The 121,896-nt window shown below is 37.7% G+C and overlaps 2 protein-coding genes across 2 annotated transcripts; one reads left to right on the forward strand and one right to left on the reverse strand.

The window, feature by feature from the left end:
• The first annotated feature begins 17,414 nt into the window (after positions 1-17,414).
• Positions 17,415-44,518, forward strand: OSMR (oncostatin M receptor). Its single transcript, XM_018070278.2, has 19 exons — positions 17,415-17,456; positions 19,421-19,503; positions 23,683-23,779; positions 26,764-26,933; positions 28,615-28,774; positions 30,389-30,664; positions 31,264-31,393; positions 32,673-32,830; positions 33,448-33,584; positions 34,262-34,421; positions 34,957-35,033; positions 35,450-35,672; positions 36,241-36,423; positions 37,572-37,673; positions 38,099-38,278; positions 39,964-40,128; positions 41,583-41,661; positions 41,938-42,010; positions 42,996-44,518. The coding sequence occupies exons 2-19, from the start codon at positions 19,474-19,476 to the stop codon at positions 43,443-43,445; spliced, it is 2,850 nt and encodes a 949-aa protein (XP_017925767.2). The 5' UTR covers positions 17,415-17,456; positions 19,421-19,473; the 3' UTR covers positions 43,446-44,518.
• A 1,926-nt stretch (positions 44,519-46,444) lies between these two features.
• Positions 46,445-121,293, reverse strand: RICTOR (RPTOR independent companion of MTOR complex 2). Its single transcript, XM_018070279.2, has 37 exons — positions 121,250-121,293; positions 105,064-105,161; positions 97,329-97,393; positions 93,022-93,153; positions 92,004-92,067; positions 87,731-87,857; positions 86,691-86,860; positions 86,376-86,443; positions 85,232-85,299; positions 83,264-83,346; positions 82,525-82,612; positions 81,445-81,535; positions 81,274-81,340; positions 81,087-81,167; positions 79,275-79,375; positions 77,618-77,780; positions 77,109-77,210; positions 74,915-74,961; positions 74,052-74,187; positions 73,300-73,499; positions 72,165-72,291; positions 69,835-69,999; positions 69,304-69,380; positions 69,104-69,182; positions 68,151-68,260; positions 65,919-66,006; positions 65,085-65,177; positions 64,170-64,276; positions 63,302-63,531; positions 60,598-61,627; positions 56,958-57,135; positions 55,601-55,685; positions 54,030-54,263; positions 52,817-52,969; positions 51,997-52,120; positions 51,390-51,528; positions 46,445-51,240 (listed from the first exon to the last, which is right to left on the reverse strand). The coding sequence occupies exons 2-37, from the start codon at positions 105,145-105,147 to the stop codon at positions 51,166-51,168; spliced, it is 5,031 nt and encodes a 1,676-aa protein (XP_017925768.1). The 5' UTR covers positions 105,148-105,161; positions 121,250-121,293; the 3' UTR covers positions 46,445-51,165.
• Between the last annotated feature and the right edge of the window lie 603 nt (positions 121,294-121,896).

Consider the following 121,896-nt stretch of genomic DNA (forward strand, 5'->3'; position numbering starts at 1 on the left):
AAACCAATAAGTTCTTAAATACAACACTAATTTCTCCCTCTGCCCGTAAGAAGACAAAGGCATTGAGAAGGAAATCAAAATACCAGCAAAAGGATAACTGAAGTTAGACCATATTTGCTTATTCAAATGTCAGAAAGGTATTGCGTATAGTAGTCAGCATTCAAATTGTATTAATAGATAAATTAAATAAAGACATAATTATTTTATTAATAAAAACCAGTATTCCACTGCAGATATATCTATGTTGCATACCAAGTTTTATTATTTTATTTTTTAATGTATTTTATATATATTTATTAAGAACTAGACAAATGGAAGGTTTTAGTAATGATGTCTACCAAAGAAAGCTTGTATCTGTACGGTCAGAGAAAAAAAAGTGCAAGAAGTGCTTTTATAATGAAGACACAAAAGAAAGGAAAAAAGAAGAAAATAGACAGGAGAGCCATAGGTGTATTTTTATAACAGGATGAGGAAGTTAGATGGCTTCATATAATTTGTAGGTCTTACTGCATGGGAATAGTGTCTGTTTAATGCTATAAAATTAGAAATAAACTTCATGTCCCTTTCTTACAGAAAGCATTTTATAAAACAAATGCTGGCAATATAATTTAAAAATTAGCCTACCTTTTGCTTTCTGCTATAAATGAAAAATTTCCTATATGTTCTTTCAATTTTTTTCATTAAAAAAAAGAAAGATAGCAAAACTCTTGTAGCCAGTATGCTTCCACTTCACTCATTCAAGTCCCATATACTAGTCCAGAGTTTCCCACTGACTACCCACATGCTACCCTTCAGAAGTGCCCACATGTGACTGGCTTATGAGTACTAGTGTAAAAATAGGAAATTCACTCCTGTTAGTAGCATTTAAGGCCCCAAAGACTTTCTTTCTTTCATAAAAATCTCAGACGTACATTTTTAACAGGTTTTAAGGGGTTTGTAACATCATAAATCTCTTCTACTGTACGGCAAGTGGAGGAGAAGGATTTTGTGACTAATTAAGCAAAAGCAGATCATGAGCATGTCAGCTAAAGTTTATGTCTTGAGATCTGCTGTTTTAAAGGCAGTCTGTGGTCATGAACAGGGGCACTTCAAAAGGTAGACTGTATTTCTCAAATAATGGCATTGACTCATGCTGAAAAAACCCCCTCCATTCTTAGCTTAGCCTCAGAAGAGATGGCAATGGTGTGATCTCACAACTGTTTCTGGCAAGAAATCCCGCATCTTTGTGGCTGCACTGTGTGCTTAGAAAGAAAAACAATCTCAGTAACTATAAAGGTGCCATCAGAACAGGGCTGTGAGAAGACTTTTATCACACTGCAACCTCAGATCTAACACACAAGTTCCAACCATTACACGCACTCATCCTGCACGTACTGCTAAAAGAGGGTTCCAGGTACTACAGTGAAGAGAAACAGTCTTTACAAAAGTGATAATTTTCAAATCCATTTTCCAAGCATAAATATGGGACAAATTAAGCCCAATTTAAGGACAAGATTGGGTCTAGGCCACATGTAACTTTGAGAACTTGAGCAGCTTCTCCCTGTTCCACCCTAACCATTCCCTGAACTGGTGAGATCTGAGTATGTAAAGAGAGACTGCAATCATTTCTTGTGCTGAAGATAAAAGGCAGCAGATATGCCTTTCACTTCTGCTTGTTTGAATGACCCTATGATGGAGTAATAGCTCCCTCAGTATTGGGTATTTCCACCACCAGTCAAAGACTTTTTTGAGGTACCTTTCCTTAGCTTGTCTCTGGAAAGCCTTCTACCTCTGGCTTTCCTGTCTACCTGTTACTGAAGCTTCCAGTGAAAAATTGTGAAGGCTTCTGCCTACTGCTGCAGAGTTCTGTGCTGCCATTTATATGAGACTGTGATTTCATGTATACAAATGCATTTTCTCACAAAGCTGGAATTCTGAATTTGTGTGGATGCTGAATTAAGTAGTCAAAAAAACACTGTGAAAGTGCAAATATGAGAGTCACTGAGGAAATCTAATTGCAGAGGGCAAGGGATCCATTCCTGTCTGCTCTTAATTCTTGTGTGACTGGACTGAGTTGCATTTTTCTTATCTAAAGAGATAGAAAGGCTGCACTGTCCCTGGTGGACTGAGATAAAGACCTGGACACAATTGTCCGAAGTCTTCAGAAGCTTAGTCAAATGCACAGGAATCCTGCTGAGACTGAACAACTCATGATGAGTCTGCAGTGTACAGAAATGTCATGCAAGATCCATGACTTTTGGCAGCACTGATATCTCAATGTTTTCAGCACTGATCTCTCTTAATGTTTTCAGTTTTTCAGGTCATATCCTGTAGCATCTTCTGCTCACACATGCAGTCGCTGATAAAGATGAGACATGACATTTGTGCTGGGCAATTTAACTGCAGATGAAAAATTTAATCATTTCTGGCAAGCTTCACCATTCTTAATTTCTCAGAAGACTTGCAGGTGACCCATTAAACTTCCTTCAACTCTTGTCTAGAAAATAAACTGATCCAACACTTCCCGCTTTAGCCTGTGATTCTTAAATGCTTGCAGTGCTGATTTGTGGAGACGAGCAGTGGTTATAAAAGTTCAAATTAATATCATATTTGAGAAGCACAGTCAAAATGCTCCCTGTATACATTTGTGTTTCCAACTTTTAAAGAAAGCTGATCAGCTCTATAATTTCACTTTCATTCACTATTACCAAGCTGTCTACGTGTCAAAGAACAATATGACCATTGGAAAACTCTGCTTGCCTCGTCATTACAACCATGTACTAAAGAGAAGAAAATACAGTTTCTTTCAATGCAGCATCTCTGATCTCATACACTACAATCAGCCTATTGCAGATAAGGTTTGACTGTGGCAATTTTTTGTTTTGGCTTGAGTTCATAATTGCAGGCAGAAACTGACTTCCCTGTGCTTTAAAATGTTCCAGTTGCCTTCAGTAAAATCCTGACACGTCTGCCTTGTACCGCAGTGCTTCTTAAAAGTCCTTCTGATCCAAACTGCTACATTTGGTAGGCACTGAAAAGGGGCAGAGATATGGAGAACAGGAAGAGGGAACCAAGTGCAGTACAAGCTAAAAGTCTGTATTTAATAGAGAAACTGAATCTATGTGGCTAATGATACAAAGAAAGTTCTTAATTGCTCACATGTTAAAGCAGGAACTCCAGGTGACTGAAATGTAAAGCCACCCTATAACTGGTAGGGTCCATGGAAAAGGCTTGTGCAGAAAAGATCAATTACTCTGGAATTACTGAAACCTCACATGCCAAAGAATACACGTATGGATGTTCACTAATATAACCCCCTAGAAGGTGGTGAATGTCCATAAGGAGTGCTCATCTAGAAAATTATACTGAAACACTTCTAAACATTCAACTTAATAAGAAACTCTTTTAATGGTTAGGCATATATGCTGTGTTGACAGATGTATTCTGGATGCCTTCTGCAGATGCAGAGAAAACATTTTTAAAATTCAAAAAAAGCTTGCATCAAACTGCTTTCATCAGTTTTCCCTGACTGGATGCTACCTCACATTTTCAGAAAGAATTTTAATTTGAAAACAAATATAAAATCATTTTTGTGAGTGACACAAAATTAGGTGTATTCCAAGTGAAACCAGAGGTAGGCAGAGAACAGACTCAAATCACTTGGGTGAGCTGGATTCCTTCACGTTAGAAATTTAAGTAAGTTTAGATGAATGAAAGGAGGGTAAGTTTCCTAGAACAAAAAGGTTGAAAGGGACATGGGACCACGTGGACAAGGAACTCACCAGACACATCAGTGATGCAGTGACAGAACAGTAAAGAAGGAGGAAGAATACAAAGAAAGAGAATTATTAGTAGTACTGCTTCTATATGTAAATTGCTGAGATCTGGCTCCTATATGTAAATTGCTGCGACTGATGTCAAAATAATACAGCTCTACAGTCCACATTTTAAGGAGAATTTGATGAACTGACAAGCTATGGAGAGGTACCTCAAAAAAGTCTTTGATTGGTAGTGGAAATACCCAATACTGAGGGAGGTATTACACCAGCATAGGGTCATTCAAAGCAGCCCAGAACCTGGATCCACCCACCTCTTACTCACAAAAGATTTGAAAGGCCCAAGTACTCAAAAAAGTAATAACAACCTAATGGTTTACTCACATTATACTAACCTGAAGGGGATTCAAATGACACAGAAGCAGCAACACAGACAAGATATCTTTGATATCCTTTGATATCCTTCCATTGTAACTGGTGATTGTGACAGATGAAGAAAATTTTAGGCAAAATACAAACCACGCATCTGCGAAACCCAGATCACACAGAGTTATGAAATTAAATTTTTAACACATTGGGTCATACAGATTTTGAAGTCTGAATGTAATCAAAAACTTTCTGGATATAAAGAATTTCCTTTCAATTGTTAGTTCTAATACCCCAGATGTTGTTCTCACTGTTTGCTGGTCTTACAACATCTTTATTTTCTCCTGTCTCTCATCCGTGATGTCTTCCTTGCCCAACATTCGCACAACTACACTTCATTTTCAGTACAACAATGTGAGAAATCCACCATTAAGTACATCACTGGGCAAATTTCATGGTATCACTCAAGGCATTTTATTATTGCATGTTACCACAAAGAAAACGTGCAGCTGTGGGCAACCACAACAGAGTTACCGTGATCCTTTGATCCCTTCTCATGAATCAAAATTAACCAAACCCAGTGCAACCACAAACTCTTCAAAGTACATCTAAACATTCACTAGATGCTCAAAGGATTAACACCAGCTACACAAGAAAGAAGTAACTTGTCTCTCACTACTCTTTTTCTCTTCCCACATAGGATGTTTGGGATTGCTACGAGATGACATTAACTGAGCTCAAAACCAAAAAACTGGTATTATCAAGTTGTCATTCATGTATTCTCATGTAGGATTTATGCATCCTTCAGAAAACTTTCTGGGTGAACAGAATTAGCGAGAAAGGAGATGAGGTGGCGTTATAGTCAGAAAGAGCAGATAACACAGGGTTGCTCAAGGAGTACTTTCCTTATATGTGGGCTGATCAAATGAAGAAGTGCTTATTTTTTTGTTTTTGGATAATTACTCAGAAGCACGAGTAAGCAAAAGAAATTTATTTTTTATAAGAAAGCTCACTTTCAACGGTGTAAAAAAGAATAAGAGCAAACTATCATGCAAGTAAATTTATATGATGCAAATTAGAAAGCCATTCAGTGTCTAGGACAGGAGACAGAAGTTGATGATACAAAAAGTATTGTCCTAATTGATCAGAAAATCACACAGCACAGCAAAGAAGAGGAGAAAGCTGTTAAGGGGAAGTGAAAGAAGAGTATGACACATTATTGTGTCATCAGCGAGTAAGACTTGGTGTTTCAATTATGTCAATGGGATTAACAGGAATGTTTTGAGTTATAAAACATGGTAGCAAACCCCCAGTTACCATGAGTTCCCTGGCATAGTCTTGATGTTACCATGTACCATAGACTACGAAGAACAATTCTTGGCTAGAGAATGAGCCAAAGCCATTTACTCAATCTGTAAAAACAAGCTTGCTGTTCTTACAGCAAGCTAACCCATTCAGCAGAATAAACCCAGACATACAAATAATTTGTGCAGTTATTTTAATTGACATTTAATTCGCCATATTACTCATCCTTTTTTCCAATCTTAAACCATTTGCTGGTAAATTTGATGGCACTTGAACCTTCTCAGAAATCCACTACACTTCCCACACTCTATTTTTCTGAGATACATCACTTAGTCTCACAAGTCAGTAACCTAAGAATTATCATTGACTACACTCTCTTAAGTATTTACTGTAGGTTAGGTCTAAAAACTAAGTGTCCTTTCCATGTAACATTTCCACAACTTAGGCTCTTCTATTTTTAGAGCTAGTTAAAACTCTTCCAAAAAGACTGCTGTCTTTCATATCAGCCCCTAAGAAACTTCCCTCTCTGGCCTTGCCCAGCTTGACCTGCTCATATTTATGCAGTATATTATTCTACCATTTTGTCTTTATCTTTCATTTTGACTGGTTACCTTTCTTTCATTACCACACCAATGACCTCCCCTCCTTGTGATACCAAATATCTTTTCTTTCAAGGGCTTTCATGGACTAACCCAAGCACAGACAACCTTGCTGACCCTTAAACCAGAGGGTAGGAATCACAAGTCACTCACCATATCCCTCAGAGACCTGAGTAGAGAAAGATCATAGTTCTGTAAAGATGACAGTGGCTCCCCAGAAGACCCACAGTTCTGTCTGTGGTTTGGGGTTAGGTTGGGTATTATCACATAGTGCCAGCTTCAGAAACACTTGCTGGCTTTCTCCCACAGAGAAGACCTGAGAATACTCAGCAGCCTGGTCCACCAAAGCCCTAGTGACATCACATAGACCTAGAATGGAAGCCATGTTTCAACAGCTTGAGAAATGCATATTTGCTTCCCCAGAGCAACTTCATGCTCAATATCATAAAGTTGTTGAAATTTCAACAGTAGCTAGAGGCTGTCATATAATCCTGCTAATGCTACTTATCACACGACAAATATTTTTTCTTTGTGTTTCCCTTTCTGCATATAATCATCATCTGTCTTTTACGTCAAATTTCCACAACTGTTTGGAATTTACATTTATTTTGTCCAGTATATGTGCAGGACCTGGCACAGAAGACACTGAGGTTCCAGGAGAGAGCTTTTTCAATAATTTAAACACTTACCTGCTGCTGGCTTTTTCATCAGGATGCCTTACCATTCGAATTCCAGAATATTTCCTCAAACAGGCTTCTGCATGGATCTCTTATGATTACACCTTATAAAGTGTGTGGACATTGCCTCAATAAAAATGCTTAAGGAGGTATTTGCTGTTCTAAAGCAGCATGAGCTTCGTTCACACTTCTTTATGCCCATGTAGGTTCTTTAAGTTGCCGTTGCTTTCCTATGGAATACCATTGTTACTTTCCTTTTGGCCTAAACCTGCCAAAAACATCTTTATAGTGGTTGAAAATTCCATAAGAAACTGGCCCAGCCCTTGCTATTTATAGAGACTAGCACTAAAGGGGATCTAAACCAGCACCTTCCTGAAGCCCATGACAGGACAAGCAGATTATCCTGGAAGAGGTTACGAATATGAGCTGTGAATGCTGATAGGAGCTGTGTGCTGAATTGGGCTGCTAAGCAATTGCGTTTCTACCCTCGGGGCAAAGGCTTGCAAAGGCTGTCAGCAGAGAGCTGACACCAATGTGTCCACAAACAAAGGAGTCAGTCACACCGAGATGTCTGGAGCTGCCCTATGCTATAGAAATACCTTAGAGTGAAGGGCTTAAATCTACCACAAAAAGCTTTTCATGGCCTTTGGCTCACTTCAATTTCCCTCTGTTGTCTTCAGCTTTTATGCTTCCCCTATGTCTCAGAGTAGACAGGAGGTATTTTGCTTGCAGGCACTCAGCTCTCAGATTGGTGTTTACAGAGCATTGGTAACTTCCACAAGGCATTTCAGGAGAAGAAATCTTAAAAAAAAAAAGAAGAAAAAAATCAAAAGAAGGAAATGGATTTCTCCTACTATCCATTACTGCCTGGATGATAATAGCTTTATTTCGCCAATGGCTGAGAATCTCCTGGAAGTGAATTCCCTCATTATTTTAATATAATTTGAGTGCACTCAGTGCCTTGCAAAGGTACTTGACACCTCACAGGAACAGATGCTAAATGCTCAGTACATTAACCATCTGACTGTTACTCAACTCTTTTGAAATTGGGGTTATTTAAAATGGCACATGCTGCTGCTCAAATATTGGTAACTCTTCTCCTGACCTCTTCTAAATAATATAAATTACTCATTAATCATCACTCAGTTATCTTCTGCAAATAACAATACATGAGACACACTTATCGTGTACTTTTTATGTAAACAATATTCTCTGAGGAACTAGCAGTTTGCTACAACTTAATTTGGCAACAAAAAAAATTCCATTTAATGCTTAGTAAGTAGCTTCACAAAACTATCCAAGTAGTTCTTCTGAGTTTTTCAAGAAAACAGAGATTTTTCACTGCTAGACTCAGCTTTCTTTTTCATCATAGATGGAACAAGTATTGAGGGCATACTAATAATGTATTTTCAGAAATCTCTCATTTTCCATAGAGGAAACAGCTGACACTGAAGGTTTCTTAATGTTTGGTAAGTATTTGGAGACAGTGGTTTATTGGTATACAAAGCATCTATAAACACACTCCTGTGGTATTCAAGAAGGCAGTAGGAACGAAATAAACTCTAATTTTCCCAAATTATAAGCAGCCAGACTCTGCCCTCCGCTACACTTCTGTTTGGAAGGCAAGGTATAAAATGTGAGAAAAGTGTTTCTATTGTTTTGTCCAGGAAGTACCTTGGAAGTTTTCCTATGTGGACTTTTACTTGGATGACTATGAAAAATCATAAAGCAAAAAACCCACAAAAAGCAATACGTTCTTACACATTAATCAGTGCATCAATATATCAATAAACATATGAGGCTGTGGAAATTTACAGGAATTTGCAGACCTTAAAACGTTTGAAAAACTTTAATGCATTAACCTACTGCGCCACCTAGCGTTACTTGGAGGACATTTTCCCCTGGAGTCTGTTGTCATGGAATAGCGTATCAGTCAAGAAGCGTATTTAAATACTGAGTACACGGTGAAGTACTTCCATGGGTAAAACACTCTAATATGAGCACGATATTTTCTAGTTTGTGTTTCTTGTCTTGAAAGGCTTTATAGGTAAATCAGAAAAGCTACCCTTTCAGAAAAAGACTTGATCTGCAAATCACTATACACATCTCAGCAGAGAAAAAACCATCATACTGCTAAGTGGCACAAGTGTAACCTGTGCAAACACGCCCTACATCGGCAGAGAAGCCACTGGATTGCAGTACTTCTTTTTCTCAGGGAAGCAGTGTGAACAGGGAAGACAACAGAACTTTTTTCCTGGTTTTGTCTGGGTTAGAGTTAGTTTCTTCTCTGTAGCTGGTACAGTGCTGCGTTTTGGGTTCAGTAGGAGAATAATGTCGTAACACGTTGATGTTTTGGTTACTGCTAAATCGTGTTTATCCTAACTTAATGCCTTTTCTTTTTGTGTCTCATGCTCTGCCAGTGAGGAGATACACAAAAAAGCCGAGAGGGAGCACGCCCGTGACAGGTGACCCGAACTGGCCAAGGGGACATTCCACAAGTTAGAATACCATCCCCAAAATATAAAGTAGGGAGTTATCTGGAAGCAGGGCTGATCAGGGTGTGGGGACAGGGCCTGGCGTTTGTCAGCTTCCTTGAGTTTTATTTTTTTCCCTTTTTTAATCACCATTATTATTTACTGTAATTATTATATTTTACTTCTGTATCAATCATTAAACTATTCTTATCTCAGCCTAAAAGTTTTACTTTTGATTCTCCTTCCCACTCCACTGGGGCAGGGGGGATGAGTGAGAGGCTGAGTGGTGCCGAGCTGCCAGCTGGTGTTATACCATCCCAAAATTCCATTTCCAGGAAGAGCTTTGCTGATACAACATTAGGGCTGGAATAGCTGGTGTTGGAATGCCCGCATCCCCCTGAGGCATGGACAATACTTGTGATTATGCCCCTGAACAGCTCTAATGACATATTATTTGGGCTGTTCTTTCCAAAGTCTGCCTCCTCCCTACTTAATGGTCATTAACTGGCACTATCAACCACAGAGATCCAAACTCCCGGCACTGCACGCAGTGTCTGATTGCTTGGTGCTCTTAGTCCACTACTCCAGGATGTGCTTCTAATGCCTCCTCTTCCACAAGCCAGGTTTCCTCAGCCTCACCTAGATGCACTGTGCAACACTGTCTTTGCCACAGAATCTTTTACTCTGTGTGCCAGATAGGAAATACTGCACTAAATTCCAGCCATCAAACCACTGAGCCTAAGTACAAAAAGAATCAAAGGTGTAATTTTCTTTAAATAATATAGCAAACCTTTTATACATTACATCATGCATTCACATTATGTCATCTTTTATCGTGAATTAATTATTAATTTCTAATTGATTAATTACCTTATTCATTCACTAGATACACACTCAAGTTGCAAGCAGTAACTTAAATTTGAGCATCTCAGCTTATTGAAGAAATAGTACATGATACTAACATACTTAAGATTTCAAGATTGCCTACCTGCCAGTTTGTTCTTTCTAAATTTCACATACTCTACATTTTGAGGGAAGAGGAAAAAATAACTTGATTCTCACTGGTGGGAGTTTGAATTTTTGCTTCTGGCACATTCACATACCACCCAGCACTTTTCATTTTTCCAAGAAATGTATTAGATTTGTCATCCAGGATGTTTCAAAATTTGGTAAGGAATCCTGATTGTTGAGATATCTTGCTGTGAGATATCTTGTTGAGATATCCTGTTGTGAGATATCTTGAGTTACACCTAAGAAAGCCTACCTCCTCTTTTAGAGCTTTATTCTCCTTCCCATGGACTTTCTACTGAACAACGTTTTCAGGAACAAGAATGTTGAATACAACAATTCAAAGGCAAGACATGGAACAAAACAACCCTTTTTTTGTTTCATTTGTGTCACCAATGGGTTTTCAAAGCCTTTTCTGAATTCTTTTTATTGACTACTGTGAACTGACAAATAAGCAGGTCTATAACAGTAGTGTTACCATTTGAAGATGATACTGCCAACTGCTTATTCAGTTGAAAAATTCAGTTGGGTTAAAATTTTCTGTGACAGTTGACTGCTGTAGGCTTTTGTGTGTTTTCTTAAATTTCAGTCCAAGTGACATAGCAGTTTCTAGTAATCATATTTAATGAAAATCTGTAGATTGTTTAGAGCTGTTCCACTACCCACAATGCTTGATACAGTGGAAATCCCCACACTCATTTTAAATAACTAACAGAGAAGCCTGAAAACCACCTGGTTGCAGCAGCCCATGCAAGCTTCTAGTTCAGATTTGTCAGTTCAGTTTAGAGTAGACATTCCTTGAAACTTTGTGTAAACCAAATAATTGTCTTATGGGTTACAGTAGTATAGTATTAATTCAGGAAAGTGGGACATCTATGGAAAAAACTATTTTTGGTAGCAAGGCAACACTCACCCTGTGGGAAATAGTCCTTTGCCTCAGTCTCATTTGCTTGTCTGGCAGAGAATTGTGCCTGAACTTCATCATGTCAGTGGCTTGTTGTGTTCCAGAATTCAGAAATGGTTTTAGGCTAGTCCCATGCTACCAGAGGGACTTTTGCAGACAAGTAACCTATGTGTCATCTCATGCTAGCTGTTATCTCCAGCTGGCATGTTGGATTTTGCATGTTGGATTTTACACTGATGTGATTTCTCCATCAGAAAATGGGCAGAAAATTTCACATCTGTTCTTACGTCAGAGTGAAGGCCCATAGCACAGCAAAAGTCCACAGGGAATCTTCTTATCCTTCTTCTGAATATGCCCAACTCCATTACCCAATCACTCAAAACAGGCTGTTGCACCTGGACATGGGAAATAGTACTGTATGCACACCCTGAATAAGTGCTGTCTAATATTACCATAAAGGTCCTCAAGTAGCCCTGCTACCACTATAACAAATGTCCTGATCACATAGGAAGAAATACTGGGCCCTTTTTTTCATCCTAGCAAACTTTCTCACGGGAAAAAAAAAATAAGGAACAAACCAAACAAATCCGTCATACTTGAGCACACAATCCCAATATACAACAGTGAGCAGTGTTCCAGCACACCGTGCTGTTTACTCTTCTAGCCTGAAATGTTTCATCACCCTCTCCATGTTTTATTAGTCCAGTGCTCAAAAAATATAGATCGAATTTAACTCTTGACTCCCACATAGACTAATGTTTGCTCTTTATGTCTCTTCCTCCAGTTTGCCACAGGATGGAAGCAGAGAGTCTCTCCCGAGAAAAACTGATCTGAAAATGTGACCGCAAAGTGTCTCACATCTGGGACCAGGAGAGTGCATGTTTTTGGGTTTACTCTGTTTTGGATGAGCCTGGAAACTACACAATTACATATCGAGGCTCTTAGGCAGAAGCTAATTTCCCCTCTGGAATCCCATCTGGCTATCCATTAACCTGAAAGTCTGAATACACTTGGCCTCTCTACATTCCAATACCTTGAAGAACTAGACTTCATATACAGAGAACTGTTACAGTATGAGGAGCATGCAGCTGTAAAGGTGCTTTTGGGATCAAAAACTACGTGTGAGGATTCCCAGGAAGTTAATTTCTCAGAGTATGACTATCTCATGTTGCATACAATTGTCCTCTCAGAAAGGTTTAAGATGCCTTCTTTTACAATGTTAAGGCACAGAGCCCTTTTGTAATAGCCTACTGACCAGAGTGCTCAACCTGAAAGTAAAGGGAAGAATTCAATTCTCTCTTCAGCTGTAAGTGTTCAAATGCATGCTTGGAACAACCCCAAGTATATAAACAGTACTTAATTTAATTAATTATTAAAAAGAATGTAACAGATTTAACAGTAGTGTAAATGCATACAGCCACTGCCTTCCAGTTAAAGTTGTCACTGTTTGGAAAGACACGGAAGTGTGGGGGTTGGAGAGGTAGATTACTTGTGCCTCATCCAATCCAATGGGAAAGAATAGTTCTGGGAACATGATCAAGTTGGAATTTATCTGCTCAGAAAAGTATCTAGAACTTTTAAAAGTTCTTGGAAGTTGCTGGTCCCTAAGCTGCAAACAACCTCAGCAGTAAATAAGTGCACTCAGGATGCACCTGCAAAACAAGTGCAGACACTTGCATCATTCCTACCTCCTACATTTCATGAGACAGTTCAGGCTGGTACCAAGGAATTCTAGCTTGATTCCAAGCTGAGGGGCCTATTGAGAAGCAAAGAATATTAGCTCAGTGCAACACTAATATGGCTTTACAGTTTCAATGAATCCTCTGCAGCTGTGGGATGACCAAAATTACTCCCAGAGAAACTCCATGAATACTGCTGGAAACCTCTTGGAATTCTGGCTGCCCTAAAAAGTACATCTGAAATTGCTCAGTCCAGTGCAGCTCAGCAATGGGAAATTTTAAGAAAAAGTTCTTTGAATCAGGATGTGGGTATGATTCATCCTGTTTTGGGGATAAAGATGGCACCTTTCACACTATCTTAAATATTCATTTACAACTGAAAGAACTTCAGGTTTCTTTTCATAAAAATTACTGGCTTTTAATAGGAGAATCAACATCTCTAGTAAACTGTCCAGAAATTCATGTATATGACCATTAACTAACTGGAATCAGAAACTTTTGAAATACATACTAATATTTCTGCTTTACTTTAAGTAACATAGTAAAGAGAAGTCCTTCATTGCGTTGTTAACGAGGAACATTTAACTACCCCATTTTCCTTGTTACAAGTCTTTGATTCAGTGCCTGACAGAGGGAATTGTCTTTTGTGCATTATGTTTGCAGATTCTTTTTTTGTTTTCCTTTGAAATGGTCCTGTTAGCATAGATAGCATTGTTCCAATGGCTTCCTTTCTTCCTGAAGGGTGGAGGAATAAGAAAATTACTTTTTTATTACTCATAAGGGGCAGATTTACTGCACTGTATAAGTCAGTATGGGTAAAGATTACTAGTATACAATACCAGTGGTAATTTTGTAAATGATGCAAGTAGATTACAAGAACATTTTTGAACACAGATCTCAATACAGACAAATCAGTTTTTGATGCCAGGAAGCTACAAAAAATTGATGTATGAAAAGGGAAATATTCTATTTTAGGTACAGCTGATGTTAAAATAATAAAAATAAAGAACTATTGTCAAAAGTATCTGCAAAAGTGGATTTATTGAAATTTGTTGTAAAAATGCAACTTTTACAAAAAAAATCAACAAGGTTTATTGTATTACTTACTGCACAAAGAATATAACAATGATTCAAATCTTCCAATAGAAAAATCAGAGGTGCCAATACAGAAATCTTAGTGTGCCATAATACCAGGTAATGCACAGTATCTGTCACTTACCAAAGATCTGCAGTTGGTGGGAGGTCTTCCCACCATGAGGAGCAACCTTGAGAGGTGTCCCAGCTCAAGGGAAGATCCCATGCAGCCAGTCGCTCAGCAGGGAGAGCTCAAAGAGCGCTCATTTAGGCTGTCATATTTATGGAATAAAGTGGCTGGCTTGTAGCCAAACTGCAAGCAATGGGAAGGGAATGCTAAGACTTCTTGCATCCACAACTTTCTTTGTTCCTTGACAAAGAAGTCTTAGAAAAGTCACCCGCTATTAACATGTTATTCACATGATCAGTGATCCAAGTTCATATGCATCAATGCTCACCGGCGTCACACTGTTCCTTTGTGGATTTTCAGAGAACAGATTGGAACTACAGAAGTTCTTGGCCCGGTTATGTCTTAGCCTGTTACCTCCTTTTGGAGCCTGTACTAGCTACCCCTAGTTTGGTTAAAGAGTTCAGTGCATCTGTCACACTCAGTCAGTTTGTTCAGGTACTTTTAGCCAGGCATAGAGAAATTACATATAATAATATATATATAATACATATAATTCAAAATAAATCAGTTAGTTACTGACTAACAGACAGAAGAGCTAGGTAGAGTTTAATGAGCTACTAGACAAAGCATAAGTATCCTTGCTATTCATATTAACCCACCCAAGAAGGCCTTGCTGGGCAAGCAGACACGAGTCAAAAGGGAAGGGATCACTATCCATGGCTGTCTGGAAAGGAATCCCGGGACTGTCAACTTGCAATCCTTCACCAACACTGATAACATAACATAAGGATTGACAGCTAGTCCGCAGTTAGATTGGCTAGCTTGACCAGGCTTCTCTGGGTGATTTTTACCTTTGTGATTTTATACCTTTCCATGCTGGTGTTTTCCCTCTGAAACCTCTGAACGTAAACAATCTCATGTCAACAGCCCAACTTTCAAATTTCTCTATAGATGACAGACTTTCATAGCAGTGTGGATCAAGGTTATGCAGCTGTGTCATATCAGAGATGGTCTTCGGATACACAAACATAGGCAACTCAGCACCTAGGAGAGGTGGGGTGAAATTCAGAGCTGTGGTTACAGAGAAGGAGTGTGCCAGGTTGGACTGGATGTCTTCTAGGCCTTTCCAAATTAGGCTGCTATGATTTGGTATACAGAGAACTTTGGTATCTAAGTTGGGATTTTAGATTCTGTAGATTCTGTGACACTTGACACATTGTGCTGCCAAGCTGTTTTGTGGATTTACCTTCGTTCTTTTCCTTCTGCTTCAGTTTGCTCTCCTCAAATACGAGAAACTTGGTAACCTGCATTTTGAAACACTTTATGACCAGGCATGAAATTCCTTACAACATATTCAATAACTTGTTAGGGGTTCTGGGTACTAATTAGTACCTCGAACAGTATTTCTAAATAGCAGTGAATTCATATGTTCATAAGTAAGCATTCAAAGAATATGCTAACACATTGTTCATTCTGGATCTTATGGATCATCTGGATCAGTGTGAAAGCAGCATCAGAGTCTATTGCTGCTACCCAAACAGAGAGGCAAGAGAGAACCACAGCAGAGTTAGAATCACTCAGAAAATATTAAATATATAAATGGATTTTAACAGGTATTTCTATTAAAAGAAGAAAAAAGAATGCTCAAATCAGAAAAATCAACAAATACATTATCTTTAAAATAGTATGTGCAAAAATTTTCTACCCCATGTTTTATGTATTGCATATCATTGCAAATCCCACTTTCAAACATACAACAGGTAAATTTTCAGGAAGCTTTTCCAATTATACTGTCTAGAAATATTAGAGGAAAGAACTTACTAGCATATTGCAGAGAATTGTTAACAAACATAAGAGAAAAAAGAAACACAAAAATTTTGGCATCCAATTTTAGATATCTGTGATTTGCATTTTCAGTAAAACTAAGCAGTAAGGTGACCTTTCAAGTGCATACTACTCTGAGTCCTGACACAACAGTAAATGTCCTGTTGTGGTGCCTCTAGAGGACCAGCACGCAGGCAATAAAAAAGGAGTAACTAGTGACCCTCTATGAAAGTTCAGTTTCCATGATTCACACAACATGCACAGGAACTCTTGAAGCAATGGACACAATTCTCCAGAATAAGGCTCTGAAGAACAGAACTATTCCTTGACTAGGAATAATTTGCTTGACTAGAAAGCAAAAGCATAATAAGAAAATGGAATACCTGACTAAGAAACAGGGTGTCACTTGATAGAGGGAAGTATGAGAAATCACTGCAATAAAATGAGGTAGGGAACAATTGGCTAGACAGCAATGCAGAAAAGAGGGATCAAGGTGCTGAAGTGGTTCACAAGAGAAGTATAAGTGAGCAACACTATTCTATTACAAAAAAATTGGCAAACTATATATTGAGAGTTATAATAAGTAATATAGCCTATAAGGCTGAACTTTGCAGATCTCATCCTCCTGACCAAAAGCAACCAAGCTTCAAGAATATGAGGTAATCCAAAAGAAAGTAAGGAAAGCAGTATCCTAATAGGTACACTGTGTTTAACCTACAAATGTAGCTTAAGAAAAAAAAAGTAAGAGACAGAAGACCTCAGTGCTACAAACTGGAGAAACCTTCACCATGGACACACTGACAAGGATAAGCAACATCTTTAAGCAAAACTTTCTCGTGGCTATACATCTTCTGATGTAGCCAGGCAGCTTGTGTCACGCTGTACCTCCCTGACTGAGGCCAGTCAGCTGGGGACCCTCAGTTGAAGGGCAGGGCAACAGATACAGTCAACTCCTGGTCTCCCTTCGTGCTTTATGTGATATTGGGACTGAAGACTTTAATCTTACTCAACGTATTTTCTGAGAGAGATTCCGTGGGTCAGCTGCATGAGGGAATGAGGCGCTGCACCAGAACGGTTACGACCCTGAGCCTTGCTGCGAGCACCAGGCCATCTCCTCACCCCCTCTGCCTTCGTGACCAAAGTGACGGCTCCTGCCTCCCGGAGCCAGACCAGGGAGACACAGGTACCCCGGGCCATGACATAAGAGATAAAGCAGCCTTTGAGACATCATTCCTGCCTGCGCTTTCTGTCCGCTGGGGACTGGAGGGGCCGGGAAAATGTACATTCTCTGCCCTCCCTGGTCATCTCAGGCTACCCCTGCCTGTCCCCTGCCTGTCCCTGCTCGGCTTCCCCCCCGGGTCCCCGCCCGGACCCTGCAGCCCCTCCACGCCCCGGGGACGCCGCGGGCGCCTGGAGGAGGGGACGGAGGGCAGCCCGCATCCTGTCCTCGGGAAGCCAGCCAAGGGAACACGCCGCGCTTCCCGGAGCGGGGGGGAAATTCCCGAAACTCGGCTCAGCCGGCTCGGCGAGGTGGGAGGAGACACCGCCCTGCCCGGGGAGGGGCGGCCGAGCCGCTTCCCTGCGCTGCCCGAGCGGCCGGCGCGTCCCGGCGCTGGGGGTCCCGTCTGCCCCAGTCCCGAGGTGGCTGCTCTCGGCTGCAGGTAAGTGATGCTGGTGTCCCCTTGTCCTTCATTCCCTCAACAAAGCTCCCCTCCCCTCCCTCGGAGGTCCCGTCCACCCTCGGCGAGCGCCGCTCAGCCTGCCCCGCTGAGGAACACCCACCATTCCACCCCGGCGCTTGTTCTGAAACGCGCTGATTAGGTTTGGTGTTAGCATCTCCTGTTCCTGCTGATTCAAGAAGACTTCAGGATCTTTGAATCTGGCATCATACAGAGAAAAATTCTTGCTCTTACTTTCTTTTAAGCTGATTAAATCCATAGTTTAATTTCAAAATCATTGGAGTAAGTGAGAAAACATCATAACTTCTAGTCTGGTTCCTGATTTTTTAGGTTGACTTTTTTTTTTTTTTTTTTTGCATAACGTTTTTATTTCTCTTTCTATCTGAATATTGCCTGCCTCTTCCAGTCCCTACTCCAGGGCAGTAAACCTAACCAAGTTAAGAGTCGATGATGCCTGAAAAACATGGTAAAACAAGTTTTCCTGTTGTTATGTGATTCCTTCTCTACAATTATTAACATTCTTTTTCTGATAGAGCAGAACTCGTTTTACACAGTTTTTTAATTGCTTTATGTTTTTAGACCCCATTTCCCCCCCCCCCTGCTTTTTTTTTTACTGCTTTTTTTTCAGATTCTAGTCTTTTGGGGACCATGAAGTACATATTTTCTTATTTTGGCAAAGCTTTTTAGAAAATCAACAGAATGCATTAAAGAACTTAAAGAGCTTTCTACTTACCAAAACACAGGAAATAAAGCCTCCTCTAAGTGGTCAAATTATTACATGCATATCAGACCTTAATTATAGAAACTACTTTCTTCCAAGTGCAGCTTTTCAAACTTGTTCCTCACCCATTAGATTTCAAAGGCTTATCAAGAGCTTTCACTGTCTTACACATAGATGTATTTTGTGCACCAAGTGTAACTGAAAACATCTTTAAAAGAAGAAGAACGCAAGTACAAGGACTAAAGGAAGGATTCATGTACTTTAGAATGTGGTATCTCAGCTGTTCCTTTTTTTTTCCCCCATAACTGAAAATCAGATTTTCTGTAAACAGTATGATGTTTATTTTAAAGAGGGATCTATTTAGTTGTAGGATGTTTCAGCAGACACTGCTTTACCGACACTCCCTAAGTTCCTGGTGGTTAGACATTGCTCACTGTTTCAAGTAAAGCTGCCTGAGCTGGATGTCAGCTCTGCACTGTTGATTTTGCAAAGGATATACTGGGAATGGCAGGAATCAGGAGAGTGGAGGCACACTACTTTGTAGGGTCTTTTACAAATCATTGGGGCCTTCTGGTCCTTTTGACACTTACCTAGTTATCTGTTTATTTAAGAGGAAAATAAACACATCAGGAGGATAAGTTAATCTGCTTGTGGGCTGTCTTACTTTCTAGGGAGTTTAGAGGCTATGGAAAGAGCTTATTGGGTTTTGGCACTAAAGTATCACTAAATGTTATCAATCTTGTGCAGTAGGAACTTGGATTGTGATTCCTATCCTCAGTCTGTCTATGAAGTAGATGAAATTAGAACACAGGATGAACTATGGATTTATATAAATCCAAAGTAGTATTATTTCTGTAGTTGCCTTGTTGACAGTCCTCTTCCATGTTTGGTTTAGAAAAATTTATTTGATTCATGGTGGTTATGACTCGGTATCCCTATCTAATACTCTAGTACTTAAAATAGATTCAGTTTTTTGAATCCTAGCACCTGGAAACATTTCTTTTCCCAGCTTGTGGTTCATTTAAGGATATGGCTTGTGTTGTTATGGCCACGTTAGGGCAGCTGTTTTAAATAAGCAAAGAAAAGGACACTGAGAAAGGAAAGTTATATGAAATATGATTTGAAATATGTGCCTTTAGGAAGATTGCTACAAAACAGATTAACTCTGCAGTTGACTATGATGTTCATAATATGTTCATAGCAGGGGCTTCCTTTTCTTACACAGGTATTCCAGGTGCTGCAACAATATTTGCACTGTATGGCTCCAGCTCCCAACCAATGACTGCTGGACACTGCGAGCCTGATCTGGTAAGAGGTTTCAGCTGAATTTTGGTGCTTCAAAGACTTTGAGGAGGGGTCTGACGAAATGTTTATCTTAGGTGTGTTTTGCAGATGAATAATGAGAATTTCTTTTTCCTCTCATCCCTGGCATTGGCCTGGACAGGACTACAGGGATCATCTAAGCCAGAATTTTGCTCTGAATGAGAAATAGTTTACCTGGAGATAATTTATTTAAAATATTCACAAACTATCTACTTAAGCAGATTTCATTTACTCAAAGGTAATTTGCTCCTATGCTGTCTTTACTTCTTGAATGATTCTTCTTTAATTGTCAGGTCTCTGAACAATTCCTGTTTCTTCTGAATATTATTGCAATTTCCGTCAGGTCCCCAAAATGGTTCTGTTTTGTTGAAGTATCTACCAGTCCTGATTAATTTCAAGTTAGGCTAGGGAGACCTCAATCCATCTGTATGTGTTTTGTCACACCCCAGGTAACATTTTTCCAACAGAAAGAATTACCAATAGACTATACAGTCATGATTTTAAAAAAATCTATCAGTGATTTAGGTTACAGACTGATCTGCTTTATCCCCCCCGCCCCCGATTTTAATTTTTTAAAGGGGAATGAATATAGGGTAAAATGCAAGATTTATTGGTCAGCTAACTTCTGTAGGTCAGACAGATTATTTTGTGCCCAACTGACTTCAGATTGCAACTTAGTGTTATCCCCCATTTTATAGATCATTTTGCAGTGTGTCTCAATAACCAGGTTCAACACAGAAAATAGAGCTGTAATTAGTGTTGCTGTTGATGGCAGAGAATTGGAGCTCAGTGATTATCTCCTTCTATTTGGCACAAATGAGGCAATATGTAAATTACTGTGTACAGTTTTGGGCTCACTGTACAAAGAAAGCTGAAAAGACAGAGCTAAGCTTTTTGCAGAGGTGTACAGACAAAGGGCAAAGGAAATGGGTGTAACTTGCACAAAGGAAAATATAAGGAGAAATAGGAATATAAAGAGAATATAAAAAGATATTCTCTTTAAATGAACATAAGGACAAAATACATGTTTGAATACAAGGAGGAAAAAACCCTCACAGGGAGAGTGGTTAAGCACTGGAACAATTGACCTAGGGAAGTTGTGGAATCTCCATCCCTGGAGTTCTTGAACATGCAATTAGGCAAACTGCTCTGTGATTCTGCGATAGGCTGAAAAATGCGTTTGCAAAATTATGTCAATGACGAAAGTAGCTAGAAAGGGAAAAAAGTATTAAAATTATGTGTTTCGAGACAATATTCAAAATTACTGACAAAGAGTTTCTTGTTCTTATCTGCAATTCGTGGACCAAAGTACGCAGATGTTCCAGATTGGAGTATAGTGACAAAACATATCTTCTCTTAGGCTTAAAAGGAAAGAGTCGCCAGTAATTAATTCTCAGATTAACAGTGGCATAATGGTGTGATATTCATATCTCTTCAGATTGGCCTCTTTCAGGGTGGTGAATTGCTTAGACACCTAAAAACCTTCCCTGGCTACTTGTTTTCGTTCCCTTTGTTGTTCAATTATTTTCACTTTTGGCAAGGATGTTGTTAATTTATTATCATCATGTTGTTGTTGTTGTTTTGATGAAATTGATAATGTATTTTATAAAGCTGTAACCAAGATGCAGATTTTTAAATTATTATTTTATAAAAGTACTTAATTATTTATAATACTAAATAAGTGCTTGACATTAGCTGGTAGTAAATACGACGTGTGATTAATTTGTTAGTCTCAGGCAGATGTTTCTGCATAAAGATGATGTAATGCAAAATATTACTCATATATTAAGGACCATATTTCTTTTTTTTAACTAATGTTTCATTTATTTAAATTTACTTTTTGTTAGTGGATTTTAGGACTTTCCTCATGACAACTGGTTTGTTACCTACAATTGCATGTATTACCACAATTCATTTATTATGCAGTTTTAAACTAGAATAATAACATACTGAATAGTGAAAATCATTTTCATAATCCAAAATATGTTTATATTTTGGTAATCATTTATTATATTACACTGCCTTTTGGTAGCATAAGGTATTTGCATCAATAAAAGCGATCTAGGTGGAGTCCTTAGTGAACTGACAGTAGAAATTACTGGAGCAAGATAGTTACATTAGGCATTTGTTTCATGACAACAGTAGAGAATGCCTCTTAAGAGTGTAAAAGAGTTTAGATTTGTTTTCTAAATAGGAAGTAATTTAAACAAATAGTCTAATATGTCATTACTTCCACAATACCTTCCCACTGTATTTGCTGTTGAATTTAAATGATGCATAATAAATAGGGCAAATTTTGTCTGTCCAACCCCAAAGACGTTTACAAAATTAGGAGTCCTGTGAGGCCAGGTTTTCATCATGCTGATGTAATTAACTCAGGAGATATGCTGCTGAACCCAGCTGACCACCCTTGTGTTAAATAGTCTTAGAGCAGAAGTCGACTCCCTTGAGTTCAAGGCAGTTGTATTTTCACCTTTTTTTCTGAAGAAAAGAGAAGAAAAAAAAAAAGAAAAAAGTGTTTAAGATTTGGCTTTGTGTCTCAATATTAATTTCAAACAATTCAAAAGAATAGCAATCTACTGAACAGCTACCAGAAGTTTTGACATAATCTACTTTTTGTGTCACTCACACTCTGTAAGAAAGAACCATTCTATCTTGTTTATTCCAGAAAAACCATAACAAATTATTTTCCCTTTAAGATAAAAAATTTGATCAGGTGACAAAAGAGTTTAAATTTAGAAATCTAGAAAAAAAATCAGATTTCCCTAAATCAGTTCTTGGAATGGTCTGTTAGTTGCATGTGAGTTAGGCCTAGCTTCTAAGAAATGTTTGGATTCTTCATACATGTTGATTTTAACGTTATTTAAACACTTTTGAGGATATTAGTATAATGGCAAGAAAGACTGCAGAAGCCTATACATTGGGCAAGGCAACGCTTCCATGTTAAGTACAGGGCCCTCCATGTGAAGCATTTGAACTCACAAGGAGAATGTGGGGCATGCTGCAGCTCAACATATTGAGCCCTGGGTTGCAGTGCTGCGTGCAGGACTTCTCTACAGTGTTCATGTGACCTTTAAAAACATACTGAAAAAAAATAGAATCTTCTCTTCTGATCCTTTGGAGAAATTCAGAGTTTCTCAAAACCGCTGAATGTAATTAAACTTATTAAACAGTCTGTAGCTCTGAAGTATTAAATTGGAGGTTTTCTGCTAGGAAAAAATTATGTAGAGAATTCCTGGCCCATCTGAAATCAGTAAATGTTCTGTCCTTGGCTCAATTTTATGGAGACAGGTCATTCTGGTTATCTCCTGCTAAGTGTTTTCAACTTCTGTTATGAAAGCAGTGATAGAAGACTCACTTTATTGGTGTTCTACGCAGCTCCAGAAATGTAAAACATAGAAGTTCTAAGCTAAAGATAGCTATATCCATTGTCCTGTTCCTGTTGTTTGTACTCCAGTACCCTCTGTGCCTGAGAGCTTTAACCGTACTGGTGCTGAATATTTTCCTCTCTTTTCTGCATAGGGAAATTTGCAGGTGATTCATGTCTTCTGAGATCTGACATACAATCAGTCCTTCAGACCTGGGCTGTGCACGTCAGACACAGTTTCTTTCATACTGTCAAAATATGAGTGTAAAAGCTACAAAAGGAATGCTAGATAGAGCTCTGTGTTGCTTGAGATGATAGTCCTTCTGGGAATGGAATGTGCTAAGGCTTTGATATGTGTATTTCAACTCCAGTTTAGCTAAAGCCCTCCATATAGTGTCCTCCTTAATACCTTCTTTTAGCTTGTTAGGATGGATATCTTGTTACTTGTGCAGGAGGAAAGCCAAAATATATCAGGAGAAACTTTTGTTTCAATATTTCTTTGAAATAAGTGGATAGAAAAGTTTAATTTATTAGTTTAGTGATTTATTAGTTTGGACTCAATTGAAATTTTTGATTGTAGTGTTCTCTCTATGCTCTAACCAGGTCCCAAAACCGAGTGTTTTTTTTATTCCCTATCTTTCTTTGTCCGTTTTTCCTGAATTTATCTTAAACTGGAGTTCATGTGATTAGGTTTTTATTTTTTCATTTTTAAATACAGTAATATTATCTAGTCTATTGTTTGGCACGCATTTCTCCTAAAAAGACAAATAATTAAAAATGTCTTCTTTGCTGATAAGTCTTGTGCAGGAAAAGGTGGACAAAGGATGAATCACTTCATGCTTCTGGCAGTACTGCTCCCCCTACAGACTTGCTATGCTACATACTCACAGCAAGGTAAGTGTCTGAACGTTCAATTTTTTTATTTGGAACCAATCTACAGCAGTTGAAGCTTTGGACTTGCTTACTTCTAAGTCTGTGATTAAGCAACATGTTACACACTTAATCAAGTGATTTTCTTTTGTAAGGTGGCAAAGCAACTTGTATTATTACTTTTTGTGACCCCATTATGCAAAATTGCCTGTTGAACAGATGACTCGCAAAGATATGAAGTCAAAGTGTATTTATTTATTTGCTTCCCCTCTTTCTATTTTTTTACTTTTTTTAATGACTCCATTAGAAGTAAAAAAAAAAGAGATGAAAAATTTTCACTGACTTTTCTGTGACCACCATTAAGAAGGCAGACCTTACCAGGTTCTAGTCTGCATTATGGAAGTTTTATTGCCTTAATTAAGTTGGCGAAGAAGGAAGAGAGATGGCGGTTTTTTTGTGTAAATGTATTTGTTATAATACTGAAGGGAGTTTCAGACATTTTACCTCTCTTCAGCCTTGAAATTTGTGGGTTCACACACCACTCATGCAAGGTGCCAGTTCCCCAGTTTTGAGGCTCTGTTACCCGTGCTCCTAGAGTGGCAAAACTTTGTAATGCGGGCAAGTCCAAACAGTTGCTGCATTATCATAACTTGGTCACTCGTTTTCACATGCAATTGTTTAGGCATAAAATTCATCTCTGTTGTTAATCATTAAGCTATTCACATAGTCTTGAGTTAGCTTTCAAGTTAAAACAAGTCTTAAAGAGGTCTTGATAGTTTCAGTTTGCTAGGAGGAGAATATTATAACTGAATGCTACAGATGTTTCTACATCTTAAAATTATGTTTAAAAATTCTTTAATATCCACATTGTAACTCAATGGCCATCGGGATCTTGGATATAACCTTAACTATATTGTTTCTTCTCTTTGTTGGTACTGTGTATAAGCTCTAACTGGTGATCTAGACTGTGTTATGCCAGAGTAAATGGAAAACAAAATTGTGTGAGGTTTGAAGTAATATGTCACCTAACTGAAAAGAGATAGTGGAGGGACACTTGTACAGATGGATTAAAAAAACAGAAACTAATGAGACCTTTGTGGTTTTTATCAAGTTAACTAAATGTGGCAGGGGAAAATATTCTCCATCGTGAAAAAAGCAATAATATTTTAGTTTGGACAAAACGAGACAGATGTAAAGAACAGAGGAAGGTTCATCATCAGTGCAATAGGCATAGTAGTGACACTTGCAATTAGAATTGGCTGAAGAAAGAGCAGAAGAAGGATAGAGAAATTCAGAAGATATGCTGGGGTTTGTTTTAATGCTGCACCCTGAAAAAGGAAGTGTTTTCTGCCAGCTGGCTGGCATTTCTTTTAGGTGTATTTGTTTCTTCCTTTCTTCCAGCAGTTTTTAGTATCTTAGAACTAACAGTAAAATACATTATTTCCTCCATTTATTCTTCAATTATAGACTGGACTTGTATAAGCAACTCAGCTGTGTCAGTGTCTGTATTCTCATAATTAACAAATATATAAAGTTTATAAAGTTTTATTTGCTTCCTTTGAGTGATCACAGATTGTTAGAACTGCAGCTTCTCTTGAGCCTTTCATTCCCTACAGCTAATGTAAAAATCCATATGTAGGGAAAATGCTGCACAGAAGTTAGTGTGGAGCAGACGCCACAGGATAAGTTGCAGAATGGTTTGGATACCTGATGTCTGCCAGAAGCATCTATCAAAATGCAGATTCTCAATCTAAATCTTCTGAACGCGCATGTTTCCTGCTAGTGATACTCTATGAAAGGCTCAGGTAATTCAGTTGGTGAAGCACATCTGGCTGATGAGTGGAGGTGGCAGCTTTGTGAGAAGGATCTGCTGAGGTCTCTCAATCCGTTGTGTCCCTGAGGACTGTGCTGTGGCAGGAATGCACAGAATGAGTTCTGTTTCATTAAAAGATGCAGCTAATTCTGTGACTTCTTTTCTGTGTCCCAGTCAGCATAAACATTCTACCCCTGTCATTTGTAACAAAGAGAAGCACCTTGGAAAGCAATTGTGGCAAAAGAAAAAGCCTAGTTACTTGGCCGTTCCAGCTCCCTGGCTTCATTAACAACCACATCAAGTTTAGGGCGTTTGTGTTTGTTTGTTTTTCAGGAAGGAAAGAAGTTACAAATCAGCGAGTACTATATTTCATCTCTTCCAAGAGTTAGGGGTTTTTTGGGAGGGGTGACAAAGCAAATGTCTGAAAAGAGGAACCACTTATGAAGTTATCTGTAGTTTTCAGCAGAATAATGTTCTTGCAGGGCCTTTTCTTTCCCAGCAACAAAAGAGACTTTAGTCTGACTTTTAAACTTTATTTTATTATGAGAATTAACTCCAGACCCACAGAAGGATGGAGGTGCCATTAAAACTAGGTGTTTAATTCCAGTAGAAGGATCCACAGCTCCAACTAAGGTGCCTAAGTTCTGTGTAGAACAAGTAGGAATGTGCTTAATACCAGAATGTCATCTGAGCTAGCTACTGGAGGGAATCTCTTGATCTATCCTCTTCAGATACTTGTTTTACATTAACTAATTTAATCTGTATTTTATCAGAGATCAAACCTGAGCCCAAAGTTTCTGCCCTAATGAGAAGTAGGCTTGTTGGGATTGGGATTTCTTGGAATTTAATCCCTATTAATACATTATGTTGTTCCTCTTCATAAAAATATGAAAGGTTGGATTTGTATTCCCATAAAATATAGTAAATTGAGGGCATAAAGAAATTTAATAGCATACCAAATGTCATGGTAGGGAGGGCTACTGAGATTAAGAAACCTCATTTTAGCCTGCTGGTTCTTTAAGATGAAAGATTATCTTTGCTTTTTTTATCAGCAGCATGGGTCTTGATCAGTTTTGGTTTTTTCCTTCAGAACCATCTAGTGTGGACCCTATCATACCTCTAACCACTGTTGTTTCAGATCTGCTTTGTAATTTAGCTAAACAGCAATAATTTTGTGTCCTTTTTGTGCTCCTAGAATCTGATGTGTTTCCAGTAACTTACTTTAACGTTTCCAAGGATTTGGCTCTCCAGCGGCTGCTAGTGGAATGGGATGTTGTCAAGTCAGCACATGACGCTAAGCTGGCAATGTCTTTTGAAATACAAGTCAATCGAACAGATGAAACTACTTCTACTACTGTGTTGACAGTAAGTGTACTTTGAAAAGAAGTATACTAGTTTTTACAATATAAAGGAAGGAAAAGGAAAAGGAAGAAGTAGTAATGTGTCTTTGCAAAGTCCCTATCCTGGTAGTTTTTCTTAACACTTAAATCAGCCAAATTTTCTGAAGAGGAGGAGATCACCCAATTCATAGGCTTAGGCCTGTTCCAACTGTTTTCCCCTCTTTGTGACTTCAGTGTGAGAACAGTCTCCAAAGAAAATTTCCTTTCCTTTGAGTTTGACAAAATCTTTTGGTAATGTTTTAGTCACGTTTTAACCTATTATGAGTCACCTGGATTATGGAAGAATATGAAACGCACATATTAAAACTTAGTAAAACTGAAAAACTGCTCTGGTTCATTTAAAGTTGCTGTTCATGAAAAAACACATAAAACAGTGAAGGGCTTATTTTTTCAGAAATCAGTGATCAATAAAATAAGATAGGCACTGTTAAGAATCACAATTTATTCTTATCAGCCTACCTGGTAGTATTTGATCTAATATTCAGAAGAACCACATCTTCACTGCAGATGACCTCTGTGCAGTTCCAAAGATTTTTACCACTTTGATACATTGGATAGGATTTTTAACACCCCGTGAGTAGATCTAACCCTGAAGTCAATAACTGGGGCCTTACAGCTACAAACAATTAAGTTTTGTATTTTTCGGATTATCCTTCAGTAAACTGTTATTAACTTGCTGGTAGGAAGTAAGAGCTTTTCAAATCCAATGATGTAGTGTGTTCTGTTACTCGTAATAAACATGACAAGGAAAACAAACAGGTTACTTTGGATGTCACTACCACACAAGAACCTATTTGCTTCTGTGTTTTTCTGAAGAATATGTACCAATAAAGAAACTTTGTAAGTCTGCTCCTACCAAAACACAAACAGCCCCTATAACTTCCAAATCAGTGACTACATTTCTCAGGGCTATAACTGAGAAAGTAAATTTTGAACTGATTGCAGAGTTTTTCTCAGAGCAGTAATAATATGCAAGTGCAGGTGTTGCTGATGGGAAGCAGTACTAGAGAGCAATTCTCTAGTGGTCAGTGTGAGCCCAGGCTTCAGTACAACCCATACAAATAGCATGGGTCTATGTGATGAAAATCTGGTATGGTTGCTTTAAAAAATACAAAAATATGTAGAATCATAGAATCTTATAGGTTGTAAAAAATCTTCACAATCATTGAGTCCGACCATTAATCTGGCACTGCTAAATCCACCACTAAACCAGGTCCTTAAGTGCTGCATCTACATGAGTTTTAAATCACTCCAGGAATGGTGATATGTAACCCAGGATGCATTTGTAGGCAGCAGCATCTGTGCATGCTACTACTCATATAATATCAGGCACAAATAACCTACTTAAAGTCTCTGGGAGTGAATCCATGTCATGAGAGGTAAGGCCTGACTCACAAATATGTCAGCGCATCAGTCACCCTACTGCTGCCAGTACAGATCTGTAAGTAGTTAATTAGCTAATAGTTACTTAACATGAGATCATAGGTAGTGAGTGGGATTTCAGAGTTTCATTTTTCAAAAGCATTTTCTTCCTTTGAGCTTTCTCTCTCTCACTGCCTTTGATTGTGTTTCCAAATACAGTGTCTACAGAGTGTCTACACACTGCTGTGTTTTCAATACTTTGCCTTCCTGGTCTTTGTTTGTAGGAGTATCATAATGTCACACTTGATAAATTAGGAAAGCCTCTTCATTGGATATGGTATTCAGACATACCTTTGGAGTGTATGTCTCATGCAGTGAGAATCAGGACCAAAGCAGAAACATCAAAAATCTGGAGTGAGTGGAGTCTGTGGGAGACTGTCTTGGGTAAGTAAAACAAGATTTTGCAATATTTGCTTTATTTTTTTATAGTACAAACCTAGTTTGTAATTCACCATTGTCTGTAATTGTGAAGGACAGTTCAGGAGAAGTGACATCAAATCAAGAATCCATTTTGAACTCATTAATCTCTAAACACTAACCAATTCCTTACTTTTTGTTGGCAATAATAGCAGTGATTCAGTTCATTGTTAGAATTTGCAGACTATCTTCCTGAACTAGTAGGCTAAAAGTTTCAGAGCTTTTTTTGCTCATGCATTAAAACAATGCAGTATATGGAGTGGCATGGGATCTTGGAAAGGCTGTAGCATAATCTATCACCAGGTCAAATACATCCCTGCCCCAGACTCGTGGAGAGGAGATGAGGCACATTGCTATGACTACTTGATCTGATGCATGTGTTACTTTTATCTGGTTTCATAGCTTTGATTAGTGTTACAGAAGCAGAGAGAAAGGAGTGAGTCAGCTCCTCATGTCACCTGGAATGAAGGAGCAAGTCAGGTCCTTATGTCATTTGGAATGAATGTCTTATGAATTATATGAGAGTAAATGGGGACTGAACCAATAATATAATTAATAATATCAGAAAACACTTTTTTTTTTTAAGATTACCGTGTCTTACTAGAACAGTTTGATTTCCAGAGAATTTTGTTTAAATAAAATAGGTAACTACTTTAGAAAAAATTGGTACAGTGATTTTATAATGAAACACTATTCTCATTTGGAGCAGCAAAGGCTTTTAATTGAGATAAGATACATCATGGTAGGAAGAGCATCACAGGTCTTTAGACCTGGATTGTGACACTTAAGTTGTCCATCTCCCTCTCCTTATATAATAGATAATAGGATGCAAGACTCCCTTTTTGTCTCACTAACCTCAGTCTTTGAGACCTTATTTTTTTCAATTGAAATTTGATATAGTTCAAAAATACTATTTCTCAGTCACAAAATGATCCCGCGTTACAGACCTGATTTAGAGCTCCCTGAGACATAGTAATCCTAGATGTCATCAGATTTTTGGATCAGATTCTCGAGAGTAGAGTTTATCCACGCAACATGTGTAAAAGACTGTGAGTCACTTAAATTCCACTAATTCTTACATCCAGCAAGCAGTCCAACGTTAAAAACCATAGGAATCTCATTCCAAGTGGAGTGTCTCCTTACTGATCTGATTCAGTCAATGTTGACTCCTCTTAGCTGAGCTCTGCATGAGCTTCAGAACATGAGGTTTTTCTAGCCCCGTATTCATAGTTTTCCAGAGCAGGCATTTTGGCTGTAAAACATAAGTCTGGGCATAGGTACAGGAGGTAATGTTCCTCTGTAAAGGCAGTTCTTAACCACACACATTTTTTGCCTCCAGTGAAAGGCAGAGAGATAGATTTAGTCTCCATCTTGTTGACTACGTTGTATGTTTATGAGTTTAAGACAAATATAGGTATTATTGAAGTTCATCTCTCTGTGGGGAAGAATACTAAATAAAAGTCTGTGAATGGATAATAAAACATTAACAATTTCTTGAATAAATGCTTAGCTATGTGTTCTGTTTGAAGGCTTTTGCCCTGAGCAGATCTTGAACTGGTTTTTTTATGTATTAATTTTCAGGCCTGGACACTTCAAATAGCAGTGAACCACAAATCTTTCCAAGTAAAATAATTCTAGAGGAAGGCTCTGATACCACTTTTTGTTGCATTGGAAGGAAAGGTCAAATCATTAAAGAATTCTCTGTGCTCCCAGCTGTTCGTGTTTTCAATCGCACAAGCAGTCGACTCGGACTTCTCACTATGGAAAATGTGAGACATCGCGAAACGCCTCACATCCATGTCTGCTGTTCTTACAGTCAAGATCGCTGCCCAGCTCATGCAGCTTTCCTTGTGGGTAGTAAGTGAACACGTTATTACGGATCTATTTTCCCTTTGTTATTAAGTCAAGAGTGACTGTGGGGGGAGGAAAAAAAAGCCTTCTGTAAGTTGTCGTAGCCCTGTTTTGTCCAACTGATCTCTGTTAAAGTCTGACTTGAGATCTGTGAATTTATGTATAGAAATCATTCAAGAATAGCATCAAGCATGTGCAAATTAATCCCATTAATTGATCCTAGGACAGGTGATTGATTCTCAAATATACCTACCCATTTAGGAGTTCAGCTTCACTGTCTGTGTGCCTGTGGTAAAACTCAGCACAGTCCCTATTTTGAAGGCGAGTAGCAATTTTTACAGATAGAAAACAAAACAGATTTAATTAATGGATATATGAATATAACAAAAGATGATAACAAAAGTGTTTGGATTGCTATTAATTTATGGTATTATCCTGACTATCTTGCAAACTGGTCATTGAATAAGTGAAATTTCAATAACATTTGTAATAAACCACACTTTGTACTTATCCATTATTTGTAGCTTGTTAATATATTAAACACTGATGACTTTTGCCTTGACTGCCATGCTATTGGTGTGTTTTTGGTTATTCCCTCTGACAAGGAGCACCTGATACACCTAAAGATGTTTCCTGCGAAACACAAGATATGAGAATAATAACATGTACTTGGAGCAAAGGAGGAAGCACCTATCTTTATGGAAAGTATTCATCAAAGTACACCTTGTTTGCAAAGTAGGTCTTGTTGTTGTATTAACTCTGGTGTGTGTTGTATAGAACAGTCACCTTCTCTCCTTTAGAATCTGTGGAAATGTTTTTTTTTCTTTTTTGTAATTAACTGCCTGCCTCTTTCCACCTCACCGATCACTTATTTAACAAAGCTTGAACGATGCAGAACTGCTCTAATTTAGACTAATTATATAAAGTAGCCTGTCCTTTAGACCAAGTTCTGCCTGCTAAAGCTTGTTCTAATCATTCTTTTGGGTTAATTTGTTTGGATATCTTCCAGTAGGTATGAAGACACCCTGAAATCAGGATATAGATAACTTAAAAGTGTAACATAATTATTGAGTATGCAACAGACAACTAGATCTAATCAGCTGTTAGGCTGACTATTAGTGTGCTAACAATCCATTGACAATAATGCTGACTCAAAACTGATGATTCCCAGCTACCTCCTAGTTAGCCTGATTCACCTCCCTAATTCTTTTTCTTTAGGATTTTAGGACTTTACATGCTCGTGTTTTCCTTCTTGAGTCCTTGAGCTAGTGACAATCCTATCTCAAAAATCCTACTTGTGTCTATAATTTCTGTAATTTCAGCTGGCTTCTTTACTTTTTGTTTGGTTGGTTGGTTTTGGTTTTTTGTTTTTTTGGTTTTTTTTTTTTTTAAGATTTCTCTGCAGACTTTCTCACAGCTCTTTCTTAGCACTCTGAGTCAAGGTGTGGCAAATCAGACATGGCTCTCAGATGAGAAGAGGGGCTTTACCCCAGAGCCTGCAGAGAAACTCATTAAGCGGGACAGATACCTCATCATCACAGCAAACTTTAATCAACAGATGTCAGCAGAAGACAGGTCATCATTGCACGTACCTTCATGGTCTCTGCATCATTCACTTCTATTAAGATATTATGATGGTAATTTAAAAATGGAAGCTTAGAAGGTGCACGTGAAATTACAGCTTCATTTTAAAACATAATGGTAGATGTGTAAATGGTCCTGGCAAATAAGTCCCTGGTTTAGAATTTCTGTGAGGAAATCACTAATTTAGCTGTATCTTAAAAAGACAAACATAGACTTTGAAGAAAACTTTCTTCTAATACCTATCTATTCACCCTACTTCAGGCTAAGGGAAAGAACTGGTTGGCTTTTTATATTCCCCCTCAGCCTTATTTTTTATGATGCTGCATTCTAGTTGAACATCAAAAATTTCAACATTTGTGTTGATTGTACATTATGGAAAAACATCTTTCTCTCTCTTCGCCGCTGTCCCACCCTCCCCTCTCTTTGATAGATCTTCCCAGAAAATGGTTCAGTGCACACAAAGTTGTTCCAAGACGTGTGCATGTTCTTGGGAGATAGGCCAGCAGAGGATCTGGAATGTCACAGTGACTGTGGAAAATCCACTGGGAAAGAAAACTGCCATGGATGTTTTTAATGTAAATCACAGAAGTAAGGTCTTTTCTATATCTTTGTTGAGGGCTTTTTTTTTGCTCCTTCTGAGCTTGATACCTTGAGTGCCCTGTTTAAAGTATGGAGGCCATTGATTTTTAACTTCCAAGTTTTGCTACCTGTCCCTATAGTTATCTGCTCTCTCTTCAGTTTCAGCTCTGGAAAGTCATATTAATGGTAGAAAACAGATTCACTCCAAAGGTCAGATTTGGTTATTGAAATGACCCTTAATACTTCAAAATCTTCTGCTTTGCTGAAGCCAGTTCATAATATAGAAAGCAACATGATGCAAGGATCCAAAATGAGGAGTTTAAGAAAATAACTGTGTAGGTTACTTGGGAATTGGTATGATATGAGATGTGATACAGGTGTAAGCAGCTATTGCCAGGAAAGAAGTGATGATGCTAACCTGTCTTGGTCCTCATATGGGACAGCAATGTCCTTTGTCCTACTGTAAGGGAGGTAGAATAGTTCATCAGTGAAAAAAAAATCTTGCTAATTTTAATGTACTAAGTATGTATTTTTTATTTGCTTTTACTGCTCAGCTAAAATACCTTAAAATACTTTTGCATATATTTTATGTTTTACAAGAGCTGACTCAGATTTTCCATTTGCAGTTTATCCCACTGCACCTTTCCAGGTGTGGCAAAAATGCACAGATACAGAAATCACATTATGTTGGAATTATCAAAGCAATGGAATTGAGCTCTTTTGTCAGACTGAAGTGCTCCACCCGGATGGGAAAGCTGACCTGGTATGAGACCTGAATGTCATACACAAAAACATGTGTCTTGTTCCACCTCTTTAACAAACAGTGAGGCTTCTATGTAGTCCTTTTCTTAGAAAGGCAGCTTGCCTCTAGCACATTAAAAAGGCATAGGGAAGATCACAATCAAGCTGTGTTCTCTGTCAATATTGCTTAAGAGGTCTAGATCAAATGTGGCCATTGCAGGAGACAGTTTTGAGGAGAGGCTTAAAAGCATGCTCACTTATTTTGAGCTACCAGAACAAACTCTATTAGGAGGGAGTATGGGAAAAGGTTGGGGAAAAAATGGAAAGAAAATGTAGCTGTAGATTGCTCTGCCTAGATCTGGAACAGCATCCTGCTTACATAAAGTAATAGCTTCAGGCTCTGTGAGGGCAAGATCTCAGTAAACTCCCTCCTTGATGTAAAGAGTACTCATTTGGAGGGTTGTGACTCCTACTCAGTTACATAGAGGTGACTTTCAGACCTCTTTTGGGATCTCCCAGACTCTTCATCTCATGCATTTTTTTATTATTATTTTTTGATTGTTGTTTCATGATTACCTTTCCCAAGTCAAGCTTAACTTGCTGCTGCAGGACTTAGAGGAAGAAATATATTTTAAGACAAAAACATCTTGCTGCTGAGGCTGAACTGAGCTCTGACTGTTCTGTTTTTCTGTGTTGCAGCACAATAGTTCAGACATGCATTCCCCTCACAGGAGCATCACTGTGGGTGGACTGCAGCCCTACACGGAATACACAGTGAAGGTTCGCTGCGGGGCAGCAAAGCATTTTTGGCGGTGGAGTGAGTGGAGTGAAGCCCGGACTATCAGAACAAAGGAAGCAAGTATGTCCCACCTACTGAGAAGGGAAGTTTGAGGGATATTCTTTTCTTGCCACACGTCTTTGCTATTTGTTGTGACTCTTCTACTGTGTATCTAAAGCAGAGGCCTGTTGCATGCATGAAAGAGAAGCACACTAGGCAAGCTTCCAGAAGGTGACTTCTTAAATAGCTCTGATTCTACCTGCTAGTCTCTGATATTTCATCCAGCACAGACAGTGGGAATCCAGATGACTGGGAGGATGGACAGACAGAGTTACAGTGCCCTTTGTGGCCTGGAGGAATGGTACAGAGGTAGGAACAAGCATCTGGGAACTGCAAGCAAAGATTTTCTTGGGAAATTAACCAGACCTTCATCCAGAAAAAAGAATGAAGGGAAAAGATGTTAAAGGATAATGTTTGGGCAAGACCTGGCAGTGATGGGGAAAAAGAGGTGTTGGGAGTGGAATTTCTTTGAGTGGAAGGAAGCAATTAAACTGTCTATTCTTTCCGGATCTAGAGCATCTTTTTTTTTTTTTTTTTTTTGCTATGTTTATTGCAGCTCCGTCAGGGAAACTGGACATGTGGAGAGAAATTTCACCAGTTCTAGGGGGAAGGAATGTGACCTTGTTCTGGAAGGTGAGACATCACTACAGAAATAGTAACAAAACCCTTTATAAAGGGATTGGAAGTTTTTCCCATAAACTTTAGTAAGTTTGTTTGTACTTAATAGCAGTTCAGTATAAAATGTCTTTTATAAATCGAAGGCAGATATTATATATAATGTATCTCAGAACATATGTAGCTGTGATGGTGTGCTGTCCTGGCATTTGAGACATAATTCTGTTCTTGTAAGTATTATAATATGACAAATATCATTACTGAGGTTTCTTCCATTTCAACCAGTATGCATATGCGTGTGTGGAAAAAAAGGTTTATATTTTTACAGAAATAATACACTCGGTTAGTTATTTAAAGTTCTAAATACTCCTTTCATAGTTTTTCAGCAAAATTTACAAAGTTATTGTTCTCTTCCTTTGTAACTTTTTTCCCAGCAAACACCAGGTTTTCGAGCAAATGGAAGAAATATTTCATATGAAGTAACTTGGGAAAAAATAGAAGATGGCTCCAGGCCTGAAAGCATCTCCTTGTCATCAGTCTACAATAGCACCATGATTTTCATTGATAACCATTCCTATAAAATCAGCATCATGGCAATGAATGATGTTAATTTTTCACTTCCTTCAGTACTGGTCATCTCTAGAGCTACAGATAACAGTAAGAGTACTTTCTGTTACATTTCCATTATGATAATTTTGTTTCTACCTATTTTAAGTGAAGTCATAATTTATCATCTTGGGCAATAAATTAACCTGGCCTTTAACTCACATCAGTGCTGTTTGGAAATTATTACTGTACTTTCACCTACAGGGTGATAATTGTATGTGTGTTAAGCTTAAGCTCACAGTGCCCACAGAACAAAACACATTTGGCCTAAAACTAGGGCCTCAGACCTGTGGCAGATGCCTTGAAGGTGCAGCCAGTGCCTTGCAGGGAACTCTGTGTTTGATCAGCCTCTTGTGGCTCTCTGACTCTACATTTCTGCAGCTGAGGGTTTTTTTAATGAATATGTAGTAACTTACTGGATGGGTTCTGAGCTATCAGCCTTTAGCATACAGAGAGATCAGCTTTCAACATGAGAAAGAGCCCATATGTCACGTAGTGAAGGAATGCAACTCTTTTATTATTGTTTTTCACAATTTAGCATAGAAACTATATTGATCTTCATTTATGAATCTGAAGTTTCATTCATGAAAGTAATAGATATTTGTTTTGTTCATTCTAGGTACTGAAGAGCTTAAGGAAGAACAGGTTAATGGTACAGATGATGGCATTTTTATTTCCTGGAAGCCCAGATATATATATGACAGTTACATTATCGAGTGGTGTAACTTTCCAAAGTTGCGGCCTTGTGATTTGCAGTGGAAGAGATTTGGGCCCAACACTTCCAGTGCTGTGATTAACTCAGGTGAAAGCCAAACAACTTTTCGTTCTGATGTCTGTGTAGCACTCCTTCATGCTATGGGCATTAATTGAATTTAGGAAGCAAATCATGTGGAATATTGAAGTCTCTGCAGTGCAGGTGTAATTCTTCAGAGGCATCATTTTTTTGCCTACCAAATTAATTAGACACCACAAATGTGCCAGCACCACTAAGCCTTGGAAGTCAGCATAGTGTATTAGGAAAGTTAGCACAATATTTTAGAAAAAACCTTTTCTGAGTGGCTTGTAGTAGCATCTTGAAGGAGGATGGTGAGGTTAATGAAGGAGTTAAAAATCTTTGAGCAGAAGAGATGCAAAATGGAACTCTGCATTAACTGTAACGTGGATCAGAAGTTTAGACTCAGGCAGTTTAACACCCACAGTGGTTTAGTGCTGTCAGGGTGCCAAAAATTATGTGGCTCGGCACCAGTCCTTGCTTAGGATCAGTTGCATGGTTTTTTATCCCAGTGGTGGCCAATAGATGTAAATCCTTTCTGGATTACTTCCACAGCTGCAAGAATTTAGCCTTTCTGGAGTCTCTCAAACTGAGAGTTAATTTTGGAATGAAACATGTTTGAACAAAATTTTACTGAATACACTTCAATATGCAATAACGGAACTGCACCGCAATTCACACAAACGTGGAAATGTGCACTCTTAGTGAAGGAGTGTGGTAACACATGGGAAAAGGACTGCCCAGTTCTTCATGGTTTGCACATGGTTGATGTGAATGGGAGTGGATGTCACTGAGGATAATGTGGAATCCTGATGCATGGATATGCATCTGCATTAAATAGTCAAAACATGACGTTTTCCTGCGCCAGAAATGTAAAATGAAATTATCTTGCTCTTTCAGAGTCTATTGTGCAGTCACCTTGAATACTGTATGGCAACAAAAAAAATATATAAACCACTCCCCCATTATCTCTTTCAGACAGAATAAATTTGTTTAATTCACAGTATGCATACCATGAATTGGCTTACCCTCTGTCTCCTTCAGTTGCTTTAATAGCACAATAGCACATGGAGAAGACGTCTAATAGATTATTGACCTCTGTAGAAAGCAGCTCAGCAAAAGCAACACCGAAATACAGACCATAACCTATTTTTGTAATCAGTTTGACTATTTTCTAGCTGCCTTTGTTCCGGGGGTGAGATACAACTTCCACATCTATGGATCTGTCGCTAATAGAGCCTCCTTACTGGAAAAGAAGACTGGTTATCTCAAGGAACTACGTAAGTTGGCAACATATTTAGGGTTTGTGTATTTGCTAAATTGACCTGTCACCACTAGAAGAATTGCTTCTTCCCACAGCTACATAAAATTTTATTTTCTATGTTCTTTCTATATCATCAGTTGTATATCAACATACAGGCCCTCCATAGAGGATATTTGGCTAGTGCAGTGACCAGGTAGAGTCCATGTGTATTAGAAGACCTAAACAAAGCTGTGATTATCAGTCGCTACTTTGTGTATAATGAGGATGCATGAAGGCTCTGTGAAGTTGACAGTGTTTGTAGAGCACTTTGGCCTTGTTCAAATTTTAAATACAAGTAAGATATAAACATAAACACCACATGGGAGTGTAGATTTTTTAAGTGCAAATATAAACATCCTTGAAGAATAATTGCGAGTTTAACTTGAATTTCCTTTCTTCCAGGTCCTCTTCCTGACCTTGTTGTGGACAAAGTTGAACTGACTTTCAATGCAGTAACACTGTCTTGGGATTCTTACGTCACAAATGAGTCACAACCTGGTTTTGTGAGAGGCTACCATGTCTATGTGTCACCTATACAAGAGAATTGCAGTTTAAAAGGATCAAAAAAGCACATTCTTCCAGGTACCCGAGCTCTGCAATGTAGGAAGTTGTGTTGTTGATACAGGTTGCTCATACTGCAGCATCTTAGAAGGTTCACATTAGGCAGTCAAGTTGGCTGATTTGGCCATCTACAGATTTCAACACTTGCTGCTTTTGATTCCCCTCTGTGCTTGAGGTGCTGACAGGCAGAAGTGGACCCTGGCTTTATAGAGATTTACATCCCCTGTCCTGTTGTCTGTAGCTCCTTTTTAGCTCCAGAAAACATTCCTTTGGTACTATAGGAGGATGTAAGTTTCTGCCTCTTGTTATGGGAGTTCTGGATGAATTTCAAAAAACATTTGTGGTTTGCTTAGTTAAGAGTCATAGGAAGCATGTTAGTCTTATTAGGATTTGGACTATTTTAGAAACAGATGGGATGCAATTTATTTCCTTCAGAATTGGAACACTGCGTAAATTCCCCATTTAAATTCTTTTCCAGTGACAGTATTCGTGTCTGTGTTCTACAGTGGAGTTCCTTCAGCTGAAGTGAGCTGTGAAGTGACACAAAGCCACGTTTAAACTTTTATATCTGACCTTCCTGTTCCACATGCAAAACTGCTCCAGATGACTTTGATCCATTATGATTTTCAGATGTTTCCATCATGTTAAAGGATATCTTTTTTTCTTTGCCTCTTCTTCACGGGTCATGTCCCGTGATCCTTCTGCTGATTAGACTAGTACCAAACTGAAAAGCGTATTTTGAACTGAGGGAAGCTTATGTAGGAGTTCCTTTCAGAACTAAACTAACTATAGAAGTACCATAATTCTGTAAGTAATCCCAGTTAGACTTTAAAAAGTTTAAATCAAAGATTTTTCTGCTTCCCTGTTTGTCAGAGCTAGCAGACAAGGGGTGTGACTGGAGAAATAAGCTAACCCATTTCTCCCTAGGGTCTGGGAGTTGCACAAGAGAGGTTAAAGAGCGTGTTTTTTTCAGGCAGAAGTTTCTTGCTTTCGATTATCTTCAAAGAACTTGACCTAAGCTTAAGGGCTACAGAATTCTGGCAGAAAAAAAAAAAGGAAATGGCAAAACTCAAATTACTATGTTAAAAGCTCTAGTGAAAGGAAACAAAAATAAACAGTTGCAGCCTTTGACAACAAGTTATTGGGTGTCTGCGAGAGGATGGGCAATGCTGGACAGTCCAGCTAGAAGGGATGTGAGTTCAGCCCTGTGGCAGTGAGTCAGGATGCATCATCCTTCTCGTAAGAAAGTGTTCAAGTTACAAAGAAGGCAGGTTACAAATGTTTTCTTTATTTCAGTGGCCATGCATAAGCGGGTTTGTAACATTTTGAAGAGGAATTACTGCAACCTTTCAATATCTAAAAGGGGCTTATGATAAAGACAGAGAAAGACTTTTTACCAGGGCCTGGTGACAGGACAAGGAGTAATAGTTTTAAACTGAAAAAAATTGATTTAGATTAGATATTAGGAGGAAATTCTTTACCATAAGGGTAATGAAGCACTGGAACAGATTGCCCAGAAAAGTTGTGGATGCCCCATCCCTGGAAGTGTTCAAGGCCAGGCTGGATGTGGTTTCCAGTAACATGGTGTAATGGGAGGTGTCCCTGCCCATGGTGGAGGGGGATGGAACCGGATGATCTTTAGGGTCCCTTCCAACCCAGACTGTTGATTTTGTGATTTCATGATTCTATCTTATGTTTCATTTTAGATAATTCAGAGCTATGTAAATACACAATTGAAAATCCAGAAGAAAAGAGATACACTGTGGAACACCTGATGTCAAACACAAAATACAAACTTGGGGTTACAGCATATACAGGTGGAGGAGAGACTCCCATTGATAACTTTATATACATAGACACACCATATAACTGTGAGTAGTGGCTGTGGAAAATGTCTTCTAGCAGAAGGATGGGATGATTTAAAATTTTCATGAGATTATTGATAATAATCTCCCTTTCTCAAGGAAAAACATGTAATTCAATGCAAAGTGCACTTAAGAAAGAATCCAACTGAGAAATCACATGTGCGTACCAACATAGCATTTTGATAATTTAAAGTAGATAGGTTTTTGTAAAAAAAATTTAGAATGAAATTAATTTATATCCTTATTTAAGTCTTATATCTTTCTGGGAAATAGCTTAATGTATGCACATTTGCATGCCTAGTGAGTCCTGTTTGTTAGAGCTCATTGAAGAATTGTATTTGGATTTAACTGATTTTCTAATAAACGGAAACTACAGATTCGTGTGCAAACAGGTAATTTCTGTATGGATTCTTGGAACTTCTTATTCTCATCAGTCCTTAAATCCATTGCCAAGTTAACTACTTCATAAACCGATATGGAAGGTTTATTGGCCTAAGCACTGTGTTTTGCTAAGTGGGCAGATTTGATCACCACAGCAGAAGAGGAAATCCCTTGGCTGTAATTCTTTTCCCTTGAAAATACCAGTCAGCAGTCATGGTTGTGAAATTTATGATCCAAATTGGAGATCCTGGTTTTGAGAAACTTCTTGGGGTTGGAGGTGAGAGGGAGGGATAGGAAAGGGGGAGGCATTGGCTTATGCAAGGAGACTTCATGCTTTAGGCTAACTAGCAGAACAGTGTCTAAACCCCCATGGTACCTCACAGACACAGTCCTGCCTCTGCATCCCTCTGTATTCCATGTTCCAGCTCCCATTAGCCAGCAAGACATTTGTACAGCCATGCAGAGAATAAAAATGAGGGCTTAACTGACCCAAAAAAAGAGATAAAAGGAGAACTTAACATGTGCCCATTCCCTGCTGTGGTGTGTGGTAGGAACACACGAACCCTCTGGCACAGGGCAGAGGGAGAGCTGGCACTAACTAGTGTTCCCCCTCAGCCCACTTACAGCCTCAAGTGTTTATGAACAGTGTAGCTCGAGGCTGCGTCTTCCAGCTAGGAGGAAATACTGAGATCCTTGTATCCACACAAATCCTAGAAGATTTGAACACTAGTGTAGTGTCTCTCTTGCTATAGTCAATCCAAAATGGAAGTACAGATGTTCTGTTCACTTCTTACAGTAAAATCTGCCTTTAGAGATCCGAGAGAAAACCTAAAACAATCCGTAAATGAAGTTATCACTGCCTTAGGTTTTGGAAATTTCCTCTCACAGTAAAGATGCCAATATGAGAGCAAATAAAAAGCAGTCTAATAATAATTCAACCATGGACCACACAGTTTTACTGCTGAGTTAGTGGCAGGTATCCCACATGGGCTTGGTGTTATTTTTGTCCAAGAAAGGCTGTATTGATTTTAACATCTGAGGAATTAAAAGCAAAATTTAAAAGTATTTTTCTTTCACAGATAACATGCTATACTTCCTATTCCTGCTCGTGATAGTTCCGACCTTAGTAGCAGCTATATGCCACTGGAAGAAGAAGTGGTAAATTATAAAGCATTTTTCTGTTGTAGACAGAGAATGTAACTAACCTAATTCACAAACCACTGCTGCAGCTTGTTGCTTCCAGCCTGCTGTAAGGTCTCATTCATTTCTTCCTTTGGCTGTCAAACTGTGTGGATGTTGCATTTGGCTTGTGGCATTTCTGAGACACTCATCTTCTGCTGCTGTGTCTGTACACATCTATGTGTGGCTTTTGCTGGTAGAATGTGCTTTTATAGGAGAACAAAAATATCTTTTGTTTTGCTCTCCTATTTCCAGGGTGAAGGAGTGCTGCTGTCCTGCAATACCTAGTCCTAACAAGAGCAAAGTGCTGTCATTCAAAGAGTTTAAGGTAAGATCACTGAAAATCTAGTGTGTTTAATTTGTCCATTCTTTGATTTCAAAATCAAAGTTTCAAAAAATATTCTTTTTGTGTTGATTAAATTTAAAAATAAACTTATTTTTAATTTTTGTGTTGACTTCATTTAACCATTATAAAAACATTAACATAGTTTAATAATACTCTTTAGTGAAGAATTTTCTTTTTTGGCATTCATGTGACTCTGCAGGGACCAGCTTATATTCTGCAGTCTGTTACTGCAAAAAGCCAGTGCATAATTGGAGAATAAATGAAATCTTTTGATACAGTAGGTGATTCCTCCACTACTGCTGTTCAAGCCCTCACACTGAATGCAGCAGACCAGACAATACTGCACTTCACTGCAGCCTATGAGCTGTGCCTGCTCCTCCTGCCCCACATCTCAGCCTGTGAGCTGTGCCTGCCCGCTCCTCCTGCCCCCACATGCCAGTCTATGAGCTGTGTCCGGCCTCTCCTCCTGCCCCACACCCATCTGCAGTAGGGCACTGCAGAGCCATGCACTTGCTGGCCCCTGGGAGAACACAGGGGGTTCTGCCAGGTACTGCCAGGTCTGGCTGGGAGGAGAGGATTGGCCAGAGGCCTCCAGGAGTCAGTACACCTATCAGCCCATGCTGCTGTCTTCCAGTTGCTTCTGGTTAAGACTAAAACCAGCCCGCATCAAAAACCTGGCAAAGTCTTCATAGTAGAGGGGCATGGTTCCTTCCTCAAATACAGTTGTAATGAATTTACTTTAAAAAAAGAATTCTCTAAATAAATAGTCTGATAGATTCGACATAAAATACCACTTCCACTGAACATTCTCTCCATAGGTTTTCCTTCAAATTCTCATTTATTTGAAAAGTCCAAATAAAAAAAAATGTGTAAGACAATATTAGAAGTCCTTGAAGTGATCACTCCCTTTTCTTTACTCTGGACTTTTTTCATTGACTAGTTTTTTTGTTGAATGGTTCTCTTGTAGATTGGTTCTGAGAAAGTGCTAAAAATAAATGACTGCATTCCTGACATGCTGGCTATGGACAATAAGGCTGAAGCCCAGAAATTACATCCATGGAGCAAGTTGTCTTCAATACCAACAGAAGACGAGACTGATGGTCACAATTCGTCCTGGATTTACCCTAAGGAAAATGCAGAGAGAGACCTTCCACCCACACCTATCTCTCAAACTCATAATTGGTTTGAAAATTTTGCTTATTTTTCTCATCTTGATGTTGAATCTCATCCCTATCAAACACCGGAGACACTGGAAGCGAACGAGACAGAGCTGCTAGTAGGGCAATACCAACCACACTGCTATATTGATATTTTTAATGAGGACACAGCCTCAGCAACCAGAGAAACAGCTGGCAGAAAGAATGGTTTGAGATATATCTCACAGAGAGATGTGCACTGCCTGGGGAGAAGGCTTTGATGTACTCTCCTCCATTCAGTCCAGCCAGTGTTTGATTACACAATATAGATGAGAACTTCTTTTGATTAGGGCTCTCACAAACTCAACTGCCCTACTTTGACTAGTTTTCAGTACTGGCTTGCACACAGGAACAATGTGTGTTATGGTTTCTTTACAAGTTTATGGGGATTATATAAGATTTATAGGCTGTTTTGTGGCCTGTATTGTGTAGAAAGCTAGATCACAGCAGTCTGTCATAGCCTGATGCAGAGAACTGCTGTATTTGACAGAGATAAATTTATTCATAGAGGGGCAAGTTAAACAAGGGGATAGGTTGTTGTGCTCAAGGAATTTATTTCACTTGCAGTACGCTACTACATGCTCTGGCCACCCCAGCCAGGGGTGCTGTGCTGCTGGGCATGGAGCATTACCCAGCCCAGTGATAGTGAGGGGTGGGTTTTATTTTCTGTCTCTTAAGTGATGTAAGGAATCATCATAGAAAGGTTACCTGCATACAGTGTGGCACATTACTAGAAGATTTGAAGGAACTTTGACTTTCTCTAGGAGAGCTGCCCGGAGCACCAAAATCCAGTAATTGCCATGCTTTCACTGCACCTGCGTCCTAATGGCACTTGTTGGGTGAAAGAGCACAAAAAACATATTTTTATAGTACAAGCCCCTGCTTCCATTTCTTGTCACTGGGGCTCATCACACTTCTGCCTTCTCTGTTTGGAAGAATGACCCTGTAAAATTGTCTTAACTATACACTAAAGAAATGTGGGGAGCTAGGTAGGAAGTTCTTTTTGCAGCAGGAAAGCTGTTTGCAGAGGTGGTACCATGCACTGTCTCTCTGCTTTTGCACATGAACTGAACTTCTTTAGGCATTAACTCCTGTACTTCCATAGCAAACCCCAAACCACCAGCCATGTAAGGAAACAGGGTGGTCAGATGCATAGTTGTATGTATCCCATTTGTGAAGAATGTCATATTCAGGCTGCATCAGCTAGATCTCCCAACACTGCTTTTGCATGTGTTAAAAAACAAAACAAAAACCAAAACCAAACCAAACCAAACAAAAAAAAAAACCCCAAAACCCCCCCAAAACCCCAGACCAAACCAAACCAAACTTAACCAATAATGAAATTATTTTAACATTGGAACTGTACTGAAAGTCTCATTAGATTAACCTCCTCAGTGCTCAAGGAACCCTTTAGTTTTTCATCCTTACGGTGCTGTTTGGAATGTGTCACATGGTTTCAGCTTAGGAGCATGGAATAAGCGGTTATCAAAGGTGAAAAAAATGGAAGGTCTCTGCCAATTTGATCTTCAGTTAGTTCGCTAAAATGCAGTCACTTGTCTTCCCTGTGTTTAACTAGCTAGCTAATCGCACTTCCTAGGAACTAAAGCAGCTGCAGGCACAAGTGAGTTCTGATACTGAACCACATCTAGTTTTTACACTGTTGATTACAGATACTGTTGTAATGTCCACAAGCTATGTTGCAACAGGAAAACCAGTAAGACCTTAGCCTATAGTCGAGACGAGCACTCCCTGCAAAGAAAGAGAGGTTTTCAGGCAGGAAAAGGCGAGGTACAGACAAAGGTACAAACACAGGGATGACCAGCTGGGGTCAGGTGTCCAGTCCACGCACACTGTGCTGTGTGTGTACAGATGGCACACAGACTCATTTGACAAGTAAAGAAAAATTACAGCAGAGTCCTTCCTGTCAGCCTTCAGCCAGTGGAGTAAGGAAATGTGGCTGGGCACATTTTGCTGAAGGGCAGTTTGACAAGAGAACAGGGAGGTAAGGGAGGAGGCTGATGCTGTTTAATGGAAACATCCCAGAGAAACTTTTCCTCCCTTTACCTCTGGGTTACAGTGCATTTGAAACCTTGATACCACAGTACCATTACAGCTTGGAACATTTACTTCTCCAAAGTGTTTCATCACATTGTATGTACTTGTGTAGTTTAAAAGCTTTGCTGCTGGAGAAAAGGCCAATAAACAGAAGGGAGCTGTTCTGTCACTATCGATATAAAGCTTCTGAGCTGTGCATTTCAGAAAAAGGCCTGTTTATTCAAAAAGGTTTGAAAGGTACCCTAAATCAAGGGTTACGTAGCTAAGGAATTCTGACAAGTCAGTCAACGTTCCACTAAACATGTTAAAATTTGGCATTGCTGCAACTCCTTGTGTCAGAGGGGACAGCTGCAACAAAGTACAAATCCCTACTTGAAAAAGCTGCTGTCACTGGGGCTTGGCTGCAGCAATTCCGCCCAGGAAGTGAATGGAGGAGTGTGAGTGTGTGTGTGTGGGTTCAGCCAGTTGTGCCTTCCTGATGGTGGGGTGAGACACATTAACCTGTTCACCTCTCAGCTCCCTTGGTCTTTCCTAGGGAGATCCTGCGCTGCTGAAATTTCATTATCTGGACACAATGAAACACTTGACTGGGTACCAGACTGCTGGGTGAGCTAAGGAGAAGCCAACCCTTTTGGTTCCTGGCCCCGATGGGTGGTGCTTCGTGAAACCACCTGTGCATAAAAGTGCACAAACAGAGGATTCCAGGGAGGATAATGCTCCTGTGCCAGTCAGAAGGTGCAGTCTGTGTGCCAGAACTGAAGATTAGGAAAGTATTTTTGCATGGCTGGGGAAGCATGTATAATTTTTATATACTAAGACATCTGTCTTGCATTAATGGTTGAATGAGTTCAAAAGTGTAATCCTCTTTTTTTTTTAATAATTCAACTCTCACAGCTGTTGTTGAAATGCTAATACTTAAACCATCACATAATGGAAAAGTATTCTCAGTATCAGCATGATAAAGTTTTAAAATAAAAATGGTGTGCAAACTATTAAAGAGTCTCTATTTTTATATCTTACAAAGCATTAATATAAAATATATTTTTGACAAAAAAGTTTATTTAGAAAGCTTCTGGTCATTCTAGTTGATTAGTAACTTACAAATGTAAATAAAATTCCAACCCATTTCTAGTGCTGAGAGGTACATAAGAGACCAGAACAACTATTAGAAGTTTAAGTACATTTTATTAACAACGCATCCCTTTGATAAGACTACGCTTCAGGAGGCCTTTAATGCTCATTGACATGAACTGTACACAGTATACAAAAAAAAAAAAAGAAAAAAGAAAAACACGAAGAAAATCAAGATGGGCAATACCATTTTGGGACAAGCCTCTGTTTAAATTATACACAGCTCAATGCAATATTCTTACGTAAAATATATAAATACTTTTTCTTTCTATGTTACAGGTATACAATATAAATCAGATTTCAATGTCTGTTCAGTGACCTAAAACACTAAAACCTCCAAATATGTAGCAGCGTATTACTAAATAAAAAAAAGACCACACAGGACAGGGAGAATAAGTATTGAGATTTTCCTTGATCCCTTTCCTCAGATCAGAATGATTAATTTAGATAATCTCTTGTAATGAAGTTTTAGGGATGCTGACAGCCCAGTACTGGAACAATTTTTCAATTAAAACTAAAAATTGTCTGCCTTTTATCCCCTTAAGACATTGCATCTTGTGCTGAGACACCCTATTCAGTGGCAAAATGGCATGTTACATTTTTTGGCATAAATCACATTTCTCAAATAAAATAGTGTATTTTAAAAAGTAACTCAAAATGTGCAATTTCTGCATGCTGTGGCATTGCTGTCCATCTATGCTACAAAAATAGCCCAAAGAAACTCCGCATTCTTTAATGAATATAAATCCGTTGAAAACAAAATTATCTACGGAACCACCATGAGGATTTAAAACAAAAACCAAGGAGATGGGGGCCCTCTAGAAAAATACAAACACGGTATCTAGCATGTCCCCAAAGTTCTTTTACAGTTCAGGTTTTACTCTCACCAAGTATATCTTTAATAAGCACATAATAATAGAAGTGTTCTAATAGTTTTTTTTTTAACTATTAAAAAAAAGTAGTTACTGGACCTGCTTTCAACTGGCTCCAGTAGAGCTCAGAGTAACAAGACTTGTGTGCCGCCCTGCTGGGAGGTGAGTAGAACCAGGGAGATGTTCCAGAGACTGGCAACAAGCCTTCCACTGCCATTGCTAAACTGGAGCTTATGTTCCCTTACAGGGAAACACCAGCTTCCTGCAGCCCAAAAAGCCAAATACCATGACCAGGACACAACTATGAAGCAGCAACAACTCTTCCAGTTCTCACTAGGCTTTGATTATTCTCTGTTTCTTGAATAGCTACCTTGCTCTTCAGGCACATAGCAAAGGTGCTACGGTTTGGTTTTCAGTCTCACTGCAAAATAAATCGCATTCAAGATCACTATGTATGTTTCAAAATAAGACGACAAAGAGCCAAGCAGGATTCTCACTGGTGCCTTATAACGGCAGCTTACCTCAGCATGCTGAGCCACTGCACCCTAAACTACTGAATCTGAATCGTTTAGAACTCCACTTGGGAAAAAACACCACCACCCTGCAATGAGAGCACATTTTGGGTAGGTATGTCAGATGTCAGTCAAATAAGAATGGTCAGATGAGGAAAAGAAACTTGACTGAAGCACAATATGCCAGGGGCCCCACATACAGGTTCACCACTTCAAAGCCTGACCATCTCCAGCTCCAACTGATGTCTGCAACAGCTGGGAGCATGCTGCATGTCTGAATTTCAGAGAGCTGAAAAGGTCTCTCTCTACAAAAGGAGACTCAGCACCCAGCTATGTCCTCCTTCCCTCCTTGGAGAGAAAGAGGTCCTTAGGGAGGTACCTGGGGGCCCCACCAGTTCACTGCCCTTTGCAAAGGGCTGCCCCTTTCCACTGACTGTAAAAGCCGACAAAGTAAATTGGACAGCTAATGCAGTAGACTAAATGTGACTGGTTTCACAAGCAGCCTCTCCTTCCCACAACGGCTTCTGTCTCTGAGCTGCACATGAGCATGTGGGAAAGTTTTCTTTGCCACAGCAACCCAACTGCATTGGTAGTATATAGTGTAGGTGAACATTACACACTTTGCCATTTATTCAACAGTATCATTCAGACTGGAAATATAAAAGTGGGTGGTCTGTCAGCTTCCCTAGGAGAAGTGGAAGAGATTCTTTATTAGGGCTAATACAAGCACAATCATTGCTTACTACATTTTAATTTTGAAGCTTTAAAATGAACCAAACGAAATCCCAAAACAAGAACTTTGAAAACAGTATTTGAAAAAAAGAGATCTATAGATTTAGAAATTCACAGTTTATAACTAGGCCAATATAAATTTCCTTCAATAACAGTATCCCCTTCATTTGCCAATTAAACAGAAACATCAATGAGCTTAATGTCAGTATGTAAATTAATTTTCTAGAAATGTTGTATGTTATGTACAGTACAGACTTTACATCCTTGATGCATACTTGTTGAAATTACTGACACTCATACATTTTCAGAAGAAAAATCACGCTTTATAACTGAATTTGCAGCCATAATTATTTATGTCAAGTTTCTGTTGTCATGGATCCCCACACAAGCAAGCAAGTACTTCAGAATGAATAAGCATTTCAGGATGGAAATTCTTTCAAAAGTAGGTTTGCTTACCTTTTTATAATCAGAGGCCTTTCTACATTAAGTGCTATGGGTTAAACTTAACAAATGAACAGAGGTGTTTTATTTAAATACAGGTGATAAAACTTGTTTATTTTGCTTTAACTGCAGAAAAATAACATGGAGTTGTTTGATGTAACCCCATTTAGTTATTAAAACAAATCTCTTCTACTCTAGCCTAACTGAGGTAGTGTTTGAAACTACTGTATAACATACGCTATCCCCATTTGTGGGAAAACTACATTATTTTCCTTTGGAGTTTATACCACTATTTGGTCTACTGTGATTGACATTTTGGTTTTACAGAAGCATTTATTTCTTATGACCATAAGTCCAATAGTTACTGGTGTGGCCTGTTTTCAGAACATTTCAAACATGTCTTGACACATAGATGTATTATTTGTGTCAATGACCACAGAAGAGTTGAATCAGTTTCTTTTTGCTCCTTCTTTCAGTGGGAACTCATGAAAAGATAATCTTAGGAACTAAATTTGACTACGAGCAGCAACTTACAATTTGCTTTACCAGAACCTGATGGTATGCAGTGCACACAAGAACTCAGTGAAGTGATAGCTGCAAAGCGGTGCTTATATGGCATGGTGAAATTTCCAATAAGAAGAAATAACTTCTATGTTTCACTAGGAATCATGTGTTACCATTCACAGGACTACTTCTTGAAATCTCCAGTAGCATAGCTAGTAAGAACAGAGTTATGAGCATCAGGATAAGTTTCAGTTAAGTATTAATCTGACAATTATAAAAAATGGTAGAAGTGAATGGATAAAAATATGTTCTACTCAGTACAGTCCAGCTGAATTATTCACCTATATCAAAATCAAAGGGTAATCCCTTCTATTACAGGCATTCTAACAAAGGTGGCCATGCTACTATATATACACATTTGCATATATTTATACTACCTTTGTATAAAGGCTTCTGAATCTTTAGATTCATGACAAAAGTGACAGGGATTCTTTTTTTTTTTCTTTTAAGCTTGCACTTATTAGTTTAGAAACCTAACTAGTAACATGATTGAGGCAACTACTTCAGTCATTATCAGTCACTGTATCATTTAACTTTTGCAACAAGTCTTAAATACCAGTACAAAATTATAAGTACGGCTGCTCCAAAATTTGTTACTTAAGGCTTTTCACTACAATTATTAGTACTATCAGACACTTGATCACTAATCATTGAAAATTCAAATAAACCTTTGTTTTTATAAAAAGTTGTTTCCGTGGAACTTGGAAAACACTCATGTTATGTCTCCTCACAAAAGCTACAATGATTAAATGTCTTCAAGTTTAGTTCATACAATATTTGCTTATCTGATACAAATCATGCTTTTTAAACGATTGTAGTTAAGAGTAAGACCCACATATGTATTATATGAGCATGAGTGTAGAAACTGCAAACACATGCATAATATTCAGGGAAAACAATCTCATTTCAGCATTTTAGATTTAAATTATTTGGTTTTTTGAAAATCAAATTGTAGTGAAAATCCTTAACTGGTTCAGGCAAGATACATGTACGTAAATGTAATGAAATTGAAGAAACTGCTAATAAAATGTCTTACAACTATAGCAATATTAAAATAACTTAATGAAACCTCAGATTCACAGAGGCATTTCTTTCTGTCTGAAGTTAAAAATCCCCATGTTCATAGTGTTATAAACAGTACAAAAACCAACAGAGAAGGGCTAATAATAATCCCCTAGTGCCCACAACTACAGCATGGCTCCCCATTGCTGGCAGTGGAATGCACTCCCATCTCTCTGATTCCTGGTATTCAGGGTTTAAAAAGCAAGGCATCGTTCTGCTTCTCTGGAACAGAATCTTAAGTCAATTAATAATGTCTCTGCAAGTTGTCCTTTTCTTCTTAATGTATGGTAGAAAATGAAATGAAAACTTGTGGAGGCGTTCAGTGCTTGGCTCTTGCATATACTGGTAATTACTATTATTAAAACTATGTAATGTTTAATAAATCCCCAAAGGGCTCAAATGACTGTGGCAGTAATTGGTTGAGGAAGCAAATGTTTTCAGTTCAGTCTTCAGGTACCAGTAGCTTCTGGAACAGTCTAGAAGATGGTGCTCCAAGCCTTTTTTGTCCAGTCAGTCGTAGGTTGTGTGAGGATTTCAGAAAGTCTGCATGAAATGCACTGCTTGGGCAGAGGTCAGGATTCAGCTGATGCATCGATTACAGGCTGTTTTGTTGGTGTTGCTAAAATAGCCTCTGCTTCTTCATGCATCTAAAAGAAAAAGATGGAAGTATTAATAGTTAGAGACTTTGGTTTCCTTTAGGACATACCTCTCTGAAAGCATTTTTTACTCAAAACATGAAACCTGCACCGAGCTAGCACATTTTGGTACATTCAGTACATGTGAACCCTCCACTTACTTGCAAGAACTGAACGTCTTGAAACAGCTCCTGAATGAATCTTCGGGATGGAAGTCGAAATGTACAATGTGCTAGCAAGTAGGACACCTCAGAGTAAAGGCAAATGTCATCAAATGCTTGGGGGTACTTCTCCTTAATTCTGAACAACAGAATAAACAAAATTTATAAGTCTTAAGCGGATTTCCATAATATTTTAAAGTAGAACTCCTCTTTTAGCATTTGCCAGTATCCAATGTCACTAGTCCAGAAACCTATAGGTTATAACATTTTTTAAAATAAACTAATTTCAGTAGTTGTACTCTTGCCTAAAGCAGAGTTGTGCTTCTCAAGAAGTTACTTTCAGTTTGTTATTGTGCTTATTTATTATTCAGCATAAATAAAAAAACTTAGTTTCTTTTTTAAAGACACTGATTTTAAAAAGTCTGGTGAAGAGTACAATATTAAACACAGAGCAAAAATGCTAAAATTATTTGTTTAGCTTTTACATGACAGTAAATCATATCTCCTTGACAATTTTTTGAGAAGTTAAATTATTCATTGTCCCTCAGATCTTAGAGAATACAGATGACTAAATGTTGCTAAAACATCTGGAATGTGTTGAACTTACGTCAGAAGTCCAGTTTCATGGCCTTTAGTTCCTACTGAACTACTCAAATTGATTACCAAACGTAGGACCTCTTTCCGCAGAAGTATTCTGCACACTGGAGTATCATCTGGGATTGATTTTACTCCTGGAAAAACAAATTAGACAGTATAGAATTTAAACAAAATTGTCTTTGATTGTGCTAATATTATGCCACAAAAGTCTGTTTTAGCACTCCATACACATACATGCACATACATATTTACATATTATTCTGAGTGATCAAAAATATTTCTACTAAAATTAAATACTATTTTCAGGAATTTAAACAGTTTAAAACCTTTTCAAATATTTGAAAACTTTGTAACTGGAATATCCTCTAAGATAAAGTCACAGTGCTCTCTCTATCACTAAATCATGTTGCAAACTGGATGAGGTTTCTCTCAGATACTGAAGAATTCAGCAACCAGCTACTTCGTAAGAAATGATAAGTCAAAATGTAATACGCAAGTATAAAAAAGAAATGTCTTTCTCTTTACAGAAATTCAGTAATTTTTAAAAGTTTTTTTTAAATTAACATCAGTTATGAAAAAAGGCAATCAATTTGTTTGTAACGTCAGATACAGAGCTACTGAATAGCCTGTAGAAATGTTTATAGCAAAAGAAGAGTCTAGAACTCTGTTCTCCCACCCGGAGATGTTTTTATCCAGATTTGTTCAGTTTTTGTTTAATAATGAGCATTAATCAGTTGCAGTGTATATAAGCGAAATATAATTTTTCCACAATACCTAAAACATACTTCAAGAGTTACAGTCCCTAATAATCATAAGGCTTTCAAACTTACCTAAGACAAGTTCTGTACTCTTGGTGCTGCTAGCCGAACCATGGGATACTGCATCACTACAGCCTGAAATTCCAGAGAATTTGGAGGAATGGACGTCTAAGTGATTGTGAATGGTCTGCCCACACCAGTCAGTATATGGAATGTCTGAAAAATCTGACATAAACAAAATGTTGCATCTTTGTTATTCACACTTTTCTTCAATTCACATGCTTTTGCTATTTTTCAACAATGGTAAACATGCAAGACACTGATGCACTAGTTACTATGCACAGCTGGAAAGTAGATGTTGTATTTTGAAAAAATCATACTTAAAATCTTTAAAAATTGCTCTTTTAGAATCTTAAAATACTCCAGTGAAAATAGTCAGCTCTTCTAGACACTGATGGAAGCCTAAAATGCTCACACATAAAGCTCCATTTTATATGACAATACAGATGCTCTTTCATATGCATACTTTTTTTTCATACAATTATCACAGTTTGCAGAAAAGTCTCTGACAAGAGCCTGGCTCTGCTGTAATTACAGCTGGGATTTTATTTGCCATCCTTTCTTGCTTCTGAACTCAACCTCAAGCTCAGCTCTCTGAGCCATTCCTCACATTTTGTGTATCATGCCCCCTGCCAACATGTGCTACTAGCTGAATGTGTAACACTAATGTCAAACAGTAAGGATTCCTACTAAGCATCCATTACTGGATTATCTTTTCTCCACAGACATTGTAAAAAGGCATGTAAATGCAAGCTCTGCAGAAGACGTTACAAAAAATAAATGAGTCTCATCCGAAACTCAAAATATGAGGGAAGATGACTAAATCCCAGAAATTACAGCTCAACTTCAACCAACTCCTCAGACTTACTTCATTGTATTTTAGGATACAGACTTGAAGTCAGACTTTTCATAGTTGGACAGCAGGTGTCAATTTTTAGGAAACGGATTCTAAGTACCAAATAAGGTTTCAAGATTTATATTTTAACATACACTCAGAAATACTTTAAAAATACATGCAGGTACCTAATCATAATAATACTAAAAACTGAAAAGCTGGAAATGACCACAGTAATACCACTGGTTGCAGAGTGAGTTTATTAGAGAATTAATTTTAAGGTCGATAGTCAGTTACACAAACACTCTTACAGATTATTTAGTTTTAAAGATGAACAAAATCCAACAGGTTCACTTGGTTTTACCACACTTCTCCACAAGGAACACTAACCTGTACGACTATATGCAGAGTTCACTTTGGTGTTAGGCTGATAACCCAGAATTTGAATGCAGACACAGTAAAGACAGTTCTCATCTGTGTGCTCCTGCAGACCAGTATCCTCTGTACTTTCTAAAAACTGAGAGGCGTCTGAACGGCTGGTATTCATGATTTCTGTGAGACTGATCTGCTGCCGTAGCATCTGGAAAGGGCTTTTGACAACATCACTTGCACCTGATGGAAGACCTGTAGATAAGAATTAGTTATTAAAAAAACCCACAAAACCAAGCAACCTGCACTATTTCAATCAATTTCCACTTTTAAGCCTTTTAAGGCTGGGGAGTGTGTGCACATGAACACCTGTAACATTATTTTTTTTGAGAGAGGTTAAGCTCCCAATATTGTTAGCATTTGAGAAGTAGACATCACATTTTAGTCTCAACTTACCAGACATAAAATAACATTGCAAAGGACAGAGTTTAACCTCTAAAAACACATACTGTAAAAGATGGTAAGTGGTAAATCCTGACATAGTATCAACATTACTAATACCTATGTAACACCAAACACATTACCAACTTTCATAGTGTCCAACAAGATTAATAAAATATACCAGATGTTTAAATTACACATGCACTAACGCACATAGAAACACTATTTAAAAAACTGTAACTTAGTGGTCATGACAGGAAGAAACTAGAGTCAACAATGCAGAAACAAACAGAAGACACTTTAGTGACATGCTCTTTCCTGAGTGGAAAAAACAAATACAATTTTGAACAAGAGTTACTTTACACTGAAACTTAGCAAACTACAGAAACACACTTCCAGGAAAATCAGCTTTATATACAATGCTAACAAAACAAAAGAAAAAAATCAGTAAAGTGTGTCTTTTTAAATGCTCAAAGTGGTTGTAAGGAAACACCAGTTAGCCAAGAGGCAGAACAACAGCTATCCTAATATACTACTAGAGGACCAGCTTCAAGGCTTCTTTTTTCAGTTGTCCTTTTTAACAGACATACTGAGACCCTACAAATTTCTCTGGAGTAAAAAGAAATTGCATTCCAGAACAAGTCACACATTTGAGTACTTGTAGTTCTCTTGTACCATGTCCCATCACCTTCACTGATCAACTGTGATGGACACATCACAGAAAGACAAAATTTACTTTCTGAAATAAACACTGAACACCATTACTGGTTCCTATAAACTCATGTTTAATCAAAGGGAAATCAAAATGTAACAGTTCAATATGTAGCATTCATATTTTATCTAGTGTTACTTCCTTTAATTCAATATCACTACTAGTCTCTGATTAGCATTAGCTCACATTATCGAAGATAAGCAGACTTTCCTCCTCCCTTCATTAGAGCAGGACCAAACTTGGATGCAACACTGTATTATCTCAAACTAAATAAAACAGGGAATTCAAGGCCTGCAATCCAGATTCCAGAACACAGTTCTCAAAACTTAACAGCTAATAAATAAGCTTTTCTCTAATGAAAAATTAACGAATAAATCAACAACCCACTCAGTGTACCAATAAAAAACAGAAACATGCAGGAGAGGAACAAAACCAGTACCTCCTGCATCAGGTGCAAAGACCCTAGCTCCACGGTCATCAAGTGGCGGTGTAGTTTTCTTCTGGAAATATGGAGTTTCCTTTACCTGGAATATTCAAATGAAAATTAAAATTAGCACAGGTGATAATCATAATACAAAGGAAAAAGAGATTTTATGAGGAAATAAAATGTTGTTGATTTTTTTACTTCAGGAAGAAGATATAATTAGAGAAGAAAATTAAGAATAAGCTCCCAAGTACTGAAGAAAAGCCAAATGAGAAAAATATACATTTGTGAATGAATGTTTATTAAGTAAGGCTTATGACCAGTTAGTAAATGTTCTAACAGTGGTGATAGGCTGGTGCAAGAAAACCAGTGACCCACAATGATTATTAATAATTTGCCTATGATGACTCTACAGCACTGGAGATCTTGGAAATCCAGTGCAAAAACAACCAGGACATCTAACATGCTGTCTGTAGGATGCAGAGTTGAGACATGTCTCAACTACAAAAAGACTTAAGAGAGAAGAAATTTAGCAACATAAATGTGCCACAAAGACTGTGAAGGAGAAAGAAAAAGTAATCATTTCACAAAGGGAAAACAGAAGCAGGTATTACAGAAAAATTTGCCTTTGGTCTTGGTTTTGTATTTTTGTAAGATTAGTAAGAAAGTGATTTACAACTGAAAGGCAACAACTAAGTAAAGTAAACATAAGGAAGCCCACTGATTTACTTTTGACATAGACCATGCCCTGGTTTTGATAATTAAGTAACAGAATATTAAAGCCTGTGATGTATCAGTTTGTTAAACCAGAATGCGTTTTCTACCAAGTAGAAAGAGGAAAGCAATTGCTGAGACACTTAAAATAACCTGTTCTAACTTAAAAATATGTACCTTTAAGGTTAAGTAAAGACAATATAATTTAATACTATGATGATTAAATAATAAAATATTGGTATTTATTTCAAGATCAAGGTAAGCAGGGAATTAACTGTGTGGTTACGCACATAATTTATGGTTGACCATAAATGGCTAAAGAGGCATTAACAAATGTCCACAGACTATGTTAATTTTAGTAAAAAAGTCAGATGTCAAATAAAAATCTTATGACAGCATATTTATGTCACCATTGTTTAACATTCCTCTAACATAGTGTGTCTCATTATTTGCCTAATAATGCAAACCAGACTAGTGACCTTGCGTAAACAGGGTTTGAAGAAAACCTCTTGTTCTCCGAAATGCATTTCTTGAAAGTACCACATCCGTTTTTGCTCATTTCTCTAGATTTAATCTACTCTGATGGAAAGGCAACAGTTGACTACCTACCTTTCAGTATGAAAATGCATACGAACCAAATCAGTTAATGCATACATACCTGAAATATTTCATTGATATCCACCGGGAGAGCAAGGCCTATGTAATCATCAGAGCTACCATAGGTAGCATTAGAAACCATGGAGCGAACAGAAGAGGAACGCTGAAGTGTGTTTTGGTTAATAGGACTTAATAAATCTTCTTTATCTAATGAAGCATAACTTAAAGCTTTCATGAACCTGCAACATGGAAACAATAAATCACAATTTTAGTAACTCTCCCATTCTAGCACATTAAAAGTAAGACTATCCTTATCATCCCATTGTAGATCGCGGAGCTTGTTACAACAAATTACAGCTACAGGCTCATTGCTTTTTCTGCCTCATATTGCATGGTTTGGCAGTTCCTAGAGTAAAAATTTCTTCTTTGTAATTCCAAGTACAGGAATTCAAACTAATCCTGCAAAACTATATATTTTCTCCAAGTTTCCAGGCTTTGAATATTTACAGCCCAGATGGAGTCAGTAATGATTTAGGCTAATGGCCTAACTGCCTCATTTTGAAATGTACTCATACACTGAACATGTATTTCCTGGATATTCTCAAACTCTGAGCTGAGCAGGCACATCCCTGCAAAGGCAGACCTTGAGCCTACCAGCGATGCGTGCAGGGAATATTTTACTCCTGTACTCCAAAGGTGCCACCACCAGGCCACCAAAGCACGGAGGAAGTATTTGCTCAACAAATGCCCAAAGAACAAACTTAAACCTGTACAGTGAGCAGAGCTGACTGCGAAAAATACCTCAAAGAACGAAGACACAAAGAGGTTGGGAAAACGAGATGGGATAGAAGAGGCAGGAGAACAAGTCCTCAGTGCTGATCAGAGCCCTAGTCATGGAAACCTCACATTTGGCCATCTGTCATTTTATTTCTCATCAAAGACAAAAATCTATAAATGTTTTCTGCTAATCAGATGATAATGTAGATGGTCTATATGCAGTGAATTAAAGCTTCCTAATAACAAGACATACATCAGGAACAGTAAATTTTTATTGCAAATTATTATATATTGGAAGGTAAAGTACAGTGAACATTTGCTTTCTTTTTTGCCTTCAAAATAGTTTTCTATCAATTTTTTGTTATAGAAGGGCAATAAAAAGTCTTCTTATCCCTAACAGACTAGCAGATATTCAGATAAAACTAAATTACCAAAATTTGACCATGTATGGTTCAAGACATTATTAAGCAATAAAAATGCATGAAACAATTTACAGGATATCAATAGTTTTCTTGATACTTATTCAGACCATTGCTAATGACAGTAGCAGTGGACTTCCAATAAAAGTTAAGCCATACTTCAGAAAGAGAGGGAAAATGTCTCAAGTTGTGCCAGGGGAGGTTTAGATTGGATATTAAGAAAAATGTCATCATTGAAAGGGTTGTCAAGAATTGGAACAGGCTGCCCAGGGAAGCAGCTGAGTTGCTATCCTTGAAGACATTTGAAAGGTGTGTAGATGTGGCCCTTAAAGACATGGTTTAATGGTGGACTTGTGTTAGTAGCTGAACTCAATCTTGAAGGACTTTTCCTACTAAAAGATTGTATGACTATAAACTGAAAAAGTTACTAATTGCATTAATTATTTCATAATACAACATGCTACAATGACTCTCAAAATTAAAGACAGAAGTATTAATCCTAAATGTTTGTCCCTGCTTTTCTTAGAAAAGCTAACAGACATATCATTAGTATTTATAAACATTACTAAGTTTTCATGTAGGAATGTCTGCAGGTGATAGGGTGAGACCCATGATCAGGATTTGAAACACGTGCATTAACATTTTTGTTGGTCTTTGAAGTCAAAGGTGGGAAATTTAGCCTTACAAAATAATTCACCCAAATAAAAAGGCTTTTTAACCTTCTTAATGAAAAGAACAACTAAAATCATCACAAAAATAAATGTAACACATAAATCTGTCAATAAATCATAAATAAAAGTTTTCTGAAGACTGACACACAAATAGCTTTGGCAGATAAAAAAGACAGTATATTTCTTTCTAATTTATTATTTAAATAACAGTTAAGGACAATTTTAGCTGGAAATAGTAAACTTACTCTGAAATTATTAGTAAACATAATCTGAAATTATAAGGACCACAATTATTCAGCAGTGACACTCAACTGTAAGCAGTAAGAAAAACACATGTACTAGTTACACTGCAGTCCTTCCAATCAATTATATCAGTGACCAACACAATCTGAAAATCTCTTTTAGCATGTATGTTTGCAATTATTTAACCTTCTGAGAGATATGAGCACTCTAGACATTTCAGTTCAGTGTCAAACAGGTCAGCTCAAATCCTTGATACAAGAGAACGTGAACAGCTAAGCACCAGGAATATTGTCAGTATGCCACTGCATGCAGAGTCTTTGGATGAAAGTCCACTGCAGCAAGGCTGCTCTGCATATCAGGGACACGACTGCAAGTAATGGTACAATATTACTTACAGCCATAACAGAACCTGTACCACCACTGAAATGACACCGATTTGTTCCTGCATTAGCACAGGAAGCCCATGACAGAGCAAGGAACAGCACTTTCAATTTCCAGGACAGCACAGGTTAACTACTGAATCATTCTTAATTTAATCAACACACTCATGTCTAGTTCTAACGAAACTGAACAAAGAGAGAAGAAATTATCTTTTATGGCATCTTTTCAGAAAGATGTGAAAATATCAACAAATGAATGTTGCTCTTTATCAGGCCAAAAATGCAGAGCAATAAGCAGGCACTGTATACACTCAGCTGGGTGTGAGGAGTGCAGCTCAGGGGCATTTGCTGATCTGTGCGATAAGACGCATGTACTGGTAGCATCTCCGCCTTCTCTCATCTGAGAGATGATGTTAAGGGAAGAACAGAGATATAAAGTGTCTTTTCAACAGCAGTGTGAAAATCCAACACATGAGGTAAGATGATGTGAAAGGAAAAATCTGACACAAGGCCTTTCAAGTTAAAGTTGTTAAGCACTGACTGCTGCAGCTGGGAACAGTGTCAATGTCAAGAGCCAGACATCTTATGTAACTCTCTAATTAGTCTTCAGAACATCTAATATCACTCAAAAATAAAGAGGTGACACTGCCATCTAAAAATAAATGCTATGAGTAAATCTTTGCTCTGTTGCAGCTAGAGCCAAACTGACATTCCTATCAGTGGTACCAGTATCTCATCACTGGCCTCAATGCCACAGTGAACACAAATATAGCATACTGGCAGGAGTCCCTGTCCTAAAACCTCACCCGGTGACATCAAGAAAATTTGCTTCTTAAATACAGCTCTGACTTCAGGGGCAATTTGGTGTGTTTGCAACTTTAACAGTGTTAGCAGTGCAATTGCATTTTTATACTATGAAAAATAAAACAGGAAGGAAGTGATAAAAGGAAACATTTTCCTTTGCCACCAACAGCATTAAAGGGGCTAGGCAGAGCTGGAAAGCCAGGTTTCTCTGACAGCCCTTACAAAGTTGATCATTATTCTTCTATTTTTCTCCTAATACCGGTACTGCTTTCAGTGGAATTAGGAATCACCTTGCAACAACTGCCCCTTTTAGGCACAGATAGAAAGAAGTAATAGAAAGATACTTTTCCGATTTAACTGATTCTTACAGCACTGAAGTAAGAAATGAGGACATAATAATCTCTTACCGGCTTGGGGTTAGCCGAGAATCCAGGCTGCCAGACTTCATGGTAATGGTGTCAGTAAACAGCACATCTTTTGCTGGAGATGCCAGGGCTTCTGAGTGAGACAGTGAAGGATGCATCCTCTGCTGCTGTAGGCGCTTTAGTGTAGCATAGCCAAAGGCATCTCGAGAACTTGTGTAGCTGAAGTTATAGTCAGCAAGACTTTTTATCGTAGCAAGTGAAGGAGCTTTAAGAGACTGGGCTCTTCGGGGAAGGGTATGAGAAGACCCTGGTGGTACCAGGGATACAGAGTTGGATTTTGAGAGAGGCAGGTGGTTAGACTGTGGTGTTGAACAGTGACTTGGTTTAACTGTTTTTGTGCTTACCACAGTACTCAAACTTCCACAGTCAGTATCTACGTTTGTAGTGTCCACACCTACAGTCTCCCTTGAAGGGCTGGAGCTCATTGAGCTTATGCCACTTGTTGTGGTATCTGTATTAAAACTTAAGCTACGACTCTTGAAATGTGTTTGTGTAGTACCATCTCCTATCAGCCTTTCTTTGCTTGTGTTTTCCCTATGAATTTCATTTCCAAGACCTTTTGGCAGCTTCAGATCATTTTCTCCAATACTTGGGGTACTATCAGTATCTTCTACGTGTTTACTTCCAACAAAAGAAGTTTCTAATCGTAAAGTCTGGATTTTTGGAACTCTGAAAACAGGGTTAAATTCTTCCCCAGCAGGAAAGTCTATGCTACCACTAGGTTCTGTTACTGTACGATTTCGCCTCAGGCCTGATTTACTGTCAGATGATGTCAGCTTTCCTCCTTTCGGATCACTGCTACTTCTGTGTTTTTTATTAGGTAGAGTAAGAGAGTTTAGAATGCGATTTTTCACAAGTCTACTAGAAGAAAAAAAAGGAAAGGGACTACGGTCTTTGTCCTTTGAAGGTCCAGGTCTGTCATAAAATATTTGTTCTGCATCTTCAGTAATATCTAGAAAGAATGTACTGGTGGAAGTACTACCAAAACGGTCATCCTCCATGATGAACATACCTGAAATTATATGAGACTTTGTCACTGCAAATGGACATTTCTTCAGAGTGTAGAAACTATGTTGCAAAACAGGAAGCCATTCTATAGAAGCTAAAGTGTGAATCTATGCAATTTACTGCTACTTTAATTCATAATTTTTTTCTGCATATTGTAGTGCAAATTAACTACTTGAGGAGTATCTGAGGTGAAGGTCTCACTGCTTCAAAAGAAAAGCCACGCCATCTTATTTCAGTACAAATATCCACCTACTGGGATTACAACAGAAGCACTCCTTTAATGATATCTAAATATGATATACTTCTGGATTTGAATCCCAGCTACACACAGCAAAAATAAAATGCATTAGATACTCGAAATACACAATGATTTAAATACAGCAATACTTTGTGTATGTATGTACACCTAGAGAATACATGAATCTATTTTCTAGAATATTCCTTTGACTACAGCCAAGTGTATCTTTATACCTAAGCACAGAGTTTTCTGCAGCATACTATAGCAACACTGATCTTGGTGCTTTTCTTCAAGTGTTTATTACGCCATACTCTTTTATGGAGTTTTCCAAAAGCACTATATGCCTTTGCTAACCTGTTGTCTATCTCCCCATCAATCTTACCACCTGAGGAGATGAGGCTACCTAGGTAGGTAAACTGCTGGACTGATTTAAATAAACACTTGAAGAAAAGCACCAAGATCAGTGTTTACAGAGCCATAGTGCTGTCTACTCTCTTATACGGTTACAAATCATGGGTCGTCTACCGCCACCACCTGCGACTCCTAGAATGCCTCCATCAACGCTGCCTCCGTACAATCCTAAACATCCACTGGTCAGATTATGTGACCAAAACATCTGTTCTAGAACAAGCAGCAGTCACTAGCATTGAGGCCACGTTGCTGAGAATTCAGCTGTGCTGGGCAGGGCACGTCTCAAGGATGAAGGACCACTGCCTCCCTAAGATTTTGCTTTACGGTGAACTTGCCTCCGGCTGCTGCAAGAGAGGAGCCCCGAAGAAAAGATACAAGGACTCCCTGAAACAACATCTCAGCCTTGGCCATATTGATCATCATAACTGGTCTACTCTGGCCTCAAATCGGGAGGCCTGGAGACACACCATCTACAACGCTGCCGTTTCCTTTGAGAACGCACGCAGGATCACTCTGGAGGAGAAAAGACAACGCAGAAAGAATCGTGTCTTACAGAATACACCATCTAAGGAGTCTTTCTGCTGTGCCTTTTGCAATCGGATATGTCTGTCTTGTATTGGCCTCATAAGTCACCAACGTGCCTGTAACAAACGTGGATAGAGCCTTCCTAAATCTTCGTTCGTGAAGCCTAGCCACGATAGAGTAAACTGCCAAGACTTGACATAAAAAATTAATAACTTACCCTAATCTTAAAATTTCTTCCTTCTACACCAAATGTGAAGCTAAGATACTGTTTAATCCCTCTCACTTGTCTGCATCTCTTTGAATGCATATAACTGTCCTCTTGCTTGCACTCTTTTTACTGCACTATCAACTCTTTTTACTGCACTATCACCTTTACACCATTTGCCTGAACCTCATCCTGCCAGAAGGTTGGTAAGGACACCAAAATGTCATTTTATCATGGTTTGGGGCTTTTTTCCATTTGCTTTTCTTTCGTTTGCTTGTCTTGGTGTTCTCGTTACTTACTTGAAGGAGCAGATTCGCTTTCACTGTTGTGCCTAGAACTGGTGGACTCAGAGTTCAAGCTAAGAGTGCTGGGTATAGAAGAAAGTTCATTGCAGAGCTGCTCCATGTCATCAGGGACCACTGGCCAAGGCTGTCTACGACTGTGTCTTACTGCATCCCAGTTGTGATGCTTCAAAATGTCACATCCTTGTTTAGTTTTGGCTATTAGACCAAGCACGTAGACACAGGTTCTGTATTTAACGTACATATAGAAAAAAGAGCATCAATAATAGCATCTCATTTAACTAACCTTATTTCTCTCTTGAAAGTTTCAAAACAATTCAGCAGAAACTTCACAAAACTGCCAACTAGTATACTGTTAATTTTTATTTGTAAATCACTGGAAGCTTAAGAAATGCATTGAAGTATCTGAGAACTATTCAAAAATAAAAACTAATTCTCACAAGAGCCTTATTACATAAAGTAGAAAAGTACCTTTTGAAAAAAAGGACAAACACTAATGCAATAGCAATATTAGGCAAGATACCATCTATTTATGCTTTTAAAGATTCAAAAAGATGTTCAATAAAAATAATGAAATTATAAATTAATTTTCACAGACATAAGCAGCAAATATTTTTTTTTAAAAAGGAGAAGAGTAGTATGTATCTTTTTTCATAGGTTTCATTTGTTTACTGCATTTTCTTTCAGACTTCTTATACAATTCTACTGTTACATCAAACTGAGATTGAGTATCAATCATCAGTGATTTTTAATAGGTGGTTTCCAGTAAAGTACAAAAATACACTCATGTAAACAAGGTAAAGCTATTTGAAAACTGATGGCAACTACCATCTGGAAATTTTATGTATAAATCAGATACACATACCCTCTAACAGACAGAACCTCACAATGTTGAGCAAGTGCCATTATATCTGGAATTACATTCTCCTCTTGAAGCAAGTTAAGACCCCAGTTTGATGATCCAATGTTGCCCTGGAATAAAATTTGTCAAGTAAGTTTTGATCTTGATGTCATCTGCAGCACTGTCAGTGTAAAACTTTGACATTTTTGTTTTTTGATAGAGTTTCAAACCATATCTTCTCAAAGCAATTACAAGATTGGAGCACCCTGTCTGCATCTTCTAGTTGTGCAAATCCAAAAAAGGACTCAGCACACTATCTATAATACCTCAATCAGCTCACAGTTACAACTACTATGTATCCCTCACTTTATCACTTCTACTACACTCTGCAGTATGATCTGGGTTTATTCATTTTATATTCCTCTTACACAGCCAATTTATTACAAGAAAGAAGCAGGTGAACAGTTGATGTGGCAAAGCAAATTTAGAAGTGTAGCTTGGATTCACACCAATAATAGGTTTTTGCCTGTCTCAAGTACCAGGCGTGCCATGACTGCCTATATTCTCATGCATCTACACTGGCAGCCAACTTTCTTCCGAAAATATGAGGGACTACCACAGTGAATACATTAAAATCAGACCACAGCAACTTGTAACTACTGGTTCCATACTAATATTGTTGCTACATATGGCAATGTGGAGGTTTTTTTGTTAAAAAGAAAAAAAGACAAAGCGATTATTAAAAAACTCAGAACAAAACAGGTGCAGTGAACCACTTTCAACTCAAAGTCCAGTTATGGTACAGATTCCAACTTGAAAAAATCACATACTTTTTGACAAAAACCCTAATTCATTATTTATATGAAAATTTGCTTGGTTATTTCAGAACCAAGAGTCATAACTAAACAACTGCAAAAGGTTTGTAAATCTGTTACTAACCAAAGCCCAAAGGGCTGCTTTCAGCTGCTTAATTCCTTCCCATTTATCCAGCATTGGGGAACGAACAGTGTAACTTAGATCTGTAACAATACTCTGAAGAAGAAAAACAGAAGAAATTAAGTCAAAAATGAAAAGGAGATCTCAGTTAAACAGGTTCTCTTGCATTTATAGAAAAAGTTAAAGCACTTATTTAAAGCATGTACCCCAAGATGAACAGTGGTAATTCTGGAATTATAACCATAAATTAACAGCCGTGATAATGCAAGAAGAAAATCTAAATGAAATCACTGATTGCATGACATTATTTCAGATTTTATAAAGACAAAAGATTAGTCAAACTAACACACTGGAATATATAAGTTTTCTCTTGAACTTTTCAATGATCATAATCAAGCACACTTTGAAAGTAAATTTAAGCAATTATGAACTTAAGGTTTTTCTTTTTATATTTTCAGAATATTCAAAAGATTCTATTTCCTCACCTCCATATTTTTGCATGCTTAAAAGGATAGGCACAGTTTTACTGCATGTATATTTGTCAATATACAATTCACAGAGAGTGAAAAATTTTTACCATTTATGAATTGCTTTCCATTCTAAGATTTTGCCAGTCATTTTAAGAAAAATGTTACAAGGTACTTTGCTGACATTTCAGCATCAGGAAGGAATTTAACATGAGACTAAATGGCAAACACTTTCACAACTTAATCAACAACAACCTAATCAACTTATTTTGCAATGACCATTTAAATGCCATCTCTTTCAAGACATATTTAAAAAGGGTTACAGTGATCTTTAAAAATATTTTAAGTTATAAACAGTTATTATCCTCACCTGGGACTCCAATAAATGGCAGCCTGTTTTATGGTGCACCAGCTGGCCGTAAAGGTGAACTGGCAGGTACACATGTGGTCGCTGCAATCTGGCAGAAAGAGAAATCATACGTAGGTTTCCCAGCACTTCTAATATTTTCTTTTACAATAAATTACGCTGCAGCGTAATGCAATGAGTTACTCTTGATTTTTTTCAAATGAAGAGAATTCTTTAGAGGCATTTACAAAGGAATTGACTATTTTGAATGGAAAGGATCTAGCCCAACTGCCTGACCACTTCAGGGCTGACCAAAAGTTAAAACCCATTACTAAGGGCACTGTCCAAAAGCCGCTTGAACACTGACAGACTTACGGCATCTACCATCTCTCTAGGAAGCCTGTTCCACTATGTGACGATTCACAACCCTTGTGATAAAGAAATGATTCCTTATGTCCAGTTTGACCCTCCTCTGCTTCAGCTCTGAATCATTCCCACGAATCCTGTCACTGGATATCACGGAAAAGAGATCAGTATGTCCCTCTCCTTTCCCCTCCTCATAAAGTTGCAGAGAGCAATGAGATCATCCCTCAGCCTCCTTTTCTCCAAACTCGACAAATGCCTTTTAATAATTTCCAGTGTAACCTTATTCATAATTTTTCAGAAACCCAGTTTAGACTCATAGGTCTTCAGTTTTCTGGGTCTCCCCTTATGCCCTTCTTGCAAACTTGAATAACAGTTTCTAGTCAGCAGGGACTTCCCCAGGCTCCCAAGACCTTTGACAGAGATGGGTCCTGTGACAACATCAACTAGCTCCCTCAGTACTCTGGAAGAAATCCCACCAGGTCTCATGGTTTTGTGAACATTCAGCTGATAACAGCTGGTCCCTTACAATTTTAGTGTCCACAAATGGAAAGTTACATTTCCCATACTTGTGGACCTCCAACTCGCGACCAAGGTCTATCAATATTGCTACAGACTGAGACAAAAAACACTGAATATCCTTGTTTTTCCTTCATCCCTACAAGTCAGGTGACCATCTTTGAAAAGTATTGATCCAATGTTTTCTTCTGAGCTACTCTTGCCACTAATGCACTTAAAAAAGCCTTTCTTATTGTATGACAGAACACTGGTCAGTTTCAGTCCTGAATGAGCTCTGGCCTTTTGTGCCTTCCCTTTTGTGCCTGCTTACGTGAATCACAGCTTTATCATCTTCCTGTGAAGCCTGACCTTGCTTCCAGAGATAATTTCATTTTCTTTTCCTCTTGAACTCCATGAAGAGTTCCCTGTTCAGCCAAGGTGATCTTCTGCCCTGCTTGCTTCACTTACAACACAATGGAATTGTCTGTTCCTGTGCTTCTAAAATGCAGTTCTTACACAGACCAGCACTCATGGAGTCCTGGGCCCTCAAAAGGGTACTCTGCTAAATAGCTCTCTTGAAGTTCCAGGCAGCAGCTCTGCTGTCCCTTTTTTCACTATACTGAAAATTCTCAACTCAACCATGTCATGATCTTTGTGGCCAAGAACATCACATCTCCCACAAGTCCTCCTGTATTCACAAACAGCAAGTCTAGGAGGGCATCTTTCCTAGCTGGCTCACTGAGTACCTGTGTCAAGAAGGTACTTCCTACAGACTCTGAGAATTTCCAAGTTTGCTTGTTACTGCAGTATGATATTCACAGTTGATGCCTGGGAAGTTGAAGTCTTGTGTAAGAAGCCCATAAGAACAAGATCCAGAAATTTCTCCTAACTGCCTATTCAATGACTCATCAGTGCTAACATCCTGGCTGAGCAATCAGTAGCAGACACCCACTACATCTCCTTTATTTCCCATCCCCTTAATCCTACCCATAGGTTCTCAATCACATCATCACTAATTGTATAATCAAATCTCTTCCTTATATATAGAGTGACGCATCCATCTGCTCTGCACCCTCCTAAACAACCTGTATATCCCTCCTAAACAACCTGTAGCCCACCATCCCAGCAGTCCAATCATGGGGCTCATTCCACCAAGTCTTGCTAATACCATTGATATTAAAGCTCTGGGAACTGACCAGCACTTCCAGTTCATCCTGTTTGTTTCTTCTACCATGTTGTAGAAGTATTTCAGATAAGCTCCTGAGACCTCTGTGTTCCCAGGAGCAGTGTAAACTGAAACCCTGTCGGTATGCCCCTCCTTCATACATTCTAGTTTACAGCTTTCTTGATCAGTCCCACCAACTTATGCCTCAAGACTCACTTTCCCAAACTTACCTTTGGTTGCTCCGACGAACGTAGTTATCACCATCAACAGGTTTGCGGTATGTTGTAAGTGCTTCATTAAGTTGTTCTTCAATCAATTCAACGTACTTTAGGTTATATTCCTATAAGAAGACAAAGGTTGACACAATACATTTAGTGGTTTATGGTCTCATAGCATGACACTTTATAAGGAAGAAATAATTAAAGTGCTCCTTAAGGCTGGCTGAATTTTTTTATAATTTGAAGGTGGGGCTCACAAAAATTATTGCACTCCATACATACAATGAGTTTGCAGAGTCAACAATTGACTCCATAACCATTTCAGTGAATTTGTTAAAAAAAGGAAGAAAATACTTCACATCTGACAAACTCAAATAATCTCAATAGACCACCACGCATTTCAGCACTCCTTGAGAAGTGACAGTTAAACTAGTAAAAAAAATTGCCAATGGGAATGAGACCAACCACTTATAATCAATTACAAAAACAAAGTAGGGTCTGGAGAGTTTTATTCAAGTTATGGCAATTACGAATTTTTAATGGTCTTGTGTTCCTCTTTACTTCCTAAGAGAGTAAAGCAATTCTATCTTCGTGAGCTCCACATTTAACTATAATTAGCAATAACCAGAGGTAACAGCTATCTTGAAAAGTGGCATTCCTTTGCACACTCAGCTAGATAAGACCTTACAAACCAACCTCTTTCAGGAAGTCATTACACTCTGAAATACTTGCTGAAATAAAGCCCTCGGTAAATCAAAAGCCCACAGGTACAGAGGACCTACGCAACTCTAAGTCCCTGTCAACCTTTTTCAGCAAAACCGTTAAGTCACTGAGGCAATAAATATATTTGCATTAGTCAGGCACATACATTAATATACAATATTTTTAAGGATCTCTGGCTGCCTAAACCCACATTCACACCATTCCCCCTCCTGATATCAAGCACACTTTCTTCTTAGCATTACCTTTTGCCACTTTTCCATCTGTTTTGTTACATAACCTCTTTCATTTAGATAAGAAAATCCCTTTGGGATGGACAGAAATCTGTAAAATAACATCAGACAGTTACCACTCTACTTTAAAAAAAAAAATCACGCAATTTGAATAGAAAGGAACACTTATTTGTTTTCACGGTGTGAAGTCAAACACAGTATTCAACATTTACCTTAGGAGTAGAAGCAAACCTTTGTCACCAAGATGAGAAAGAGCTGGTTTCATTTGGATAAGGGCATGAAGATTGGCCTAAAATAATTAAGAACACATAAGGAGTATTTGAGCACTATGTTATTCTGAAAACTACAATAACTACATCAATCTGCCAGCAATGAAGTAGCAGGTTTTTCACAACAGGAAATATTAAACAGCACCAAATGTATCCTGATATTACCAATTTTAGGTACCTTTTGTCATTAAATATATATTACGTCACAAAAAATATCATTAACAAAACAGCTGAATTTGTTGCAATTCTTATTTAAAATACGCAGACTCCAGAAGTCTGCATTTTCCTGTCAATCATACCGCAGTGTTTTCATCAAAGGGGTCTATAAACTATTATAAGTCCATCAATGAGAACCAAGACAGGCAACCATAAGTAGCTTCTTACATATTTTTACTTTGCTACCAGGGAAAGGGGTGGGGAACAGACTTAAGAGTATCATAACAAAAAGAGGTCAAAAAGGGAAAGGATGCTCACCTTGTCTTCACATGCCTCATCTAGAATATCAAGTGCCTCAGAAGAAATAGTTTTATTTTTATCATGTAACTGGGTCACCAGTAACTCAATCCCCCAGTTGCTGAAGAACTCTACATTAGCTCTCAGCAATACTCGTAAGTGTTTGGTTGCATACAACCTGCAGCTCTGCAAAGCAAGGAAAATGCTTTCTTGAATGGAAGAAAAACAGTTAATGCAGTTAAATAGTTTCTACCTTTTACAAAGACATTTCAATTACCATATCTTGTAGCAAGCAGTTGTGATGAACACCTTATCTATTAAAATTACAGTTTATTAGAGCTATTTCTATCTTATCAAATAGGAAAATCAAGTCTGAAATCACAAGTAAATTGGTCACTGTGAGTCTGCTTGGAAAGCCCTTATGTGAGAGCATCATACAAAGTCATCAGAATTAGCAACAAATATACCTTGCAAGTGGCCAGTGCAACAAGTCTGTAATTTTTGCAGACAACTTTAAAAATCAAATACTAAAACCTCTGGGGAACTTATTTTTATAAATTTTCATTTCCTTCCTGAAAATACTTGGTCTTCCAAACTTCTTAGAAAACCTACTATGAGTTTCTCCAAGTGACAGCATAATCAACCAAGTACCCTGTCAATTTCTGTACTGCTGTTCAAAACTTACTGAATAAACAGCATAAATTGATTAGTTTATCTGTTCAGTGTGGAGAAGAGAAGAGGGTAAAAAACAGAGAGGGGAAGCCCAGTATTGCCTTTCCAGATGAAGGAAAATCCTGAAATGTTTTTACTTTTGATGGGAATGAACAGGAAAACCAGTGCAGAGGACATCTCTTTTCCTCATGCATGAACTACATGAAAAACATAGATAAAGCTCTAATCTGTCAGAAGGTTCTTACTTTTACTATTACAGGGTTTTAAGACCCCTAGAAATGATGAAGCAAGTCAGAAGTCACTGCTCATCTGACTACACACAGCAGAGCATAGATAGGTGTAGGGTAATTCTCCCTCTCCCAGCCACCTATAAGGATAAAATTTGAACTGCAGCACCTGAGGACACACTGGCTACTCTGCTATTTCTACCATGAACTGGCAGAAAGGCAGCTGAGGCAGCATTAATTTGTTTTAGCATGAATGACCAAAGCACATCTGAAAGTAGGTTAAGATGTGCTTCTCCTTCACTGATCTGTAAAGATATTGCTCTGTAAATGTTTTGTTGTATACAGTCACCCCAAAATGCTACTCTCCCCTTCTAATTTCGAGTTGACAAGAGAAACTAATTTTTATTGTTTGGAGACACTCTCAGGGAATTAAGAATTCTGAAAAAAACAAACCTACTGGAGATTGTCTTTCTCCCTTCCTAAATATAGCTTTTCAGAAATTATGTCAACTCCCATATATTTTTATTGCTTTTAAACAGAACTGAGAACCCAATTAAAAAAACTGTAGTCAGTAAGGAGCCTCACCCTCTTCTTTCAATGAGTCACCCTTCAACCTCAACTATCTTCATTACTTTCAGATTCCACTGTTTATCCATAAGAATCATCTTATCTTTGGCAGGCTCTGAGTTCCCTTCCCTCTTTTCCAAAACACCATGAGACACTTAAAGGTAGCACTTTATTCTTTCTCATATCCACTCTAGAATACATTCTGTCTGTTCAGGTGACAGAAACAACCCCCCCTTAAGTAATGAATGTTTGCCTAGTTATATTTCAACTTACTAATTGTCATTTCCCTGACATCAACGCTTGCTTGTCTAATAATATTACAACTTAAAAGTTCAAGAGTCTCCTCTCCCAAGTCCATGTAATTCTATTTTATTCCCACTCAATTTCTTTGATTCAAGAGAACAAATCCCAGTGACTATTTCTGGACAACCCCTCATTCCAGGAGCTACAGCTTCTGCTCAGTTCCACCACACTGAGTAACCTCAATCATTACTAAAACAGTATCTTCTACCAGAAGGTTAACCTTCTTTGTAGAGCTAGAAATACAGATTTCTGTTTGTGATAGCAATGCCTTCACAATTAACTTAGGATGTCCACTGACCTAGACAATAATGTTACACTTAGTTTATACATACTGAGACTTTAACCCCCTTCACACACAAGAGAAACCTCTAACTGAACAACTTTTCTTGAGCACAAATACAATATAGGGTGTGAAGTTCACAACAAATTCAAAAGCTAGATGAGTAGGAGTTTCATTTCCCAGAATACAAAAATAAAAACCTTCCTGTATATATAATAGCTTAAAAAATAAAGTCATACACCTTGAATAACAAAATAAATGTCTAATGGCATCTAAAGGAACATACGTTGAACTGAACTTACATCAGTAGCTGCTGTCAGGATTTTAGAAAGGATGACTCTTGCCAATCCATCTCTGCTATAATCCAGACTAGAAACAGTCAATTTTAACAAGTGATCCTGGTTCTTCAAAGAACAAAGGTTAAGAAGACTGGAGGCAGAAAAGGGAGGAAGAATAAAATTAGTACTTGAACTCACTCAAACCTGTTTATTTATTCAAGCAATAATTTAAACTTAAGCACTTTGAATTATCCTTCCATATGAGGTATAATCACAAAATTCATTATCATATGAAATGGAGTATCTATAAACTGTTACAGCTGTAAAGTCAAATGAGGACAAAATAATGCACTGAACTGTAAGGGGGTAGGGTAAACCTCAAACTAACATTTTTCTGTAACTGCTCTGTAAAAGTTTTGTCAGCATACTTAAGTGATTATGACTATAGAAATTGTTCATGAAGCTCTGTGAACAATTCTTCATTATGAAACGCTGTGTATAAAGTTTGCCATAAAGTTAGTCCTATTAGCTGTCTAGATTTTATTGTAAATCAGGTTTTCTGAAGGCAGTAAAAACCTTGCTTTCTAATAATCGACAAAACCAACTTACAAAAAATGGAGTACATCCGAACACCTGCATTTCTGCTCGTATTTTAGTATATTTAAATAAACTGGTATTAGTCACTAACCAATTCATTCCCAAAGGAAGGTAAGTTTATCTGTACATGAACAAAATTTTGAACTTCAGAACTTCACTCAAGTATAATGGACTGGGCATTAAGTACAACACATATCAACACATTTCACAAACAGTATGATGCACATCAGTTTTTGGTGGTTTGTGTGTTTTAGGTTTTGTTTGTCTTTCTATTTCCCTACCCCTGTCTTTTCAGTACACTATAATCCTTCCTGAGACTGATCTCTGTCAGACAGGTGTGGATAGGAAAAAATAAGCTGTTTATGCCACAATCATATCTATCTGTTTATTGTGACAGACTAAAAGATCCCTTCTTAAAAAAAAAAAGGGGGATCTTTACCTGCAAGTAAACCAAAACAACTTCAGAGTTCCCAGCTTTCCAGATGGTGGCCCTGATTCACAGTTTACAATTTTCATAACTCTTACAGCGCAAGCACAGCTCAAACAGGATAAAAACACTCACCACTGAAACACATTACATTTTTCAAGCATTTTCACTCCGTGAGGGTGACAAGATAAAGTCCCAAAAAACAGAAAGTAGTGCTGGCTAAGGGTATTTAGTAACCCATTATTTTGAAGACTACGTTCAGGTTTCATTCCCGATGAAGAGTTGAGCCAATGTACAATATCTTTAACCAATTCTTCTAGGTAACCTTGTCCATCCTAACAAAACAAAGAGGAGTAACATCTGTAAGTAACAGAACTGCATCTCTTTTCTGTACTGAAACCCATAATTTCAAATTTCTTAAAATGATACAAAATAGAAATGCAGGCTGGTAATCAATTCAGACTAAAGAAGAAGGTTCAAGGCAAATAAAAGGAGTTAAGCTTGGAGGTATTTTAGGAACTAATTATTTCTTTCCAGGAAAAGGGAAAAGTATTATTCTATGATGTTTTCCTCTGACTTGAGGCATAAAAGTCTTTAGCACAAAAGAAGAAAGGACGTAGAAAAGGAAGGTTATACATAGCAAAAATAATAGAAAAATTACTCCAAACTCTAAGTTGCATTTAACAAAGCTGTTTTTAATAAAATTTCTACATAATCACAGTCATCTTTCTCAGTATTTTACATTGTATTTCCTATTTACACTGGTCACTTTAGATTTAAGATCCCAAGTCTCAGAAGTCTTTACCAAAAATTAAGGTTTTTACTCCAAGTGGCACACAGCAAGACTACTCATTCTGCCTCCAGTCCTGTAGCTGAAAATACATTACCTCTTCTGATTCAAGAAGAAATTCAGTAAACTGACAGCCCACGACAGTGAGCTGCTTTGCCTTGGCATAGTCCAGATCCAGGTTGGCATAGAGTTTGCTGCTAGGCTTGTAAAAATACAGCAACCTTCTTACAAACCTACAGAAAGTAAAAAAGAATTTGCTACTTTTCAGTATGACAAGGACAGTCTCACAGGACACAGTAATGCTGGGAGAAAAAATAGGTTATCATTAAATTGGTTTATTGGCAATAAATTTTCAAACTCTGTTAGAAGAGTAGCAGGTAACAGCAATGAGTTTATCCAGACGACATCAGAGATGCTGCTGTACTGTGTTTTATAAAGGGTTGTCTAAACCATTACTTAATATAAGCAAAGGAATTTAAAATCTCTATGCTCTTAGGAGACATAGCTCCCCTCTCATTCTCATGCCTATAATCTATTCTGCTGTAATATATCCTGTGGCAAGTTTCAAAGACTATATTATCTAGACTAACAAAGAGCTAAAAAAGAATCTTGCAAACTGAGTTTTCTCCAGCTATAACAGTTAATGTTACCATAAAAAACACGATTTTGTGTTCTGACAGGAAATGGTCTTATTCATTCAGCAACAGCATTTTCATTCACCTAACTTAACCATTTTTGAAACATAACACAGTGATTGCAAACACAGACTCTCACTTTTTGAAATCACAGTAAGCAATGTAGCTTGAGTTTTGCTTCACATGAATAAATTTTCAGTAGAGATTCTCTACCTAGATTAAGTTTTAGAAATGTGATATATCCAAGAAATATTTTATTGCAATAGTAAAAATCATTTTTTTCAAATTTCTTTCTTCAAAGGAAGTCTAAATAATTTTTACATACCTGTGCAACTGTTCATCTTTATAGTTCCTTAGATTTATATTTGGCCACTAGAAAAACAGCAAATATAGCATTATATGAAACTTGTCCTTAATTAGTCACTAGAATTCACATACTTCTATCAGTCATATTTACCTAATTGGAAATACAAGTTTCCTTACACCTAACATTACATATGTAAAAAGCACTTATTTTATTGAAAAGCCCATACTTCCTGCTTCAAGAACTGTTTAATTTTTTCTAGAGAAGGACAAGGAATGTTGGTCACATGCTACATGTACAAGGCCACAATTCTAATGAAAACAGAAAACCATGAAAAGCTGATGAAAAATAAATAAACAATTTTGCTCAGTTTTTTCTCTGCAAATAAAAAAATTTGATATGCACAATAGGGAAATAATTTTTAGGTTGTTGTTTCCAATATCTGTAAGATTTGTTTTAAAAATAAACATTATTCTGTTATAGCTCACTTAAATTTTGCTTATTAAAACAGAATTCAAACTCCCCTGTTGACACTTTGTAAGATGCATTAAGACATAAAATGCACTAGTCAATGATCAGTAAAAATGACTACAATAATAGTGTCAGATACAGATGAGGTTGACACTTTTGTCTAAGCTCTTTTAGCAGCTTACACAGCAACCTGGGCAAGTAAAAAAGGCAGTAAGGGACCACATGAGATGCACATAGTGAGGTGGTTAGAGCGCTAATGCTCCACAAATGTAAGAGGCAGGTGAGTAGCCACATGAGATAGCAGATTCAGAACACTAGAATCTGGATCCTGCTTGTCTAAGGACTAAAGATGGATCATTCTGATAACATTATCTCAGTTTATGCTGGTGCTGTGCAGTTTAACAGGAACAGAAGTGGTTAAAAGTGAACCAGAAAACACATACACTTCTCATTCTGTAAGAACTCCCCAGTTTTGAGACATTAGCAACTGTTTGACAGAACACTAGAAAATACATTGCTGGGGAGGTCTGATATAGCAGAAAAATTGACCATTTGGTGCAAACTGCAGTTCAATAAAACTCAAACACCTGAACTAAATAAAACTTCCACTGTCAAAGTACTATATAGACTAATTAACAGTGAGGTTCTGAAAAACAGTTTCCTGATAATATCTTTAATATTGAATCAAAGGTAAAAATATCTACAACTAATAATAATAGGTATCTAGTAACCCAGTAAATCTAATAATTGCTGTAAAAAAAGCCTGGAAATCTGGTGGAGCAAAGCTACTGTCATATACATATTCAGGTCTTTATACCAGAAAGATTCTTGCTCTTTCAAGTTTATCGGTCCCTGAAAGAAAGGCACAGAAATACTTAATTTCTTTTATTTTTAAAAAAAAACAATGAACAACACAAAAAACCCCCACGAAACCCCACATAATCTTGATTATGATTGTTACCATTAATCCTTTTTTGTACTTTCACTGTCTTCATATCAACACAGTACAGACAGTAAGAAAATGTTACTCAGCTGAAGGATGGCTTTGATGCACAGAATGACAGGAGCTATTTTAGTTTGAACTATACTGAGTACTCAGAGTTTTCTTACTCAAAGAAAGCAAATTTTCCGCTTATAAAAAGAGGCAGTATCTTAAAACCTGTGCATTAAATATATTTAAAATAATGCCCCCCCTCAGGTATTACCTTTATGTTGTAAAGCCAAAGTAATTTTGTAGTTAACCTGGCGCTACAGGTTTGTATTAGTTCAAAACATTCGATGAGGTTGCATATCAATGAAGTTTTGATATGTGGCTCAGTCTAAGCATCTAAAGTTTGATCTAGAACCCATCTCTGGCTTTAACTTTCAGCTCATATAATTTAAAAATCTGCTATGAAACTGAACAAGGCAGTATCCCTCTGCAGTCTAAAGTACAAGCAGCTTTAAAGACAATATAGCTAATTCTGTAAACTTGAATTCTATACAAATAAAGATATATAACATTTAACACATGTTTATTAAGAAAACTTGTGAATTTATCTGTAGTGTATTTTTTAGTATAGTTTTGAATTCAAAGAGACTACATCAGCACTGATTAAACCTATGAGATCCTAATTTTCCCAAATAAAACAGATTATTGGATGTACTACAGAATTAATATTAGAAAGTCAAAGCTCTGATGTGAAACAGAGACTTTTTCCCAAACAATTTCTTCAAAATATTATCATGCTCTTTGTAAGCTCACCTTCAGTATGGTCCCTATTAGATTCCAATTCCAGTCAAGGTTCTCTTTGTGATTGAGAACCTGGCTGTCTCGAAGATTCATGATGAGTGCTTCTTCTGTATCCTGGAATACAGACACAAAAAGCTACAATAAGTTTCCTTACATTAATTTTTTAGTCTTGTCACATGATATACTTACTGCTCATGTCACAATCATTAAAAGGGCAATGCTTCACAATAATTTTCATTTGAAGTTAAATTGTATGGTTATAGTACTGCATTAAGAATCTAAAAGTAAGTCACAACTAGTCTCAAAAATCATTAAAAATTACTGGAGTTTTGCACATCAATGCCTGGAAATATAATATAGTATCTACAAGTACCCAAAAGACAAAACAGATTAAAAAAAATACTACAAAGAAATCACATAAATGACTCAGAATTAAATAAGTGAAGCCTGGGTGAGGGCAGGATCCAAGTCTCCAAAATACAATGTCAAATTCATTTTTGAATAATGAATAATGGTAATACCTTTAAAATAAAGATGTCTTTCTGTACACGGTACTGATCCCTTTTTTGGTGTGTTGAGATTGCTTTCTGAATAATATGATCTAAATGAAGGCTGTAAGGTTTAGGTCCTCTTTTCTTCATCTCATGAAAACGCTTTAAGCAGTTGAGTGCTGCACTTGCTCGTCTAAGAGAAAAAAAAATACCATAATCGGTATTTGGCAACTGTTATCAAACTAAAGAGCACCACTATCTCTTGAGTAAACAGCTCAAGAAAGACTTGACCAACAATTCAGAAGCAAAGAAAGTTATTTTCTTGAGACAAGTTTTCATATACCTGTAAGCCTCAGTCTCACACTGAAACTATACAGAAAACTATCTTTCAGAGCCTCTGAAGTATGACCCTTATGGATAACTTTTCTTCTGCTCTGCAAGTAGTGGTGTCTGTCACAGCTCACAGAAGGTATCGTAAAGTTTGAAGTTGATTTACATTGTGAGATGCCACAGTAGATCAATATTCTGCTGTTTGACAGCTGAGGGGGTTAGCTTCAACTTAGAGTAACAAAGTTTTTCTCTTACATTCTATTACTTCCCCCACCCCTTGAGGGTGGTAGGACTATCAATAGTGCGCTTCCTGCTCTTATATCTAAACAATTCAGCAGCAGCATGTAACAAGGGTTACAGGAAAAGATAGGAAGTATCAGAAATGACAGCTGACAAGGGCAAGAACAGTTAATTACAAAATAGTGGTAGCAGAAAAAAACCCCCACCTGCTGAGCAAATAAAAATAAGGAAGTCTAAAAATGAGAACTTAAGTCTATCTTCCTTCCCCATAAATAAAAATTTTTGAAGTATAGAAGAGTGGGTTTTTTTTTGTTTTCAAACAAATACCTTTGAATTTGGTCACTTATCTAAATTATGCAAATTCAATCAGTAGCAGGAATTACAGTTTTTGAATGTATGAAACAATGCAGTGTTGACCAATATCAAGATCCCAAAATAAAAAGTACCACTTCTACAAATCACTTTCTTCCAACTGAAATGGGAATTCTTACTGCTCTACCAGGTATGTCCACAAATGCCAAAAAGCAAATGAACCGAAGGTAATCCACAAGCATATCTCTTCTGCTTTTCATCCTTCCTCTCATCCCATAGCTTTGACCACCTGAAATATCCTCTGATGAAGTTTTTCAGATATGCCTTTTTTGAAAACTAACGGTGCTTTTGCATATCAAAATCTTCTAGTGAGAGATATGAAATCTTCAAATCTAAAAAGCAGAAGAGCACTACACTTTTAGGAAGCACTCTACAAGTAGCATTTATCATTTCACGGTAGCAGTTTGGAAACATTCTGTAATTTATCACTAACAACAGAATGAAAGATAAAACAGAACTTTATGATATTTATCAGAGTAATGATCTGACAGGACACATGGAAGAGTAATTAACAAAAGAGTAATTAATAAAAATATTTCCTATTAGCAAAAACCCAACACACTCAGTTTGTCTTCTACAAAAAAAAGCAACTAAGGACACTGAGTTGAAGAAATACCAATTAAAGATGCGAATCTATCAAATTATTTGATTTCTTTCATTAGGAGGTTTAAACTGTGTAAAGTACCCAGAAGATGGTATTTTGTGACAGAGCTTTATCCTTTTAAATGTAACTTAGAATTCTTACAGTCTCTTCTCTTTCATGATGTCAAAAGATGCTGCCATATTCATCAGTGTTGGCAAGCAGTGCAAGTGATGGCTGTGAGAATGAGGAAGAATTGTGTTTGCCTAAAAAAAAAACAAACAAAAAAAGACCAGTTAGAATAACTTATTATAACAATTTCAGCCATCTCTTTAGGATCAACATTTGAAGAATCTACCACTTTTCACAAGACTTTCAGAAAATCATGACAATGAAACTACCTTTCACTTAATGTCAGAGCATATTACACATACAATTTCGAATTTGTGATCTAACTGATCAATCTCAAATACACTTGAAAGTAACTTAGGACAATTTCAGATTTCAGAAGTTTATGATCCATATTGTTTGCACTGGTGGTTTTTTAAGTGTTAACATGCAAAAACTTGCAGAGCATCAGACATGCTTATGTTATGTGCACATAGTACTAAAAAAAAAATCTAAAATCAGAAATACAATTTAAGCTGATTTCTACTAAAATGCTACGCACAAAAACTCCAACTGATTAATTAACATAAGGTACTAGATGTTCAACTGCTTTTAATAAACATAAGTAGTTCTGCAAATATTTTTGGAAACTAAAGAATAATGAAAATAAGGAACTGACTTCCATCTCTATAAACTAAATAAAAATATAAATATTTGTTCTGTTCTTGATAAAAGCCATATTTGACTAATAAATCACCTCTTCATAAAATCAAGAAATACCTATGCTTTCCAGAATATGCCAATGTGAGTAACCATCACAACCATTTCAAAATTATCTGGAAACCAGTAAAATAGTAAACATTATTACAGATTCCTCTTTTTAAACTTTGTAATGACTGACTGAACACCTGTGCAATTCCATCAATTATTTAAAGAAAAATGACTCAAAAAACTAAAAACAAAAAAAAGATTTGCTGTGGTTGTGACCCATACTGTTGAACTGAGATGTAATTACTACAGTAATAAACAATCCTATATCTGAAGATTGTGACTTCAGGTTTTTTGGCATACCACCGAAAGGAGTCAACAGTCTAAAGATGCAGACTACATCTGATAACTCATATTCAAATTTTTGCAAGACAAAGTCATATTTCACAATCTTACTAACTCTTTAAAAAAAACACAAAAAAACCTGGTTAAAGTGCTCTGCTGCATATGCTACTCTCATCATTGAGAGGACATGATGTCACCTCCATATGAAAATAGTTTAGGTTAAAGGAGAGAAGTACTGTAAAAGCCACGTAAGGTAGACGGAAGCAGAACAAAGTAAAAGCTTCCCTGTAGCAGGAGATACCCACAGCAGTGCTGAAAGGGCACTCCACCAAGATGGAGTTCCCTCAATGAATAATACCAAGTACCCAAACCACATGGAGCTGAATGAGAAAAACGTTTTATCTGCCTATCCTGGGAAGCAGAAAGCTAAGCACGTTATCAGAGGGCTACCTACCATCATTCTAAGAAAAGGAAAAATCACCAATGGTCCTTTCCCCAAACACAGTAACTGATAGGTGAGTTTGCAGGATTCCAGTTTAAAATACAACTGGTTACTACAGCAAGGAATAGCAGTGGTGAGAGGTAGAGCTGGAGACTATCCTTGGATCAGAACCCCTAGCACTTCCAATTCTTTCCAAACAGTCTTTCTATTGATTAATACTGGTTTTAATACATGAAATGCCAAAAGATGCAATGTAAACTAATCCACTATTCAGATGAAAACTACATGTTCCAGGTTTGTAATACAAATTCAATATTATAATAGCTATAATAGCAAATATCTATTTACAAGTAATTACAACAAGTTTTACTTACCATGTGCAAAAGTTCTCCCAAAAGGATAGTTGCTCTAACAGACACATGGTCATCGCTACTCGTGATCACTTCAACCAGACCCTTCAAAAAGTTAAAAAATATTACAACATTAATGTGTAACATCTTATTTGAATGCTTACAGGAAAAAAGTAGCAAGCATCTATTGAAACTCAAAGTCATTAGTTACCTCTAGAAGTCCATTGGTAATAAAAGCTGAAAGCACTAATGCCAAGTAATTATCCATGAGATCAGGCCTAAGGAGAAAAAAAAGTATGCCAGAAAACAGGAAGTATTTTGTCAACACCACCAAAAAACAAAACAAGAAAAGATGTTTAGACTGAGTTCATTAAATCCTCACCTTGACCTGGCTCGATGGGGTAATACGGTTTTAGCTTCAGCAGCTACAAAGCCATCAGAAAGTCTCCAGCAGTCTTGAAACCTGCCTGGATCTATAACAAGAAAATATGGACAAAGGTAACTATAACACTGGCTTTCGTAGTGTTATTTTAATGGCTGTCAGTAGGTAAATAATAATCCTTGCCAGCAAATGTTACCTCAGTTTCAAATATCAGAAAATTTTGTCGGAAGGGATCTTTAACAATACATCTAACCCACATTCCTGAACAAAGCAAGGATCCCTTGATAGCTAGGATAAAGACTGTATCTAAGAGTCAACCAAAATAATGACATTTCCAATCCATAAACCCATTAAACTTGTTTAACAGAAAATACGATTAGCACCTAAAATTTTACAATATATGTCCACACATTGAAGTAGCAAGTTTGCAACAAAGAATGATTTATTTACTTATAAACTTGGAACAAGGATTAAGTTTTTATAATCAATTGCATGCCAAAACATTTGTAATCAGAGTTTGAAGAGGAGAATTGCGGGAACACTAAAGGCTGAAACTTGCTCCTTTTGGGCTCATACTTTTGCACTGAGGGACAAAGCAGAGAATAACCTTGGGTTTACAAGGAGTAATTCTAAAGATAAAATACTAACTCAGTTAAATATAAAGACATAAAAAAACATGCACTTGCCCTTGAAAAAGCAAAAGTTTGGTAAGGTGCAGTGCGGATAGCTAGTAGATAGACAGTACATAGAAAAAATTGAATAATAACTTTTCTGTAACATTCACTAACACATCTGCATTATAAATACTTGTGACAGTTCAAAGAAGTCTAATTTGTAGAGATATGTTTACACAATCCTTTGTGTAAATGCCTAACTACACTCCATTGCTGATCTTTTATCAAACTTTACACTTAACAGTTGATAAAGGATTTTAAAGAGGACTTCTGAGTACTCAATGAATTCAGAGATAAAACAGTTAATAATAAGGCAATTGACAATATAGAGGAAACAGTGAAAGTTTCAAATTTGCAGAGAAGTTTAATAGACAGAATTCTTAAGTGAACTGTTTTAAATACCTACCTACACTGAGAAGTGCCTCAATAAACTCTTCTGCGATAACAGGAAGAGGAAGGCGAAATATGTCATAGAGAACTTCAAGCAGGCCTCGCTACCAAAAAAAACCCCACAACATGCATGTTAGAGATGTACAAAAAAATTGTCCTTACTTTCACTATTAATACTGAAGTTGAGATTTTTTTACAGAGTGCTAAAACTGGTGTATGTGTTGCATTTGTGTATTTGTGCAATTGTTCCTTTTTTCATAAACTGAAATAATCTGAAGAAGATGTGGTTTTCTTACTTTTGAACTGTACCTAATTATCACTATGAATTCTATAGAAGTTCAGACTATTTCGATTGCAGATTTTTAGAACACTTACACAGCTAGCACCATCAACTTCAATGGTTAATAGTTTTAATTTGTGAAGAAATGTTTTTATTTCCCTTGGATTCAACTCTGATTATTATGCTTTAAGCTTGTAACTGCAGCTATTGTAAACTTCCTTTGATTTGGGAGCACAGTAATGCTTAATTCCTGTACTTTTCTCTCCTCCATTTTCTCAGAATACATGCTCTGTTTCCCATTCTCGCAGGAATTTTGTAATGGAATTACAGACTTGAATTCGGGAGTTAAATGAACTTGAGGACTGTGGTCTCATAACTGTGAAGTCTGTGTTTACCGAACTGCTAGAAAGCTAGAATATGTAAATTAAAACATTCAATGTTATGCCTACATCAGTAATAAATATTTACTACCTACCCGTATTTCCATATTTGGTATACAGAGTACCCCAATAAGAGACTGAATCCCAGAATTTCCAGGTTTGCACAGGCTGATAATACCTAAAAAACATTAAATATAGAATAATATTCCCCCAAGAGACCAGTGCTCATCTCCGGATGTTTCAACACAGTAGATTTAACATTACATAAAAGTCTCTCTTAAAATTTGCATGTTTTACACTCTATTTTACTCTGTTAGTTTAAAATTTCAATATTAATAGGGAGAACCTTCAAATTTTTCAAGTTACAGCATATCACTTAAAGCTCACAATGATTTTCAGCCTCAGTTTATGCAGTCTCTTCATTAAACGTGGCTGCAAAGACAGTAACCTTGTTCATTTCCTTGACCACTTCAGATTTCTCAGAACAAATTAAACTTACAGAAATTACACTATCCAGAAAACAAACAAATTTCTACAAAATGCAACTTTAAATTAACAAAAATAATCTAGATTTTCCCACTTTTTTGTCTTAGATACCATAAACAAACTCAAACTGTTATTCTTTAAAAAGTACTGAGAGATGAAAATATCACCTACTCATCTACTTATTTTCACTAATAGAAATTTAACTTCCATGGTGTGCTTCATAGGAACTTGAAGAAAGTTCTCAATTTTGAAAATTACAAGTCACAAAAACTTCAGATATGCACATGTGGCATCTTAGACACACTAAGAGCCATAGTGCACCTCAGAGGCCTTTTGCAAGAGCGTACAGTGGCCACATCCCAACTGCAACGCAGGAATAGATTTGGGTGCGTGCAGTCATTGCTCCATGCCCCAGTTTTGTCTCTAAGGACAGGATCACACATGAGCATAAAGCATGTAGTAACCATCAGCTCAGAAGAAGAACACAGACTGGTAAATAAGCAGAATAGAACAGCAGTATATGGCAAATAGACAGGCGAAAAAACACACAGAAGAAGTCAAAACAAAAAGAACAACACCCTAAAGCATGTCCTTTTCAAAGGCTGACAGCATAAGGACACTTTTGTAGTAAGAATATCTAAGACATTAGTCTCCAACATAACAAATCATATAAAATAGAATGAACATGTTAACAGCAGGAGTGCCACAACAAGTAACATATTCCAGGACAATTGTTTCTTCAGTCACTTGCACTTTCAGGTACAGGCTAAGTTCTAAGTGCCTGAGTACAGGAAGATGGAACAACACTCCCATCAGAAACTGTTTCCTAGAAGTTTCAAAGTTGTCTCAAGCTTCCTGCACTTCCTCTCCAAACATGAAAGAACACATGAGAAACTTGGAGGATACTTGGATATTAAAATTAAACTCAGTGATCATTTTCAGAGCTTTAAAAATTAAATCAAAAAGTATGAAGAAAGAGCCTGAATCTTTTCTAAGTATAGCCTGCAAAATTCTGACTCAAAATTTTGGTAAATGGTTATATTAACTGATTTAGTTAAAATTTGCAAGACACAGTCTTGACTAAAAAAATTAGCAGTCCCTAAGCAGTACGTTCATTTTAGATATTGTAATATTGCAGGGAAAGAATTTAAAAACATTAAAAAAACTATTTTTTTGATTTAGAAATGTTTTCTACATGAAAAATTGCAACCTATATACCATTTGCAAATTCCCTTAAGCTATGGCAGCTCGTAAAAGCAGGTGCTAATGAAACTAAATTCTGTCAGTATCTCTTAACATAGACATTTCTCATTAACAGTGGCAGAACTATCTCAAAGGCAAATTTTTATAATAAGATACAACTCATAAGGTATTCTATACAGGGAGGGAAAAAGCTGTGCCATGTTATAGTCAAAGAAAACTATCTATGTGTCCTCCAATTTTACAGTATCAAAACATTGTACAAAGGTATTGATAGAAGTTAGAAACATCAAATGACACAGATTTTGCATCATTTATACTGGAAAGTAAAATCACCCTTCCAATCATCCAGCTTCAAACAAGTAAACAAATCTTACCTGCCCATGATCGAAATGCTGCCACTATTCCCATTTTACTAGCTAGGAACCGTGCTTCTCTGTCCTCTCTGTCATTAAAACAACAAATGTCACAATGCAGGTAATTACTAGAAAACAGTGTTACTAACATAGCAAGTTAAAGGTAGTTAATTGAGATTTTAGATGGGGGACAAAATCCAGAGTAAGAGAAATATTTCACGTATGCATATGTATTTACACAATGTATATACACACAAAAAAGTTTAGAATTTTTAAGTATTGTTACTCTTCCTCTTCCAGGGGAGTTTCCACAGGAGGATAACATCAAAAAGTAAACACCTATATGGGGTCAGGTGAATCACTCTGCACCTCCACTGACAGTGGGTCTACAGCAGGGACATAAAGATTGGACCTTATTCAGTTTCCCAGACCTACGCTTCTAAGCCCATCTGACAACTAAAAAAGCCTGAAAAATTCAAGTTGGAAGCAATCTCAGATCTCTCTCTAGTCGAAATTCCTGCACAAAGAAGTTGACAGTTATCAAACCAAGCCAGGTTATAGAATCATAGAATGGTTTGCTTTGGAAGGGATCTTTAAAGGTCATCTAGCTCAACCCCCCTGAAAGAACTCAGCAAATGCAGTGTGGATTACACATGCCTTTTACAGTATCTAGAGCTGTGGGAACTACATAAGCCTTCTGTAATTCAGCTTGAAACCTGTAAAACACTCAAGGCTTTATCCAGTTGGCTCTTAAACTCTTAACAATGAAGGCTGCAGGATCTCTCTGGACAGCCTGTTCTAACTCTTGACTGGTCTCACAGAAAATAATCCCCCTGCTACCCTCATATGAAGTTGAAATCTCTCTTGCTTCAATTTCTCTCTGTTGCTTCTTGTCCTTCCACCTTACGCCACCATGAAGGGCCACACTACATCTTCTTGATAACTTCTTCATAAGTATTAAAAAGTCTGCTATTCCAGGGAGGGTGTCCCCCAACCCTCTCTTCTCTAGGCAAATCAAGCCCTTTTAATTCTTAAATGCTTAACAGTATTTTAGGAATTTGCACTTTAGGCTACTGTATTCAACTTCAAGAAAATTAGTATTTGGAAAGAAGAATAGCCTAACTCCAATATAACTGGGAGCACAAGTTACAGCACTAACACTTACTTGAGTTGTCCTTCTGCTGTGTCTGGATTATGCCTGTAGTGAAAATCTGTGTAAGGGGCTAAAATTCGCTAAACAAAAGAAAGACATACATTATTTTCATATGAAAATACAGTTAAATCGCTGTTGTCCTTTCCTCAGTCCCACTCCAAACCATCATATTATTGCTGCTTTATATTTCTTAGGCTCTTAGCCTAAAATATTATATTTTAAACACTGTGCACTAACACAGAGGGTGAAATCTGAGACAAAATGAAATATTTTCATTACCAATACAATGTTTAATTTCTGTCTCTAAACAAGTAAAACTGCACCCACCTCTAATTCTACATCTGCTCGCACATACTGTCGGGTCTTTGGATGATTAATGAGGTGCAAAACTGTAGTTATCAGAGCCTCATTTATTCGGCTTAGCTGACAATCAATCACATTTTTCAAGATGGTACTTAAACCACCCCGAAGAGCCACCACCTCGGGATTCTGAAGTGCTAAATAAAGACAAACACGTCATTCTGGCCAGTGATAGGAAAGAAAACATTTCATGGCATATGATAAACTTGTCATCTCTTCAGTATATAAATCTTATCCTTCCTGAACACCGCTGAGGCACATATAAAGCTTTTAATGGAACTGGCTGACAATAAATAGAGATTTTGGATTAATTTATCAAACACAAAAATACTGGTCAGTATCCACCATGTGGCCATGTCCCAACGTAATTCCAACCAAGTTTCCATGTGGTAGTTTCTGGATTTCCCCACAGAGAAGTTTCACGCTTTACTGGACAGACTAGAATATAACAGTAATTTATCGTTTATTTCTTTAAAACAGAAGTTTGTATCTTGAAAATATTGCTGAAGTTATTTCCCTCTGACTGACTATGGAAAAACTTCAAAAATCAGCACACAAATGAAAGTCTAGGGAGTTAGTATAAACCACTGTCCAGATAGCCTTTAAACAGGGACACAAATACTGACTTTCAGAAGCCAGTTAACTACAGCAACCACTCCAGGAATTTTTAAAAAGAAAATGTCTTGTAATTCTCTGAACTCCTGTAAATTTGTCAGCATCATGTGTATGGAATTCTCCCTATTTCCAATCCATTAGTTTAAGAAACACCAATTGCAGTACAGAAATGTTTTTAGGGTAAATCAAAAATTGGCAGATCTTAATGCAAAGAAGAGCACCTGAAACCTTCAGGTACTATTCTTAAAGGGATTTTAAGTAATTTGGTTCATATCATGTTAATTGCAAAAATCCATGAAACTGACATTAAGAACTCTTAACAACTAATTAAACAAATACTGCTAATGACAACCCCATCAAAACTGAAAACTATTTAAGAAAAATCATCTTACCTAGTTCACAGATAATGGCTATGCATGCTCGAACCATTCTGTCTCTTTCTTGAAGACCATCGTTTCCAACTGCTATCAAAGAATTAGTTATAGAACTGGGGAACAATGAAGCATTCACAGTGATCATCTGCCAAAAAAGAAAGAAAAAGCCCTCTGGTTTCTTCATAATATTTCTCTAAATACACTCATAAATTCACCAGCATTCTGTTTCCTACATATAATTAGACAGACCACTCCGTCTATTACTTGGTTTATTGGGTGAATCCTCATAACTATTTCTTTTGCTCCTAAATTGAATTTCAATTCCAATTCATCAGTCAATTTACTTTAGTATTCTCTTCCTGCTCCAGTTGTTTATTTTTATATTATTTTATCTTAATAAGAAAGAGTTAAAAGATGACTGTTGCAATTAGAATTATGACTACATTTTCCATAGCTGTTTTCAATAATTTCTTTATGACAAAGAACACTATCCAATGACACAGAGTAGATTACAAATTCATGTAGAAGATTCATTCATACTGCAGCAGATTATTCAATACCTACTCAACTGTTTAATTAGCCAAGACTAGCACCTCCTGTATTGTAGAGATATCCTTAAACTGCTGCAAAATCAAAAAAATGACAGGCAACAGAAGCAGCTGCTAACAGTATTTGGAATGCAACTATCAGTAACACCTCTATATTCTTTTGCACAGTACCTGATTGTCCTAGAACTGCAACGTAATTAATCTTCATCATAAGTTATAGAGATATAGCAAAAGAAAACCACACACACTTTAAACATGTTAAATGGAAAAGCAAAGATGGAAATAACACCTGTGTCCATTAATGAGGTTGTTCTTCAACTAAAAAATACTTAAATCTGAGACAGAATAGAAAAACAGATTTAATAGTCAATGCTCATTTATATTACTGAGGATGTTCTGCACCATGGAAACCCTCAGCTACTAGTTTGGTACACTCAGAATTCACACCAGATGAAGGACCAAGACCCTGTGCACACATTAAAGGCCAAGAAAACCACTCCAAAACAAACAACCAGTACCACCAACTCTTCACCATCCCCCAAGTGGGGCTTTGATTACAAAGGCTGAGTAGCTTCTCCACATTTTTTCAATTTGTGAAAATTAAATACACATATACTCTCTACTATGGAACAAGAATATCACTAAACAGATATATTACTAAGGAGGAAGTAGGTTTTTGTCTGACTGCTTAAAAAGGGAACAACACAATGTTTTATAGCCCACTCAACCATGTCACCTTTTTCCCCACTAAAAGTGAGATGTACAAAAATACTCAGTTTCCATCAAGCACCTAAAAACTCAGGGTTAGTTTTCCATGGGTTTATCATCCCTTCCGTTTACAACAAAATCTTCATTATTTTTCAAAAGAATGTTTTGTCCTATATTCATTTTACATCTGCCTTTGATGTGTTATAGACACTTGTTCAAAGGCGATTAATTTTCTACCTTTTTTTGCACGGATGTTAAAATGAGATCAATCTCAATGACCAATATATTGAAGTTTTAACAAATTTACTTTTAAGACATGTTTTTGAGAAATTTCTTGTTATACATAATGTTAATGCCAACAAAACAGGAAGCTTTAAGACAGGACTCTAAATTAAAAACAAATTCCTCCCCACCCACACAGTCTTTCAGTTTTACAATGGCATGAAGAAACAAGAATTAGTAATAAAATGGGTGTACTGTAAAACTGTAATCTGTTTCCTACTGATACTGACATGTACTTAGTAAGAGGACACAAGCAGCCTCTTAAGGCTATTCTGCTTCATTGCCTTCTTTAGTTTTAAGACATGAGAACGAAAGACTTATTTTAATAATCAATTCCAAATACATTAGTAGAATAACAAATTTTTGTATTTGTATCTGTGCTAGGTATTAGAATGCAGTTCTAAAGACTAAATGACAGGTAATGCAGAGCTACTTACAAGTAGCTATCATGAAATAATAATAAAGACTACAAATCTGGTCCCTTAAGATTCCTTTAAAAAACAGGAAGAAAGAAGGTGGTTCATATTGCATCTAACCCTGACTTCTGCTTTAACAGGAAAACACCCTGCCTACTACATTAAAAAAAAAATTGTCTTATTGACTTCTGTTAGGTAGAAAAACACTTCCCTAAGCAACTTCATGCCATCCTTTTCATGGTTGAAGACATTACTAAATTGTAAAGCTCTTAGTAGGAAATTGTTTTTATCTTCCTCTACTACTTTAACCTGCACAGTTTTAAATAAATTTATTATTAAGTGCCTTTTCTAAACTCATAAACAAGTATTAATATTTTATATTTTGTTCTTCTACTCTATGAAAAGGAAGACAGGAGAGTGAGAAAATGTTTTAATTTAATCTCTGCTATTCTCATATAGGTACTTTTGCTACTAAAGAATTGCATCCAGAAAACTGAAAACAATAGTTCTGTGATGCTGAAAAAACCCAGTTCAGCTCCTTCATGGCTCACAGTAAATTATCTACTGCACAAATTAGTTAGCTTTGTTTGTCTTTGCCATTCATTCTCCTCCTCTAGACCTTTATATGATCTTTTAGGAATCCTGGCATCAAGCCACTGAGCCTGAGACATTGAGGGAGATGAAGACAGAGGTGACAAAAAGGTAAGAGCAGGGTAATAAAAAGTGTGAAAATACAGAGCATGCCATTCAGGAAGTGTGTCACAGTATTCCTTGTTAGAGTCCCCCAGGTACCGACTACCCTATGGCAAGGCATGTTTAGCTGCTGTAGCCTAAATAGCACATGAAAAAACTGTTAACTTTACTGGTAGCCAGGTTGGGTGGGGTTTTCGTTTGTCTGAGATTGTCTTTCAAGAAAAAAGAATGTTGTAGGTAGCATGAGATGGTAGAAAACACCTTTCATCAACACAGTTCTCAGTGTCAAGGAACCACAAGCATCCCTGTACAGTCGATACACCTGATGCACACACCTGGTGCACGCACAGTACCCTGCCACAATGATGGACAAATAAAAGGACTGGTGGTCAGCTGTATAATTTCTCTAATGTTTATCTATGAACATAATTTTTTCAAATGAAACTAATGGATTTGATTCTCTTGCTGTCTCTTCTTTCACGCTAGACAAAAGCTTTTACTCAAGTAGGAAATACTCAAAAAAGCCCAGGAATAATGAGGACAAATTTCTGACCCAAATAAAACCGATTATAAAGGTGTTTCCACTCCATCTTCAGATTTAAGTTATTCTGACTCTACATTGAAACTCTTTATTTCAAAGTAGATTAGCAAAAACTTTTATAAATTGCAACTTTCTCAAGGACCCGTTCCATTATGGTTGTTTTCTTGTTCATTTGTTTGGGTTTGGAGGTGGAGGCCAGTGTTTAAGATTTAAACCCCTCTTTTTTGGCACAATTGTTAATCAACTATACTGTTTTTTTTCTGTAAGACAGAAACCAAAGGAGCTTATTACAAGAAAAGAAATCATACAGAAAACTTCCATATTTTAAAACTATATATATATACTGTAAATACACAGTGCTCCCAAGGAACAATTCTTCCAACTACTTCAGACTTGAATCTTTTTAGGTCAGTTGAAGAATGTAAGAATGATAAAGAATAGTGAAGTCCAGCACTTCGTGGACTTTCTTCACTGAAGAAAATACATTTAGTAGCTGTATACGCCAATTTCTCAAGGATGAACTTGAAAATGTAGCTACCATAGCTTCAAACATCTCATATACGTGAGTACACAGTGCAGTAACCATCATAGGCTAACCATGTCTTATTGACTATCTGAGAAAAAAATGCCCATGGGTAGCATCAACCTCTACGAATAAAGCAATAAGGCTTTAAGCATTCTTTAACCGATTACCACAGTGATGCAAATTTGTCTCATTCCTCAAATGGCAGAAAATCTCCCATCCTTGACTCACAGATGCTTAAACAGACTACAATGAAGTCAAGTCACTAGATGAAACTTAATATTGTCCTTATGCCCTTGCATTCACTCCTCGGTAAGTTTTTCCCCAAATCTCATCTAGTATGACTTCTATCAAAGGAAAATCAGCAAGATTCTAAATGGTAAAATATTAAAATCAAAACAAGTCTCCTCATTACTTTTATTTTGTCTTTTAAATTATCCATATTCAAATTATCTAAATCTATAATTTCTTTCCATGTAAGGTAATGTAAGGTATGTGAAAAAACACTCTTGATGGAAAAAACCAGAAGTCAGCACAACGGACTGGCACAGCTGATACCACCATACATAGCAGATTTTACCTTTCTGACTAATCGAAGTGCTTGTGTTCTTTCTACTTCATTACTCTGTTGTATGTCAATGCACCTAAAATAAGTCAAAAAACACATTTTGTTTATAACAACAGTAACTTTCACCTTAACTGTTAACAAGTCATGTTAATATTTATGCACATGAACAAACAGAAGAAAAAGAATTGACTTATTGTTTAAAAACTATGCATTTCAACAAACATATTATGATAGGTCACTTAGTTTTGCTTTATTTTTTTTCAGTTATCCTCATTATAATTAAGTCAGTAGAATGTTCTCAAATATACAATGGCAAAGCATTTGTCTGAGCTAGCATTTGTCATTTGCAAATGAGACTAAACCAAGTATTTGTAATGATTCATATCAACACATTTTGTGAGTTCTCAGATTAGAAAAGCCTTTTGCTCAAACAAAATTAAACAGCACACTAAAACTATATGTGTATATCTGCAAACAAAAATTCACACACACCTCTATCAGTATATTGAATCCAAAAATTTTAATACAGAAGGCACTACCATTGCTAGTATTTACATCTATTCATCATGCTGATCTTACTATCTCACTATTGGTTTGCCCTTTGGTATTATTCTGTTGTGTCATCGGTTATACTAGACTACAAGTTCTTCGGCATGAACTACGTTTTAGCCCTGAATTTGTACTGCAGGTTCCAAAGCACTGTGATAATACAAAGAATTTAACAACTCACATACAACAACTTAAGACATGAAAATTATTGTTATTTCAATCTCATTAATTTATGATTAATGGCATTTACGATGGAAAAAATTCTTTAGATTACTCGTAGTATATCATGTATTAGGACAAAATTTTATTTGGATTAGATGTTGTGATGACATAGCCTTCTATTGAAGAAAAATGGCTTTTATAAAACTGCTTATTAAGAAGGTAAGAAAATATGAGAACACTTTTCTCACCTGTCTCAACCGCGAAAAAGCAAGTGATTCACAACTGTGCAATTTACAACATGAAGAAAGAGAAAAATTACCTGGCTATCAAATAATCCACTTTCAGCTTTAGCACCTTCTGGAGAATACTGGAGTCTCGAATAAGATAGCGGAGGGCTCGCAATCCTGCTGCTCGCACCTCTTTTGCCTCATTCAGTAAAGCTAACCTCAGACTACAATGAAGAAAACAAGAGGGACAAACAACCAGTAAGCAGTAGGTAGAATTCATCATCTGACATGCAGCTACTACCTACTCATTTGAGATACTTCCATGTGCAGCCTAGAAGCCTTGTCAGCAGAGACAGATAATATACTGTAGTGGGTTTCTGTGGCTGGGTTTTGGTAGCAGAGGGACTACAGGGGTGGCTTCTGTTAGAAGCTACTAGAAGCTTCCCCTGTTCAGTGGAGCCGATGCCAGACAGCTCCAGGACGGACTTCCGGTCGCTGGCCAAGGTCAAGCCAGTCAGGAGTAATAGTAACGCCTCTGTGATAACATATTTAAGAAAAGAAGGTTGTGGTGCAAAAAGAATTCCAGCCAGGGAAGAGCGGAGTGAGAACATGGGAACAACAATGCAGACACCAAGGTCAGTGCAGAAGGAGGGGCAGGAGGTGCTCCAGGCACAGGAGCTGAGGCCCTGCAGCCCGTGGTGCAGCCCATGGTGGAGCAGCTGTGCCCCTGCAGCCCATGGGGGACCATCAGGGTGCAGAGACCCACCTGCAGCCCATGGAGGAGCCCATGCAGGTGGATGCATGAAGGAGGCTGTGACCCTGTGGGAGGCCCAAGATGGAGCAGGGTCCTGCCAGAGACCTGCGGCCCATGGAGAGGGAAACCCACACTGGAGCAGGTTTTTCCCAGGTAGGATTTGTGGCCCCAGTGGGGTACCCACATTGGTACAGCTCATTTGTGAAGGACTGCACCCCACGGAGGAGTGACCCAGGGGACAGCAGTTTGGGAAGAACTGCTGCCCGAGGGATGGACTCACACTGGAGAGGTCCATCAAGGACTGTCTCCCATTGGAGGGACCCCACGGAAGCAAGGAAAGGACTCCTCTCCCCGAGCAGCGGCAGAAACAACAACTGACCATAACTCCCATTCCCCGTCCCCCTGCACAGCTGGGGGGGAGGAGGGAGAACATGGAAGGAAGGAGGGGTGGGGAGAAGGTGCTTTTAAGACTGTTTTTTTTCTCACTCTTTGGTTCTTATCCTGTTAGAATATCCCCATTTTGAGTCTGTTTTGCCCATGAAGGCAATCAGTAAGTGGCCTCTCACAGCTCTTAACTCATGAATCCTTCATTGCTTTTTTCTTCTCTCCTCTGTCCAGTTGCAGAGGGAGAGTGAGAAAGTGGCTTTAGCGGGTACCTTGCATCCGGCCAGGGTCAACCCGCTACATATACTAATCTGAAAAAGCCACAAACCATTTTTTTTCCCCAAAGAACAGCTTGTACATCCATAAAATGACACATGACCAAAACCTGTATGTGACTTGTTATTTGACAAAACAGCGGAGTACAATATTAGTCCAAGAAAATTAACAGGCTGAGTAAAGTAGGTAAGAGGAAATAAGATACGGAAGACCTCTAGAAATGGAGTTTGAAAGCAGTAAGTGGCACACTGTCCTTCTGAAGGCACTCAAAAGATTCATCCCTCTTTCTTGACCACATGAAGGTGGGGGAGGGATCCTCAACCCCCCGGTGACATAATCTAGTAGGATCTTTCACTGTACACCTAAGAATGTAAATACTTCAGCCAGTGAGACTGAATTTCTACTTATTCTAGGGTCATGATGTGTGGTAATCAGCTACTGCAAGGCAAAAAGTCTCTTGAGTCTGTTGGTGATTAATTGGCTAGGTAAGTCACTGTAACAGAGGCCTAATTCCAGGTGATATCTACACAAAGTAGAAGGTCTGCAGTGTCATATGCAGATAAAGATGAACTGATTATTACTTTCAGCACCAAGGAGGGAATTATTTTAGGAAGACCATCTTTTCTGTAACATGAAATAAGATTCTTTACATAAAAAGAGTGCCACTCTAAGCTGAGTTGTAAGCAAATAAGACACAGATTTTCAATATTGTGACATTAAGAAAAAGTATTCCTGTAAGAAAAAGTGTACTAGAGAAGATATTTATTTCCAGAGTTATTCAAGAAAAGCACATAAGTAACTCTTCAATTGTGCTGAGCAGATAATAGGTATTTTTTAGATCAGACATTTTGCTCTGTTTCTAGATTTGCATGTTTGAAGAGGTGAAAGTCTGATGGATGAATATGTAAGAGTCAGTGGTATTTTTTCTGTTTGGACATCTACCTCACAGTTTACAACTGCTCTGGATATGCCAGTTAAAGACTCTTCAGCAGTTTCCTTTTAGGGCAGAAGTTACCCATTACTCATGCAAGTGGTGTTGTTGCTATCCATGTCATTTCTCATTAGCACAGGTAAAAATTAATTCTGGATTTTTTTCTTCCCCTCATCAAGTAGAGTGCTTTACTTTTATATTTGAGAGGAAAATGTTTCTTGAATGGCAGACCAAAACAACCTTTAGACAAACAGTTCCTCAACAGAAATCAATGCTTTGAGAGCTTGTTCTACAACTCACAAGAGGAAGATATTCTTAATTTGTAGACCAAAATCAATCATAGAATCATAAAATGATCCCACTGCCACAGACAGGGATGCCTTCCACTAGCCCAGGTTGCTCAGAGCTCCATCCAGCTCAGATGCTTCATCCAGGGATGGGGCATCTACAGCTTCCCCGGGCAACCTGTTCCAGGGCCTCGCCACCCTCATAGCAAAGAACTTCCTCCTAATATCTAACCTAAACCTACTGCCTCTATCTGTCTGCATAAAAAAGTTCCTCTCAGTCTCTCTTGTAGTCTCCATTTAGGGACTGGATGACCACAATTAGGTCACCCCTAAGCCTTCTGTTTTCCAGGCTGAACAAAACCAATTCTCTCAGCCTCTCCTCGTAACAGAGGCGCTCTACCTCTCTAACCATTTCGGTGGCCCTCCTTTGGACTTGCTCCAACAGGATCGATGTCCTTCATGTGCTGGGGACCCCAGAGTAGAGGGGAAGAACCATCTCGCTTGACCTGCTGGACACACTGCCTTGGATGCAGCCCAGGACACGGTTGGCTACCTGGGCTGCAAGACTGGACATGGGACTGCTGACTCATATCCAGCCTCTCACCCACCCGCAAGGCTGCTCTCAATCAGCTCATGCCCCAGTCTGTACTGACAGCAGGGGTATTCTTGATATCAAGGATCACCAAGTCCAGCTCCTGGCCCTGCACAGGACAGCCCCAACAATCACACCATGTGAGAGCGTTGGCCAAATGCTTCTTGAACTGTCAGGCTTGGTGCTGTGACCACTTCTGCGGGGAGCCTGTTCCCGTGCCCAACCACCCTCTGGGTGAAGAACCTTTTCTGAACCTAAACTCCCCTAACACAGCTTTGTGCTGTTCGCTCGGGTCCTGTCACTGGTCAGCACAGAGAAGAGATCAGTGTCTGCCCCTCCACTTTCCCTTATGAGGAAAGTGTACACCAATTAAAGTGAAACCACTACAAAGGACAACACAATCATGAGATCCAACATTCAAAAGAAAAAGCTACCAAAAAGGGATGTATCATTATATTTAAATATTGAGAAATGTAATGAAAACAGTACAGCTAGCCAGAAAGATAAAGACACCAGTTCTATTTAGGAAAATGACTTACAATATTTCCATAAGCAATTACACAAGATTTCCCAACATTTTACCTAAAGAGTGATTAGCTTTTCTAAGTTTTTTTCTTAAGTGAGATAACAAATTGAAAGAACACAAAAAATGTACTAAATACTAGATCTTCTTGTGATTGTTTTTGCCACCACTGCTGAGCCTCAGGACAAATTTACCAATGTCTATGTGGAAACATGCACGTCACTGGACTGTCAAAAATGGCCACAAAATAAAAAAAAATTTCATTTAAGAGTACAAACACAGAGCAGTTTGGTAGCAGGGAAAGCAACGCTACAAAGACATACACATAACAAAATAACAAAATATTGATCTTTAAAATCCTGATTCTACATCAAGAGTATGCTCCATATTTTGTAGGTGTACATTTTTACTAAAAGTGCTTTCTGTAAGTACTGAAATATTTAGAGGTACTTTTACATCTATGAGTAATATAATAAAGTAATGTATTTCTGATTTTACTCATTAAACTATTTGCATTGCAATGCTTACATTATGAAATTTCAAACACATTGTAAATACAAAATGCTAGCTCAAAAGCACAAATGAAGTTTATTGAATTGCACCAAAACAACTGAAGCTCCCTAGGACTGCTCTAGTGCTCCTTACTACTTACCATATTATGATGCTGTCATAGGTAAAACCTAGCTTTTCTTCAGCATGGCCAGTATTACAAAGAAGCTGGAAATAAAAGAAAATACCTGTTATTTATAGCTTTTTAAAAATGACTGTGCAAAACTTCAGATTTTGGGAAACGTTTCCAAATAAACCTCAGAAATTTCATTCATAGCAATTAAAAAAGTACCAACTTCACACTTGTCTGAGAATTTCTGTTGTCCATATTCTGTTCCTATGCATATCAAACACTGAGACACAGTTGTGGCCTCTCATACAAAGAAAAGGTTGCACAGTTGTGTAAGCTGTGTACTGGTCAAGTTTATAAGCTCCAGATTGCTGGCTGGGCAACTGGTAACCTGAGCAGAGATAAAAAATGACTGAAGTCACAGCACATCTGGATCCAAGCAGGTTCAGGTGAGGATTTTGAAGCAAAGACTGACACAGATGGTCCAGTGCCATGTTTTGCCACAGCAGCAGAGGTGTACAAAACATCAGAAGGCATTGTCAAGTGTTCTGTAACTGGCACTTGGTCTTGGACTGTCATCCATTGCACAGAACTCCTAACTCCGGAAAATCAGCGCGAAGGTTGAATTTATGTACACAAAAAGATAGCAGTAAATTATCACAAACTCTGAACATTTCAACCATATCTATTAATTCTGAACACAAAAAATTTTTAAGTGCAGTTTTTAAGTCTGAAACCAACCTCAAAAGGAGCAATCTAGTGGATGCCAATGTTTTAGCCTCTTGAGGAAAGGAAAATCTGTTCTGTGAGAAGAGGTGATGCTATCCTCCTTTGCAAGAACGGCAAAGAAATTCCTAGTCATCTCACCACCTCCTAGCTAAAATTATAAAATACTATCATGCCCAAATCCCAAAGCACTTTTCCAAGCACTTCCAAAAACTCAAGTGACTAATACTGATTGCAATAGCTTTGCACTTTGTCCTCTGTTTTCAAAACAGGCATGTGTTCAGTTCTAAGTCAGTGCAGTATTAAGTTTCTCCTCAGTGAGGTATTCAGGAAGTGTCTGTGCTAACTAGTCAAAAGCTCTGCTCTAAAAGTACTATAATATACCACACCGTGGGACACTCTTTTTACTGCTAACAATAAGAAATTTATAATAAACAAAACGAACAGCTAAGTTAAGGCTATTGTAATTTAAAATATTTAGTATGTCCCATGCTCCAGTTCTATACTGTTCACCTCTAACTGAAAAAAACAGCATATTGCACACAAACTCTGCTTTTAAGTAAACCCATTTTATTAGCATGACCATTTAGACTCAAACAATACTTACATTTATGCTCAAAAAGTACAAGGATCACATTACATTTTATGAAATTGTATGCATAGTTATAATTGTGAAATCCAAAGCGGTTAATGAGAGATTATTAAATTGGCCTGGATCAGCTCCGCGTTTGGGTTCAAATAATCTAAGTTAATTGAGGTATTTTGGATTTTGCACTTTTCTTAACCAAAGATGATTATAAAATACAGGGAAAGTTTTTACATAACCTCTTTTTCCCCACCTTTCAAATTTAAGTGATAATAAAACTAGACAATTGATGCATTAACTGGTTATGACAGCCTGTCACTTCCTAACATCAATCTATTTTTGTGCCATGTTGTTAGACTGCCTAAGGCCACCACTGCTGCTCTAGCATTTCTATTGACATCTTATGAACTGTAAAAACTGGCTGGCAGAGTGTAGGCAAAACAGTGTGAGAAGGTAGCCAGTAAAAACAGTTCATTGTTCAGTTTCAGACAATTACATCAGTAGTTGTTTAGGCTAATCATTTATACATCTAAACCTCTCCCCAGCATTCCACCCCAGACACAAATGAGAAATCCTAATTTAACATACCAGATTACCCTCAACAGTCTATTTTTCCTATTTAAAAAAAAACCCACAGAATTGTAATTCTGATGTAGGAAAAAAACAATTTTAAAAAGTTGCTATTGTGTGCATCAGTGCATTTCTGAATCTGCTCTCCTAGCATCATACTCACCATTGGTTTGCATCTTGAGCAGTCCTGAGACGAAACTAAAGCAGTTGATGTGTTCAAGGAACCCACTCAACCTGCTGCAACTGCTAAAGAGCATTCAGTTCACTAGACCAGTTCTAGTCTAGTTTTTGTTCTCAGCAAATATGTATACTGTGGTTATTAGCTCCTCAACGCCAACTGTTTTCATCTCTGTATGTGTTCCCACTGCACACACTTTCACTGATGCAGAAAAAAAATTAGACCTAATCTTGAAATTCCAAAACAGTTAGACCTGACAAATTAAAATTTTCATCAAGTTTAGCCGCTGTGCAGATACATATTTCTGAATTTGATGGAAGTTATTATAGAGGTGTTTGCTAGTGTCTGTGCATAAATGCAAAATATTTCTCATAGAGAATGAACTGGTAAAATTGGCTAAAGAAAAATATGTAGGTTAGCTACTGTAGCTACTCATTTCTTCTCACTTCAGTGGGCCACCAATACTTATGCATTAGCTTTCTTTACAATTTATACAAGGTAGTGTGCTAACAGGATTTCCAGATAAAAAAGAATCTGAAAGATCAACAGCAAGATCAGAATTCAAAAATGTTTCAGTGACTTAAAAGGAGTGACCAAACTCAAGAAAAAATTCAATTAAATAAAAGGAAGAGCATATCACATCCTTCAGGGTACCACACATTAATGGATGCATAAGAAATTAAAAGAGTCCAGTAGAGAAACAGTAGGTGTCCAGAAAACATTCATAAAGTTAATTTAAAAGAAAAAAGAAAAGAGATTTATCTTTGGGAATACTAATAGGACTGCACTACGATTGAGATTAAGAGACTTTGTTTTCCCCATTTGACAGGCTGCTCTCAAAACCATAAGAACAAAATTTTGTGTGCCACATTTTAAGAGCAGATAAAGAGGGAAAGTGCACTCAAAACTAAATTTGGTTTATTTAGTCCAGGAAAAAAAGAAAGGTAAAGCCAGACTGCTGTATGTTTGAAAGCAGAAAAGTCATGGAAGCTGTCATGAAGAAGATACCCTTCTGCTGGTCTTAATGCTTTGGGTGTTGCTGAGTTATAAATATCTGGGCTTAAATACATGAAAAACTTTGCCACTTTCTTCTCATTTCACCTTCAAACAACATTAAGCAGATCAAAGATTCTGGCTGAAGTGCAGTGACATTTGTAGATGGCTGAATTCCTGACAAAACTAAGTAACTGTCCTATGTTTGACTGTAACATACATAACATTGTAGCATAAGTTTGTAGGCAACCAGTACACTAAATCTACCTTTATACATAGGTATAAATATATATATACACATACACTAACATATTTCATTAAAATAGCAATGGATTATCATATCATACTTGGAATTATGCAATTCTCTATATTTTTATATTTCTTATGTTTTTCCATACATAGATCTTATATATAAAATATATTTTTATACATACTGTAAATTTTATATATTTTTATATATACATATACAGAAACAAAACTAGAGTATACTTTGCAATTTAAAAGTGCCAATGAGTCAACCTTAAAATTAAAATTTTGTGATATAACAGACAATGAATAGGCACAGCAAAGACTCTTTGAGGGTGAGATTTAATATTGGGACAAAATGGTACTTACACTAGGTCAGAGAGTGACTAACTTACAGTGAAGGTTTTTTTCATGTTTACTGTCAGCTATGAGTTTTTCATGCTACTCAGATGAGTCATAGTAATATGAGTAACATATCAACATGTCTTGGAAACGGTAGCTCAGAACAACAAAACCACAGGAGGTCAACAGCTCATACAAGGCGAGTGCACACTGAGACCATTCAATTTCATATTTAGAATAGCCACAGCAATTACTAGGTAAAAATATTACATTATTCTATGCGTCCAAAATGTAATTATTACACTGTAACTTTGGAAATACAGTTTGAACCACCGCTGGTAATATTTATGAGGAGACTACTTTGTAGATCCCAGTCTTAAGAGAAGCCCCTACTGAAATTGTGGACTCTAGATTTAGACACATACTCTCTCCAGGTTTTTCACAGCCAAATGTCCCTAAGCACATGTTCTGTTCCAATTTGCTACATCATCACGACATTTCACATTTTGCCAACAATGGTTTATCTACTTGGATGAATGTTACAGTCTGCATATACATTCAGATTCTAACATACTTAGATTTTGCAAAAGACAGCTAAGACTCTAAAATCACAGACTACAATCAAGACACGATTCGTGAAAGCCTCTATGGCCATATCCATATCCAAGGCAATCAATCTATGTCACAGTGAAAGTCTGCAGCATGGTTAAAAGCTAAGAGATACAGAGAGCAGAACAGTAGAGCTTCATTAAATAGTGACAGAATTAGTTTTGAGCAGTTTGAAAACATAATTTTCCAAATCACTGTATCACTAATGCTATTCAATTGCTAAGTTTAAGCTAAAGTGAATTAAGTTTGATTTTTGTCCTTTAAGAAGCACCTTCCTTTTTGAAAGAAAAACAGAAATCCCTACATCGTCTGTGGATTTTTTCCTCAGTTCATTAGTAAAATACCCTTTTAGTTTTACAATGGTATAAAGGATCTCTCAGAAGCTCCCAGTCGGATAAACCTCCTATAATACAGGATTATAAATAAATACTTCAACTCACAGAGATATTTTCCACTAGGTAATTGCAATTGTACTGTTTCTTCTGGTTTTCAGTGATTTATCACTTACTGCTTTTCATGGGGGTGGGGAAAACCCCCAAGAAGTAAACATGATGTTTTGGTATTAATCAGCAGAAGCTGGGAAACTTCAAGGTTCTTGCCCTACGTAGGTGGCCATATAAATGAAAGATGGGTAATCCTACTCAGCTTACTGAAGCTAAAAGCACATACCAAGCTTGTGAACTGCTGTGACAACTGAAAGTGTTACTGATCATTTACCAGAGGTCAAGTTCTCAAACAGTTTTCAGGTCAGAATTTAGGTTAGCTTAAATAGCGATACAGGTAGTTTGAAAGGAATATAGATTGAGATAATGCAAGTTTTTGCCCAAAAAACTGCAACTCCACTTACTAGGTGGACAAACAGCAGGGGAGGAGTCTGCTGTCATTCAAAGCATCTAAGATTTCTGAGTCTGCCACTGCTGCAATTCAGAACTAAACACACCTTTCCATAGCCCGTGCATCACCAGACTGGGAATGCTAATTTCTTGGATCAGAAAACTTAAAACACCTGTTGGACAAGAACAACCTACGTTCTGCAGCCAAAGAGCCAAGAACATGAACATCAATGACTTAGCTAAGCAGCAGTACTAGCTAAAACTTGATGAATGAAATGTAAGTTTTTGTAAAATATCATGCATACAGCATACTTTGCACAGTAATAATGGTGTTGTGGAGATGTGAAAGTCACTAGTTAACTAGTTAACTAGTTTTGAAGGCAAATAAAAATGAAAAGGGATTTATATCACCTACACACAAAGTATCTGCTTTACAGTATCATTCTTGCAGATGAAGTAATAAATCCTGTTGACTGCTGATCACTATTATTTAAAAAAATTAAAAAAAAAAATTAAAAAAAAATTTAATCAAAGTATTTAACTTCTGCATAAAATCTCGGAGTCTAGTTCAGTACTAATTCAGTAACTTTTAAAGGATGAATACTTTCCTTCTCCTCAAATAAAGGGAGGTGAGGGGAACAAACCTCACCTTAAAAATACCACCCTCTTTCAAGTAAAGAAACCTAAATCTAAGACACTTCAGACATCTTTAAATTAATTTAAAATTTGGTATCTATTATGATCCCTACCAGGAAACTCCATGTTAACTTCCATCACTTGTTTCCACATGATATGAACATTTTGCTTCCCCTGACCAAAGAACTAGAACAGTCAGATTTGCAGTCTTTGAAGGAAAATGACTACTGCAGACTTTTTCTCTTAAGTATAAGAGAAAATTCCTAGTAGGAGAGTTAAACTTAATCGATTTTCCATATTATTTCATCTAAAATATGCTATTAAAAATTTTCAAAGGTCCCTCCCCTGTCCATAGTACAAATATGCTAGATAAAAACTAGCCCTTCAAAAATGGATTATAAAATGCAAGAATTTACAAACAAATCAAGTTCACCTTCAATTCCAAGACAGGATACAAACATCCTCAGCTCTTAGCACATCAACCTTACTCACACTTTTGTCTCGCAAAGGGGGAACTGAGACTATACTAGTCCAGGGTAGAAGAACAGAGTGCAAAAAGGAAATAAAACCATTTCCCTCAAGCTCCAGGCTTTCACTTTTAACCACTGGAATGAAAGACACAGAATTGTTCCAACCACAAGGCAGACAATACAGTACAACTTGCCACTTTTATTCTATTCTCATAACTGTATTTACAGTTCAAACAGAAATAGGAAGAGTTTTTAAAACCAAATGCTCTGTTGTACATTTGTAAAGCACATATTCCAGGGAGATGAATATAAGAACAAGTGTTAAATATTAAACACAGTAGTACGATTGTCTTATACATGGTCACTCTGATTTAGGATAAAAACCAGTTTATGAACTACAGTCTCCACCTTCAAAGGTATATTTCATTTTAGGAAGTTGCTTCTCACAAACTCATGATTTCCTGCCAGTCTTAAGTCCAATTTATGAAAAACTTCCCTGCATTTCTGTAAGTATTTTCCATTTTTAATGGAAAATTCTTCAAATATTCAATTGTGGAATTATTCAGTTTTTCCAAACTATCTTCTAAAAAGAATTTTTGGTTCCTCTTTTAATTACAGTATGTTTATTTACTAATTTACCAGTTATGGGTGATTAACATCTGATTTTCAATAGCAGAATTTACATTGTTTTAAGATCCATAGTTTCCAATACTGACTTTCCATTAGGAATTGTGCATCTGCGAACCTAATCCAGTTCTTTAATATTAAGATGACTAGAGAATATGGAAGCATTCACATTTAAAAGTTTCCAGATTATCACAAAAGGGAAACACAGTTATGCGTCAGACTTTTCTAGCAGCATAAAGGGTTTTCTTGCAACACAGTTTGGAATCCCAGTGAAAACAGCAGCATTCTGTCAATGGGTGATGCCTGACAGACACAAGGCAATGACCCAAAGAAAAGATTTCAGTCTAAGTTCAGTTCCTCAGTGAATGCTGTGCACCTACGCGTGCTCTGAACCAACCCAGAAAATGGAGCATTTACACATTTGCTATTAATGCATTAGAAGATACATTTATTTTTTATTGTGATTTTGTTCTCAATACTCACCCACCAGCTAAAAGAATGTCATACACTACCACTGAAGTTGTCAATCTTACAAGGAGTCCTTTTAATACCCAAAATGCATGAGTCCTCCCCACTCACCATATTCAATCAGTTACATCCAGAAAGTTTGGCATTTCACATTTTTGATTTAATTCTGTGGCACAAGAACTAATCTTTAGCTCTATTTATGCAACTTAACCCATTAATTGGGAGGTATTTCAATCTTCTAAGCACTAAAATACTACAAAAATTCAGCCAGCAGAACATGTACTCAAACTTTAGTATAACTCTCCATTCACATATATTCCTGTCTTTATTTGATACCTTCTTCTCCCACAGTATGTATGCAGACCTCAAGTACCGTTCCATGATACTAAGTGATTTCATTAATCTCCCAGCCAATGTCTGAGAGTAAATACAAAATATTTTGCCTGTAGGATTATTAGTTTTCTGACACCATTTGAGCTCTTACCTTAGTAAAATTATTCAAGTGACCTAGTTTTCTCATATTTGACACGCCTTGTAATTTGGCCACATTTTGGAGAATCTCTCTCATATTATCACAGGGGTCTGCAAAAGAAAACAGGCTATTAGCAGATACAGTAAAAAAAAAAACCAAATCAAAACCAAAAAAACCCCCTAAACATGTGTTCAGCATGCAGTTTCATAAATATAATAGGTGCTCTCTCGGCCTCAGTTAGGGATACAGAGTATTTTTGCTCCAAGGAGCACCAATTTGATTTATGCTTGGAACCAAAAGTAGGCATACCTGCGTTCCGGAAAATAAATGCTAAAGGCCATGGAGGAGAGATACTCTTATTTTAAAGCAGATTTTAATCAGTATTTTAGATTTACAGCTGACAAAGAAATCCATTTAGTGTCTGAAACTCCAATCCGTACATCTCATAAGTGAACAACTTTATCCTTAATCCCCTTGCAATCGAAAGACAAGATGTAAGCTTAAAGACGGAAGGAAAAGGACCGTATGTTACTGACACATCATATTATTTCTTTTTTTCCAGACAAAGGGCTGGAATTTTGTAAACATGGGCCTCTTTTCTGCTCTCCCTATTACTTTCCACAATGACCCTAAACTTTAAATAGAGGGCCAGACCTTTCTAGTGACATGGGAAGTGAACTACAAGGTAAACAGAGAGGCTAGGAATGTCTTCTCCTTTCTTCCTAAGAGTCCACCATCCCAACAAACAAACAAAACCTCACCCATAACAACAAAACCCCACAAACCAGAATTCAGACACCAGTTGACGACCCCGCATTCTGCTGGAAAACAGAAAAGGGACTACGATAGTGAGAAGAGACAGCATTGCTCCACTTTTGGGACTGAGGTTGGAAGATTAGGCAGAATGGAACAAGCAGAATGGGGCTGGGTACACAGGGAGCTCCTGTAACAGAAAATGCAGTAAGCTCTGCACATCATGGTACTGCAACAGGACAGTTTTCAAAGGGAGATATATTTGGCTGCAGGATTCCCATGCAGTCTTGGTTTAGACACTGAGGATAGGTATTACAACAATACTATCAGCAGCTTGAAATAAATGAAATACCAAGGTTACGCTGGAAATGTAAACTAGTGAAAGTAGTACCTTACCAAAAAAAAAAAGAAATAATTGTGTTACATAAATTGAAACCTTCAGAAAACACCTGAAGAGTCCAAACATCAGACACCTGGAATGCAGGACAGAGAAGGATTTTTGTGTGTGGTGCCCCACGCTAGCTTTAGCAAGAGAAACTTGCCTCCTACTGCGGAATGAACAGCTGGAGTTGAATTTGTGGCACATACATAGTCTTTTATTTTCCTGTTCTTCCTGAAGATGTACTTGTATATTTTTCATTATACAAAGGAAATGGAAATGTAAAGGAAGCATCGTCACCACCTCTCTATAAACCAAGCTTTTATATCACTTGTAGTTTAAAATCTTAAACCAACAGATCTACAAAGCAAACATAACTAGCAATCTTGTCAGGATATATCCAGAACATATTTGGAAAGACAAGATCATGTACTTGAACCACTATCAGGCATCCAGACAGCATTTAAAGATTATGACATCTACAGGTAGGCACCCGAATTAAGGTGTACAAACCTGTTAATCCACTGCAGTCAATGAATATCTTGTCTATCAGCCAATGAAGTCAAAAGCAATTAGCCTGATGAGCTGCTAGATGCCTACTCAAGGCTAAGTTGAATCAATTGTATTGACTATACTGTTTAATGAAACTTTAGTACATGTAGAGACATGCTACTGTCACACCATATAATTCTGGCAATTTTCAGACAAAGGATCAGTGAGATTTTGGGAAGGCAAGATAGGTTCTTAGATTTGGGCATCAATTTCTGCTACCACCAGCTTGATGTGAAACATCCTTTTCCACAGATCTAATGACAGCATAAGCAAAGTCAACAATCAGATACTCAAGTACAGACACACTTGCACTGCTGAACAGTATGCATAGTAAAACCAAACATCCAGTAACTCTGAATTTAAATTGGAATATGGGCATGCGCATCTTTGAACCACCTCCAATCCAGAAAAAAATTAAAAAAATCTTTGATACGATCACAGAAATTAGACACAGTAAGACTTTTACGAGATCCCAAGTTTAGGCTTCCTCTGAATAGTTTGCTTTTCCAGGGCTTAATTCTGTTTAAGAGGTTTGCAATAGCTCAAGCCATAGGATCATAGAATAGTTTGGGTTGGAAAGTACCTTAAAGATCATCTAGTTCTAAGTCCTCTGTCATGGGCAGGGAACCTTTCACTAGACCAGTTTGCTTAGACCCCCATCCAACCTGGCCTTTAACAGTTCCAAGGATAGGGCACACTGAAAACAAGTAGTTTAGCATAGTTATGGCACTACAAATAGTTTATATCATAGCCCCTGATTTCAGGGGTACATAACAGGAGAGGAAAATAACTTCTTCATAATTTGGTTTCTCTGAAAATACAGTTTGGCTGACATTTATACTTTGGTCTGCCTTGGGTAACGTGTGGGAATTTCCCTGGCTCACATCACTTTTGGACCTGTAACATACCCCTTTACACCACAATAAAGATCCCAGGTGAGCAGTCTTAGAGCTTTCCAGAGTTTTCTACTTCAGTTCCCTGGAGAACAAGCAGCAAAAGTAACTTTCCAAAATGCCTGCAAGTATGTTTAAAAGTTTTATTTCTGAAAGTGCAGATAGCTACATGAGCATGGTAAGCTGTAAACCAGTAAACCTCTACCAACACTAAGTTTGCTGTATGGACAGGAAAGACCATGAGAGTAGCCCAGAAAACCCATTGCACTTCAGTGGGAATCAATATTCCTATTCCGCTATCTGAGAAAGCAGGTACTAATTCAGAAGTGCGTGAGTTGCGCTGCCTTGGAGGAAGGCAGTCAATTTGGATGTGAAGAAACCAGGACACAATGATACTACAATTTCCCACAGTAACAATCCTGTAGCAATGGCAGACCTGTGTGATGAGGATGCCTAATTAAAACATGCATTAAAACCATTTTCCTCTATTTGTGCATGAAAAACTGCAGTTACAGCAACTTTTCCTCACGTTGTCCTCTTTCTGCTAAGAAAAACTCATTTCTAGAAACAGAAAAGTTTGAGGAAAACCCTCTCTGCAGTGCTTAGCAGGGCAGCCAGGTATTTCCCAGAAGCTTCAAATCAGTAATTTGAAGCAAAGTGGGAACTCCAGAACAAGATCTACAAACCTGTGAGAAAACTGAGAACATGACAGACATTTCCAGCATTGAATTGATAATACAAATACAGCAAGTTAGATGTCTCACACTTCTATCAAAACCACTACCACTTAAGAAAAATAAGGCAGTAAAGAAATAAAGACCTTCTAACAGCATCCTACCTCAGAAGGAACTAAAATTAAAGGAGACTTTTTGAGTTGAAGTCTTGTTTTAAACTCCAGAACTCTCTCACTAAAAGTATCTTATAAAAGAAGTTAATAACTGCAACATAAGGGGGCTGGTGGTGGTGGTGGTGTGTGTTGTTTTGGGTTTGTTTTTTTTAAGGACCCCAGTTCAGACCACTGCTGCAGAGATTTCTTAGCTTTTACTCTTTAGTTCTTCAGAAGTTCCTGCTTTTGTATCTGAAACAAAAGACTAAGAAGCTACTTATTAAAGACCCCTCAAAAAGCCTATTCTTTTCTGACTCACTTCATTTATTACTGAGATGCTGACTCGTATTAGGAAAAATTTCTTCACCGAAAGGATTGTCAAGCACTGGAACAGGCTGCCCAGGAAAGTGGTTGAGTCACCATCCCTGGAGGTAATTAAAAGATGTGTACACGTGGTACTTAGGGACATGGTTTAGTGCTGGACTTGGCAGTGTTATATTTATGTTTGGCTTCGATGACCCAGGGTCTTTCCAACCTAGACAATTCTGTGATCTCCAGCCGGCCCACAGCAACAACCAAGTATCTCCACATTTTTTCCCATAGTGCTTCTGAGGGTGGAGTTGTGCAAAATGACTGAGCTGATCTTACAGCTTTCTTCTGCCAAAGATGCACAACCCCTTCCCTTCCCTCTCCCGTCCCACTATGATACATCCTATCCTTTACACTACTTCAGCACCCATTGACTTTACATTCAAATTATCCTGTTAAATAACTCAGCAGAATCCTTTGTGCTCTTTTGGCTATCTTAGTTCTCTAGTGAGTTACCACTCAAACTGAATTCTTACAAAATCCACACAGAAGTGGTTGAACCACTGAGCCATTCACAGGTAGAGTGATGAAAGCAGGATGTACCTGTTCCACAAGACGCTCAGTAGAAAAATGTCCAACTATCTTTTTTTTTTTACTTGCACTTTACAATTGGCAAATCATCCCAATTACTGTACACAAAGCCACTTTGCTCAAATGCCATCATAAAACTTGTTGGTATATATAGAAGTTGCAAACGAGCCCACTTGTGTTCTGCAGCAACAGCTTAGCTTGCTAATCATTACTATCTCATTTTCTGAATATCTGTCTGCCTTTTTTTGGACAGCAAACACTTTGAAGTAGCAGCAGTTGTTCTGTTTACTTTTGTGACACCAAACACAGTTTCTCACCCACAACTATCTGCACTAACATCCAGTACTTAAAATTATAATCTTTAGCACAGAGCAAAGCTGGTGTTTTCAAAACATTAGCCTCAAGAATTCCATGACCTCCTATGCCTAAAAGTAATTCACAGATGCATGTATATCAAAAATCTTCGATGTTGTGTTGTTTGTTTTCAAACTCTCATGACCTTTTAGGGCTTGACTCATTTTTCACCCCTTCAGGACTGTGACATTGTTTTTCCCCAGTGAGAATCATGATGCGTTCTGACAGATCCCATTCTCCAGAGAGAAAGAACACCACAGAGGTCCATCTACACAAAACAGCGAGCGCTTCATCTAATGCAGGGATGAAATAGGACCAGCAACAGCTATATTAGCACAAGTGACGACTCCTTTCCTTTCCCCTGACAGATTTAGCAGCATTGTTTGACCACATTCAGTATGCTAGCAGCATGCCAACTCGCTATTCTGTTATGGCCATGTGAATAAAAAAGACAGAAAGAAAAAAAATGGTAGGCTTTAGCACACAAATAATTCAGTAACTCTGAAGTCAGGCATAATGAGTTAAACTGAGGAGTGTGTATTTCATATGCATCACTTGGTAGATGCTAAAAAAGTAGCTGTACACAGCAGCCAATGTATGTACGGTAAGTAAACTCTCAAGTGAGAGACTCCACTAGCAGCTGATGTCACACCTGCTAGAATCACAGGGCCAAAAAGTGAAGTAAAGAACTAAATACATATAAAAGAAGGAAGTTGTACTTCACTATAATCAAGCATCTCACTGTTGACTAAGAACACAAGAGATACCTTCCTCTTTCTGAAGGAAAGAATCACAATATAAACACATGATCCTAGTGAATTTCTGTACACCTCTACATATATTAAGAGATTTTTAAAGTTTAAATGCTATGCCACTGCATATTGCCAAGTTGTTCTTAATTGAAGTACATGCTGCCAAAATGAAGGAAGTTGAAGGAAACACACCAACTAGAAGCATTAATGCACTGTTCTCCATTTCTGCTGAAAAACTTATCAGTTATTAAAAGCAGTGAAACATCAGAAATCAATATCTTCAAGGTGTCTATGTAAGACTATATGACAAGTAATCAGTCTGCTAAACCACTTTTTAATCAAGACCTTTACTATTGAAATGAAATATCAGTGAGAAGGCATATCAAACCACTATCAACTTGTTGGGAAAAAAAAATCAGGGCAATTATGTAATCTTTGTGATATGAAAGTATTCTTAATATACATCTAATTCAAAAGGTGGAAACTGCACACTAAACCTAAGAACAATTAAAGAAGGGAAAGCTACATTAAAAAAAGCAAACTGCATGACACAGAGATCACTCCTGAATTAAGTTAACACATCGACTCCACTTTGCCAGATTGAAAAAAAAATTGACTTTACAGTCAACCAAGGATTTCCAAAAACATAATAGCACATGTTTAGACTGAAGATATGTCTCAGTTTATACGGTAAAAACATAAATAACTGTTTGCTAGCAGTATCAAGTTAAGGTAGTTATGCTGAAAAATGTATTGAATACTAAACCAGATCACAGTTAAAATTGTATTATGACATTTGAATCAGTGAGGTGTGAAATACTTTGCACTGGTATAATGTAATGTTTTGCCATATAAGTCTTATAAATTTTAGATGAAAAATCCACATTGTATATCAAGTTTTAAAAATTGAGAACAACCCCTTGTAGGTGAGCAAAAGTGAGATTTCTGAAGAATGAAACTAGTGATTCATGTGATTTATTTAGTTTGATTCCTATAGCTTTCACGGGATTCCACTAGCTTTAACCATACAAAGAGCACTTTATTTTCAATACATGTAAGTTCCAGTAACTCAGGTTCATGAACATAGAAAGCAAACAAAAGCTAAGAACTCAGATTATTTTCATGACTACTAATTAAGAAAGCTATGAATAGATGAAAGGGGCTCAGTAATAGAGAAAAAAGCACACCTCCTCTCTTTCATGGCAGTCAGCAAAGAGAGTAACAAACTTATACCCAACCCCTCTCCAAAAAAACCCACCACAATGCCATCTCTCTGCACTAGTACATACACAATTGTACACTATGATGACTAAAGCCAAACTAGGATTACAGTTTCCTAACAACATTTCTTCATTACCACTTCATAGTGATACACGTATTCCAGAATACAGTGAAACTCAAGAAGAACTTCCCCTAAAACTTTCATAATTTTAGATATTTAAAAGAAAAAAGAGAAAGAAAAAAAAAAAGACAAAAAACACAGAGGATCAAAATGCTGGAGGTTGAGAAACACTTTGTAACTGCGTGACTATGTATTTATTTGCCCTGTTCTGCTCTCTTCTCTGCAACAATTATCAGCTGCTGCCAAGGTTGGAGTGACCCAGTACAACTGTTCTTATGCTCGAAAGTCAGTAAAAGCCTTTCCCAGATACAAAACACTGGTCATGTCAGTACACAAATCAAATTAATACTTCCCAGAACATCAAGGATGGATTTGAATGACGAACATAAGTTTATTGTAATGGCTTAGAAAACTATCTTCAGTTCTTTCAACCCATTTTCTTCTTTTCTGTCACCAATTCTAGAAACAGAAAATTCAGGGTGATCAATTTTTAGTTGTTTTAACAAAAACATACAGTGCACCTTCCTCACATCATTCGCTTATTGTTTAGAGAGCAGATCAGGCAAATCTGGTTTCAAAACTACTCAAGAGAATCCTGATCACCTACTTTGCTGAGTATTATCAAACTGAGAAGCAAGTTAATATAACTAACATTAAAAGAAAATTTACGAAAGGCAGAAATATCATCCTATTCTAGGACTATTTTCTCAATTAGCATTCTGATTCTTCTCTGAATCATTTTGATTTGTTCAAGAACCTGAAATTGTAAGTATTACCTGGCCCTTTCTGATAAACTCTAAGCTTTCAGGAGGTAGCCACTCTCTCCAGAAATATCCTGTTACTCAGAGAGTCATGTAAGAAGTCCAGCAACATCAGCAGACGTAGGATCACCCAATTTGCCAATCAAGACACGAAGGGCAATTTGGAAACATCGAAATAATAACATACTCAAACAATAAATGGAGACATCTAGAAACTACAAGTAATTGACAAACAGTACTAACTTCAGCAGGAAAACTTTAAACTGTGGTAAATATGCAATATGCTCATTACCCCACCTTAAAATGCTATAACCAGAAGATTTCAGAATACTGCTGATTGATGACGCTTGGGAACTTCAGTCCCTTGTATTAGGGACAGGTCCCTGTGTCACACAGCTCATACAGTCACATTGCTGCCAACACTCAGGACTTCTATACTTTCTCCTGTAAAGGTAATTTTAAGAGAAGGTATAGGAATGTCATTTATAAATTTCAGAACAAGACCTAGGTACAATTCTTTGAACATACAAGACACTCAACTTGTTGGTCAGCTTCAACTTAGGAAAACCTATTCCACTGAGGTAACACACTAACCTAAAAATCTGAGCTGCAAACATCACTTTTATGAAAACAGCAAATTTTTTTCCATTTCATTTTTTGTATTTCATGAAAAAAAAAGTCTACCCACGACACACACATATGGTTTGCATAAAGAAAGATATGAACACATTCTAAATTCTCTAGATATGAGGTTGCTCAAGCTGAATTCTGACTTCACTGATGCTCAGGAGGTAACAAAGGAATAAGATTACTTACAGATTTAATAATTTGTTTTTAAAGAAGTAATTTCCAGGCAACAGCTGTTCTTGATAGTCCTCTATTTTTATGAAGTAATTATTTTTAAATATATGTATTTCTTTATAGACTATGTACCCTTCAAGCAGGAAACAGATATTTTATGCAGCTAAAAAAAACCAAACAAAATCCCTGTGTTGTTCACCATACATCTTTACATGAAGAGATTAATTATTCTTTGTTACTCTTACAATTATTGTGTATTTTTCCATAAATCAAGGCCATATTGTTTTGCTTTAAATACATTACCTCTGTGCACAAGTACCTCCTATTAATCATTCTGTAGTCTTAAATCAACAGCTGTAGTTCATTTCACAATGAATAGTTATGCAAATAGGGCATAGAGATGTAGATACCTCGTTTCAACCAAACAAGTGCTAACTGACAGGAGCCATTTCAAATATGGGCAAGTAACTGTCCTTGCTCATCTTTATCATTCTGCCATCCTTTTGGTCTAGGACTTGAAAGGTTATTGAAAATATCACTTATAAACAGTATAAAATTATGTTAACTACCCATTTCTCCAACTGAAAGAGAATTAAAAATCTTTGTGTTTTTCATTTTACATGTCAGACAATGAATGTCAGAAAACAAACAAATAAATAAATAAATAGACAATTTAAAAAGTATTGCTCTGAAATGCTGCAGGAGAAACCACCTAAGTGAATGGTGATATGTAGCCAAAACCATAGCAGTAAGTAGCAGTTGAATTAAAGTGACCTTAGAGAAGTCCAGATAGCGAAGAACAGAACCAGTAAATTTAGAAACAAAATCTCCCCTTTTGGGAAAACTTTCATAAACACTCTATCACTCAGACTAATTTATTAATGAATAACATTGATTCATAAGCTATTGCTGTTCAGGCAGAATTTAGGTGAAAAGACCTCCTCATTACATTTATTTACTCAAACCTATGCACCACTGAGGTGCATACTATAAAGCTTTCAGATATGTGCTAAAAGTAAAATTCAGTCAAGTAACTAAAAAATACAGTGGTAAGTACATTTTTTTTGTTCTTGTTGGTTGGGTTTTTTTTGTTTGGTTGGGGTTTTTTAACTCCATTTTCTCACTTATGCATCTTTACCAGTGTTCCTCCTCTTCACTAGACACAACATCTTAGTTAAAAAATTCCTCACTAACCGTGTTCTGAAGTTTTGCTTCCCAAATTTTCCATCACCAAACAGATGACCAGCAAATGAAAAAAGAAAAAAATCACTTCTGCATTAAATCCAATATTACAGATTTTTAAACTGGAATAAATACTTTTGATTGTGACAGTTATGAGTGCTCCAGTTAAAAAACTGACAAATATCAGCTAGCACGGGTGTAGCAACGTTATGTCACCTTCCCTTCTGTATCATAACTAACCACAGGAGTGCTGCTCAGTGTACAAATTTACCTGCAGTCTTGTACAAGCATCTGCCTACCTGTATGCAGGTAAAAACACCTCCAACGAAAAGCAAGGCTCTTATTTTATAACATATTTTGTGTAGTTATCAAAGCCTCAACACACATGCTTATGTCTTAGTTGCAAGAAGACAGTCGGTATTAAAAGTAGATGTCTTGTGTCACTTGACTGTTTTAAAAAAGAAGTTTCAGACAAGAGTATCCATTATGAAATCTCAAGTACAAGAATTAAGAAAAACTTATCTGATTTTTCAGTACATTCCCCCAGGCCAGTCGGCCATCATTTCAACATCAATTCTCAAGCCGTCCTGTAGCTCTCTTGCCCTCCTTTGCAGGTTTGAGTTTGTATGGATATAAACAGTAGGAAAACTACAGTTGTAACTATAACTACATAACTATAACTGACTATTTCACTTTACACTTAAAAGAGAAAAATCCCTACCTGATGTTAAGCATCTCTTTATGTTACTAAGGGAAAACTTCCAAGATTGCTAAGTAACTGGTAAAGTATGCATGAAGGTCATCAGTTTGGCAAGTGATGTATTTCTTTCTGGGCAGGCTATCCTTGACACAGCTTCCTTATTTACTGTAATTATGATGAGGGGTGTGTTTCTTTACACAGTATCTACAATGGATAGGCTCAGACGGAAAAAAATGGCGAAACCAGGCATTGCGCTAACCTCAAAGTGGGGTGGTGGGAAGCAAATGAAAAAAACCTGAATAACATTTATCACAAAGATTCAAACATATCAAGAAGGAAGCAAAACATTTTAATACTTCACCGGTTCGGGTGAGTAGGGAGGAAGCATGTTGTGGAATGTTGTGAAAACACAGCATTGCCTAAACATCAAAGACGATATTGATACTGATGCAAATAGCAGAATAATCTCTTTTGCAAAACAGAAAGTACAAGATATTTTATTCTCTGAACCACAAAGAACCCACACACAGAAGCAAATTTAGAGATGCTGCACACGAGAACTTTAAACACAGATATGAGTGCAGATCTTCGAAGACATAGCAGTAGCCAATTCCTAGAGATACCTTAATGACAGATAAGCAAGTCATAAGGTTTTAAAGTGGTCTTTTGTCAATATTCTTCCTTCACTGAAAATGTTGTTCCTACTTTCAAGAAATGAAAAGTGAAAATATTTTAAGCACACACTGTGTTTGTAGCTCTGAGAAGTCTTACGATTATAAAAGCAGCACTTAGGAAGCAAAGACAAAGGTACACAAGTGTTCTTAATCTAACCAGGCCAATGCACTGTACAATTCCAAAGCAATAGTCAACTAAAGCTCATGTGCAAGCACAAGCGCAGACAAGAAAGTTAAGTGCGTGCCTTAATTTTGGAGTGCATGTACTCAGCCCTTCTAACTCTCTTACTTTTAAAACCTATCAAAAGCTTGCACACTGCCAAAAAAGTTAGCAGGCCACCCTCATTATCACTTTCCTTTGGTCCCCCTACATAAAAACCTCAATATACAAGAATAACACAGTAGAACATTTCTCAGACAGTAGGCACAGTAAGATCTCTCTCTGACAGCTTTTTTCAAGTTGCTCCTTTGTATCTCAGAATAGCTGAAAAAAATGTCACTAATTACCTTTTTGCTACTATTACAGCTTCAGTTACAGATTCACAAACAAGGGAGCAAAAAACAGCTATTGCTCCCTGTGACCTGCTCTAACAAAACATCCTGCTATAGCTACCCATCAGAATGGTGGCAAACTGCAAAGTGAGGGTGAAAGGTGCCCACACATTATGACTACTTGGCTATTTTTAAAATACTGTTTCTATGGTGTGGTAGAGCCCCACTTCTCCATAAGAGTACGCAAAGAAGAACCTACAGGCTTTCCACAACAGTCTTTCCATTAGTGTGGAAGAACTGCCTCTGAGCCACCAAAAAGTATGTACCAGCTGCCATCTCAGCACTGGTTCCCTACCACTCCGAAAGGGGTTTTTTTCTTCCCCCACTACTTTGAGCTTTCAGTATCAGACAGGTGCCCTGTATTCCTCCCCTGCTTCTTCCATCCTGATGAAGGAAGCTGAAAACAGCGTGGTCATCAAATCTCAAGCTGACTTTGGAAACAAAATTCATCCAGCCTTCTTTGACTATCCCACAAATAACCCTTAAAAATGCCCGACATTTCTGTGGGCTGTAAACTGCAAATAGAATCCCGAGATATTTGCCCTGCATGCAATGCACTACGATTTGCCATGTGGGAATATGGAATCAAATACTACATGGTTTAAAGCGATGCAAGCACAGTAAGAAAAGTAACACCATTTAGACCTTGTGATGTTATAGGGAACCTCTGTATGTTTTATTATTACCTACATGACAGGAGGAAATTATTAACAATGGAGGCAAAAAAGGAAAAGGGTATTTTCTCAGATAACACTAGTCAGTTTTGTGATACTCGCTCTCAAAGAGAAAAAAAATAGCCAGTTTTCTCAGCTACGTTGTTCATACATGTCCTGTGTTATAGCTAGAAGACTCAACATTTACAAAACAGAGAGAATTGGTTGTACAGGAGAAGCTGATAAACCAAAGTATTATCTTATAATGTGTGTTTACGAATAATAAATGAAAGCACTGATGTTTGAGATAGGTACATTTCAGTTGATTAAAGAGTACATTATCAGAAAGTGAAGACTGTTATCCTCAAAAAGGAGGAAATGAACACATACAGCACTCAACCATCAGCAGCTGGCACCCCTCTATCCATAAGTGAACATGCTCTGTAAAGTTCCTAATAGCCTTTGCAAGCTCTAAGCTACAAGATTCCCTGAAAACAGGGATCCCTTGAAGGAAGACAAGCCTGATTACAGATAATGCACTATGCTCTCAACTAGGCAAGTTATAAACTACCTCAGCCTTCACAACCCAAAGGCAACAGCTAAAACTCCAACAAGGAAAAAGGTGTTGATCACCCAGCAGCATAAGGCAACTCAGCTACAGAGGTGAGCGAAGAATCATGAAATGGTCTGGGCTGGAAGGGACCTTTCAAGGTCACCTAGTCCAACTCCCTGAAAGAATTTAGGAGCAAAACAAGTGTGGATTACACATGCCTTTTAGAGCTTGCCCAAAGCTCTGGGAGGTATATGAGCTGCTGTGATTCAGCTTGGAATACCTATAAAACATCCAGAAACAAAGATGAATTACACTAAAAATATATAATATTTGCATTGTCCTTTCTGGCCTTAAGGAGTTACGAGCTTGATTTCAGTAGTCTAATTAAACCAGCCTCTCTCATCCTATTGCTAATTCCTTCCAGATGACTGCAATGGGAGTTGCACTGGTGGCAAGTCTGCCCTCCTTTTCCTTTTCTTTTCTATTCTGAGTAGGTAACATAACACAAGGCCAAAACTTGAGTGCTCTAAATCCCAATTATTAATTGCAATTTTATAATCAACAGAACACATGACACATGACCTTAAGCAGACAAAAGCAATGAATTTAACCTGTATCTGTACAGTTTTTTCTTACTATACCAGCAATTATGCCAAAAATTGTCCTGGGAACAATTCTTCCAGAGTTGATCATCCTTTCAGCAAACTGATTTTCTTAAGAGAAGATTTATCTGAATCCCTTTAAAAGATGGGGTACAGGCAGGGCCAAGTGGCTCAGACATAAAATAAAAAAAAACAAAACAAAACCAAAACCACCAAGAAAGAACCAATCCCCCACTCAAAAACAAATGAAAAAAAAGCAAACCCTCCTGCCCCAAAACAGCAAACCACATACTTACTTTACATTATCATCTTTTACCAGGCTAATATTTTACATAGAAAATTCACACACACCTACACAAACACAGACAATGCATCATCCACTATCATATAAAAGCTCATTCATAAGCATCATTATGTATCATTTTTAAAAAGGTAGAGCACGAAGGATCGCCAAAGAATAAACCCCTACTAAAGTAGCCATAGTAAAAAAACCAATATGGCGTCTTGTGAGAGAACATCAGCAACCCTGAAACTACTGCAGCAAAGAGCAAACCAAACACATGCAGAGAAATGTAGACTGGCTCCACATGCAGCAAAGCACTCTTTGAGCCTTAATGCACAAAAAGCCAGTAAGCAGCAGGACCCAAAGCAGCATACACAGGGGTAGTGCTCACCCCGCATCTATTATTAGTTTTGAAATTCTTAATAACAGCACTGGTTCCTTGCATGGGAAGAACATAGTTAGAATATAGTCCACAGGTACAGACGAGTGAAGGACTGACCTGTATGCTAAGTCGTGCTCATCAAACCATTACTAATGGAAACCTACTCAAAACAATGCAATGCTAATATAACTTCTTGTGTTTGTAACAAGGAGGCCCCTGTAACTAGAAGCATATGGCTGAAACACTGTTTATGGTGATCCTCTACTTGGCCCAAATCAGGTATTCCATTTTAATCAACACAAAGTGTTGTCCAGGGAAACAAAAAACTTTAGAATGTTCTTCTAAGCTAATGTAAAGGTGAGCCCTATGGAAAACTATGCGATCTGCACAACACAGTGAACCAAAATACTGTACTATTAGTAGCGAATTAGGGTAACAAAATATTTGAACTAATTGCTTACATAACCATTTTAACAGCTGGAAAAACAAATACTCATTGAGTTCACTGTGGAAATCAAGTTATCATCTAGCTTAGTTAATGTCTTGCTATGACTTTTAAGCTTCCTACTTTTGCTTTCTCTTTAAAATGATGTTAATACCTACTGTGGATATACAGTGCTACATGATTACTGACCAGTAAGCTGCAGTTTTTCCAACAAAATATCAAGACTCTCACTTTTTTGATAAGAGATGACATTTAAATTTAAAGCAGCTTTTTATTCAACTGCAACCACTGCAATGTTTTTTTTTTACTGTTGTTAATAGGAGCTATATAGTCATATTGCAAAATATTTTTTATGGTATTAAAAATGTTTTGCATCTTACCTGAGAGCCTCTTTTCAATACCATACAGGTCAAGTAGTTTTACTGCTACTACTACAGGTCTCTTGAAATCAGTAGGTGGCTGAAAACAGCTCATGGCAAAAATCAGTATCACAATGATGGTTGCCTACGGAATTCTGAGTAAAAGATTTCAAACAGACCACATCTAAAAATTACCATTCCACCATTTAAATTCTATGTATTGTTCTTTCACATCAAAACACTTCAGTATGCTACTCAACATAAAAAAGTTACTAAACCCATTGATTAAAATTCTGATTCTGCAGATAAACAGGTAGCACTGCTTACAGTACTAATTGTGTCGTGTTTGAACTGTTAAGGCCTTCATCCCACATTCTGTTGGCAAAAGTTTCCCTTGTCTTGACTTTAAAGACCGTATTTCACTGGAAGAATTATATCCATTTGGAGAGAGAGGAGACATAAGAGCCTACTTCTTTAAGCTGAAAAAACCCTAGCTCTCTTCCCAGGAACTAAAACATACTTGTAAATATGATACATATACATGGAGATAACTTTCATCCGTTTCTAAACACTCATACTGGAGGAAAAGAGACTTAGAAAAGAAATTGTTGATCCTGCATCTTACTAAGTAGAAAACAATACTTATACTGCTAATGTTTGTACTTCCTTTATGTTTCACTATTCACTTTTATCTCATTGATTCTGTCACTTCCCTGCCTGCTTCCCCATAAAACTGATCTATACAGGGTAAAAGCAGTCCTGAATCTCCTGAAGCAGAACGGTTATACATCAGCATCAAATTTATTCCTTCTCCCAGACTAGGATCCTTTGCTCCAGGAAATATCATTGCTTCTAGAGCAATAATATTCCAGCTTACTTTTTGTATTTTACTCATCTGTTTTGAGAGAGCCTAACGCTTACCTTAGTGCTCAGTAAGACAAGACCAATTACACATTTAGGTAGGAGAGTTCCCGATCGCCTGCGGCAAAATCTCTCGGTGTGTAGCAGATGTCACTGCTGCTTCCTTCCTCTTACCTCCCCCCCGCACACACACGCACATCTGAGGGCAGCGGAGGATGTTCGGAGCAATTTAACAAGCAAAGGGGAGACGACTGGCTGCCGGTCTTGGAGCAAAAAGCTCACAGCCAGCTGGCCTAGGTCAGGTAGGGAGTCACGACAGGCAGGGATACACACAGAACGGTGGCAGGAGCACTCACGGTGCTGCCCGGAGCCGCAGGGCGCGATCGGCCGGAGGGCCGGGCACTGTAAACACGAGCACCGGAGGCTCGGAGCGCAGCGCCTCGCCCGCCCGCCGGTGCGGGAGGAGCCCAGCGGCCCCCGGCGCCGGCCCCGACGCGTGCCGAGCAGCGGCTTCACCAGCGGCCCGCCCCGCGCCCCACCAGGCCGCTCCACGCGCCGGTCCGAACCCCCCACACCCCCCTGAGCCGCGGCCGCACCGAGGCTCAGGCGGCCCTCCCGGGCCGGCGCCCCCGCCCATACCTCGGCTGAGATCGAGGGACACGTTCTCCTCGCCGCTGTCGTTCCGACCTGCAGGGACGGGGGGAAGAGAAGCGCGTTAGCCGGGCGGCGAAGGAAGGAGCGCCGGGGGAGAGAGGGAGGTGGGAAGAGGGGGGGAGGAACAGGATAGAAGACAGGGTGGTGACGGTGCGTATGGCGCAGCGGCGGGGGGGCTCGGCGGGTTGCTCCTCTCGGTGCGGAGTGCACTCGCGAGCGGGCGCGGAAGCGTCGCGCCATGTTTGCCGGCCCGCAGCCTACACACGACCTCGCCGCTCTCGCGAGGGGAGGCGCGCGCTGCGCCCCCCCCGCCCCGGGGCGGCTGAGGAGGCGTGGGCGGGGCTGGGCTGAGGGAGCGGCCTCGGAGCTGAAATTGCGTTTTCTTTCTCTCTCTCTCTCTCTCTCTTTTTTTTTTTTTTTTTTTTTTTTTTTTTTTACGGAGCTTTGCTCTTGTTCTGTTTCTTTGCTTTTTTCTTTTTTTTTTTTTTTTCCCCTGACCTTGTGACGAGGTGGTAATTCACGTGGGTGCTGCGTGACCGTGGGGGCTTTTGTACGCCGGATGTTTTCTGCTTTTTTAATGCGTGAAGTAATTAAAAAAAACAAAACAAACAGAAAAAAAAAAAAGCTTTTCG

The sequence above is a fragment of the Manacus vitellinus genome, unplaced genomic scaffold, assembly GCF_001715985.3.
Source record: "Manacus vitellinus isolate BGI_N305 unplaced genomic scaffold, ASM171598v3 scaffold_18_pilon, whole genome shotgun sequence".
NCBI classification, from domain to species: domain Eukaryota; kingdom Metazoa; phylum Chordata; class Aves; order Passeriformes; family Pipridae; genus Manacus; species Manacus vitellinus.

Bases quoted from the DNA above. Each gene is read 5' to 3' on its own strand.
- OSMR (XM_018070278.2), top strand. From the start codon at position 19,474: ATGACTGCTGGACACTGCGAGCCTGATCTG. The intron at 33,585-34,261 runs GTATGAGACCTG...TCTGTGTTGCAG, and splicing joins CGGATGGGAAAGCTGACCTG to CACAATAGTTCAGACATGCA. The intron at 40,129-41,582 runs GTGAGTAGTGGC...TTTCTTTCACAG, and splicing joins CATAGACACACCATATAACT to ATAACATGCTATACTTCCTA.
- RICTOR (XM_018070279.2), bottom strand. From the start codon at position 105,147: ATGAGAGAGATTCTCCAAAATGTGGCCAAATTACAAGGCGTGTCAAAT. The intron at 86,861-87,730 runs GTAAGATGATTT...GTCTTTATTTAG, and splicing joins AGCCATTATCTGTGAACTAG to CACTTCAGAATCCCGAGGTG. The intron at 81,341-81,444 runs GTGAGGATTTAA...TTTTCTCCTTAG, and splicing joins CCCCATCGAGCCAGGTCAAG to GCCTGATCTCATGGATAATT.